This window comes from Meriones unguiculatus, chromosome 18 (assembly GCF_030254825.1).
Source record: "Meriones unguiculatus strain TT.TT164.6M chromosome 18, Bangor_MerUng_6.1, whole genome shotgun sequence".
NCBI classification, from domain to species: Eukaryota; Metazoa; Chordata; class Mammalia; order Rodentia; family Muridae; genus Meriones; species Meriones unguiculatus.
This window is the reverse complement of record NC_083365.1, coordinates 39,808,672-39,952,850: the sequence shown is the minus strand read 5'-3', so window position 1 is coordinate 39,952,850 and position 144,179 is coordinate 39,808,672. Positions and strand designations below refer to the sequence as shown.

Genomic DNA, 144,179 nt, shown 5'->3' with positions numbered 1-144,179 from the left:
CGGACCAAAGACAAGAGAAATGCTTTCTCGTGGGATTGTTTTGTTCGTTTGGGTTTCTTCTGATACGGTGTTCTGTTCTACAAGTGAAAGTCAGCGGAGAATCACTTTACCTATTGGCACCTGCTGATTCGCTTTCCTTTCTCTCCCCCCTCATTCCAAGAATGGGTTTCATCAGGATCTTAGAGACATCAGCTCCAGTGGTCAAGATCTTCTCTTCAGAGGGCTGAAGTATGACGATACCTGCTTCCTTGGAAAACACTGGGAATGCTTCAGGCTAACAAGAGGCTAACCACGTCTTCATTTGGATACATTGACCTTAACCTGTGACTCAACCATCACTAGGCCCTGGAGTCCTAAGTGTGATAAACAGCATCTGTCTCACAGATGGAAAAGGAGAGTTTTGTAATCCAGGACAACAATGATGAACTAAGCTCAATTCTTCCCTTCCCAATACCTCATTTTACTATAGGGATACTGGCAACTGTAGTGTGCCTGTGGCTTTTATTGGAAGCAAGCAGTCATTTCCACACAATGTCCTTTCTATACTTGAGTGTGAAAACATCTGTTGATAAATTAGAGTAACGTTGGTCCGTGTCTGTAATCCCAGCACTTGGGAGACTAAGGCAGGAGATTGACCAATTATTCAAGGACAACTTTGATTAGATAATGAGACACTGTCCAAAACATGCAGTCACACATATGTGCATTCATAAATAAAGAAACCATGAGTGTTTTACTGGCTATAATAAATGGTTATTTGTCCCCACAACCTCACTGCTCATGCAGGTGTGTGAAACTCAAAAAGCTGAGACCCACTATTCTACACAAATACAGTTGGCCTCAACTGCCTTCTTTGCACTTACAGACTGGCGTGCTAGACCTCTAATGCTCATTTCTACCAAAAATATGCTCTTTTCTTTGATAAATTAGTGATGCATGGAGTGTCTTTCTCACTAGTGAATGAAAGATGTACATATTTGCACATATGTTTCATACCTGACCAGTATCACAGATGTTCTCTAACGAACTATGTGTATGTGTCTATGTATGTATGTATATATGTATGTATAAGCACAAACATGGAATGGAACCCATTACCTGTTATCTAATAAAGAGCGGCCAACCTTAAAATGAAGGAATGTTTTATTTAAAAAACAAAGAGGGGATTTAGAAAATTTGCTAAGGTAGTTTTGACTTACAGTGATTTTTCATCTTTTAAACTTGTTTCCAAGAAAGGTGTTTCCATTCATCTATTTGTAGTTGGCTTTCATTAATCATTACAGCCATGAAATACCCATGAAAAGGTTCACTTGTCATAAATTACTGTGCAGTCCATATTAGATGTATTAGGTGGAGGTCACTAGGAAGGTACAAGTCACGTGACCTTTAGAGGGCATTACTCACTGTAAGATCTACTGAGGATGCTTTCTTCTCCCTGCAAAATAAAGACAAATGAGCTTAGCATTCGGTGCCCACTTCCACAAAGATAATTGAATCAGAAGGTTTCCGGGTGAACAGGCAAAACCCTCGTAATTAATGTGCAGAGAACTTTTAAAACTGAAGTCAAGATTGTGGGAGGTAAAGATGCCTATATATGTATATCTACATCTATGAGTGTATGTACATATGTAGAAATAAACATACATATATATATATTACATGATTTTTAAAAAACATCTGAAAGTTTTTCCAACAGGATTTTTTCAATATGAGTAATAGTTCCCCTTTGTTGTATTAAGACAATAAAATACAATTAATATTTGTAACTCACACAAATCCAAAATGTGCTGGATTGTGACTCTATACATAGCTAGACTGTCTTTCATTCCAACTTGCATTCCAATATATTAAAAATCTCCAGCAATGTTTTTCTCTGTGTGTGTATGTGAGTGTGACATGTGCTCATGTGTGTATGCATCTGTGTGTGCCTGTGTGAACACATGCAGAGGTTCAGGAGGACACCACCCTATCACTTGCCACCTTATTGCCTTCAGACAGAATCTCTTATTGAACCAAAAGATAGGTTGGCAGCCAACAAGCCTCACAGATACTTTGGGCTCTGCCCATGCCACACAACACTAGGTTACAGGCGCATAGGCGGTCACACCTAGATCATTATATCACTGTTGGGTTATGAGATAAGTATTCATGTTTGCACAGCAAGGGCTCTTACCCATTTGACAATCTCCTCGGTCCACATTTTTTTCTTTTATTCAAAGATACCATCTACCAAGTATCTAGATCCAAAAATAAAGGAACCGCTCTTGGTAGTATCATGGGAATTTTTTCTATAAATGTACCTAACATTCTACATATATTTCTTGGTATTTATTGGCATTCATTTATCCCTTTCAAACATCTCAACCAAAAAAAGCCAATCTTCGGTTTTGTAATGATAGAACTTAGTAAGCACCAAGTCAAGAGATGTGAACCCTCCCTCACCCTGCCTGCCTCTTAGTTTTGGGGATCCAAGTCCAGTCTCTTGAATCTGTTTTCTCCCTCCAGATTACACTCCTGACATCCTCACTTGGAACGTCAGAAGTTTTCTGCTAACGTTCCTAACTCCAGGATGATATATTTGCAGTTTTCATAGCTTCCCGGTGAATGGCTCTCTTAGTAACTTGAGTTATCATCTCTGGCTCACGAGTTTTGGACTGAGATCTGCTCCATCAGAAACAAGCGCACGTATTCCAGCTTGCCTTGAGCTGTCTCTTTGGCACTGAGATTCCTGTCCTTTCACCCCCAGTTTCTGCATATTTGCTAGTAAAGCATGTTATTCAAAACAACAAAATCTTTCATCCTGTTTTTTTTTTTAATGCACTCAACTAATTCATATATTTTAATTGGGGAATTAATATAATTTACATTTAAAATTATTGAGAGGGATTTTCTTTTTATGTGTTTTTCTTATTATTATTATCATTATTTACAATTTATTCACTTTGTATCCCAGTTGTAGCCCCCTCCCTCATCTCCTCCTGGTACCACCCTCCCTCCCTATTTTTCTCCTATTCCTCTCCCCTGATCTACTGATATAGGAAGTCCTCCTCCCCTACTGTCCGACTCTTGCCTCTCAGGTCCCATCAGGGGTACCTAGATCCTCTTCTTCTGTGGGCTAGCTAGGTCAGCTCACCAGGGAGAAGTGATCAAGGAGCAGACAACTGAGTTCATGTCAGAGACTGTCTCTTCTCCCATTAGTAGGGAACCCACATGGAGATTGAGCTGTTTATGAGCTACATCTGAGCAGGGGGTCTAAGCCCTTTCTTTCCATGGTCTTTGGTTGACGCATCAGTCTCTGCAGTTCCCCATGGAGCCAACTTTTTTGGTTTTGTTGGTCTTCTTGTGGGCTCCTATCCCTTCTGAGTCCTTCTATCTCCCTCTTCTTCCATAGGACTCCCTGCCCTATGCTCTGTCCAGCAGTAGAAGAGAGGGGACAGGACTGGAGCCTACCCCAGACCTCCTCTAAAAGACTCCAAGCAGCAGGGGATCGAAGCAGATGCAGATTCTCATAGCCAAACTTTAAGGGGGATTTTCTAATCCCTGTAATTTTTTTAGTCATCTCCTGTCTAGGTCAATTGTTCTTTGTTCTTTTCTTTTCTCCTATTCAGGGGGCTTGCAGATTTCCTGAGAGTGACATGATTAATCTTTTCCTAATTCTTCTTCATGAAAAATTTTCTTTCCTATACTTGAATGTTGGAAGCTTTCTTTTTATCTATGTTTAAGATTCCTTTAAGTATCTCCTGCAATGTATATTTGGTCATAAATTACTTTAGCTCATGTTTGTCTTTAGTGTTATCTCTTAATGAATTTTTAAATGTTGAATAAAGTAATCTTGGCTAAAGTTATTTAATTTAAGAGTGAGTTACTCTAGGAGCTGAAAACAAGGAGAGACAGGCAGATTCGCTGACCCTCCTCAGGCTCCCCAGTCAGTACACTCAGGAGGCACTGTTTCCTGGCTGCATTCAAATCCAGGAGTCAAGCAGAGCACTGAGATCCTTACAGGTGCACCTGCTCATTGTTAAACACCATGCTGGGTAGATGAGGCTGTGGGAGCCAACTATGCTACTGAGGCTTCAGTTTCCATGAGCTTTGTGACAGTTATGTGGCTCCAGAGGTTGGAATATGCAGTGACCTCCACATCTGTCGCAGACTTCATAGCTGTCCCTCTTAGCCACAAAGGGCTGAACATACTCTTGCTACCCTTTCCCTTTCTCTCCCCTCCCCCTGCTCTGCCTCCTCTCCCTCCCCCTCCCCTCTTTGTCATTCTGGGACTATTTAATAGGATCATAGGTTGCTCCTAGCTCCCTGGCTCCCTGGCTTGAGATTATTCCTTGTTTTCAGCTCCCAGAATAACTCATTCTTAAACAATAGATTTCTTCTCAAGATGTTACTTAGCCATAGCCCAGGAGACATGGAGAATCACAAAGGAATTCCTTTCCACTGCTGACCTATCACATAGTAGGACTAACAACAACAGTCTTACTGGAGCCTCTGGACTCAAGGCTTGCTAGAACTATAGACTTAGGCCATGGGTGGGACTGTGAGTGCCTATCACCAGGAATGCTTGGACTACCCATTCTGGTGAGGCTCTGATTCCTCTCCACACACCAGGGAGCCACATACTAGGACGACACCCTGCTTATTTTTTTTGCACTGTCTTACTGTCATATTTCTCTGCACTGTTCAGCTGACCTGTTACCATCTTTGTGGCTGCCAGTGCTCTTCCAATCTTTCTGTCTTTGCAGCAGACACTCTTCTTTGTTACCATGACTTATTATAGAAATTCAGCATCTAATACATCATATTTTTCTTACATTCTTAAACTCACATTTCCACATAAGCAAAACTAGGGGTAACAACAGTTAAGTATAAATATTGAGTATAAATAAAATTATAAGCAAATATTGAACTAAGTGGCTTTATATCATTTATTTAATCCTAACATCCCCCAAAAAAAAAACACAGAAATAAGTACTATAAATTTTCTCTAATTAAAAGACAGAGGTAACAACCAGCAAATGTTAGCATTCTGTAGCCATCTCAGAGAACTTTATAACTATTAAATAAGATCAATTGTCTGAAGCTACTAGCACAAAGACTAGAAAACAGTGAGTCCTTAACAAGTATTGCCTGTCAATAACATCATCATCTAGAACAATAGTAGGCATTTAGATAAACTTAAATAATCTGATTACCTACTTATGCCAAGCATCAAATCAGAATTGTTCATTGATCTACAGCCTCAGAGGTAGAACGAAGGGAAAAACAAGTGGCCACAGAATGAGAATGTAGCATAAAATCCCCTTAAAAGAAAAGAGTGCTTCAGAAAATAAAACATTGAGTTGTGACACAAAGGGTTTTTGGAAGGGTACCCCATCACTGAACCTTCTTATGTTACTCTCACAGTGAGCAGTGTTCATTTCTTTCCTTCTCAATAGTCTGGATCCGGTGACAAAGTGAATGCTTTAAACTGAGTTTTCTGTAGACTTAAGACCACTCAATCCTCAGTGTCCACATAAGTGCAAATACCACGGTGGAGAAAAACCATCCAAACCCCCAGCCTCCCTCACTCCATGTTATGGATGCTCCCAGAGAGGCACCTTCTTCAAAGTCAACTGCTTTTGGTGTCTCACCACATTATCACATATTCCAAAGAGCCTGGCCACGTGGAGTTTCTCAGTAGTATTAGCCAGCAGAAACTCCACAGCTATCAGAGGAGCACCACCTCATATGCATTTTGAGCTTTTAGAGTGTTCCTGCTATGGCTGAGAAACTGCAACTTTAATTTCACTTCGTTTGAACACATTCAAACAAGCACACAAAGCTAGTGCCTGTCATATGGAACACTATGCCTCAAATAACCATTTATACTAATCATTACATAATGGCTAATCAGAAGTCAGGGACTGACCTTGCAAGACACCAAAAAACTTGAACTCACAGGAGGGCAGCCTTGTGCAAATAAGACAGCCCCTATAACTAAAGTACCAAATAAGATGGTCCTAAAATTTGCTTTTGAAAGAATTGGAACACTAATCCTCAAATTGGCACTGGGCCACTTAATCACTATTCTGTTCAAGCACATGAAACAATTATTTCTATCAGATTTAAGTAAAGATCGGTTGCTGATATTTAAGCAGCAGGAGAAATTGGAACTACCTACTGTGCTTGCAGCAAATACTGAAAGGACAAATTAAAAATCAAGTATCACTTAAAGAAAAAGCAAAATCATTTGTCTCTGTATTCCTTACAGAAACTTATTCCAACTCATGGTCTGGGCTAGGAACTAGAGTGACTGACTGAGTTTCCTATGAGATGGATTTGCTGAGGAAAATAGCAAGCTTGCAAGGTAGGGAAAGAGCTAATGGAACTCCAGGCAACTGAGAAATGCTGAGCTCAGAAGAAACAGTTGTCCCAGGGAAAAACACATCAATAGCAAGTGGTCAGCACTGAAAGCATCCATACAGTAACATTATAGCAACTGAGCAGATTGTATTTATGTATACACACATCCAAGTATGTATGTAACAACAATTAATGGAAAAAGAAGCCATGAAGTTGAAAGAGAGCAAGAAGGAGTATGTGAGAAAGTACTGGATGAGGAAAGAAAAGGTGGAAATTATGCAATCACATTATAATTTTTTAAAAAAGACTTTAAAGAACTAACACTAAGATTTTGCTGGGATGTAAGCCTGAGCAAAAGAATGTAAACTTGGATTTGAGATTCACAGAAAGCTGTTGAACAACTGGAAACAAAGAGGAGAGGGAACCAATTGGGGTTTCATAAAGATGCTGTTGTCGTCTTTTACAAAAAAAAAATAACAGAAATTTGTGGCAGGGCAAGAAGAGCATGAAAACAGAGTGTCTTCAATGCTGTGCTGGTCAAAGCAATGATAGCAATGTCAGGAGATCAGTAAAGCCAGGGAGGAGTGTGAAAGCTCATGAGATACTGCATTGAAAAACTGACAGGGCTTTATGGTTACAATTTTCTTAATGAGGAGAGTGGCAAGCAATGAGACAGAGGTCCCTGGGTTTTGAAGCTCAACAGAGAAGGGTGCAAATTTTAGAGATGATACCTAGAAGAGCCAGATGTGCTGCAGTGAGCATCATTTTGGACACTTCTGCTTTAAGCAGCTGACAAAAACACTGAGAATGACAAATAGGGATTTCTAAGGGGTGGTTTGGTCTATACTGCCAATCCTTTCTTTAAAAAAAAAAAGAGTATGTTACTAGTTTGACGAAATGCCTCACCTTTTAGCTCATTAAATGTGATTCTCGAAAGGTGCTAAGTCAAGCAAGCAGTTCTTCCTCCAAAGTCAATGTAGGCAGTGTGGCTTCATCCTCTGCAGGAGTCCAGGTTGCTCCATTCTTGCAGAAAACATGCCTGTAGGCATGATTTGCTCTGGACCCATCATGGTACACAGTGGTTTCCTATACCCTGCTCCATGTCACACGCTTTTGCCACACTTGTGCCCCACTAATAAAACTAACATGGTCTCAAAGTTCTGGCATTTGTAGACTGTTGTTTTATCATGTGGGGTTTTGTTTGTTTGTTTGCTTTGGTGGGTTTTTTTTTTTTTTTTTTGAGACAGAGTTTCTTTGTAGCCATGGCTGTCCTTGAACTCATTCTGTAGACCAGGCTGTCCTTGAACTCACAAAGATTGATCTGCCTGTGCCTCCCAAGTGCTGGGATTAAAGGCATGCACCACCACAGCTCGCAACTTGCTGAGGTCATCTCCTGACATCTTCTTTAATCTACCTCAATTTAGCCTGGGATCACATACTCCAAAAACCACTGTGGTCATGCTGGGAATGAGCCATCACCGGTCTCCACGCTGTGCTGTCAAACAGAAACGCCCATGCCCATTCCAAAAGAAGCTAAACATGAGAGTTTTCAAAATAATATGTGAACTCTCTCTACTCTTAAATATTTAGCTCATATATTTTCGGATTACCTACGTCAAACAAAAACTCCCACAGGCTCCATTTGTACCAGAGGCCGCAACTTTTTATCTTCCAGTCTCCTATACAGCAAGCACATTCTAGTACGTGTACAACACCCATGAATCCGTTCATTAATCATCCTTATTCAGTATTACTTTATTAAAAATCTGATGGAATCCTTAGATTTTCTTTTGAAAGCATTTCTCTACAAAATTCTCCAAAATGGTGATATTATAGTATTTATGATATCATGAGTTGAAACCTAACTTGGCAATGTCTGCTTGGGTGGTAGCCATTTGTACTCCTTCATGAATACATCCAAAACTGCCCTTAATAGTCAAGCCTTTCTCCTTGAAAGGAAAAAGAGTGCTTTGCATCCCACATGCAACTGCTGAGATCATTCCAGCGTCTGTGTCTGCTGGCACAGATGGCTATGTGAGTCTACAAACTATCTGTATTTCTCTTGCACCTTGGCTCTACCTGGTGACCTTTTAAATGCTACAGTTATTCAATTAAATCCACATCTTCTTCTGCTGGCCTTCACCTCTCCTCTCAGCATTTTCTGAGTCTCAACAGTATTTCCCTAAATATTTTGTCCTGATTAAAAGTAGGATCTGGACAGCTTCCTTTACATAATTCTCTAATGTGTTGATAATTGATGAAAATACCTTTACAAACTCCAACCTGGGGCCTCAGGGGCAAGTGAGGGAACCTGCAAGTCCCTGGCCTTCTTGGAAAGTGACTCACTTCATTTTCACCTGCGTTAGAAGGAACTGGAGAAAGAGCACTCATTCATTCCAATTAGGAGGAAGAAAAAAAACCAACAACAAGAAGAAGAAGAATCATCTTCTTACCTAGCATTAAAGCTTAGCCGGCATCTTCCTTGAGAGGACGTGAAGCTGAATAGCTTTAATTTATGCCAAGCAGGGGCATTAAGAAGATCTATTCTTCCTACACTGTACTCACTCAGAGTTCTTGAATGCCAATTATTGGCTTACTTTTTAGCCAAAATAAAAGACCTTTTCACTGTTGTCTTTGTGGATCACCATTAGGAAAAGACCCAGCAGTTACTCCTTTAGTGAGTTTCTTTCCGTGGGGGCTAAGGGTAGTTGGTAGCCTTACAACTATAAAAACTAGAGTTTTTATAAACTACTGGGTCCCTTCAGTGAAGTTTATTGCCTCATGATTCTGAAGACTGGTTACTTGAGCCAAGGATGTCATGGAGTTGTATTCTTATAAAGGCATTCAGCTCGGCTTGTACCTGGACATCTTCCCCTGTCTTCGCAAAGTCTTTCATCTGTGGCCCTAATGCCTTAAAAAAAAAAAAAAAAAAAAAAAAAAAAAACCACTTTCACACTAGATTATCCACCACCACAATTACACGATAGCTTAATTAGCTCTCCAAAGACCCGGACTACAAATAGGTTGGCATTCAGAGGTCCTAGGAGTTAGAACTTCAATACATGCATGTGAACTTACATACATGCAAGTTAGTCCATCAAAGCAGTTGCAGTAATAACCTATACTGGAGCAAAGTATCAGTTTTACCAAAAAGTGATAGAAACTCATGTGAGTGAGAATAAAAAACTTAACCATCATTGTTATCACCATCATCACCACCACCACCACCACCACCACCACCAAGAAAAAGAAAGGCTCTAAGGCAGAATTCAGTGTTGTCTTTGGAAGGTACAGACACCACCAGGAACCAAAGAAATCCTTGATGCTTTTCTTGCCCCTGCGCAAACATGCTCTCTCTCCCTGAACAGATATGTTTTGTCTTTTCATTCCACAGAGGAAGAAATCATCCCCGTTGGACAATACCTGCCATGTAGACTAACTGGAAAAACTCCAGTCCCAGTTTCGAAGGGACAGAATTCAACTGTCCCAGCATGGGTCAGGTACTCACCCTGGTCTAATCAACTTGAACTATGAAATAAAACACTTGTATCATGTTCCCCTCAAGCCCTGAGGTGGTTCACACATAAAAGAGGGAGGGAGAGAGTTGAAAGTTTTTGATCACTGGCTACTGACTAGGCTAACCACTCTCCAATTCATGAATATATACATTCTCCTTAATATTTTTTTCTGCATGTCTCACTTTTCTGATCAGACCTCAGTACCTATTTCTCCTGCTAAATAGTAAGGCTAGATCTTTTTCCTCTTCAAGCATAGACAATAGGTAACCATAGCAACTGGTTGTACAGGTAATTGCTATGAAACACTGCCCAGGGGTTAGAACGCCATGGAGACACTGATCCCTACATTCAACTGAGGCATTAGTTCACAACTAAGGTGAGCGTCTTGTCTCTAGAAAAATCAATGTTTTAGCTTTTAAAATAAAGGAAAGTGTGTGCAGTACGAGGCTCTCTGAAAACACTTGCACTGAAGTGAGCCCAGGAGATGCAATTTCAAACAAGGCTCACCTTTTCATCTCCCAGGTGCATGACTTGGTGAGGTCTCAGTTGCCTCTAATTCTCTCCTCTTTCATCTTGGCTTTCGCTGCCCACCACTGCCAGGAGCAGGCTGATGAGAGCAGGCACAGGTTCACTGACATCACCTTTAGATACAATAAGACACACTTCAGCAAATGCAATCAGTTCATCCCAAAGGTCTAGGTGGCAAATCCCAGAATCTTTCTGTCCCCAGTTCTTTCCCTCCTTGCCTATTGTTCTCACCTGGAATTCATAACCACAAAGAAAATATCTTTCCCTTTCCTTTAAGCAACACGCTGCATTGGAGTAATTTACTTTAGAATTTAGAAGATAAGGAAATACACATAATTGGAAGATAAAATAAAATAAATGTAATCCAAGTGCCTCTAGGCACATTTCTTTCCTTATTGATGAAGTCTGGGGTTCAGCTCAGTGATTAAGCACATAGATTCTCAAACCTGACTGCTTAGGTGGAAAGCCAAGTCTGCTTCTACATCTCACTCCATTTGTTACTAATTTCCTGAGCTTCATTTTCCTCATAGTGTTGTTACAATGATTAAATGAAGTACTGTTTCTCAATGCTTAGAGGAATACAATTTGTTGTCATTACTGTTGCCACCATTATAAAATCTAGCCTGAAAAAAAGAAAAGAAAGAAAAAAGAAAAGAAAGCTAGGATGGTTCCTTTCCACTTGACATTTGGGGATATCTGGCTCCATCATATTGTATTCTTCTACTACCAAAAGCATTTGCAAGCCTTACACAAACTCTTCCCACCAACACCCAAGAGAACATGTTCCCAAGATAACAGAAATCTCCACGTCTTGTATTCCACCCTGTCATCTCTATTCTGAATTTCACATTAGGGCTAGTATCCATTCTCCATCGTATGTTCTCATTACTGATAGAGGTATAAAGAATCAAAACATCACTAAATGACCACTTGCCAAGCCAAAGTCCATCAGGACATTGATCCCCAAGGCAATGCTTCAGCTGAGCAAGACCTTCAGAACTCAGAAGGCACAGTTTCTTCCTGTAACCCCATAAAGGCAGATTTGCAGCCCAGATATTGCTGCTATTCCAAGTAAGTGCTAACCTCCTCAGTCTTCCAGCTCTCCCCAACCCATCATAAAGTCTGGCAAGCTCTCTCTCCCACCCAAATCTAACCATGTCGCTCCACATACGAGATTTAATATGATATCCAAAACACACCCTAATGTGCTGTGTTGATCTGTTATGCCTGAGGGGTAGCACACTGCAGTCCATTGTACTTTAATGACCTGTCTCTCTTTCTGAACGCACTGTGAGATGCATGGGATAAAGAACCCTGTCTTCTTACAGTAGGGCTGATGTCTTCCCTTTACCACGTGTTCTCATTATTACTAATAGGAGGGGGAAAAAATAGCTCCTGGGATCATTTTGTATTTTCATTTTCCAAGACAGAGGAATACTGTGATTTAATACCAAATCATGTGGTTCCCAATAAAAGCGTTGTAGTGATTCAAAGAGAAAAAATTTAAAAAAAAATAGCTAGAATGTATAGAATGCATTATATAAGTCTTTAATTTAAAGAACTATCTCTCTGCCTCTGTCTCCTTATCTGCCCTCTACTTCTCTCTCTCTCTATCTTCCTCTCTCTCTCTTTCTCTCTCTGTCTCTCTGGAAATTTCTCATAGCATCTTTGGTTTCCTCTTTAAGAAATATTCTTCTCGGGGCTGGAGAAATGGCTCAGAGGTTAAGAACACTGGCTGCTTTTCCAGAGGTCCTGAGTTCAATTCCCATTAATCACATGGTGGTTCACAACCATCTAGAATGAGATCTGGCGCCCTCTTCTGGCGTGCAGGTGTATATGCAGACAGAACACTGTAATAAACAAGTCTTAAAGAAAAAGAGACGTTTTTCTCTTTTTCTGCCCTCACATGTAGAACCGTTCGTTGTGTGATTGCCCCTTCTGTACTAATTACCATCTCAACGTGTGCCCCTGTCTTTCACATTCATTACGGTTACCTACGTTTGGATCCTTCCTCCCTTTTCTATCCTCACCACTCCTTTCTCTAAGCCACCACTCAAACTTTTTTCCCAGATTTTGGCTTCCTCACAATTCATCTCCTTCCTAAATAAAATTATTTGAAGGTTTCATTTTGCCCAGAGGGTACATTTTAAATGTCTTCACATGTCTAGAAGCTTCCTCTTGACCCTTTTGACTCTCATCTTCTAGCATTCTGTTTACCTGTTCTATACCACCCCTTAGTCATCAACTTTGTGCTCCAACTATTTCTATATACTAGGTTGGTATTAGCCACTTTTCTCAGAACTGTGATGAAATGCCTGACAGAATGCACGAGACTCGCTTTGGCTCATTGTGACAGAAGTTCCAGTTCACTGTGGTGAGGAGGACCTAGGGTGGTTCAGTTCATACCGGGAGAAGCTGAAGGTGGAGGCTTGTTCATATGTTAACAGAAAGCAGCTAGCATAGGTTGGTATCAGAGGCAGGATGAGCCCTCAAAGACCTTCTCTTAGTGCCCACTTACACTGAGAAACCCCACTTTCTCAGGGTGCCACAGCCTCCTAAAAGCCCACTCACCACAGAGGAAAGAACTCAAAACATGAGCCCATTGGAACACATTTCAGATTCCAGCTTTGATGGAGTCGCTTCTTCCCACTATGGTCTTTTGTCCCCCCATCTGGCTAACTCCTATCTATTCAAGGCCCAACACAATTTGCTGAGTGAGGGGAGAGAAAGCTCTTCCTTATAAACAAAAGTGTTATTTCTGAATATGTTTCTCAATGATGGGACACAGCCATAGAGTCCCATCCATACAGCCAAGTGAGGGCATTCAACTATACCTGTCTAAGGTCAAAGCCAAATGGCTCGTCTGTAGATTACTGGGATAAATGTCACCCACCACTTCGTCCCCAGCCAAGAATAGGCCTTCTCATAAAGTCAGCTTGCAGCATAGCCTGGCATAGGATCTAGACATGAAAGGATTAATCTCCAACTTACATAAAATTAAAACTCCACATGTGCCATAAACCAGCAGGTAGATATTTCCTTTCTTCCTTTAATACAGAATAGTTACTGGTATAAACTTGAACCTAAGAACTTGAACAGCTAATTAAGGCCTCGGCTCACTCCCTTGCTAATCAAGGACAAAAGCTGTGGATACATATACAAACCTCAGAGAGGTTTATCACTTAATTACTAGAAAACAGCTCCAGAGGTTAATGCCTGCTTGATCTCAAAGGAGGGGCAGGAACCCTTGAGTTATTTATATCAACCACACAGCTAGAAACAAATGCAGAAAATGCAAACTTAGAAATGAGAGGCAATGTCTGATCTAATGAGACAGAGGACCACAGCCACCCAGGCCCCTACCATCTCTCTCTCAAATTTTCATCCACTGTTTGTCTATGTTCTAAAATTCTAGAAACAAAAAAATACTCTTTTCATTTTTTTCCGATCAAAGGCAAATAAATGTCAGACAGGAAAAATCATGTATGACACCACAGTCAATTATGGCTTCGTCAGAATAAATTCTGCTACTTTTTCTAGCCACTGGTGTTTACAGCAAATCGAAGGAGGGTACCTAGAAGCAAATGACCTGAGTAGCTGAGGCAGGTCCATCATCAAAGGCGGAGACCAGGGAGAAGAGGGGGGAAAGGGCTGAGAAAGCAAAGCTTACTTGTTAACACTCATGAACTTCCTACCTGGCTCTAACAAAGTCACAGATGATAGCATGAAAGGAAAAGGTCAGGAAGCCAAATGTACCTTGCATCCTGTTTTGAGCTCCTATAATGCTCTACTTCAGATTTTGTTTGCAACAGTAGACTTCTAAGGATGAGGCCTTATGAATTCTAACGCTCTTTTTCTGCACTGCGTGTGTTTCTGACAAACTGGGTAAATAATTTTTCAAAATCAAATCACAATATAGGTATGGCACACAGGAGTGATTCCCTTGAACAGTGAAAATGTCTTTGAATATTTTTGTGTAAATGTGTAGTATACAACAAGCTTGCTAAGATGTACATTCTCTCTCTCAATATTTTGACTCTTATGACAACAACTGATTCAAAATTTATAAAATGTTTCCTTAGGTGTCAAGTTCTGTTGAACTCTCCTGATAACCTGAGTGTGTGAGATATGCAGGGTAATAAGGATCTCCAAACTAGTAAGACATTAGCTAGTCTCACTGGTGGGTAGAGATCAATGTGATAGGGCAAGACAGAACCTCGGGAACTTCTTCCATTTACTTCCGTTTACAGGAAACTTCTTGTATACACAGCTCTTGTGGTGAGAACAACTGACAAAAAGTTTACTTGAACAACAAAAAAAAAAAAAGCCTCCATTTCACTGAAATAGTTGAAAGAAACTCAAGAATAATGATGTATAGCACCAGGTTATATGAGGTTAGGTACAGAAGTTGCTCGCAACATGCATTAACAATCCAAAGGGCATCGTGAATAGAAAAAGCACACAATGATGGCTGAGAATATTTTCACAAACAAAAAATAATTGGCTTTTTAAAGCATATCTCGGGGCAGAGTAAACCATGCCCTTGAAAAACAGAGAAATAAGGACGCCCACTGACAGACAGACAAAAACAATAGAAAGCACGACCGGGTTCTCTACAGATAGGCAATCAATGATGCTTGCTAATTGGAAGGTCACCTTGACTCAAAGGAAATATTCCTGAAAACTCTGCCCCCTTCGCCTTTGAATACCCACTCAACAAACCACCAGTTGATGATGAAGTGCCAGCTGGAGAGGGGAAAGAAGCTTATTCTCGTTTTAAAAGCCCACATTGGCATTCCAGTTCATGCATCAGTTTCATGTGAATTGAGTTAGTGAGTACCTATCACTTTAAATCAGATCAATTCTCAGTGTAGCGCTGAAACCCAGTTTCTGACAGGGATACAATCAGTCTTCCTGTGACTTTATCCTTTCCTGGGCCATTGATCTTTTTCTATACTTTTCACTGTTGTTTATGAAGCTTATTTCCCTTTGTGGTATGATTCATAAGCACTGTCTGCCTAACACTGAGGGAGCTAAGTGATCTATTTCACAGGTGCAGTCAAAAACCCGCTTGAGAACGTTACTGCCACTGCACAAATGCAAGGCCAGAGCTGAGCCTGCTCTTCAGGAAAACCTAAGGTTAAAACTCTTAGTGACACAGCTCCCAGTCAGAATCCTCTTCGTTAAACTGTGACCTAATTATCATACAAAAGAGCAGGATTTACGAGAAGCCTGGTAAGCTCGTTTCAAGCTCATTTCACAGAAGGAAAAAGCGAGTCCCTGTGATAGGAGCAACCCCAGGTTGTACAGCTACTTGTGGGAAGGAATGTAATTGACTCTTTCATAGCATCAGTCAAGGGTGATATGAACCGGAAATGGATCCAGATGATCCCATGTCTTGATCCCATGCCATTCTCTTAGCCAAACTGCATTTAATTAACTTTAGGCACATTGTCTCTTTAAAAACTGTTATCAAGCGGCTGGTGGTGTAGCTCAGCCAGAGAGTGCTTTGCCTAGTGGGAGGCTCTGTTCCAGCCCTATCTTCACAGAGTCAGGTGAGGGAGCTACACAGGAGAGCAGGGTTCGCTCTGCCAGTCTGGAAAAGGTGCTAGAAATGATTCTGGGAGTTGTCCTGGACTTTGTCTTATCTTCTATATGTATTATGTAAATATGGAGGATTTCCAGTGATTTCAACCAAATAATAGTGGTATAGCAGAAAGAACATAACCATCTACGGATCCAGAAATGTTTGTCCTGAGGAGGTTTCTGTGAGGTTAACTCATGTGGCTATGGTGTTTTCTACTGTGCAAGGTGATTTCAGGTGTACATAGAGATTGAGAAGAAGAAAAGGAGAAGAAAATCCTAGGTCAAACAGCCTCATATAGAATAGTTTACTTCCAAAAACACCGACATAAATGAACTTTAAAGGCATATTTTATGTCATATTTGCTTTGCCTGCGTGTGTGTCTGTGTGCCAAGGGAGTGCCTGGCACACATGGATGCCAGAAGAGAGGCTCCCCGGGAAGAGGAGTTACGGTCGGTTGTGAGATTGCATGTAAATGCTGCGCTGGGTCTCAAACCCGGGAGCAATCGTGAAGAGCCATCGTGTTCCTAACTGTTGAGCCATCTCTCCAGCCCCAATAACGACCTTTTTTTTTTTTCCTCATGAGGTTTCAAATTGAGAGGCTGTCATTGTGAAAGGCCTCGTGCTAATCAGAAGATCCAGGACTGAATCCCAGTACTGAGTGCAATCCTAGTTCGGATGCTTGTCCTCTTAAATAACAGGCTTCTCGTATACAGGACGGTGTTTGGCTTCCCATCTCTAGACCCTGATCCAAGCGCCCACTCCATGTATCGGCATCTCTCCATACTCCACGAGGAGCACTTCAGTGAGAATTAGCAGCTTCCTCCACTCTGAAGAAGGCACTGTGTACAGGAGCTCTCAAAGGCATTGCTGGGCCCACAATCCTGGAAACTGGTTAGCAATGCTCACTCTCAGGACCCTGTGGTGCAGAATCACAAGCTAGGGCCTGGGGTCCAGGGACCTGTTTTAGCAAGTCCTCTGGGTGATCCTGAGAATCTCTGAGAATGGCACACTTCCACTAGACTCCCTACATGAAGCCACCTCCTTCACACTTCGAACAGCTCTAACACCCACAACCTCATCCTCAAAACCACTGAGTGTCATTCAGAATCTAATCTAAGCCCGTCAACCTTGGGAAGGCACTAGCCCCCGTGGCATCCGAGTGTACCACCCAATTTCATTTTAGTCCCCTTTTCTCCAGCGTGATTAGAAACCGAAGGACGAGTTCAAGCATGTTGTCGGAAATGGGCTCCTAATTGAGAAGAGATCCCAAAAAATATCATTCACATAAGAACACTTCACAGCCACAAAGAGACTATCTGTGTGCCGAAATCTACACTGTCAAGCACAGTTTTCGCCAAGAAAATCCGCTAGTGTAAGTCATAAGGCTGTGTTGGGGAACGCAGCTCGTCAAATAGATGCTCGTTGGCAAAGTGGGATCTTGACAGTTTCCGTATTTCTGGGTGTGTGGTTTGCTGTGTGACACTAGGTACTCTTCTCAAGCAAGTGTTGGCTCTCTATGGAATAAAACCAGTTGGGAACAACCAGGCCTATTGAACCTGACTTCAGACTGCGTCCATGTTTGTTACTGGAATTACATAAGTGTTCCAACAAGGGGTAGAAATGTATTCTATCACGGAAAAACGCAATCAGTGGTACCAAAAAAAAATGAGCATAATGTTCACTGGTTAAACCAACATCATCTCCCAGTTTATGGCCTAGCAATTGAATTTCCCTGGGAGCAGGCCGCGGGCAAAGGGCTTGTGAAGAGTGATGCAACGCTGCCACCGTGTGGTTTTCTCCTGAAAACGGTCTAGGCAGGAAGAAAAAAAAAAAAAAAACGCCATCAAGATAGACGCTCATCTCTGCAGGCCTCTTTATATATTCAGATTCCACATTTTCAGCTTAGAAGTCCAGCAGTAGAAGAGGGGAGGCCTACCTACAGGTACACACTCGAGCTCAGGCAGTACAACAGCACCTAGGGGACCAGGTTATCTTCATTCTCCCATTTTCCGTTCATTTTGTTCACACAGACACACACACACACACACACACACACAGGGGCACACGTGCACGAACACGCTTCTCTTCTGGGCAGCAGCTGATATAGAACTCCATCTTCCGTGATATTTCTGAGCCCCAAACACTGCCCTCTTATGGCACCCTGGCTTCCTGCTTCTGTTCTGACCTTCAGGTCTCACCCCACCCCAAAAAAAAAAAAATCATCAGAAATTAAGTCCCATCCTACTCATTAAAGAAAATAAAGGAAGATTGTTCTGTTCGGAGAATTCTAGCAATACTCACCCGGCTGGTGAGACACCTTGGTTTTTCACATCACTTACTTCTTTGTGGCCTGTCCAGCACGGTATAGCATAATTACTATAAATATCAAATAACCTCACAGACATTTATGAAGTAATTAAAAAAATAGTTTTGAAGTGAGTCAAAGTTATATCAGTAAACACATATACCTGCCAAGAGCTTTCTTCGAGCCTGCATCCATGTACTTTCTGGGTCCCAGTTGCTTAAGGCAATCCAGTCAACCAGTGAAAGCTTAAGCATGTATGTCAAGCGTTCCGTTATGGGTTTCAGATAAGGGTAGTAAGCTGCTAAACTACTTGGGTAGCTACAACAGGAGGCTCATGGGTTCCAGACTCACCTAGACAGCTTAGTGGCACTCTGTCTTAAGGTGAAAAACAGCAACGTCGAATTAAAGAGAGCAGAGGTTTGATGGGGTAGCTCAGGGACAAAATGCTTACCTAGCATGAACAAGGCTGTAGATTCAATTCTTGGTACTAGAAAAAGAAAAAAATAATAATATAGTCCCCATGCCCCTAGTAACCATTTTGTTCAAAGTTCAGAGGAGAAAATAAATACTTCATTTTTAAAAACATGGCGGGGGAGGCAGTACTATTCTGTCAAGGAGGGTCCTTGTAGAAAGGTTTGTGGGGTTTTGTTTGTTTGTTTGTTTTTTCAGGTTTCTCTTCTCCTCTCCCAAGCATCACTATTATAAGCATAGGAAACAGAGTGGGAGTTATGTGCCAGGTCTAGTTTTGAATCTCAGCCCACCCTCCCCATTTACCGAAGCCTGGGAAAATCACCTTAATTTTTAGATACTCGGTTCTCTTGCAAATAAGATCAATCTGAAAGTCTCTACTTCATTAAGATATTAAGGGAGATTAAGTTAAAAGCTCTGTAAGTGTCTGGCACAGGGTAACAGGTGGCTCGTTCCCGTATCCTCTGAGCCAACATGATGCTAAGGACAAGCCATTTGATGGCTGCGCTCACATGACTTCCCCTGGTAGCTAGTGTTTAGCTAGTGTTCACTGAGGTCTGGATTTAATGTGCACCCTAGAAAAGCCTGCTTGTCCTATTCTTCTAGTCAACTTTATCTTAGTAGTGTTTCTACATGAAAGGGCTTAGCTAGGTCTGCTGTGTCTACTCTATTTCTAATTCTTCAAACATCTGCTTTCAGTCGTGGGTTGTGGAGTGGGCTGGATTCTCTGCTCCACCCAGCTGAAATATTGGCTATTGATGGGCAGTCATTGTCTTTAGTTGAGTGCCCGCTGAAGTGCCCATCAAGCTCCAGAAGACAATTCTAAACTCATGGTCAGGCAGAAGACCCTGGTTAAACTCAGTGGGGCTCACACATCAAAAGAAAAAAAAAAAAAAAACACATGAGACAAGAATATTAGAAAGAGAATCGTAGAGAGGGCTTTAATCAGGTTGGAAAGAAGATCAGAGAGGATGGGGGTTAGAATAATCAGAATGTACTTTAGACACGTATGAAACCTTTAAAGAACAAATGCAATAAGAATTATTAAAATTTTAAGTACTATTTAAAGGTGAATGAACACATAGTATCTTGGAAAGCTGGGTATTTGCTAAGGGCAGAGACATTCTTTCATTTGCATGGTTGTTGAAGACAGCTTTGTTGTTTCTCGATTGCAAAATTAAATTCAGAACGGCTTTCACCCTCAGCTCTGCAGACACCTCAAAACATTTAAGTTGAGCACTGGGAGACAGAGGAGATTTTCTAAGAGATGCAACAATACTTGTGCAAATCTGCTACAACCGGCAAAAGATCCAGTCCCCATCACCCCTGTCTTTGCCGGCCTTGTTGTCATTAGGCCCCATTGTCATTACCATCAATTTCCTATCTCTTCCTCACTGCCTCCCATCCCCCCTTCTCATGCTCACTGTCAACCTTTCATGATCTACCAGAAAGGATGCTTCCCATTTCCCCTGCACTGCAGTGGAGCAAGCCTCTGCTAACACTTTTGTAAAGGCGGATCTAATTCAGAAGCTTACTAAAACAGTTAGGAAATATCCATTTCTAAAGAAGTTTAGAAAACAAAAATCACACACTGAAGCAGGATCAATATTCACTTACACTGTCCTCAGACGTACAAAAACAAGTAGCCTTTTTATTCTCCTGTAATTGATCCCGTGTTTCTCACGGGCTTTCGCCTAATTGAAAGGAAAAATTAAAATTAAATAAAAATAAATGTTTGTTTAACCCAATCACTCGGTGTTCTTGGTATCACGGCTCTGCTTGGAAAAAAACTGATAAACTCTCCAGGGGTCAGGCTAAGTCGGCAGCTTCCCCCATCTTCTAAAATGACACCAGCGGATAAGGAAGGAGCGAGCTGCTGGTGGATCACATGACTTCAGGGAGGCAGGTGGGAGAAAGCTATTGGGGTCCTTCAAATAATAGCCTAGGCTCTGCTGCTGCCAGAACATGGTGGGTTTTACCCACTGAAGCAACCCTTAATCTGCAGACCTCCCTTGTCAGGCTTTGCAAAACTGAGAAGTCGGTTGGCCTTGCAGACTTGAGACACTCTGAACCTTTTCGCTGACTTGAGAGTTCAAGGAATTTAGCAAGGCTTACACTGAGGCCTTCCTAGGACTAGCCATGCTACAAGGCCAACCTGTGAACTAAATCCATAGCAGAATCCTAAACATGCGCCCCATGCTTCACACATATGTCATACACACGTCCCATCTACAGGGTGCGTGGTGGGAAAATAAAGGAGATAAAAAATCAACCCATCTTCACCTCCTGATGCCCTGTCTCCTAAGGATAGTCCTTCCTTGACCATCAAGAGCAGAAGGAGCAAGCAGAACTGTCTGCTTCCTCTGTAAATGGTCCTCTCCTGGTCACAAGGTCCTTTTGACTTAACACAGATCAGAAAGGGAAAAATGTGTCACTTTAAATATGCAAATCGCAAATCGGAATACAAACTTATTCTTATCCTCCTCCTAATTGGTAGGGAAAATGCCATAAGGAAACAATAGAGATGACTATGCCATAGGTCAATGCAAAGCAAGGATATACTTCAAGTCTGTCAGCACCTCTCCCCCCACAACACCCGATATGATCACAGCTCTTCAGCTAAATTCTCCAGATCCTTAGCGCCCACTACACCCTCCCCATCGGAAGGAGCACCTGAAGATAAGACAAGGCTGGTGGCCTCAGGGACCCTCCAGTCTAATGGGATGAAAAACCCTCTGAGACAAGGAGCAAGGTCTGATTTGCACAAGTGAGTGAAGACAATGAAATGCTCAAGCTGGAGCAGCTCAGAAAGAACCAGCTCTGATTTCCCTTCCTCCTCTGCAATTGGGAAGTTGCTTTTTTGTTGTTGTTGTTTTAAGAATCTCTCTCCTGCTTGGAAGGAAGGCACTGGAGCAAAGAGAAAGCCAGCAGCTGCCACCCAGTGGCTGCCGCAGACACCCCTATTGTCAGGAACCAGCAATCCCCTGGGGTACGAGCAGAGAGGATGAGGACACCTACTGGGTCCTGATTTAGCATATGCAATTTGTGCCCATAATTATTTTTGATTACTTCACGGGTCACATCAGGCTTTACCAAGCAAACATCCACTAATTAAATATTATGCAAAATGTCTTCTTCCAGGGCAGTCTTCTATATGTAAAATAGATTCTGCTAGAGGGAAAAAAAAATCTTCCAACGATTTTTCACAGGTTTGCTTTTATTTCAGAAGACCCCTTGAGAGTAGCAGATAATATTTTTTTTTTAAATCAACTGACATTCAGAGATTCGATGGGCATAGAACTGAGTGTTGCCAGTGTTTTTCTAGATAGATGCCAGGCTTTTTCTCCTTCCTTTTCAAGATTAGCTTCGCTTAGAAATCAGAATATCTAACTTCCCTTTCTCTTGTAAATGGTCCCTTAAGTTTCTGTTGGATTTAGGGGATTAGGCAAGCATAGGGTTGCAGATACAAGCCCTGGATTAGTGAGGTTCCATCTCTGGAAACCGGTCCTCCGATTTTTGTGGTTGTGCTTCATGGCCCTTCACCCACAAGTGGGTCCACAGCTGCTCCTTCTTCAGGCTAGACTAGAAGGGCATGGCCGCCTCTGGACCCACACAGCTCTCTCATATGCTAGCTTGAGGGGTTTGTCTTCTACAAGGTCCTTCTTAATATCTCTGCTCAATCTCTTCAAGTCTCAGAAAGAGTTCCTCAACACACTGCTTCGTTGATTTTCAGTAAGGTCCACAGGCTTCTGTCAACTCTTTTTCTCAAACTGGCTAAAAGGGAAAGGTGGGCTTTCCCATAGAGTCCAGGTCTATAGAATTCAGCTGCCTCTTTCAGAAGCTTGTCTTTGTTGAGGTCTTTGTTTCTGAGCCTCCCTCCATTCCCTGGCCCCTTCAGACCCACCCATAAGCCCATGTTTCTTCTCCCCAAGAATCACCCTTTCCCAATATTCTCTCCCCCCATCCTCCCCCAGCCTGAACCCCCCTACTCTGGTCCTCCCCCACCCTGAGTGCAATCCATCAAGTACATCTATTCTGTTTTCCTTCCCAGGGAGATTCATGTGTCACCCCTTGAGCCCTCCTTGTTTCTCAGACTCTCTGAGTCTGTGGATTGTGGCATGATCATCCTTTATTTTACATCTCATGTTCACTTATAAGTGAGTACATGCCATATTTGTCTTTCTGGGTCTGCATTACCTCATTCAGGATGATCTTTTCTAGTTCTATTGATTTGCCTGAAAATTCCATGATGTTGCTTTTTCTAACAGCTAAGTAATACTCCATTCTGTAAGTGTACCATGTTTTCTTTACCCATTCGTTGCTTGAGAGACATCTAAGTTGTTTCCAGTGTCTGGCTATTACGAATAAAGTTGCCATGAACATAGTTGAGCAAATGTCCTTGTGGTAGGAAGGAATGCCCTTTGTGTACCTCTGTATATATGTCGAGGAGTGGTAGAGCTGGTCTTGAGGTTGATCAATTTCCAAAGCAGCTGTACAAATTTGCACTACCACCAGCAATGGAGGCGTGTTCACCTTGTTCCACATTCTCACCACCATGAGCTGTCACTTGTGTTTTTGATCTTAGCCATTCTGACAGGTGTACTATGGAATTTCAAAGTCATTTTGATTTGCATTTTTCTGATGGCTAAGGATGTTGAACATTTCTTTAAGTGCTCCTTGGCCATTTGAGATTCCTCTGTTGAGAAGTCCTACTGGGTTGTTCTGTCCAGCCTTAATATGAGAAGAGGTGCCTCGTCTTACTGCAGCTTGACATGTCATGTTTTGCTGATATTCCTGGGAGGCCCGACCTTTTCTGAAGGGAAATGGAGGAGGAATGGGTGGTGTGAGGTGGGAACTGGGAAAGGAGTGAGAGGAAACTGTTATTAATGAGAGATGGATAAACTTTTTTTTTTTAATTTTAAACTTTAAAAAAAAAGAATCACACTTTCAGCAACTCATGCTTGCTGCCCTAGACTGGTCTTCTTGGCAAGACTCTTAATCACAACTTCCAGGACCTTGTAACGGTATGGCATCAGAGGGCTCGCCATCCCAGAGCACATTAGAAAGTATCAACCCTGGCAGCAATTAGAACTCTAGAGAGATCAAGCATCACCCGTTACACTCCAGGCAGACTTCCAGGGAAGATTCGCTTCTGTTACGAATGGCGTTCTTCTCAGCAGCCCTGGAGAGCCGGCTTCCTAGGGCTATTTCAGGAACGGATCAAATCAGCGCTATGAAAACTACACGCCAAAGGAAGACTTCGGTGAGAAATCCAAAAGGATCCAAATAACTTGCTCCGTCTCTGGTGCCTCTTGGCTTCTCTTGCAGGTCCTTACAAGGTGTCTCCCCTAAGCGGAGACCACTGCCTTAGAACTGAGTGAACTCACTGCTTCCCCACACCCGCTGCTCTTGGTCTCTGCTATGCCTTTGCCCTTAATACAATTACTCAGGAGTTTCCAGTTGCATCCAAAAGTGGAAAGTACTAGCGAAGGCCACAGGCAGTCCCCAGTGGAGGGCAGATTAATTAACGGTCCAGATGCGAAAACAAAGCAGGCGTCTCATTTTTCTTGAGTTGGTCCTGTATGGCTTTACTTAATTTGGGTGTCTCCTGATTTAGAAAAAAAGAAAATTGAGCAGCTCCTCCTCATATGTTAAATTATAAAACCACTACAGACAAATAAAGACAAATGTTGCCTATATATGTGTATATGTATGTGTTTATGTACATATATGTAAATACATGTGTAATGTATATATAAATATGTATTGCGTAGTATCTATGCCTGTATGTGCATATATTTTATGTATGTATTACATGTGTATTATGTGTGTATACATGTATGTCATAATACTTTTACTTTTGTTATCTATTGTATGGTCACTATGGTATACTCATTGATTAAATGAAGCTTACCTAATATTGTTATGCCATATATCTCTATTTTTTTTTAACTAACTGAGGGTAACACATGTTAGCAGAGCCTATGATTAATCTGCCTAAGACAAAACTACAGAGATATAGTAATTCAATAAAGCAAATATTTTCCGCCTTCCCCAGACTTTTCTCAAGAATATCTGGTTTAGTAGGTCTGGGTTGGAATATGAGAATGTGCATCTCTAACTAATCTTCTCAGATGATTCCGTTGGTATAGACCAAGGACTCTCAATCTTCCTAATGCTGCAGCCCTTTTATAAAGTTCCTCATGTTGTGGTGAGCCACAACCATGAAATTATTTTGTTGCTGCCTCATAACTGTAATTTTGCTACTGTTATGAATAGTAATGTAAATATTGATATGGAGGATATCTGATATGCAACCCCTGTCACAACCCACAGGTTGAGAAACACCAGTATAGAGGCAAGACCATCCTGGGACAAGATATAAAGGGAGGGAGAGAGGCTGGCCTTCCCTTTCTTTGGGGAGGTTCCTTAGAGAACTAATAATGGTGCTTGATTTCTTTGCCTCTTTGAAGTGTGTGTAAATCCTTTTTAAAAAGAAGAAAGCCTCTTTGCCAATTTTACAACCAAGATGTTTCCTGGAGAACAGGGAGCTGTCTCTTTGTAATGTAGTCATCAAGGATCAGACAGAGCACCATGTCCCACTTTGCTGGGAGGATGGGCACCTAATTTCAGAACACACCTGGAGCTAAGCTGCAAACCTACCATCTGCCATAAAGATGTGAAAACCACATCCTTCCTTCAGATAAAGGCAATTATCAGGCACAGATGGTCACTGATTCCAAGCTAACATGGGATGAACTGCGTGGAACACATGGTGCTGTCAAATCCTCTTACGTGAGGACTAGTTACAGTTTCTCCTGAGCACACGTATGTCATAGGTTGCATCTGCTTGGCTTTGGGAAAGGATGAGGGGGTTTCTTTGTTTTATTTTGTTTCCCTGACTTTGCCATCCATATCACATTCTGGTTAATGATCATTCAATAAAAAGCTATCTTATTTTCAGTTCTATTAAGTGAGTGTTCTGGGTTGGCAAGAAATCTTGTTGCTTTGAATTCTCTCTCTCTCTCTCTCTCTCTCTCTCTCTCTCTCTGTGTGTGTGTGTGTGTGTGTGTGTGTGTGCGCCTCTGTGTGTGTGTGCCTCTGTGTGTGTGTGTGCACCTCCGTGTGTGTTCCAAATACTCTGGACACTTATTCTGTGTGTGATTTTAAAAGACTTTAATATGCTATGCAATTAAATGAGAATTAAATCCTTCTGAATGCTATTTAGTTGTCTCAGATTAAAATAAAACCCAATAGGAATGAAGGAGATAAATTCTGAAGAATTCTTGATAATCTTTAACACAATTAATTAACTCTTATAAGAATTTATTTATCTGAGAAACTGAGAAACGATGGTAACGTAACTTGTGAATTAATCAATTACAAGTATTGGGAGATGTTTAAACATTTTTCAGTGTGTCCCAAATTACAGGAAACGTCTGGCTTTGTCATACACCTCTGTCCCCCAGCCTTCTGACTAGCATAAGGCTTTTTTAAAGAGACATCTCATTTGCAACTATGGCTATAACTTATGTTTTGTTTTTTTAAGTGGAACATAGAAGAAAACCAACCAAGCTCAGGACTTCAGAAATTTCTGACTCCCAGAGAGTAGTTCTGATACTTCTACACATCACCAAGCTGAGCTCTGAACCCAGACCACGTGACCAAATCCCTATAGCACTTTCAGTCACCTTGTCATTCACAACCATTGAGGGAAATGCTCACACTCATCACAGTTTGCTGATCACCCCAGGCAATGGGACACATACCTGCTCTAGCCTGCCCCCTGTATGATATGTCAGGAACTGCATGCACACGAGCAGACTATCCTGATAAAGAACAGCCTTTGTTCTTGAGATCCGCAGAACTGAGACAGAACTAGGAGATGACCATCAGAATGCTATCAGACAATCCTGATAAAGAACAGCCTTTGTTCTTGAGATCCGCAGAACTGAGACAGAACTAGGAGATGACCATCAGAATGCTATCATTTGGTCATGAGCCTTCACCTGAGAGAAAATGCCCAGCAGTCTGAGATTGCCAATATCTTACATGAATCCTTCTTGCACACTACCACCCTCTTCTTCTGCCAGTTTATCATAACAGAGACCTTTCTGACCCACCATCTTGACTTTCTACCATTTCTTTCCCACACGCACCAAGCAGTATGAACCTTTTGCTCAGTACCAAGGCAAAGATCAATAATAGTGTTTATTGCATTAAGTCTTCCATTAGGGCCTGAATATAAACAAGGCCATGCTGAGAAAACTCAGGAATGAAAGAGGCTATGGGAACCTAAACCCTTACGTTAAAACTCACAGGTGGGCTAAGAAAATTATTCAGTGGTTAAAGCACTTGCCACACAAGTGTGAAGACCAGAGTTCAGGTCCCAAGATCCCGTGTAGATGCTAAGCAGACAAGGAGAACTGCCTGTAATTTCAGCCTCAGGAGGCACAGAAACAGGGATCCTCAAAACAACCTTGCTAAGGTGACTAGCCACATAAGTAATTCTAGGTGTGGTTGAGACACACTGACAGCCATCTTGGTAATGCCCCACATTGACCACAAACCTCCCCAGGTATGCACGTGTGCCCGCATGCACACACACACACACACACACACACACACACACACATATATATACATATACACATATGCAAATAAACACAGAGAGAAACACACATATATGCACACATACTTACACACATGTGTGCCTATACACATACACACATTTATATACACATATACACATATATAGAGGCATATACATATACACACACAGACAAATATATATGGGGAGTGGATTTCACAGGTAGGGCACTTGCTACCAAGTTTGCCACTATCAGCACAGAAACCTCCAAATTCCTCAGGGCTGTAGAAGGAGAAAGCATCAGATAAAAACAGCTGGGAACATTGATTTCTGAATCAAAGAGATCTGCCTTTGAAGCCAGGTGCAACCACTAAGTGAAACTGTGAACTTGGTCTGGATACTTAGCCGGGTATGAAGTTCCTTGAAGAAAACTTCCCTAAAAGGGTGAAAACTGTGCTAAAAAAAAATTACAAGCTAATTCTTCAATAAAAAGTAGTGACTTGATGTGCTTGCAGGATGGTTCTGCTTAGTTTTGTACAGCAGACATATTAGTGTTGCGTATGCCACATTTATTAGTAAAAAGAAATTAAGGGAGGAGAGGAAATCAAAGAGAAATAATTACACTAATCATTGCTCAACCAAAGTCCGACAAGGGCCAGCCTGACAAGACACAGATTCATCCTTTGGTATCTTTTAAAACGCCAAGCTCTGAGTCCATCACTCAGACAAAACTAAAATAAAAATCATAACTGCAGTTCGTTCATATCAAAGAAGCGTATTGCTTTCAACTTAATTTATCATTCCATGGTTCAAATCAACATCACTACAGCATGTTTCAAATTAATTAAAAGACATTCCTTTCCATCCAAGGTATAATCAAGGCAATTTACTTACAAACATAATCAAGAAATTATGTAAAGGAAGATTAACCACATGAAAATTTTTTTTCATGAGTGAAGTTAATTGATTTTCCTATCTTTCTTCTTTTCAGGTTTAAATGAGGATCCTAAAAGACTGAGTTTTCCAAAATATCTCAACTCAGCAGAGTTCCATTATACATCTTTAAAAGAGAGCATGATTTCCAACCTAGGAACTCCTAGGTTCTGGGGCTCTGGGGTACTGGGGTACTTAGGTAGGGAATTCAGTGGAGAATGCCAGCAGCTGTATTCAGATTTCCCAAAACACTTGGCCAGACCTCCTGAATGCCTAAGTCACATCAGGATGCGGGGGAGGGGAGGTCGGAAAGGGAGATAATGATGAGACTTTTTTTTTTCCTTTCTATAAGGCCTAGAGCTATGTATTTTAACAGTCCAAGGGAAAACAAGATTATAAGCTGTTCTGAACATGGGAGAGCAGTGGGAAGAAAAGCGTCTTGCCCTGATTGTTCACCTCCAGCTCCCCTACAGAAAAGAAAATGTTTGTGTACAATAGTCACCTTTAAGAGGACCGGTGCCCTCTGCTGGAAGGCAGAAAGCCTCCTGTAGACAACAAACTCTTATACATAGAGACACAGCGATGAGAAAAGTTACCAAAAACACTCATAATCCGGCTCTAGGACAAAAGTCTGAAAATGACAGTACCTCCATCTTTCTTACTCACAACACATTCACATACCCCAGGAGGAGATGACAGAATCGGAATATGAGGACCTCTTACCAGATCCTAGGTGCTGTGACACTAATTCTAAGGCAGACTCTGAGGACACACACCCTCTCTTCCCCGCCAGGTTTCAACACTGGCTCAGAATCTTCAGAATGTATCTCTTTTTTAATTTTTATTTTTTATATTAATTACAGTTTATTTGCTTTGTATCCCAGCTGTAGCTCCCTCCCTCATTCCTTCTCCCTCATCTTCTCCCTGCCCCTCTCTAAGTCCCCTGATAGGGGAGGTCCTCCTCCCCTTCCATCTGACCCTAGTTTATCAGGTCTCACCAGGACTAGCAGCAATGTCCTCCTCTGTGGCCTAGCAAGGCTGCTCCTCCCTCGGGGGGGGGGGGGAGGCAAAGAGCCAGCCACTGAGTTCATGTCAGAAACAGTCCCTGTTCCCCTTATTAGGGAAACCCCTTGGCTAAGCTGCCACAGGCTACATCTGAGCAGGGGTTCTACCCATGCATGGTCCTTGGTTGGAAAATCAGTCTCAGAAAAGACCCTGTACCCAGATATATTTGGTCCTTGTGGAGCTCCTGTCCTCTCCATGTCTTACTAACTCCCCCTTCTTTCATATGAGTGTCCCTGTACTCATAAGCTGTTCTGAACATGGGAGAGCAGTGGGAAGAAACTGCTGTCTTACTAACTCCCCCTTCTTTCATATGAGCCCCGTTTGGTTATAAGTCTCAGCATCTGCTTTGATACACTGACAGGTAGAGTCTTTCAGACGCCCTCTATGGTAGGCTCCTGTCCTTTTTCTTGTTTTCTCCTTCTTCCAATATCCATCCCATTTGTTTTTCTAAGTGAGGGTTGATGTCGGGGGCCTTCTGGCACCTTGCTGCTCCCTAAATTTTGGCATCTGGCTTGACCAGACTACTGCCCGGATACAATAGTGCATTCCTGGCTGACCTAGGGCTTTCGATAAGATCATCTTCCTGAAATACCTTAAATCCTCCTCTCCCTCAGGGCTTCCTAAGTAACTTTTCTGAGGGACTTTCCAAATTACCATTATTAGCACATCTTGGTGGGCCATCCTGTGATTTCTAGTCACTTAGTAACCCTGCCAAAGGCAATTACAGTCCTTCCGCTTCTGCCTATATAGTTGTATGGAAACCTCCAATAAATGGAGACTTTGATCAGAGATACTGTCTTGGTCTTCATTTCTCACGCCCTTGTCCCCTTTTTCATTCCCAATCCCCCATTCACAATCTTCATTGACAGACCTGCGGGACAGATCAGGTTGATCATCTTATCCTGGGACCTCCTTCTTGTTTAGCTTCTTTAGGTGGACAGATTTTAGTATGATTATCCTATCTTATAGGACTAGTATCCACTTACAAGTGAATATATTTCATGTGTGTCTTTCTGCTTCTGGGATACCTCACTCAGGATGATCTTTTCTAGATCCCACCACTTGCCTGCAAATTTCATGATTTCCTTGTTTTTAATTGCTGAGTAGTATTCCATTGTGAAAAACTACCACAGTTTCTGTATCCATTCCTCCGTTGATGGACATCTGGGTTGTTTCCAGGTTCTGGCTATTACAAATAAAGCTGCTACAAACATGGTTGAGCAAATGTCCTTGTTGTGTACTTGAGCATATTTTGGATATATGCCTAGCAGTGGTATAGCTGGATCTTGAGGAAGCACCATTCCTAATTGTCTGAGAAAGTGTCAGATTGATTTCCAATGTGGTTGTACAAGTTTACATTCCCACCAGCAATGGAAGAGGGTTCCCCCTTCTCCACATCCTCTCCAGCATGCATCATCACTTCAGTTTTTGATCTGAGCCATTCTGATGGGTGTAAGGTGAAATCTTAGGGTTGTTTTGATTTGTATCTCCCTGATGGCTAATGAGGTTGAGCATTTCTTTAAGTGTTTCTCTGCCATTCTATATTCCTCTAGAGAGAATTCTCTGTTTGGCTCTGTACCCCATTTTTTAATTGGATTACTTGATTTGTTGCTGTTTAACTTCTTTAGTTCTTTATATATTCTGGATATTAGCCCTCTGTCAGAAATAGGATTGGTGAAGATCCTTTCCCAGTCTGTAGGCTGTCATTTTGTTTTGAAGACAGTGTCCTTTGCTTTTAGTTTCATGAAGTCCCATTTATTGATTGTTGCTCTTAGAGCCTATGCTGTTGGTGTTCTATTCCAGAATGTATCTCTTGATCTTTAAAACAGAGATCATGCTAACCTTATATGGTTCTAAGAGTATTAAATAAAACAGGACTAGACTGATAAAGACTTACTATTACTTTCATTTTCAATACAAGAAAATTAAAAGATGGTTTAGACTGGGACTGTAGCTTAATGGTAGGTTACTTGCTCAGCATCACACTAAAAGTGGAAAAAGTCATTGAACATCTCCTGAAACAGTGAATCAGAACCCACAAGTCTCTGTAGATGACTCTGCATACAGCAGCTTAAGAAACTGTAATAGTCAGAACTCACTTAACCATTTCAGTTAAAACATATCCAAATGACCCCAGGAAGAGAAAGAGGAGCTTGGTAAGTTGAGACCAATGAGTATTAATCCAAGTCAGTTTTGCCTCCTGAGCATGCATGTCAATATCTGGAAGATTCTGGATGTCACAGTATGAAGATGCTAGCAGCACCTTGTGGGAAAAAAAAAAATGCCCAATGTCCTACTCTGCACAGGAAAGCCTCCTGATAGACTCACTAGGTTCCAAACATCCTTAGAGTAGATGTTGAGAAACCCTAACAAGAGTGCTTCCATGTCCATGTGCATAGGACTCACCTGGGAGGGCTTGCCAAAGAAAATACTGTGACTCTGGTGACCTAGGGTAAGACCTTAGGATTGAATTTTCTAACCCACATCATTGAGTAGCCAGTTAGAACAATCTCATGCCCTACCTGAGAACTTCTGCAGTCAGAAGCTGTATTATATCAACAACTCACTGCTGCTGCTTTTGAAAAGCCAGCTAGGCTTTAGCTAATCCACATGACAGAAACCTGGGTTGCACAATAAAATTAGACAAAAGTTAAAACTGGCTGTTATTCTCCAAGCAGTGTTCTTCTTATTTAAAGATGCTAATTACCTAGAAGCATTCAGTAGCTGCATCTCTGGATTAGATTATTCTTATATTCAAAATATATCTTAATATTCTTTAGTCAAAGCAGCAAAATTTCAGCATATTCTGAGAAATGGAAGAATGGATAGAAATAGGAGAAGAGGACCAAAGACAGAGGGGGGGGGAAGGAGAGGATAAGAGGGAGGAGAAAGAGGAATGGGAAGGGAAGGAAACGGGAAATGTTTTAAGCTGGGTTAATCATAAAGATCTTCACCACAGAACTTCTCATGAACATTTAGCAGGTATTAATACATGTTTTAACATGTATTTTGAAATTCCAAAAGGAGATATTTTCAATGTTTGACTACAGAAACTTGTGGTGTATCTCAGGGACTTAATATAACACTTTAAGTAATTTCCATTTAGCAATGCAACTCTGCCTTATCATTCTATTTACTGGAGCAGTTGAGAACACTGTCCCATGACATTTCCCAGAACTACTCATCCTCAACTGACTCTGTCCTTTGGGAACCAGAAGAGAGATTAATAAGTAAATAGACAGACAGACAGACAGACAGACAGACAGATAGATAGATAGATACCAGTTAACATTTTTATGATTTAGGACATAACAGGACATTTATTGTCCAAGTTCTCTCATTCTTACAACAGTCTATCAAGGTAGTTGTTAGCCCAGTTCACATCTTAGAAAACTGAGGCAGCAAGAAGAATCGGGCTGCAAGCCATGGACCTAAGTCTTTCAATGGAGCTTTCTGCTATCTCAATTGCTAACCTACATCTCTGTCTTCTTCTGTTCTCCATATCCTTTGCAGCAGCTCACTTTCACGAGGACATAAACTGCCTTCTTTCCCACAAATGAACGTCTAGAACAGAGCCCCACTGCCTTGTTAGAGGAGGCATGGAGGTCTTTGTGCTCACAGACAAGCATTAAGGGAGCCTGAAATGGTAAGTACATAGGGTTGGTCCTTTAAGGAAAAGAAGGCAAAGCCTGTTATCCAGCCAGAATGCTAGAGCACATGTGTTTTCTAGCCTGCTGACCTATGCTCTGTCTGTGCAGCCAGAGATTGTTCTGGCACTGGACCCTCCCCCAAACCGTTATCATTAGCTTGTTTTTCTCAGCCACTCTATGGAACCTATTTTTATGGACTTTACAAAGAGTTTCAATTTAGTCATGTCTGGTCTGCATTTAGCTTTCTTTGTTCCTCAAGAAGATTTCTGTATGTTTTGCTGTGTATGCAGGATTGAATTAGTTATCCCCAGAATAGTTTTACCAAATTGTTCTGTGCTTAAAGATGCCTAAAATTAACCAGGGTCTGACTCCCAAAGTTTGACCCAACACCAGCTACCGAGTCATGCTAAGCGGGCTCCCGTAGCTGCTCTCTCTACAGCCTTTTAAGACCACATTCAGACACACATATACACATTTGGGGCTGAGGCTTCATAATCATTGCTTGCATGGATGTGTCACCACTCCAGTTCCCTGTGTAGAATGAAGCTCACCAAGAGGCTTAGGGCACTGGTGAGCCAGCAGCTCTCACCAAGGGGAAGAAGGGTTCTTGAGTCAGTGCCTATTTATTTAACTGTTGCCTCTGTCTACCAGAATGACGGGTGAATCTTATAAACTGCCCATTCTTCCTTATCCCATGCTCCTTGCTTTTGCTACTGGATCTCCATCATTATAGAAGTCATCTGCCTATAGCAGTCCACTGTTGAGTATTTGCTGTATGTTGTGCCTCGTGATGAGCATTTACACCTTTCATCCTATAACTGTCACAATACTGTGGCGCATACTCTACTCTGCTGTGAATAACAAAGTTTGTAGAGGTTATATTTCCATACTCAACTAATATGCACTGAATTCCAACTAACCTTCCCTAACTCATCCTTTCATATAGTCTCAGGAACCTTCAACAAAATAAATTTTCACGGCTCAAGGACATGGAGATTGGTCATGCATGTTTCTTGGTTTCTTCATGAAAGGCACTGCATGAGGCTTTCTTGGCAAATATTCCACACCTATGGCAGATGTTCAAAGTGAGGGAAGCTTCTGAAGCATGCAATTGTGTTTCTAGACCAACTCTTCAATTAACAAGATTTTGGTTTATGTCAAAACACAACGGTAAACTGTACCCACCAGCTCCAGCTTCGAAGAGACGTGGATGTGTGAAGACATCTGATCGCATCACCGCACTTGCAAATGAGCGCTAGGAGAAGACCATCTACTGCCTGGCAGGTTTGCACTGGAAAAGGTCATCAGCAAGTATACTAGCCTGGGCTCCTGGACTACAGGGCTTTCTGTCTCTAAGTATACCTTTAGGATATCAGCTACTTCATCTGTAAAATAAAACCATTGAGCTATACAATTTTAAAAGCCAAATTGCATAGCTTTTTGAAGCAATAATACAAGCTCAAATCGTATATTAAAAGCAGCTTATAAGATATCCCTCGGGAAAAGACATGGATTGGATCAGACCTGTGTACATGCGCAATTCCCATTTTCTATTAAAGATCACTGGTACCCTTTCTGTCAATGTAGGCATAGAATCCCTCCATCCCTCTCTCTCTCATTCACTCTTTCACTCTCTCACATGTGTACACACACGTGCGTGCATGTGTGTGTTTGTGTGTGTACAAGTGTTGTGAACATGTGTGCCTTTAGCTTGTGCATACTGCTGTGTAGAGGACACAAAGGACCCCTGAGCACCATTCCTCAGTTCTCTACCATGCTTTTTTGACAACACTGAGCCAAAAACATACAGATTAGGCCTGGCAGACTGGCCAGTAAACGCCCAAAATCCTCCTGTCTCTCCCTCCCCGGAGATTGGATTGGGGCTTGGATATCAGGCACTTTATTGGCTGAGCCATCTCCTCGGGCTATTCTTTCCATATTCCTTAACTCCACAGTTGTTAAACACATAGGAAGAGCTTAGACTCTCTGTCACCTACTTGTGTTGTCACAAGCCAAAGAAGAAAAGAGCAGGAAACAAGTGTCACTTCTCCAAACGCCCTCGTCCTGTCACAGGAAGCCACCACGGGTGACCATGTCACTTAGAAAGGTTTATTTTCCTCAATGCTGCTGCTAGAGCTACCGAGGCTGAACAGTGACGCGTTTGTCTGTCTTGTTTTTAATGTAAAATTTGTCGTAGTTAGGGTTTCTATGACTGTAATAAAATACTATGACCAAAAGCAATTTGTGGAAGAAAGAGTTTATATCAGTTCACAGCTCTCAGGTCACACGCCATCACTGCAAACAGTCACGGCAGGAACCTGGAGGCAGGAACTGAGGCAGAGGCCATGGAAAAGTGCTGCTTACTGGCTTCCTATTTATGACTGCTTTCTTATACCATATCCATAGTGACCTGGGCCCTCCCGTATCAATCATCAATCAAGAAAATTCCCCCAATGACTTGCCTACAGGCTACTCCTGTGGAAGCATTTCCTCAATGAAGATTCCTTCTTTCTACATGACCCACTAGCTTCTGTCAAGTAAACGTAAAAACGAGGCAGCACGCAGTCCATCTCAGATTGACGCTTTATTGAATAAAAAGAAAATAGTCAGGAAAATAAAACACTACTTTCATGTCACAGCAATTTCAAACTGTCACAGAGATTTCCAAATGCTTGTTCAACATTTTTTAACTTCTCCTGTGTTTTTCAGTAATGAATCGTTCATTATAGACGGTACACAGAACCTACCACATGGGACTGCAGCCTCCACTGAGGACTCTTGTGCGAATCAATATTCCATCCCTTCCAGACACCTATTGGACCACCTCTATGTCTACACCAGGCAATGATGCTATTAGATAACTGGCTTCAATGTTTGTTGTGTTTTGTTTTAGCTCAAGTTTAACCTTGGAGTTTAGGAGAGAGGCCCACTACTAACAAAACCTACCCCTAACTCAGCCTCAACTTCTCTCATGGACTTTCCCTCCTCATATCCAATCTCTATTTCTTTATCAGCTGTCTCCCCAGAATGAGTCCTGAATCATACATTTCTTTTTACCCCCACTGTAACACCCAAGGCACCCCTTCAGCACCTCACACCAGGATCGCTGCAATGCCTGCTTCTAGGTGTCTCCCAGCCTCCTCCCTGGACTCCACCTCAACCCTATCAGGTACAGCCAGTCTCTCCAAACAGAAAGTTCAAGTGTTTAACCAAATGGCTACTGCTAAGAATATAGCATCTTGCAATTGTTGGTCTCATTTCAAACTATTTCTTTCTTCCTTCCCATAGCTATACAGGCCTTGCTCAAGTTCCTTTGACCATCAAGCCTGTTCCCACATTAGGGTATCTAATCTAACCTTTTGTCTTACCCTGGAACATTTTAGGTCTCAGAGCAACTTTAACATCCTTAATGGCGCTTTCCCTTTCTACTCAAAAACTTTATTTCACTTCAGTGATATTTCTGTCATTGCTTGGCTTACTGCCTGAGTGGTAAATGCTACCATGCCATTAGCATCCAACAAACATTTATTCTCTGTAAGGAAACCTTGCAGCAATCCAGGAGTCTGTACTTGGTTGCCTCTTAATGATATGAAAAAAAAAAAAAACCAACTAATTTCCTCAAAGAAAAGAGTCCAAATGAAAAATGCTGAGGATTTCTTTGCTGACTTACTTGAGATTTAATTATGTGAAGAATTTTGATGAAAAGAACAAAAAATATTATGGTACATAATGGTGTTGATGTGTGAGTTTTCATTGTTTACCCCGTCTCCTTCCTAGGGTTTTATTAATGAGCCAAGTATCTTGTATGCGATAATGTATTACGATGAGTTCCATTTGGTTGCAGGTCAAGATAAAATAGCACAGTGTAATTTAAACAAAATGATGTTTGCTCGGTGAATGGCAGACTCATTTAACACTTGCCTCTCTCATATGCACTTTAGCTGTGCACTCTCCAGCCCCCTCCCTTCCAGATCCGGAGGAGTTTGACAAGCCAGCTGCTCAGCAATGTGAATTGGCCTCCCAGCCAAACAAGAATCAAGGTGGACTGTCAAATGGCCATGTATCACAAAGGCCAGTCACCTTGCCTGGCAGCCTTTGAACCATAGTGGGAATTCGACAGCCACCTGTGAATTTGACAAAGCCAGGCAGGTATTCACCACCTGGTTGCTTCTCAGAAGCAGCTCTGAGGTCCAGGGCACAGGACTAATCCCAGAGAAGGGGCAGCCCCCTAAAACAGACAACCTTCAAAGAGTGGGTAGTGCCGTATTACGCCCACCTGTGTTAACCGTCAGCTTCCCACAAGGGACTGCAGTGGTGGGAATGCCCCCGTTATCTACAGCTTTCATCTCTGTGGTGGAGAGATGCTGCTTTGGTGGGCTGCGAAGCTGGGTCTCTAGGGTGCCTTTGCTTTTGATGGCGCTACACCATCACACAAAGAGCATGTGCCCTCTGTGGAGCCGAAATGCACCTGGCAGGAGAGCGGGACAAGGCAGGGAGTATTTGTGCAGGGATTGTCAGTGAGGCATGTGCTCAAACCCATTCAGCTTGCTCCGAAAGAATATTGAGTTCAAGTTCTAGAAAATACAAAGAATGCTTATTTATTTACCTGCTCTCTCAGCTATAAAAAGAACATATTTTGAACTACTGAACCAGACTAATATGGTTCCCAAGTCACCCTGGGGTCTCCAAGGTATTGCACTGACCCTTGATCTGGGCTAAAATGTGACTATCTGTTCACATTTATTCCTTTATTCATTTGTTCATTTATTGTTCCTCCCTTGTCTCATCTTAAGATGTTTTTGAAAATGTGATAAATACTCAGCCATACTATTTTTTTAATACTTTCTGCCTTCATCAATTACTGCTTTTAAATGTACCGACTTTGCCACCTATTGGGAGAGATGAGCACGTGAGCAGAATTTTTGAAAACTTTACTGCGTCTCTTCTTCCCTCGTGCTGCCACTGAGCAGTTCATTATTTGATATACAGCATATTAGAGCTTAATTACAGAAGACTGCCAAGCGATCACTTTGGGTGCCATCTGTGTAAAACTCCTTGTGATTCTTGCAAATTGAGGACAACTGAATAAGATATAGCAGACTCATTTCAGCTGACAAATTCAGAAGCCATGGTGTCAGTGAAGCCAGTCTTGAAAGAAAATGCTATGAACAGCGCTCTGCTGTCCCTGAAGTCTTAGCCCCCTAGGGCTGTGTTTGTTTATGAACCCATCTTAGGTCACTCAAGACCTCATCTGCAGCTTGCATGTGTTGTTTGTTTTGTCCTCAGTTAAGATCCTTCTCCTGAGTTCTGTGCACCTGCAGAAGAGCCACCAGGTGTTCATCTGTCTAAATGCAAAACAACAACCAGCACACATTTCTTTGTGGGACACACTTGATAGACTGGGGGGAGCAGAAGCTCATGCCACAGGCAAGGCCCCCAGCAGAACAAGAGAAGGAAATAAAGCTGAATGAAAACAAATGCTCCATGTCCCCCCCCCCGAGAAAGGTCAACAAATCCAATTTCAGAAAAACAAAATGGCAATACAGCTTACCGACATTTGAAAACAAGTTGGATTCACTACAGAAATCTAAGTAATGGCATACTGCATATATGTATCGTTTGTATATATGCATGTGTGGAAATGCTGAAGGATCAGAGATCACGAGCCAGTGCATCAACACAGCTGATAAAAAAATAAAAATATGTAAGGAAAGACGAAGAGCATTCTCAAAGAACTAAAGCCTCTTCAGAAACCAGTTGCTGGTCATTTCCCAAACACTGTCTTTGAAGCACTTAAGAAAACATGTTTGCAAAGACATTTGATACTGTGATTTTTTTTTATAACATGTTAATCTGTGTGTGATTCAAATCCTTTGCAGGGCTTCACATCCTTGGAGGGAAGATGGGGAAGATGAGAATAATTAGTGGATTTTTTTTTCCTATCTGGTTGTTAAACACCCTAATTACTTCAAGCACCATTACCACCACTTTCACATAAGCCATCCTTCGAAAACACTTTTCAATCTAAACAAAAATTGATGCTAATTTCTTTCCAAAGATATAGCCAGTATTAACACAATTTGGAGAGCCATTGGATTTACTTTCTAAATTTCAACGGGTATGTCAATATTCTAACAGCACACAATGGAGATAATCTACCACATCCAAAGTGGAACCAACCAGAAACTCTTTACAATGACTACACACTTTTGTAGACATAAAGTGCACTATAATTATATACTGTGTACCATAACTTTTATTACTGGCTTGCCATTATTTGGATACTAAAATGCCATCCCATATTCCTTCATGCAAAATTTACTTACATCAGAGTTCTCGTGCTGGGCCTTTTATTCCTCCCTCTTTTGTGCTGAAGAGAATAGCTTTTTCTGATTGTTATCTCAATAAATCAACATGTTGGTGAAGCTTGTGAACACATTTTTCATTAGTTTCTTTGTCATAAATTCAATGGATTAAAAAATCACGACATTATTTGTTTCTAACATAAAATGTAACTAAGGAACCAGACAATAGACACACATTAGCTGAATGAATAGTTCGTGTGCTTCAGTTTTGTGGCACCGTACCTGGCTGTTATAGGCTAATGAAGTCAACAACTAGAGACACAATGTTCACGAGACAATGTTCACTCAAGATGGAAAATTAATGAGATTTGGTAACCCCTGTTTTAGGGTGTGGGACAAAGTGTATATAACAATAGCTATAAAATAAAATAGAAGTAGCCAGTGTTACAAACTCATATCAACAATCCCTAGATAATAAAATTATACCTGTCTGAGAGAACCAGGAAGACTGTATGAATGATGTGACCTTTGGAATGCACCTTAAAGGATTAATAGAAATGAGTGGTAGCAATCTAAACAGAAACAACAATAAGAACAAATACACAAAGACAGAGGAAATAAACAGGACCCAAGAGTAGTCAGTTTTGCTTATTTTCTGGGCACATGAGAAAACATCCTGAAAGGCTTACATTGAGACAACCTTAGTAAGTCAATGGGCTGCAGATGGCAGTTTTGAATTGATCATTACATGAAGATTATAGAAAAGTAACACATACAACAAGTTGGAATAGTGAAAATAAAGGCAAAGAATTAGAAAATAAACATTCAATGGAAAAATAAGTGAAAGTGAAGAGTTGAACAATAACACAGGAAAAGCAGAGATATTAGAACCAAAAAAATAATGAAGAGGCTGGGGAGATGGCTCAGCAAGTCAGGATAATGCTCTGCAAGTGTGAGACCCAAGTTCAAATCCCCAGCACCCATGTGAAAAACGCTAGGCATGGTTGAATACTCCCAGGAGCTGAGAACTGGAGAGGAAGGAGGCAAGTGGACCCTGAGAACTCCCTGGCCACCCTGCCTAATGATCAGCTAGCTTCAGATGCCCTGACCTCCAAGCACACACTTGTGGGCTTGTTTGCCTGTATAACACACACACACAAACACACTATGGAAAGGCAAAATGAACAAATTTTGGCAAGCCAATGTGGCACAAGAACAGGAGAAATGTCAGGAAAAGGAAGAAGAACTCTGTTAGGCCATGGTAATACACAAACACACACACACACACACACACACACACAGAGAGAGAGAGAGAGGGAAACAGATAAACAGATACAGACACAGACTTGCATATAGGAAAATCAGGTCTGTCCAGACAAAATCACCAGCCTACAGCCTCTCTCTCTTCTCTCACTGTCACACACTGTAAAGCTCACTTATCTATTGCCATATCACCCGGGAACTATTCGCGAACTAATCCCATTCCATTTCCTTTAACTACACAATTTTAACATAGTAAACACAAACACCAACCTTCAAGAGATATGAGTTCACCATTACGAAGGGGAGACCCTGAGCTGACCTTCAAACTTCTAATAGTTCTACTAGTCCAGTCCTAATGGAGCACTGCCCACAAGAGAGAAGAGAGAGAGACTAGGAGGACCTGGAGAGAACAAGAGCTCCACAAGAAGACCAACAGAGGCAACCAAGGACCATGCATGGACTGGACCTAGGCCCCCTACACAGACGTAGCAGATGGGCGGCTCAGGCTTCATGTGAGTTCCCTAGTAAGGGGAAATGGGGGCTGATTCCAACATGGACTTTATTGCCTGCTTTTTGATCCCTTCCGCCTAGTGGATCTGCCTTGCCAGTCCACAGGGGAAGAGGATGTGCTCAGTCTTGATGAGACTTGATGAGCTGCGTTGGGGGAGGGAGGATTTTCTGAGAAGAGGAGGGAGGGTGGAACCAGGAGCAGAGGAGGGAAGGGGCTATGATCAGATGTAAATTGAATAAATAAATTAATTTTTATAAATGTATAGAGAGAGACTAGACCGTTAAGACAATCTCCCAGAACATAGGACAAAAAGAAATTCAAAAAAATAGAAGAGCAAGTGCACAGCATTACAGCATCAGCCTGAGAAGTCAACATCCAAAAATGGGTACGTGGACAGTAAAGAAAGAAAACCCCCAAACTGAAAGATACAGGTTCACAGCCCACAGATCTACTGAATGTTGAGGACAGAGCAGGTAAAGAGACCAATGATGAAACATCTCATCGTGTTTTCAGAATCCTGGAGACTTCCAGAGAGAAAAAAAGCAGAAAGTCTTTTACCATCCAGCGCTGCATACCTATCAATCTCACCTCGTTCTAATGTAGCACTGCCCCTCCACAAGAAGCCAGCACATCACTTAGATACACACATGTATGCATTAAACAATGAAAGAAAAAAGAAGCCATGAATTTAATACAGAGCAAGTCAGACTACATGAGAGGGTTTGGAGGGATGAAAGGGAAGGTGCAAGTGATGTGATATTATAATCTCAACAACTAGTGTGTGTGTGGTGTAATCATGAGTGTGCATAAATCATGATATATATATATATATCATGATTATCTCATATATATATATATATATATATGAGATTTACACTGCACTTGCACTCAAAATATGAGGAAAATAAAGGGGTTACCAAGATGTCTTCGTGAGTAAAGGCATTTGCCCCAGAAGCCTGAGGACATAAGCTGATGCACTACCCTTAGAACTGACATGGTGGAAGGAGACAACAAATTCACACAAGTTGTCCTCTCTTCTTCACATGCATGCATGCATACACACACACATATTCATGCTTGCACGCACATGTGCACACATACACACATACAAAGTACATGCTTTTATTAAAATAGTAATATTAATAATTATTAACAAAAATTGACTTTAAGCCTGCCTCTCAAGTTGAAAACTCCTGTAAGTATGAATATGTCTGAACTAATGGACAAAGCATCCTGCTTTAGTCAGCTAACATGAAATCATCTTCTTCCTACCTCTATCTTTAAGCCTTCTTTTCTTTTCCCTTCTTGAGGCAGCACATTACACTCTTGGAGTGCAGAATACTATGAATATTGTCTTTGTATCTCATGAATTGCCCCTAAGTGGGATTTGTTTTTACTTTTTATTTATGTTATATGCATGTGCCTAATTGTCTGTACATAGTGCCCATGGAAACCAAAAGTGGCATTGGGTATCCTGGAACCGGGGTTATAGGCAGTTATAAGCGGCCATGTGGATGACAGGAATCAAAAGCAGGACCTCTGTAAAGCAGCCAGTGCGCTTAATTCCCAGCTCCAAAGTGAGAATCTTAATACAAGAAATCATTAGGAGGACTCAAAATAGAAATTGAAAAATGAGTAACATTCTCCAAAAGGGCACACTGAGGAAAAGAAGGGACATGCTGGGCATGAGACGGCTGCTTCCAATGAGGTGTCTCAGGCTTTCCACTGACCATCACACTATCACCATTCCAGGAAGAAACACACAACCTGTGCCTTGACTGTAAAAGGTTCTCAGTAAACATCTAGCCAGAATTTGTGACATACACTCCAAATTTTTATGCTTATAATTTTAAGTTACACAATAGATCTTTATACAATAGCTATTTATTGAACACATGTTTTACTTTGGATTTTTTTTTTCATGCAAAGACAGAGAAACCATGAAAAGACAGACCAAGTTCACACTTTTAATAGTCCAGTCTGAGGGCTGGAGAGATGGTTCAGAGGTTAAGAGCACTGGCTGTTCTTCCAAAGGTCCTGAGTTCAATTTCCAGCAACCACATGGTAGCTTATAACTATCTACAATGAGATCTTGTGCCCGCTTCTGCCCTACAGGCACACATGCAGGCAGAACACTGTATAAATAATAAATAAATTTTAAAAAATAGTCCAATCTGAGACTGTACCCAATGTGTATTTAATTCTAAAGTCAGATAAGAAAAGAGACATGTCGGGTGATAAAGCGCACAGGGACAAAGACAGAGGTTGGGAACTTTAAACAGGGCTGACAGGGACTCAGCAAAGGCACCTGCCACCTGAGGCCGAACTGATAAAGGCTCCAGCCACATAATGACTGGAGCAGTCCAGACACAAGGGAGAATGGAGCCAAGGTGCTGAAACAGAAAAACAACTGTTTGAAAAACATGTTCAAACCATTTAGAACAGAGCAAAAATGAAGTGGATGATATGAGACAGGGGTGGCAAGTGGGAGCCTGATTTATCAAGGCTGGCTCAGCCGCTGCATGGAGTAGTCTATCTCACCTACAACGTAGAAGCGCGTTTTCTAGAATATTCTCAGATTGTCTCATAGGCCCATCGAGATGGCTCAATGGTAAGGCAATTGCCACCAAGGCTGGCAACCTTAGTTTGCTCTCCGGGCCCCACATGGCAAAAGGAGAGAACTGGCTCCTTCAAGTTGTCCTCTGACCTCCACATGTGTGTCATTACATGCACTCACCAGGCCCCCTGGCCCGCTCACCACACAAAGTAAATACGTAAATGTGGTATAAAGACTCTTTCATACCATTTTTCATGCTGCTATACATACGTACTTACCATCAGCTTCTAAGAAATAATGAAAGGAAATTATTAATTTTTCTTAAACTGTCTTTTTCACGTTTTCATTCAACCATATAGTTAGCACATGGGAAAATGTTCCTGTCCCATGTGAGGAGTCTGCTGTATCTCGTTTGTGAGAAGAGAAAAGAGCATCCCTGACAAGGAAGTCCCAAAGCTTGTGATTCAGAGATGAATGACTTTCCATCGTGTGTCTTGCCACCCAAGCTGGACACTGAAAGTACAAAGTAAGATCACCGTGTGTCAGAACACCTACGAGCCAGGACTGGCATGCCACCCCTTAGTTTATTACAAGTTAGTTTGGGTTGCAAAGATCCCATTTTGTCAGGACACTTTAAAATGTTTAGCCTTCCATATTCTCAATTTGATGCCCCCCTCACACACACACACACACACACACACACATGCTTCCCCTTGGTTCTGTATGCTATTCATCATACTTCTGTTACTGCCACCTCATCCAGGTAATTCAAACAGCTTCATCAGTTAAGGCTCACAAGCCCATGTAAAACATCCTTTCTGTCAGGTCAAGGGATTGCTGTAAGGCAGTCATGGAGAAACAGCTGCTGGTTAGGCAGAGAGGAATGGTAAAGCACAGACAAAACAGTTCAGCCCAACTCCGGACTGAAAGGACTCATTTTCTGATGTCATTTTAGCCATGCTGCACAACTGTCCCCAAATAGTGCAGGCATCAAAACTATGAACACATGGCATAGATCAGCCGATAGGCTGCTTCTCAGACACATCCACCTGCCACCTTTCCTGCCTGGGTAAACAATGAACATGCTATGCAATCTATTTTGAATACCATTTACAGCTTTTTATTGCAAAATCGAGTCCATAAAAGGGGAATATCTTTAAGATGGTGCCATTTTGTCATTGTTTTAAACACCAAGATCTTACACCGAGTCCAGAGTCTCTAACCCCGTAAATAATTGCGCTGTGAGGTTGTCTTGTCAGCACGTACGTGGCCTGCATCCCTCTCAGAGCCTTCAGGAATTCCCCTTGCTCCCATGATGCTGCAGTTCACAGCTGTCCTCGTTCTTCTACAACATCTCTAACTAAATCCACTCCCTCTACTACCCCATACAACCTCACCCCAAGCCCTACCTCACACCAGATATTCACAGCTGCCAAACTTGTCTCCCAGATTTAATGTCACCCTGCTCACTTTACCCTTCACATACACGGGTCGTTCTGAAATACACTTTGGATCCCATCACCCCTCTAATTAAAAACCTTAACTAGCTTCCCATCAACTAGAGAATAGAACCTACAGCACTCAGCTTTCATGACAGACCTGACCTGTATTTCTAACTTCTTCCCGTGAGTCATCCCACCCATTCTTTTTTAAATTAAAATACAAAATAACAGGTTTCTTTTTGATATCTTCATACATAGTCATGGTTGACCCTGTCCCCAATATACTCTTCCCTCCCATCTCCCTAAGGCCCATCCTCATTTGTACCATTCTATTCCAAGTACCTCTCTTCCACTTTCATGTCCCATGTTTATTATCCTCCCCACACTCCTTCCTTAGAGCCTGTTTTTTCTACTTTATGGGCTCATTTCCAGTTTCCTGATCTCAGCTCACACTCACTCCCATGTGAATACACATATGGAGAAAGTAAAAGCTAGGATCCAAACATGAGAGGAAATATGTTCTTTGTCTGAATCTGGGTCACCACACTCAACATAATATTTTTGAGTTCAGTCTGTTTTCCTACAAATCCCTTGATTTCAATTTTTATTGCTGAATAACATTCCACTGTATCTATGTGCCATATTTTCATTATCTGTCCATGGTCATCTAGGCTCATTCTATATCTTTTCTACAGTAAACAACTCATAGTCTGGAGTCCCAAATTGAACAGAAAGAGCAAAAGGACAAAGCCAGGTGAACATCAGCTTTCCTCATTCTCTGCTCTCAACAATTGTTTGTCATTTATCATTATGTCTTTTGCACACTTTGAAACCTAACAACCTCCCACATCCCTGACTTAAAGGCTTCTACTGACTCATGACCAACAAACGTGGCTGTACAAATATCTCATGGTAGAATTCATAGTCCTTTGAATATTTTAACCAAGAATGGTATAGCTAGATCGTAGGCAGTTCTACGTTTAGTTGTTTGAAAGGCCTCCAGGCTGATTTCCATAGTGATTATACTAGTTTAGATCCATCAACGATGAATAAAGATTTCTTTCCCTGCATACATACCAGTCTTTGTTGTATTCAGTTTCTAGTGGAAGCCATTCTGCCTAGAATGAGATAGAAATTCACTGTGGTTCTAATTTGCATTCCGTTGATGCCTAAGAATAGGGAAAATATTAAAAATATGTGATGGCCATTCATATTTTTCTTTAAAAATGTCAGTGTAGTTCATTAGTCAATTTTATAGGCTAAAAGTTTTAGGTTTGGTGCCAAAACTCCAGTAAACATTTTTTACAGAATAACAACAGAAATCCCAAACCTCCTAAAATTTGTATGAGAACATGGGAACCAAAGAAATCCTAAAGACAAAAGAACATAGCCACAGATAACACAATACCTGACTTCAAACTACAGACATAGCCACAGTAACAAACAGCATGGTATTGGCACAAAAAGAAATAGACCGATGGAATACAATACCCTAAAATGAACCCACACAGCATACACACCAAATTGGTGACAAAGGTGTTAAGAACTTTAGAAAAAGAGACCCAACACTTGATGTCAGCAAACCTAGAATGCCCTATGTAGAAGAGCAAAATCAAAGTTATATCTCTGTTCCTGCACAATGCTAAATGGACCAAGGACCTTAATTTACAACCCAAAGCACTGAAAGTGTTGGAAGAAAACAACTAAGTAAACACTTCAGGATAAATATATAAGAACTTTCTGATTAGAACCTCAATACCACAACAGGAAGCCCCAAAATTTGACAAATGGGATTACATGAGTTAAGAGACAGTCTACAAGATGGGAGAAAATCTCCCCCAGTTATACTTCAGACAAGTGATTTATCTAGAATGCATGCGGAATGGCAAAAATTAAACATCTGAAAACTGGGTGTTCTTTGAACGAGTGATTTTGTCAGACAACACTGTCTTTTGCCACGTGCAATATAAATAATGTTCACAAACAACCATGTATCTTTGGAAATCACTGAGAAGCTGGCTCTGGAAGGGAGGCTTTGCTCTCCCTTTCCATTTCAAACCCACGTTTGTCTCCAAGAGGCCTTGTCTGAGGATGGGCTGTTCTCCAACTCTGTGCATGACAGCAGAAGTGTCTTCGGCCATGATGCCAGCCAGGAAGCAGAGAAGGGAATGCCAGTGCTCAGCTGGCTTTCTCCTGTTTTTCTATTCAGTCTGGGACTCCAGCCATGGGGTGGTGCTGCTCACACTTAGGATTTGCACAACATAGTTCTTAGTCCAATCAAGGTGGCAATTGAAATTAACCACCATAGGAAGCTATGGAATCCTCACAGAGGAGATAACATTTGATTTTGGTCATGGATCAGTGGGAGCCTTTGAGTCAGTCAAGAAGGAGGACATGAGAGTTGGAACAGCATGCTTTCTCCTTAATGGTTCAGAGAATGACCTGAAGATAGTCATAGCTTCATGTTTGAATTAGTGAGCTTATTAAGTATATGGAAAGCAAAGTAAAAGAACAACTATCTAATTATATACATATATACGTGTGTGTGTTGATATATATATATACATATATATATATATCAAAACGCATCAAATCAGGAACTCGCAATCTTCAGCAGAAATTGACTGTGAGAGCCCCTTAAAGACAATTACCTGGAGTTACCATCAGAAACAGTCCTGGCCAAAGCAATTGTCCCCTCTGGTGAGGCTTCCAAGTAAAACAATAGCCAACAGAAAGGTAACATCAGCTTGGGTGCTCACAACCTCTAGCAGAGACCAGAAGACAGCAAAACAGCCCCAAAGTATAAACACTGTGTTGTTGAAAACAGCTGAGAGGTAAATCCTTTCCAAGAGAGGTTATTATTGCTCATTTTGTGATACAAAAGTACCTGAAGTGGGAAAGAGAAACCGGAGATTCAGCCATACGATGCTGAGCCATGGAGAGAAAGCTTAGGTGGGAACACCAACATCCTCAGTGTTCCCAGTCTCTGCTAGAGGTCATGACTACATGATTTGATGTATTTTGATATCTATATGCTATTAGATAATTATTCTTTTACTTTGACTTGCTACACACTTAATAAACTCACTCATTTGAAACTGAAGATGCAACTATCATAAGTCATTCTCGGAACCATAAGGAGAAAGCATGCTCTTCCAACTCTAATGTCCTTCTTCGTGACTGGCTCAAAACCTCCTACTGCAAAACCCCTGGCAATGGGCAAGGAGACACCTTGCTGCTGGTGTCGTTCTTATATCGGTTGGGGCAGAGCAGATGGCAGTCCTTTGTTCATCCTAGCCTGATGTCTGGCTTGATGGCCAAAGCTGTCTTATGCCTAGGACTCATAAAATTCAAATCCATACAGTGCAGCACAGCAGAAGGAAAGCAGAGACCTGCAGACCTCCATGCCACCACAGACCAGCCCTCCAGTGCATGGCACAGGCGGGCCATAAACACCAGCTTGCTGCTACAGCACACAGCACAGATAGAAGATGTCACCCAGAGGCCTGCCAGCTTCGTGGCCAGCCTGCAGAGGGAGCCACCACAATGTTTGAGTATGTGGTAGAGGAGTGGAGCAGCTGGAACATTATGAAGAGATATTGAACTGGAGGAGAGGAATAGTCTGTTGTGAGTAACTGGCCCCACCACCTGGGTCCATGGTGAGGTCCCAGACCAAAGTGCCGCTGTGAGTCCCTGGCTATGCAACAGCAGGAGCTGATGTCATATTACCATTAGAGAACATAGGGATGTCCCTGTTTGGGGCAGCTGCTGGGACCCATGTGGCTGCCCAGGGGCTATGCATAACTAATTCTGCCCCACACTGGATGCAGCAGGAGAGCTGGCCCCATCTCTCACCAGCAGAAGTACTTGGGAGAGCAGGCAGGCCCTGTACCTCACCTAGGCAGCACAGTGGAGCTGGTGCTGGTGGCAAGTGTGTGGGAGAGCCAACCCCAAGAGCTCCTCACAGGCGGCAGCGTTTGGGAGAGTGGGCCCTGACCTTTTACTGGAAAGCACAGAGAAGCTGGCTCTGGAGGCAGGGGTGTGGGTGAGGTGGCCCCAATGGCATGAGAACAGGAGAGCAGACCCTGCCTCCTGCCAATGGCAGCATTGGCTGGCCTAGCCAGAGCAGTGATGGAGAGCTTGCCCTGGTGGTGCAGATAAGGGAGAGCCAATGTGCTGACCAGCTCAGCTACCACCCAGGCACAGATCCAGGGCTCTGAATTGGCTCACCCCAAATCTATATCATCTGTGACTGTTTGGGGCATGTGAAAGAGCCAGTCCTGCTGTTCCTGCTGCAGGATCTCCATGACACAAGCAATAGGATACGAGGAGAAATCTCAGTGAAAATGCAATATTGATAGTGTCACAGAAGCTACATATCTCGAACCAAACCAATGACTCTTTGCAATCAACATTTGCAAGTGAAGATGTATGGACAGAGGGATATACTGTGGGACACACTGCGACATACTACAACTTCCTTGATGAGATGTTTTCTTTGCCTTGTCTTTTTGTTTGTTTGTTTTTGTTGTTGTTGTTGTTTGCTTGCTTTTATGTTTTATTGGAGGGGAGTTGCAAGGGCAAAGGGCAGATATGAGGGGACAGGGAGATGAGAAACTCACACAGACTCAAAAATTAAAAAAAAACAAAAACCCTCCTACTGATTCATAACTAAACTCAAATGCTGTCTCCTCTGTGAGGATTCCCTAGCTTCCCATGGTGGTTAATTTCAATTGCCAGCTTGATTGGACTAAGAAATATGTAGTGCAAATCCTAAGTGTGAGCAGCACCACCCCATGGCTGGAGTCCCAGACTGAATAGAAAAACAAGGGAAAGCCAGCTGAGCACTGGCATTCCCTTCTCTGCTTCCTGGCTGGCATGATGGAGTAAGACACCCCTGCTGTCATGCCTTCCAAACCACGACAGGCAGCATGTCTCTGAACTGTGAACTAAAACAAACCTGAAGTTATTGCTAGGGATTGACCAAAGCAAAATAAAATAAAACAAACTGCTTACATGCATTTATGCCTTCAACTTGTTTTGCTCAAGTATCCCCTGGTACAACACACTCATGACACAGGTAACACATGCTACATGTCACCGAAAGAAGCATGCCCATGATTTGTAGGATTTTAAGTTTCCTGGTATCCTCATTTAATAAGCAAAAAGAATATAATAACTCTTGATAATATATTTCATTTAGACAGGTAATCCAAGTCACTTAAGCCCATAATGCAAAATTATGTATCTTTCACATTAATTCATCAAACCCCAATGTATCTTACATACAGAGCATATTCTAAATTAAGACACTATGTTGTCATAAAAATAATTACTGGTACATATATGTAGCTACATGATCACGAATCCAACATTTCAATTTACAAAACGTACATCTGAAAAAGAAGATTCACATTCTAAAGTTGTTCTAAATCTACTTGAATGCTTTCTGATAACTGAGTTAAATGTGTTCTTGATTTTACAGTGAAATAGACATCAAGTAACAAAACTCAGTTCCTTGGTCCCAATGACTGCATCTCAAGTCTTCCGCACACTAGAATGCAGTGGTTCTCATACTGGGCCCTACAGCTCTGCTGTGATTGTTTGTGTATTTATCTCGCTCCCTCACTAAAAGACCCTGTCTAAATTGCTTAGATCTTCCCCATTGCCTAGTGTAAATAAAGCTGGAGTCAAAAATGGTGAGAATTTGTTGAATCAATAAAAATAAATATGCAAATCATTTGAACCTTCTGCAAGATGAAATTGAGAGAATTCTTATGTACAAACCGTAAACACTTTTATGAATATATGCACACACAACTCCTCATACATACACAAACACAAACTGCAGCATGTCTCACAAGAACAGAAAGAACTTAAGCATTCTGGCTGATGAATAAAAAGAGTGGTATATGTACATATGTACTATTCAGCCTTTAAAAAAGAGTAAGTCCTGCCACATGTGACCATGTGAATGAACCCAGAGAATACTATACATATGAAATAAGTGAGTCACTAAAGGGCAGAGATGTCATGTCCATGTCTGTGGCTCATCTCTGACAGTCACACTCTGAAGTAGAAGCCATGGAGAACCATGAGTAGCATATAGGTAAACCCTGGAGATCTGCCACAATATTGTGTAGATGCTTTATAATATTGAACTGTGTACCCAAGACTTGAAGATGGTGGCTCTCATGTAAAGTGTTCGTACCACAGTTGAAGAAAAAGGACAGCAATAACAAAGACCCAAACCCAAGCAGCAGCAAACACACTCTGTGGTGTGTGGTGTTAACCACGGGGAACCAGAGAAAGGGAATGCATGGCACCTACACTTCTCACAATTATGCTAAAATGGAAGTTCTACTTAAAGAGAAACGAATACCAAGTGCATTTGTTACTGATTTGTTCAATAATAAACGTTTCCGTACATATCACCCATCTTACCCTTCCTTCTTCAGCGCCTTCATCCCATTGCCCAGTGACCTTATGGGTAGTTGGCATAATTACTACTCCATGATACATTTTTAAATTTTTCATTTATCATTAGTGGAAGAAGGGTGAGTCTGGGTGTGCATGCGCTTGCACCCACATGGAGGTCAGAGGACAGCTTTACGGAGTCATTTCTCTCCTTCCACATATACATGGTTCCAGGGACTAAAGTCATCAGGTTTGACTGGCAAGTACCTTTACAAAGCCCTCTCAAGTTAATCAGAGCCCATGATATCATGTTACATCAAGTTCTGCTTTTCCAAGCCTAAACTTCTGGAGACAGAGACTATTCACCGTACTTTGTAACTATCACACATAGCTCAATGGTAAATTTTTTAATCCCAGAATTCCATGTGTGACAGTTCTTCAGTGTTTTCCTTTACAGTGAATATTAACCTCTCCACAGTCACACTGATAGCATCATCTCTGGACACTTGGGGCTGAAGACCTACATATAGAAGTGATTCTATTAATTATAATACTGTTTGGAATGTGTGACTGTCATTTTGCCTCTATCACAATGGGCTCATATTCCTAGTCTTCGGTACAACACACAAGTGCCCTGTACAGTGCTCATCAAATGCGGATTCAGCAGCCCTTATTTCCTACCCCCAGAGCACTCTCCCATCTTCCCAACCAGTCACACAACACAACAAAGACAATTCAGAAATAGAAGTGATCTCTTCAGCCTTGGTTACTCTGTGTCCTGGTGAAAAACAACAGTGACAAATGAATGTGGGTATGTAAATTTCCACAAAGGAAATCAGTTGGCATATGCTTTATTCTAATCCTTCTTGAGTATGAACAAAGCATAATTAAACACAAAGACATCTGCTGACTCAGTCAGGGGGGTCACATAAGTCTGCACTGGTATCCATTCTCTTTTGCTTGGACAGCTCTTGGATGGTTGCTATCTCTCCAGCAGTAAACTTAGGAGTGAGAGTCACATTGTCATAATCAAATTCTTCATCGAGAAAAAAGGGCTGAACTTCATCTCCAACTATCTATAAAAGGTACAAAAGAAAGAAAGAAGCACACAATCATTGAAGTGAAGTTGAAACATAAACAGCCTATTAATATTTAATGAAACTTTTTTTTAGACTTTTGGCACTCTCAGCTGCTTAAGCTGTTTTTAAGTAAAGAAATAAATTCAATTATTCAATTTGACCTAATTTAAGTCTCTTAACATGCTCCATTTGTACCATGCTATAACTGAATGAGTATCATTAACTAATTCTGCCCTGAAGGCAAAAATCAGGTCTGCTTTGCACACATGCATTTCATTCTTTGCCACACTGTAGTGTCAGAGATCAAGACATAAGGAAAAGCTAGATGCTCTAGTAAATTACAAGAACTATACCTTAAGATCTTGACAAACCTTTTCACCATTTGCTAAAAATTCCTGTTAATGAAGTAATCATTAAAAATGAAATCAAAAGGATATTACATTTACTACACTTGAGATAATACCCATAACCTTTGTCCAATAACAGGAGGTATTAAAACATGTATGATCAAATTTAAAGGTCCAGAATCCCCCCTTTTTTTGTCTTTCTGTAAATCAGACTAGCTGCAAAGAAAGATAATAGTTTTATACATGTTTATACACATCCATGAGTTTTAAAGAGTGTCTAAAGGCTGACCTGCCCAAAGCACATTTCCCAGCACTGAGGGTGTAGCTCAGCTAGAGTGCTTGCCTGGCACACGCATGACACTGTGTTTGGTCCCCAGCATGGGTAAAAAGCAGCTTGGCTTTTTGCTTGTCTTTGTTTGTTTCAAAAGAGTATGTGTTCCAGTAGACAGAAAAGAATTCCTTAAATCTCATTAATTCACCCCCCTGAAAAATACCACCCAAATCCAATGGTATGTGATACAGTGAAATCACCCAGCACCTCCAAAAACTCATGTATGGTGGCGCAGAAATAATTGAAAACTGGCTTATGCAAAAATGAGAAATGCCCCAAAGCTAGCTAGTGTCAGCTTTAAACATTCTTGCATGGAAGATGATCTCCCGAGTAGCTTCTGCAGCATATGTGAAAGTAGAACACACTGCTCAGAAGCTCTGTGCTGCTACCACAGTAAAAAGAGCATCAGAAATGCAGAGATGTGCCATGCCAATAGCAGACTCCCTGCCACTCACTGCCCTGTGGCAGTAGAGTCAGCTGCTATGATCCAACAAGTTCCAGAGGCCTGGTCCTCTCCTCTGTGTTCATGATGAGGAAAAGTAAGAGCTGTCACTGAGATTTCCCATCACTGGCCTGCCCTAGTATCAGGAACCAGGGGGTATCAACAGCAGCTTCCATCAGCCCTGCTGATACCCACTACTGCCTCCCAGTCACGAAGCACTGAAAGGCTCCAGAACTTGCCCAAGGCTACCAAAGAAAAGAAGCCACATTTGAACCCAGAACAATCTGCTTTAAATAAAGTCATATTTGTTCAAAAACACAAGCAAAATCAACCAATCCCTAGCTCTTTGGGAGAAGAGGCCTTTTATGAATCAGCTGTCCATTTCCCACAGACACCACTGAAATTGTACTCAGGGCCATGTGAACAGTCATGACTGTTTTCAGAATGGTACCTGCATGTAGGAAGCATATTAGTGTGTACAAGAAAGTGACTGATGTGCCATGATCACTTTCTGTAATTAAATTTCTCACCACAAAGTAACAGAGGACACTATCCAATGAAGAAATGTGTACACACATTAACACTTGATGTCCAGAATGCAAGTGTCCAAGCCACCGCCCACTCTGAAGAATTACTGAGTCCTACAGACCAGGGCATAGTCCAACATAACTAACTATGCAGACACCCGATTCTCACTGATCCTGGCTGAGATGTGGAGGAAATTCTGTCTCTATGGGTGTATTTGGTCTCAGTGTGGGGAGGAAGGAAATTAAGCTCTTTATGCCCTCATCTAAAATCAAGTGACCACGCTGCAGTTACCTCATATCCTGCCCTAGGATTCAGGATCTCACCCTGAGCCTCTGAACCATCCACTCTCACCACATGCAGACAGTTGGCCTTCACCCACCTCCCAGTGAGGCTGGCCTATCACTTTAAATTAAACAAGTCCTTGGCTATGAAAAGCTCCTCCATAACATACCATGTTCTTCCTACTTTTTGTAAATAACACATTTCCATCTCCCTCCCACCCCTGACACTGCCTGGAGGGCTAAGACCCAGAGGCTACATAGCCCAGAGACCTACGATAGAACCAAACATAACAATCAAAAAAAAAAAATCTTTTGCTATACTCATAGATTAGCTCCTAGCCCAACAGTCATCAGAGAGGCTTCAGCTAACAACTGATGGAAACAGAGGCAAAGAGCCATGGCTAAATATTAAGCAGAGCTTGGGAAATCATGTGGAAGAGGGGGAGGAAGAATGTAAGGAGCCAGAGAGGTCAAGGACACCACAAGAAAACCTGCAGAATCAACTCACTAGGGCTCACAGAGACTGAACCAACAACCAGGAAGCCTGCATGGGGCTGACAGAGGCCCTCTGCACATATGTTATGCTTGTGCAGCTTGGTCTTCTTGTGGGAATCCAAGGGGTAAAGGCCTGAAGCTAGACATGCCCATTTAGGGACATAATTTAAAATGAAACACTGTGTTAGTGTTACATTCTGGATGTTTCGAGGAAATACCTGACAAAAGCAATCCAGGCGGGTGCCCGGAACTCTGCTTCTGGACAGAGATTGGGGCTCCGTTTCTCTCAGGGGCAGCTAGAGCACTTTAGAGTAAGTCCCATGTGCTAAGCTAGATGTGGAAAAGATTTTCTATGGAGTGTTACAGTTAGCTCTTTTAGAATGAGATCCCCAACAGCCGTGGAAACTTGGGTGTTCCAAAGCTTATGGTAATACCAAAGTGTTACAGCTCTTAGTTAAGCTGCTGTGCTGCATATGGCATGGTGAAAGCCCATGCCTGGTGACTTGCAGCCGAGACACAGGCCTAGCAAGGCCCAGGTCTGGTGGGCCAGAGGGCAGGCCTGGTGAGACAAGGCCCAGTAAAGGATAAATGACAAAATGATGAATCTTAGGTGGCCATGATAGAAGGCTGATGGTATCACACAGCACACAACCCCAGCAACACCTTTGTTTGAAAGCAGGGATTTATAAACCTGGGGCAGTGGGGAGGATTTTGAGGGTGAATGTGTTTGATTCAATGGGATTGGGAGCTAGGGACACTGTAATGGTACAGTGTCTCAATTTTCCATGTAGAAGCATGGTTCTATCACAAGAAGGAGAACACAGTATTCAATTTTCCTAGGGGTGAGGGGGAAATCTCCAAGTATAGTTCAAGGTTACTGCTGAAGACTAAGATCTAAGACTAAGACTAAGGATGAGATATTTCTAGGAATAGCTAGCTAGCTGAACCAGTTTCCTTATCAGGAAAGGGTCTGGTATGTAATCTTCCCTGGGGGCCATGTGATGCTCCTTATAAGACGTGGGGTCACTGAGATCAGGGGAGACTTTCAGAACCCTACTGAGAAAAGGGAGTTCATCATCATAGAGCAAGCACAATTAAATGGCTATCTGGAGAGTCAGACTTCAACCTTATCCCGCAGAGCCCCACAAAGGGTGAGACTTGCATTTTGGCTCAGATTTTGAGGGGGGTGCAGCCTCTCAGGGTGAGCAGGCATGAGAGCAGGTGGCACCACTCATGCTGGGAGCATGTAAGCACCACTTCCTCACATGTACATGGACTAGGAAGTACAGCAAGGACAGGATGTAGGATAAGCTATAAAACCTTGAGGCCCACCTCCAGTGACCACACTTCCTCTTACCCTTCTAAGGTTCTACAACATCCCAAACAGTGTCACTTGATAAAGACCAAGTGTTCAGACTTGGTCTATGCAGGCCTTTCACATTCACATCAGGACATTTCCCTCCTGGCCCCAAAGGCTCATGTCTCATAATGTAAAGCGAATCCAGTCCAACTGCTATGGTCCCTTAGTCTTTAGCAGTTCGGCAACTATTCAGATTGCAGGTGCAGAGTCTGTTCCGAGACCCAGACCATTTCTACACCATGAGCCTCTGCAAAATCAGCGACGCTGCACACTTCCAGCAGTGCAAGTAAGCATGCCCATTCCAGAGGGAGAAAGGAAGCACAGCAAGGAAAGGCCAGCCAGCTCTTGTGGGACATCATGTGGGGGCAGTTGCAGCTGTGTGTTTCTATCCACACAGAGCAGGAAGCAGACAGAGGACAGACAATGAGGCTGGACTACACAGCCTCCAATAACTTACTTCATCCAGCTAGAGCCCAACCTTCAAAAGTTCCCCAAGTCCCCCAAGATAGCACCACCAGCTGGGATTGACACATACAAAGGCTTGAGCCTGTGGGAAACAGATCATATCCAGACCATGACCACCTTATCATCCAGACCTCAACCTTGTGACTGCATCTCAGATTCGCTCCCAGTTAGTAAGAACTGGTTTGTCTATTCAGTAAATATTTGTTGCATGTCTATGCTTGATTCTGAGCTCATTCTGACATTTCATGTTACAGTAAAATAAGCTTATAGAGACACACAAGAGTGAGTGACAAGGCAGGGATCTGCAATACTAAGTGAATTGAGGTGTGCCACACCATTCAGAAAACATCACTGTGACCTTCCAAATGATGCCCCTTCAAACACAGGGAGGATGCATGCCTATTCCACAGTCCAGCTGTTGACTGCTGTAGCAACCTGGAAACTTTCTTCTTTCAAGTTATGTTTATTTCTGGATCTTAAGCTATATGGCTCCAAAGTTTCAACTACAAATTGAAATTCTGGTTTATTTCAGAGAAGAATCGCTGCTATACAACACCAAATCCCCTGCTGCTAAACAAAAAACAAGTGTGAATTAAGTTATTAACTTGTTATTTTTGCCTAAGGAGCTGAGAGAAATGTGTGCATTTCAGGTGTCTAATTTCAAGTCTAATTGAAATTTTTTTGTGACCACTAAGGGAATAGAATTTGTGTACTATTAGGAAACTTTGAGTTTTCTTAAAATTTCTCATGTGACTGATTCTTACAGAGACACTACTAAAGAAGGAGCCATTTTTATTCTTAATACCACATGGGCAAATTAAGGAACACAAAACTAATGTTCAAATCAATAATGGTAGCATTTAGCTACAGGCTAGAACACAGTGATGTGGTAAATAAACTAGGTTGGCGGGGAAATGTTTAAAATCTCATTGTGAAATGGAAGACACAGGACCTCAAGTTTCTCTACCGACCTTTTCCATGGTTGTCTCTTCAGGGAGCCACAGTTTCCCTCTCAATATTATAAATTCAGTTGGCTCTAGAAAGCAGTTCAAAACCTCCAAAACAATTCACCAGAACAGAGGAAGCAAGGCAATAATTTTTTGACAAATAAGAAGTGGGAGGTCTGAAAACTGCATTTCTTTAAGGGAAGATGCAAACACATACCCAGTAATAAAATTAGAGGGGAATCAAACAGGCCCAACCCATACCACAGAGCTATGGGCTCTGAAAGGGCAACTATGTGGAAGCAGACCTCTTAGCAGAACGCACTTCAGCTTTCAGGCTGAAGTCGCAGAAAGCAGCTACTAGCTCTAGACAGGCTCCTTGACAGTACCTCACAAGCTGCTTGCTGGAGAAGATGTTTAGATTCTTTTAATGATTTATCTGGTTATGGAAACAGGGAATGCTTTGGACATGAACTGATTGGCCTGCTCTTTGATCACCTCCCCCTGAGGGGGGAGCAGCCTTACCAGGCCACAGAGGAAGACAATGCAGCCACTCCTGATGAGACCTAACAAACTAGGATCAGAAGGAAGAAAAAGAAACCCTCCCCTACCAGTGGACTTGGGGAGGGAACTGTGTGGAGAAGGGGGAGGAAGGGAGGGATTGGGAGGGGAGGAGGGAGAGAACTAGAGGGGGGATACAGAGTAAATAAAATATAATTAAAAATTAAAAAAATAATAAGATTTGTGCTACTAAACCAAGGCAGAGCTGGCTCAGTCTTGTGAATCCACGCAGTTCTGAAATGACTCTCAAACTAATAATAGTAAGACCTAAAATTCCCAACTGGACACTAGTCATCTTTGCGCCCGAGGCCAACCCATGCTACCTAGTGAGACCTGATTGCAAACAAAGCCAAGGGAAAGTAATAAAGCTTACATACACAGTGTAAGCTTGAGGCTTGGATAGCTCAATTGATAAGGCTCCTGAGCCTGAATCTGAGAGTCCAGGGTTCAGTTCTTGCTACCTTTAGAGGCAGCCCCGGGAAGTTTAATAGTGGCTCAGACTGTGGCTCAGAATTCAAACAAAAGAGAGCATTAAGAACGTTAAAAAAAAAAGAGAAAGAAAGAAAGAAAAAAAGTGTCAGCCTGGATAGCCAAGGGCAGCAAACTAGTCAAGTTAGCTCTTCAGTTTGACAACACAAACGTTGTTCACATTAATTTGATTCCAACATTTTAAAATGCTCACATTTTCTGTTAGGACACTTACAGTCCTTTTTTTAAAAAAATGCAGCTATGAGTTGGTCTGAGTGGTACTAACCTGTCATCCTACTGATTGGGAGGCTGAGGTAAGAGAACTGCCAGCCTGAGCTACATTACAACTCCAAGCGCAACATATGTCACACAGCAGAGATGCAGTTCAGCAAAACAATGTGTGGGAAATTGGGAGAGAGGTTAGGGAGGTAGGGATAAATCTACAAGAAGTCAGGAATTGGGGTGAATATAACAAAAATATATTACATGAGAGTCTCAAAAATAAATTTTGAAAATGGGGGAAATGAATGCTTGCCTATTATGTCCAAGGCCCTGGACATAATCATACTCGTAGTTGTAATTTGAGTTTCACTGGCCATCAGATAGATTCTAGAATAAGCTTCTTTAACCACTAACTGAAACTAATTTATAATAACTTCTACTACTGTCCATAGATAGATAGATAGATAGATAGATAGATAGATATTCTAGAACTGACTTAAAGGTAATTAGATTTCTTGAGGTACTGGTCAGCCATGTCAAGTGGCTGACCCAGTAATATATATGGCCACAACTAGCCAAGAATATAAAGAAGGCTTAAAATGAAACACATTCCTACTTGGAGAAACCCTGTAATTTTAGCTTCTTAGAGCTCAGAGAACATAATCTATAATTCAAAGAGCATACTGGAAAGTGGCTGTCCTGACTGATTTGTCTAGTAACCAATTTGGGAGTTCCATGCAAGCCTGCAAGCACCTTGGCTGTACTTTTCAATATAGTAAACAAAAGTACTGCAAGGAAAAAGACCATTTAAGACAAAAAGCGTCTGTTACCTCTGATTGAATGGCTGATTCCATAACAGAATACGCAGTTACAAGAGCACCTGAAAGATCAAGTAAATCAAAGAGAAACCTAGGGACTGTATTAGAAAGCACTAATAAAGAGGCCTTAGCAAGCTCCTGTTTACCCCCATTATATTAAACACGGTAAGAGGTCACTTCCCAGCCCCACCTGCAGTTCATTTGTTATATGTGTGTAAAACCTAAAAAAATTACAGCAAAAATGACTCTCAAGTAATACTTTAGGGAGAATAAGCTATAGTAGAGATTCCATTTTCCCCATTTGAAAACTCTGGGTACGTGATATTTCCCAGCCTTCCATATGCCTAAATATGAACAATTACTAAACAGTGGTCAATGGATTCAAGTGAGAATCACTTGATGATGAGAATCACTTCGATCACTGATGAACTGACCTACCTGTTTACTGTAGAAACTCTCTACAAATTTTTAAATACAAGTTATAAACTTCTACCTCTTTTCAGGTATGGATTTCACACTAGGATTATCTGTTTCCAGCCTGGCCTTACCTTATCTAATACAAAGGTTTACAGGGCCTCAGAAATATTGCTCAGGTCACACCAGAGAGAGAAGGAAACTGTCCTTTTATCTACTGAGTGGTTCCTATACAAGCTACTATGTGGTAAAACGTGTTTCTATATACAAACACCATTGTTCTGTAAAAATCAGAGATAGATGGAAGTAAGACCAAATACACAACTTGAAATCTAAATTATCACAAACCAAATAATATAAAAGGAAAAATATAAAAGCATGCAAGTATGGAGGCGCCTCTAAAGGGCAAAGCCCGGGTCCTGTCACAATGGAACTTGCCAGGAGTACCTCTTCAGCTTGCTTCTGAGTTCTTCTCAAGGCAGTCGTCAGCTTCACCTCAGAGGTGAGAGGAAGGTCCACAGAAGGAGCATAAGAAACACAGGTGGGTATAGCCTGTTCCGCTTCACCCGGAAGTAGTAGCCTATCTGTTGGATACAAAATATTTATGAAGTTCATCATCTCCCCAAGTCACCAAAAAGCCTGTAACAATCAAAAAAGGCAGATATGCTCAGGGAAAGCTGGCCTGTTGCACAATGCCTGCCTTTATCTGTGAACTTAACCTGAAGAAGTTCCCTTTCTATGAACTAGAAGCCACCTTTAACATGTTGTAAGGCTATAGTCTATTTGGAAGGTAGGAGGGAGTCTTAGGGAGTGATGTGACAGGCCTCTCATGCCTAACTCCCTTTCTACTACACGAAAACAAGGCAGGAAGATGCTACTTTTGCCTCATTTTCCCAGTTTCCTGAGGGTGTGAAGAGAAAGAAAATGGAGTGCAGGCTTCATTCTGTAACAATGCGGCAATATTTCAAAAACATACATATTACAAAATGAGGGTGCCAGAAGGAAAGTACTTTAGCTTTCAGCAGAAAAATGAAATACCCTGTCATGTGAGGAATGCACGGGCTCATTCTCCACACTTGCAAACAACGTGTTTCCTGCTTGTTTAGCACATTCACAAGAATTCAATAACCAATCTTACATCCCCCTTGGATTTATTGTAAGTGCCTGTGCTGGCTTGTTTTCACATGTGTGACACCTCATGAATGTATCACAGATGTCAGTTAACCTTCTTTAAGGTGAGCAAACAGACACACAGAAAAAAGCAGTATCTTCCCTCCTCGGTCTAAACTTCCATATAACCAAGGAGCTAGTGAGAGCCAGCCAGTGACTTGGAACTGGCACAGGGTGCTACTGCCTGCTACTCAAGGATGATCCTAATTAAGCCACTCATTAAGTTCTCAGTGGAAGTGATTAATTAGCAACAGGCATATCTGGGCTAATGGCAGTGGCAGTATACATGGGAAGATAACTGTGCAAGCCTGATATTAAAAAACTGAGACTATCCTGAAACAAGTCTTTCATCCCCCGCCCCAAGACATCACACGCACAAAAATAAATCACTGCTCTTTTTTTAATTGTTAAGAAACAGAACATAGTGTCAGGTAATCTGGAAACTGGGAACTGTGGTGGGGAGACAGTGAAGAGAGTTCTACTGAGCTCAATTATTGGAATTTTAGAAGATCATCTCATTAACTGGCATAAATAAAAGCAATAATAATAACAGACACTGATGTGTCCAGTGTTTTACAAGAACCAGTATGGCTAATACTCTCAACAACTCTTACTGTTTTCTGTGTTCTAGGCAATGAGCTCTACACACGGAGAGAGACCTCACTCGGGATCCCACGGTTAGAAAGGCAAAGTCAGCATATCTCCACCAGAGTCTGGACCTCAGCCAATGTAACATTATACATTTTTTAATGAACATTTTATTACATGTTCAATTTTGCTTCATTATGTGGAATGTCCAAGCTACAGCACCTGTAGCTCCTGAGTGTCATAGGCAACACTAAGTACAGTTTCCAAACATGTGATGCCCAGAAAGTAACCCATTTAAACTCATTAACACTGGGAGAGAAACTGGCCTCCTGCACTGAGCTCCCTCATGGAAAAGCCTAGGTTAGATCCAAGGCTGGCAAGGGCCTGCCAAAAGCACTAAAGCCAAGGCTTAGGCCTCTCGGTGTGAAGAACATCTATCTGGCCAGCTGGCTGCTGGCGCGAACACTAGCTCTAATGTGAAATCAGAATCAATTCTGTTCTCCAAGCTTATATTTAAGACTATGGTTCTGTCTGACAAAAGGTGTGGCAAGCAGAATGAATGTGAGGGTCCTCTATTGAAGCTTTAGAGCCCTAATCTGTTTTCTTCAGAGGCAAGATTTTCAACAGCAACAAAAAAATTGATTTCTTTTATAATAATTCTACTGCCACGGGAACAATTATTTCAAAACAAAACAACTCCACATCCTCAGCATCTTAAATTGCTGTCATCTCCTCTCTGGGGTAAAGATAAAATTCAAGAATGCATACTGTCAGGGGCTAGCACAGCACCTTGCGCATGGTGAATTCTCAACCAATACTTGGAAGCAGAAAATGAACTTCCTGCATTATAAATTTCAACTGAGCAGCAACTATCAAGAGCTCGTGTACCATTTAGCCTCTGTGGGTGATGTAAGGCAAGCATAGTCCACCCTCTCAAAACCGAAGGTTATTATAGGGATACATTTTCCACATATAAAATCAAAATGAGCGAAATCAAAAACAAAATTGAATTGTTCTGACTCTAAGCATTACAGAGCTATAAAAGGTAAAACAACACTGACAAAAGAGCCTGGTAAGACATCTGTTAGGAGAGAAAACTACTCCTGTCTTCCAGCCATCTCACAGTTATTTGTCTAAATATTTATAGTAAGTGAATAAACTGTAATAAGTAATAAATAAATACTTATATTTCTTGGAGGTTGGGGAAATAATAATAACTGATGAGGATGAATGAATTATCTGAAGTAGCCTTTTAACACCAAATCTACAGTGTTTTAGGATCAGACTCATATCTTATTTATTGCCTCTAACACAACCCAACAGCTACATTTTGAATATCCTCGAAAGCTGGTATGCACTTTAGGAGCAGGGCAGCTTCCCAAAGTAAATCTTGTGGCTGATGGTCAAAGCTGTTTGAGATTGTTCAGTTCTCTCTCTCAAGGACATGCTAGGGATTTCTTTTTTCTTTTTTCTTTCTTTTTTGTCACTGTTTAAATCTTTTTTATTGATTTACTGCCTTTTTCTTTTTTATTATTATCATTTATTACAATTTATTCAATTTGTATCCTGGCTGTGTCCCCTTCCCTCATCCCCTTCCAACCCCTCCCTCTTCTCTCCCTATGCCCCTCCCCTAGTCCACTGATAGGGGAGGTCCTCCTCCCCTTCTATTTGACTCTAGGCTATCAGGTCTCATCAGGACTGGCTGCATTGTCTTCCTCTGTGGCCTGGCAAGACTGCACCCTCCCCCAGGGGGAGGTGATCAGAAGGCCTGTTACTGAGTTCCTGCCAGAGAAAGCCCCTGTTCCCCTTATTAGGGATCCCACTGGGATACTGAGTCTATGAGCTACTTGTGAGCAGGAGTTTTAGGTCCTCTCTATGCATTGTCCTTTGATGGGGTATCAGTCTCTGCAGGGCCCCCAGGGCTCAGGTTTTTTGTTTTTTGTTTTTTTGTTTTTTGGCTCTGTTTCAAGCTCCTGTCCCCTCCAGGTCTTTCTATCTCCTCCTTTCATAATATTCCCTGCATTCTGCCCAAAGTTTGGATATGAGTCTCAGCCTCTGCTTTGATACCTCGATGAGTAGAAACAAAATACATGTCATTTATCTATCAATATTTAGTCACTAATCAATAACTCAAAGGCTATAACCACAAAAGCTAATAAATAACACTTAAAAGTGAATGATCTAGGGGCTACAGAGATGGCTGAACAGTTAAGAACATTGGCTGCTCTTTCAGAGGCCCGAGTTTGATACCTAGCACCCACATGGCTATTTGCAACCATCTGTGGCTCCAGTTCTGAGGAATCTGATGCCTGCTTCTGATCTCCATGGGCACTGCATGCATGTGACACCCAAATATACATGCAAGCAAAACACCATACACTTAAAAATAAATAAATAAATTTTAGAGATTTGGTAAACATAATGGTTCTCAATCCTATACCAAGGATATTCTTCAATTCAAACTGAAAATTGACTGTAAATTTAGAAAGTATAGCTGCAGTACAGTTTGGTGCCACACCTTGGTTCACACTGAAGTACCCTTCCAAACATTGCTTTTATAACTTCAGTGAAAATATCAACAAATCTGATGAGGGGTCCTCAGAGTTTTCCAGGGACTCTCAGACTACATCTTCAAGGATCCACTGTTCTATCTAGTATCAATCCAAACCTCACTCTGAGAAAACTAGAAATCCCAGATAAAGTTTAAAACTCAACTACTTGAAAGCATTGGAGGTCTTCTAGATCAGAGTAGATCTTGAGGGGTCAAGATTCACCCAAAAGGGAAAGAGTTGAGAAGTAAGTCTAAGGGTCATAGTGGCTTTTCAACTCAAGGCATTTTTACTGGCTTGCAAGCAGAGGCTATGAAGTCAAGGAGTGAAAGGCTTTAAAACATTACAGCAGGGGCTGCACAGATGATTCGGGTTAAGAGCACTGGTTGATCTTAACCCCACAGTCCACTTGAACACTTCTCCAAACACCTGAGACTTCAGACTACCAGATATTATGAAGTACACTGTTTTCCTTATATGTACGGTTTCCAGCTCTTACGGAACCATAATATGCAAATTTGTCTTATCTTTAATAAATGGTAAAGCTATATGCATACAAACGTCTTTGTGACTTGCGTAGCTTCTTTATGTAGCTTCTTTTATACCTAGAACTGCATAAAATTTCCTTCTGTGAAAAGAAATCATGAAGGAAAAGGTTTTTTAAAGCCCTGTTCCAGGAACTGTCTCTAACATGAACTCAGTGGCTGGCTCTTTGACCTCCCTCTACTCCACCAAGGGAGGAGCAGCCTTGCTAGGCCACAGAGGACATTGCAGCCAGTCCTGTGGAGACCTGATAAGCTAGGGTCAGATGGAAGGGGAGGAGGACCTCCCCTATCAGTGGACTTAGACAGAGGCAGGGAGGAGATGAGGGAGGGAGAGTGTGATTGGGAGGGAATGGGGGAGGGGGCTACAGCTGGGATACAAAGTTTAAAAACTGTAATTAATATAAAAAAATAAAAATTTAATTTAAAAAATTTCAGAACCGAGACAACTGAAACTCACCTACTTGGGAAATTTGTCTCTTCTCAGAGAAGCAAAGCAGAACATTTCAGCTTGGTGGTTGCACGTTGGCTAAAACTGTACCAATGTGAAGGTTATGCTTATATGACAGTCATGTACATAAGCTAGCTCTCAGAACAGCCTCCTGTCATGTGACTTTAACAATTTCAACTAGAAAAAGAAACCTTTTTGTAATGCATTTTTTAAGGAGAAAAATAAGCCACTGTTCATATAGACTGCTTCTGCAAGGTACCATTTACAATCATGTGGAAATATTCACATACCCGTGTTAGTTAAGTATCATTATCATGAAAACTGTGGAGATACAGTAAAGAGAATTTAGAAAATGACCAGTAACCATGAAACTGTTTCAAGGAAATTTTACCCTTTTCCTCCTAAAATCAACCCTAGTTAGCTATATATGTGAATATAAAGAATGCAAACCAGTGCAATAAAATGAATGAATTGCAAAGAAGAAGAAGGAGAAGGAGGCGGAGAAGAAGAAGAAGAAGAAGAAGAAGAAGAAGAAGAAGAAGAAGAAGAAGAAGAAGAAGAAGAAGAAAGCCCTGTTCCACACTATTCCTTCTCACCCTCAACTCAGTTCCTCGTTTAGGTGATGGGTTTTCACCCTGTAGGTTACACTCAACTTAGCATTCTCTGACTCCATGGACAAATTTTAGTCTTCCTGCCTGTGTTCTAATGAGATCTAGAACAACTTATAATGATATATGTGTAATTCTATGGTTAATACCTAATTCTTCCAATAAACTATTAATCACCTGAGAACAAAGTCTGATGTTTTAGTTTCAATTATGTTCCAGGAATAAGATACAGTTGTTAAATATTTGTTGATTAAAAATCACTGGTCATTTACAGGCTCCTTAAACTTGCTTAATGTTGCAGATAAAACAAGGTCTTTTTTTAAGTGACCAATGTCCTCATTTGCATGTACATAGTCAAAATAATCACAAGTAACTACAAGTGCTGAAGAAATTGAAAATAAAAATCAACAAGGGCTCCAAGCTCTCAACACAGGCAGACCCTCCACATCTTTCTCCATTGTCTAGCCCGCTAAGTGAAGTCCTCACCCTTCATCCAGGAAGCTTTGCAACAGACGGAGACCATTACAGAAAACCACAACCAATCAAACTGCAGAACTGTGGAGCCATGTCTCATTGGATACTGTGGTTATTTAAACAAAAATGGCCCCCATAAGCCCATAGGGAGTGGCACTAATAGGAAGGGTGTCCTTGTTGGAGAAAGCGTGGCTTGTTGGAGGAGGTGTGCCACATGGGGTAGGCTTTGAGGTCTCAAAAGCTCAAGCCTGGCCAATGTCACTTTCACTTCTGCTGCCTGTGGATCAAATATAGAATTCTCAGCATCTTCTCCAGCACCATATCTGCCTGTAGACCACCATGCTTCCTGCCATAATGATCATGAACTAAACCTCTGAAACTATAAGCCAGTCCCCAATTAAATGTTTTTATTTAAAAGAGTTGCCATGATCACAGTGTCTCTTCCCAGCAATAGAAAACCTAACTAGGACAGAAGTTGGTAGCAGGAGTGAGATATTGCTGCAATAGGCCTGACCAGGATTTTGTTTGAAGGAATGTGGACTTTGGGACTTAAGGTTAGAAAAGCAGTGGAATGCTTTAAACAAGGATTAATGGAGCATACTAGTAGGATCATGGAAGTCAGTGGTGCTGAGGGTGATTTAAACTGTGGGGACCTGGCTCAAAAAGTTTCAGAGAAGAATATTAATATGTGGCCTACAGATCATTCTTGTGATATTTTGATGAAAGTGGTTGCTTTATGCCCTTGTCCAAAAAAATCGGCCTGCAGCTAAACTAAAGAGTTTTGGATTAATATGCATTAGCAGAGGAAATCTCAAAACAGCCTAATATTGACTTTGTCATGTGGTTATTAAAGTTCACATTTATGTAGATTTATAATGAAAAGGAGCAAGAAAGTTACAAAATATACAATTTGAGGATAAAAGGGTCACCAGGAAATGGAATGGAGCTAAGTCCTGAAATCAAAGAGATAAACAGATTTTTAAAAAACCTGATGTTAAATGGAATAAAGGGAGTGGTGGCCTCAGCAAGATCCTACCCATCAAAGCTTCCAATTTGTAAAAAGGAATTAAAAAAAAAAAAGCTTAAAGCCAGGTGTGTGGTATACACCCTTAATCCCAATATTCCAGAGGCAGAGACAGAAGAATCTCTGAGTTTGAGGCTACCCTGCTCTAGAGGTTGAGTTTCAGGACAGCCAAGTTTAGGCAGTGAAGGAAACTATCAAAAACAGAAAGTGGGTTGAAGATGTAATTGAACAAGGGGGGCCATGGTCCAGCCCCAGCATGCAGGAGAACTTGGCAGCTTCAGCCACGTGGTTCTGGCTTTAGAGGCAGGAAGAAAATGGTTATGGAACCTCCCTTCATGACTAAGGAAAGCTGCTGAGACCAGGCACAGGTCAGAGGTGTCCCTACACAATGCATAGAAAGACTATTTCGTAAAGCTGTCAAGGTGAAGCCTGGATTGCCTTGGAGACCCCAAAATATTGGAGATGCCAGAGCCATGGGATACCTGCCAAGGAGACCTGCTCACAGGAGTGGAACCAGCCTAAGAGAGAGAAGTGCATTGCAGTCAACAAAGCTGAAAGGAGTTGGAGATCTGAAGGGCACTTCGATAACAGACATGAAAATGCAGAGTTTGGAGTTTTGCCCAGCTGGTTTTCAGTCTTGCTTTGGTCCAGTATTTCCTCACTATGCTCCCTTTTGGAATGATATAGCCTATGCCACTGTATGTTGGAAGAATGTGATCTGCATTTTCATTTTGATTGTACAGGGGTTACAGTTAGTGGATTGCTATGAGTTTCAAAAGGAACTTTGTACTTTTAAACAGGGTTGAGAATTTGCTACACCATGGGGACTTTTGAGGTTGTACTAAATGCATTTTGCATTATGATATAACTACAAGCCTGTGGGAGTAGAAATATGGTGGTCTGAATAAAAATGCCCCCATATGTAAGCCAGCCCCAATTAAATGTTTTCCTTTATAAGAGTTGCTATGGTCATGGTGTCTCTTCACAGAAATAGAAATCCTAACTAAAACAGCTACTTCTATAAAACATTCATATACACCTAAGGGTCAGAGACTACTGCAGTACAAAATGCAAAAAGATTATAAGAGCCAGAGGACCAGAGACTTCACTGTGAGATTGTATCTTCTAGTAATGCCAGAAGCTATGCCCATAAAAGCTCAGCAACATGATTTCCTAACTGTGAACTGAACAAGGACAACAACAATAGACATTCCAAAGTGGATGGGGGAAAGACCATGAAGCCTTGACCTACCTACACAAGTAACTACAGTCAATTAAAGAATGCTGAGAGCAGGATAAATAGTCTTTCTTTCCTGGGGAAGAGCACACCAATTGTTCATCCAATATCAAATGGTCAGTCCTGAAAAAATATATGCAAGTAGTACAATAGACTGAGCAGGTTGTACTTATGTATCAAGAAATATACATATATGTATGTTACAATAATTAATGAAAAATACAGGCCATGAATTTGGAAGAAAGCAAAGAGGGATATATGGGAGGATTTGGAGGGAGGAAATGGAAAGAAGAAATGATGTAATTATATTAATCTCAATAAAAAAATACTTTTATTTTAAAAATCAAATAGGGCTGCAACTGTTGAGCAGAAATCAGTGCCCATTCTCATCCAACACAATGAGCTACAGTGTAAAAACACCGACTGAAAGAAACTGTGCAAGTGTGATTATAAGAACTAGACCTCCAAACGCCAGTCTCTGGAGCCAGCTGCACTGAAACTGAGAGACCAAAAGAAAAATAACAGTCTTCCTACTATAATGACCTCCATGTAATGACTGTAGCTATTCCAAATTATAATTTTGTTGTATAGCAGTTTGAGCCATCTTGTGTCTGAGGCAGGGCAATCACCAGGTTAATTACCTTATCTTGAATTCAAAAGAGGAAAAGGTGCTAACTTGATGTCAAATAAAGGCAGGTACCAAACCTTGTAGTAACCTTGTAGGCCACTCATATCACTGCATTGTGTTCATTCTGCCAAAAACCTGGCTAAAGCGCTACTCCTCGGCTGTCAAATGATAAGGCAAACACTGGAAAGAAACTGTGCTCTTGAATCTTGGAGAATATTATGAGAATATTTATGAGGGTGGATACAGTGAACAAATAAAATCAATGGTAGAAAAAAACAATACAAAACATGCTTCCTTGTTGTTGCAGGCAAATCTGTTGCTTAAACAATAACAACAGAATCTAATCAGTAAACTTCCCAGCTGCCAAAATTATATGAGCAACTTGCCTATTTAAAAATGTCACATTTCCCATCTGATATAAATATTTGCCTTCTGCTCACATTCCTGAAGTGCAATACAAATTAGACCACAAACTAAAATTCACCTTGGCACAAAACATTTAATTTCTTTCTCCCTTTCAAGTGACCCAGATTGCACATCATGAAAATTGGGAAACCCTGGTGGTTTTTCTCTGTGATTAGAATAGATCGGGAGGGCAGAGCCAAGATGGCGACTAGCACACACAGTTTCTGAGCGGTGGGATACCTGATCTTCTGAGTTGGAGAATGGAAGGACCCCTAACCCAGGAAAATCACGGTGAGGCTTTCTGAACAACAGGGAACATCGCAGGAGGTGAAAACTTTGGTCTCCGGTCACCCAGGGACTTGTTTGGGGAAGGAGAGAAACGATCCTTTGATCTTGCAGCACTCCCTTCCCCCAGACCTCCTTCCTCCTCGGCACAGCAGCACAGTGGACTCATCTTTCTCAGCACAGACGTAACTGCTTGGGGTATACAGCCGCTGAGACAGAGCCCCAAGCACTTTAGCGGCAGACAAAAGCCAGCAGTACGTGTCCCGGAGTCCCAGATTCGCGCAGCGGCTGCACCATCCTCCCAGGGCGCAAATCTGCTAGACGCCATACTAGCTCCACAGGATTGCCATCACTGACGGTACGGCCCGCCCAATCCCACAGTGACAGAGAATACGCTATATACTCACCAAAACCAGGCAGAAACGTCATACAACCTGGACACACCAGGCAGTGGGCCTCCCAAGCTTGGAGAGCACAACGAAGAGACCCCAGGACTTCCCAGAAAGCATCAGGAGTAGCGACCCAGTCTCCAGTTACAGCAGGACGTGACAGTGGAGCAGCACTGAACTGGCGGGGCACCACAGCCCTCCAGTTTAAGACTAACCAGGGCCAAACCAGAGAACAGAGAGCCTGGTTACCCCATCCCTGCTGAAGTGACCACCCTGAAATCTCCAGCTGCAGCAAGACCTCAGAACCTGGCAGTGACAGCAGCACAGAACTGGCGGAGCACATCAAAGAAGCAGGGCCCAACCAGAGAGCAGAGAGCCCCGGATACCAAGATCTCTGCCAAGAGACCTGCCTGTAAGTGAGTGCACCCTTGAGAATCTGCAGATCCCCAGACCCTGGGTCCTTCTAAATCAGAAGCCAGGCATCGAACCCCCCTCCCACCCACATACCCACTTTGGGAAACAGAGGGGCACTAGGGACATTGAAGTTCCTGCCCTGTGGGCCTAATTGAGGAGTTAGGCAGTTAATGCCAGAAATTGCGCTGCGATCATCATTAGCGCCTGCGACATATACAGTGCAGAGCCCCTCCCATACACTCAAGGGTTCAATATTAGCCATCACTCTGTCCCTCGAGACACGAATCCACGCACACTTACACACACAGACACACACACACACACACACACACACACGCTTGCATTTGCCCCGTTTGTGCCTGCGTACTTTCCTCCCACAGGTACAGCTAGTCCTCAGCACACGCTGAGAGTGCTCAGCTTCCTGAAGAACTCTCCAGACACCAGAGAGAGACAGCACCAGTCTGATCTGCAGAATCCAAAAACAAACAGGGAAGGTTTCAGATAAGCCAATGGCCAGGGGTAAGCGAAAGAACACTTCCAACATAAATCAGGACATCATGACTTCACCAGCAAACCCCAAAATGGATGGATACTCCAATTCAGCAGAAGCACAGGAAAATGATTTTAAAGCCATGCTTGCCCAATTATTTGAGGCTCATAAGGAGGAAATGAACAAGTCTTTCAAAGAGATGGCCAGTCAATTGGAGGCAAAGAAAGAAGAAATAGACAATATCCTTAAAGAAACACAGGCAAACATAGCCAAACAAATAGATACACAAGTATAGGAAAAATTAGTGGCATATAAGAAGGAAATGAAAAAAGAAATAGAGGCCATCGTAGAGAGACAGGAATCCAAATTCAAACACATGAAAGAAATGGTGCAAGGCATGAAAACAGAATTAGAATCAATAAAGAAAACACAAATTGAGAAAACCCTTGAGCTGGAGAACTTGGAGAAAAGATCAGGAACCACAAAAGTAAGCATCACCAACAGAATACAAGAGATGGAAGAGAGAATCTCTGGAGCTGAAGACACACTTGCAGAAATGGATACTTCTCTCAAAGAAAAAGTAGAATCAGAAAAGTTCCAATCACAAAATATCCAAGAAATCAAGGATGCTATGAAATGACAAAATCTAAGAATAATAGGAATTCATGAAAAACAAGACTCCAGACTCCAAAGTGACCATAGAAGAAAATTTTCCCAACTTAAAGAAAGAGATGTCCATAAGTATACAAGAGGCCTACAGAACTCCAAATAGACTAGACCAGAAAAGAAACACATCACGTCACATCATAGTCAAAACACTAAATCTACAGAACAAAGAAAAGATATTAAAAGCAGCAAGGGAAAAAGGCCAAGTAACATATGAAGGTAGACCTATCAGAATCACACCGGACTTCTCATCAGAAACTATGAAAGCCAGAAGGGCCTGGGCAAGTATCATGAAGACTCTAAGAGATCATAAATGTCAACCCAGACTAGTATACCCTGCAAAGCTTTCAAACAACATAGATGGAGAAAACAAAATATTCCATGACAAAACTAAATTTACACAATATCTACACAGCAAACCATCCCTACAGAAGATACTAGAAGGAAAACTCCAATCCAATGAAAACAAATTCACCCAAGAAAACAGGGCATACAGATAATATCCCAACAAAAATGAAAAGAAAACAAGCAATGAAAGAGGGTTAGATCACCGACTCCATTACAAAAGGAACTAACATGCATTGGTCACTATTATCTATCAATATCAATGGACTCAACTCACCAATAAAAAGACACAGGCTAACAGAATGGTTGTGGAAACAGGATACAACATTCTGTTGCATCCAAGAAACACACCTATGCAACAAAGATAAACACTACCTCAGAGTAAAGGGCTGGAAAACTGTTTTTCAAGCAAATGGTTCCAGAAAACAAGCTGGAGTAGCCATCCTAATATCTAATAAAATAGACTTTCAACCCAAGTTAATCAAAAAAGATAAGGAGGGCCACTATATTCTCATCAAAGGAAAAATCCACCAAGAGGACATCACGATCTTGAATATCTATGCCCCAAATACAAGAGCACCGACATTCGTAAATGAAACATTATTAAAGCTTAAATCATACATTGATCCTAATACCTTAATAGTGGGAGACTTCAACACTCCACTCTCACCAAGGGACAGATCAACTAGACAGACACCAAATAGGGAAATAAAAGCACTCACAGAATCCCTAAATCAAATGGACCTAATAGACGTCTACAGATCTCAAAAGAGTACACCTTCTTTTCAGCACCGCATGGAACCTTTTCCAAAATAGACCATATAGTGGGTCACAAAGCAAGCCTCAACAGATACAAAAGGATTGAAATAATCCCTTGTATACTATCTGACCACCATGGACTAAAGCTCGACCTCAACAACAACAGAAACAACAAAAAGCCGACACGCACATGGAAACTGAACAACTTACGACTCAATGACAGCTGGGTTAAGGAAGAAATAAAGAAAGAAATTAAAGACTTCCTAGAATTCAATGAAAAGGAAGGCACAACATACCCAAATTTATGGGACACATTGAAAGCAGTGCTCAGAGGAAAATTTATAGCACTAAGTGCCTGCAAGAAGAAATTCGTAACATCACATACAAACAACTTAAGGGCCCAACTGAAAACCCTAGAAAAAAAAAGAAGCAGATACACCCAAGAGGAGCAGACGGCTGGAAATAATCAAACTAAGGGCTGAAATCAATCAACTAGAAACAAATAAAACTATCTAAAGAATCAATGAAACAAAAAGCTGGTTCTTTGAGAAAATCAACAAGATAGACAAACCCTTAGCCAAACTAACTAAAAAGCAGAGAGAAACTATCCAGATCAGCAAAATCAGAAATGAAAATGGGGACATAACAACAGACACTGAGGAAATCCAAACAATTATTAGGTCATACTACAAAAGCCTATATGCCACAAAATTTGAAAATCTAAATGAAATGGATAATTTTCTTGAAAGATTCCATCTACCAAAACTAAGTCAAGATCAGGTAGAAAGACTGAATAGCCCTATATCTCCCAAGGAAATCAAAGCAGTCATTAACAGTCTCCCCTCCAAAAAAAAGCCCTGGACCAGATGGCTTCAGCGCAGAATTCTACAAGACCTTCAAAGAAGTGCTAACTCCAATTCTCCTCAAGCTATTCCACAAAATAGAAACAGAAGGAACACTACCAAACTCATTCTATGAAGCCACAGTCACCTTAATACCTAAACCACACAAAGACCCAACAAAAAAGGAGAACTTCAGGCCTATCTCTCTTATGAACATTGACGCAAAAATACTCAATAAAATACTTGCAAACCGAATCCAACATATCAAAGATATCATCCACCATGACCAAGTAGGCTTCATCCCAGGCATGCAAGGGTGGTTCAACATACGGAAATCCATCAATGTAATCCACTACATAAACAAACTGAAGGAGAAAAACCACATGATCATCTCCTTAGATGCTGAAAAAGCATTTGACAAAGTCCAACACCCATTCATGTTTAAAGTCTTGGAGAGATCAGGGATACAAGGCACATACCTAAAGATAGTAAAGGCAATATACAGCAAGCCTATAGCTAACATCAAACTCAATGGAGAGAAACTTAAATCAATCCCACTGAAATCAGGGACAAGACAAGGCTGTCCATTGTCCCCATATCTCTTCAACTTAGTACTTGAAGTCCTAGCCAGAGCAAGAAGACAACTAAAGGAGATCAAGGGGATACAAATCGGAAAGGAAGAGGTCAAAGTGTCACTATTTGCAGATGATATGATAGTATACATGAGCGACCCCAAAAATTCAACCAGAGAACTCCTTCAGCTGATAAACACCTTCAGCAAAGTGGCAGGATACAAAATCAACTCAAAAAAATCAGAAGCCCTCCTATATACCAAAGACAAAAAGGCTGAGAAAGAAATTAGGGAAACAACACCCTTCACAATAGCCACTAATAACATAAAGTACCTTGGTGTGACTCTAACCAAGCAAGTGAAAGACCTGTTTGAGAAAAACTTCAAGTCTCTGAAGAAAGAAATCGAAGAAGATATCAGAAGATGGAAAGATCTCCCGTGCTCATGGATTGGTAGGATTAACATTGTGAAAATGGCCATACTGCCAAAAGCAATCTACAGATTCAATGCAATTCCCATCAAAATACCAACTCAATTCTTTACAGACCTTGAAAAAAAGATTCTCAGCTTCATATGGAGAAACAAAAAACCCAGAATCTCCAAAACGATCCTGTACAACAACAGATCATCTGGAGGTATCTCCATCCCTGATCTCAAGCTGTACTACAGGGCAACAGTAATAAAAACTGCATGGTATTGGCATAGAAACAGAAAGGAGGATCAATGGAACCACATAGAAGACCCAGAAATAAACCCACACACCTATGAATACTCGATATTTGACAAAGAAGCCAATTCCATTCAATGGAAAAAAGACAGCATCTTCAACAAATGGTGCTGGACCAACTGGATGTCTACATGCAGAAAAATGAAAATAGATCCATATTTATCACCCTGCACAAAACTAGAGTCAAAGTGGATCAAGGACCTCAACATAAAACCAGATACCCTAAATCAATTGGAAAAAAAAGTGGGGAACAGCCTAGAACTCATTGGCACAGGAGACAACATCCTAAACAGAACACCAACAGCACAGGCTCTAAGAGCAACAATCAATAAATGGGACCTCATGAAACTGAAAAGTTTCTGTAAAGCAAAGGATACCGTCATCAAAACAAAACGACTGCCTACAGATTGGGAAAGAATTTTCACTAACCCTTTATCTGACAGAGGACTAATATCCAGTATATACAAAGAACTAAAGAAGCTGAAAAGCAGCAATCCAAGTAATCCAATTAAAAAATGGGGAACAGAGCTAAACAGAGAATTCTCGACAGAGGAATATCGAATGGCAGAAAAACACTTAAAGAAATGTTCATCCTCATTAGCCATCAGGGAAATGCAAATCAAAACGACCCTGAGATATCACCTTACACCCATCAGAATGGCCAAGATGAAAAACTCAAGCGATAACACATGCTGGAGAGGTTGTGGAGAAAGGGGAACCCTCCTCCACTGCTGGTGGGAATGTAAACTGGTACAACCACTCTGGAAAGCTATCTGGCGCTTTCTAAGACAATTAGGAATAGTGCTTCCTCAAGACCCAGCTATACCACTGCTAGGTATATACCCAAAGTTCGTTCAAGTACACAAAAGGGATACTTGCTCAACCATGTTTATAGCAGCTTTATTTGTAATAGCTAGAACCCGGAAACAACCCAGATGTCCATCAACGGAGGAATGAGTACAGAAATTGTGGTATTTTTACACAATAGAATACTACTCAGCAATCAAAAAGGAGGAAATCATGAAATTTGCAGGCAAATGGTGGGATCTAGAAAAGATCATTCTGAGTGAAATATCCCAGAAGGAGAAAGACAAACACGGGATATACTCACTTATATAGACCTATAAGATATGATAAACATAATGAAATCTATACACCTAAAAAAGATAATCAATTGAGCAGACATGGGGTAAGATGATCAATCCTCGTTTAGAAAGACAGATGGGATGTGCGTATGACAGGAGTCTACTGAGCGCATCTGAAAGACTCTAACTAGCAGTGTTTTCAAAGCAAAGGCTCATGACCAAACCTTTGGCAGAGTACAGGGAATCATAAGAAGGGGAGTTAGTCTGTTGGGGAAAGGATAGGAGCTCCACAAGGACCAAATATATCTGGGCACAGGGTCTTTTCTGAGACTGACATTCAACCAAGGACCATGTATGGATATAACCTAGAACCTCTACTCAGATGTAGCTTGTGGTAGCTCAGTAACCAATTGGTTTCCCAAAGTGAGGGGAACAAGGACTATTTCTAACAGGAACTTAATGACTGGCTCTTTGGTCTCCCCACCCCCGAAGGGAGGAGCAGTCCTGTTAGGCCACAGAGGAGGGCTTTGCAGCCAGTCCTGAAGATACCTGATAAAACAGGATCAGATGAATGGAGAGGAGGTCCCCCCTATCAGTGGACTTGGAAAGGGGCACGGTGGAGATGAGGGAGGGAGGGAGGGACTGGGAGGGAATGAGGGATCGGGACACGGCTGGGATACAGAATTAATAAAATGTAACTGATAAAAAATAATAATAATAATAAAATAAAAAGAATAGATCACTGTGGACTGAATCAACTGTCAGTCATCAATTCACATGTCATTTCACACAAGAGACATTCTTAACTATTTCATTCAAGTCCACTGAGACTTGGTTCAATTGTTTACACACAAATACAAGACCTCCTGCTATCTAGTTTCTGGAAACATGATACTGGTGAGATTTTTTATTCAATATTTTAAAGAAGGAAATAAACATGGTAACCAAGAAGCATACTTAAAATATTTAATGAAACCAATGTCACAAATAAATAGGAAAGATAGATGTAAAAAAAAAAAAAATTAAATACACTGGCCACATTGGTTTATGTCAGTGTGAAACAGATGAGGGGGATCCACCTCTCTCTGACACACATGCCTGGTGTTCAACACTGTTAAACAGTGTTAAAGGTTCATAAATCACTATTAGCATTAGTGATACTTTGTTTAGGTTCTTGTTATAAGCAAACCTGATCATGTCCCTGAAATAATGTTGCAATAAGCAAAGATGTTGGGTATCGGACAATGTGACTCCCTAATTAATAGCTGTTTTCCTATGTTACACTGGCAGCTTCCAGCACTGGACTTGTAAACAGCCAGCCAGGTAACACTGATGCTTATACTGACTGTTCTGAACACTACAGACACCTTGAGAAACACACACAATAACTACACAATGAGCCCAGGTGACCACTGCAGCTCCTGAAGTACATTCACTCTTCAGCAAAACTTTGTCAGTTTCAAAGAGCTCTGAAGAACTCTAGAGAGCTTTCAAAACTCTCAGATGCCCTTGGCCCTGGAGGTACAACACTGGCCCTGCCAAGGCCTGAGGCATGCCAACTCTCTAGGTCAACACTTATAAAGATAAGGATCCTGATGTCCTAGACCTATTCAAGAATAGTAGCTGAAATCCCATCGTCAGTAAGGCTATGTATAAGTTTGGTTTGTGGGGGTTTTTTCTTTCCTTTTTTTTTTTTTTTTTTTTTTGTTCTTTTGTTTTAGTTTGGTTTTTTGATTCAAATAAAATATTTCATAAAAAAAAAAAAAAGAATAGTAGCTGAACCAACAAGTAAAGCAAAGGGGCACGCTCGTCAGAGCCAGCAGCAGAATTGCAACCGTAGAGGGTGCTACGTGTGGCTGCTCCCTCCTGTCTGTGGCTACAGCTCACTGCTATCAAATGCTAAAGGATATAACAACTGCCAAATAACACCACTCACAGAGATTCTTCTCAGCTATCCACAGTTTCTATTGGGGAAAGCCAAAGAATGGCAGGCCAAATGACTGATGACAAGTACAGACCTTCCCACTGCTAGCAGGAAGTGAGAAACTTCATCCCAAAAATGCCTAACACAGGCACCCTTCTGCTCACCTGTAAAACTGATTTTATCTAATAAATGTTTTATATAGAGACAAGATCCAGTATCCTAAAGTATCAACCTCAAACAATAGCAGAATCAGAATTGTTAAAATTTAGCTCATGGGACGCCACCAAAGAACTAGTAAATTAGATTTTCTTATAGGAGTAAGGTACAGGAATCTGCATTTTTTTTAAAAAGCAAATTTCACTCTCCAAAATCAACCAAAATATTTGCTTAACCATCCTTGGCTCTCCCTTAAGCAGGTCTTACAAAAACTCAGAGTCACTGTGATATGAAGTCAGCAGTGTTCCCTGAAGGATGTGATTTCTCTCAATCTCTGATCACACTGCAATGCCTAACTTCCAAGTCTCCCAGTCTTCTGGCTAAAAGGTACTTGAGAAACAGTACCTCCAATGGAGCACTATGGCATTCAGAAGCAGAATAAACATTTTCATTGCGTTAAATTCCCAAAGCCTTACCAACTCAAGTAACCCAAAAAGCTAGGGCAGGGACCTACACTATCAAGTGCCAAGCAGTTACTACCCCAGATCAATTTTTCACAGCCACTTTAATGCCAATCTGGTTGCAAGGAAACCTCTTCTCCCAACAATGGCAATAATGTGAGTTATGACTAAGCAGTGTGACAACAGGAAAAGATCAACTTCAAGATGTCCTCTCACATCCAATAAAGAGCCAGGGTTTTCTGTTGCTCCTATTGTTATTGGTGGCTTGCTATGTAGTCAAGGATGACCTGAATTTCTGATCTTCGTGTGCTAATATTACCCCATGTGCCACCACACCAGTTTTAATGTTGGCTGAGGACAAACAACAGGACTTCATGCATTCTGGGCAACACTCAGTTGAACTATATCCCCCCAGCCCAAACTCCAAATGTCCCTTGAATATACCTGTGCCTATACAAAAATGGTAACCAGGAAAGAAAGCAATCCTCCATATGAACATCAACAGATTAATATATAGCCTCTTTCACTGGATTGGGAAAAGGACTTTAAAAAAGCATTTATATGTTCATTTACATATTTCATAAATTTTAAAGATAAAATTCTGCATATTATTGTTTACTTTATGATCAATCTTTATATTTTTATGATTTTTATGGCCAATTGCTTTTACATTTTTCTTTAAAATAATATCAGCTTACATAACTACTGTTCTGGGAAATAAGGCAATGACTATATAAGAGCTGTGTGTGATGCAATTATTTAATAGTTTAATTTATTCTGAATTTGGGAGAAGCAAAGTGACAGCACTATGTCACTTAAACCAAAGGGTTCAAAGGCTTTGACCAATTGAGCAAAAGTTTTTGCTTTTCAAAGAGAAATTCTACAACTTCAGGGTTTTTTTCTTTTTTCATCAAGAGAGAAGGTGAGGATTGCTTAAAATAACAAAGCAACATAAATCACTTGTAATTTCTAGAAAGAGGTCACATTTGGAAAAGAGAGCACATACCCTGGTTCATCAGCGACTTACTCTCTTCCTCCGAATCCAGATCCTCTAAGTCTATGAAGTTGTCTACCTACAAGAAGATGAAGATAATCTTGTGTATATCAGACATGAAGAAAGGCAGTACAATCGTGGACCCACACACACAGCACTCAGCTGAAGGCCGGATCTACTTCCATTGGAGCTCTCAGGGCCCCATTCAAAGCAGCTGTATGCTTCCCAGTTGAAGGGAGCTGGCCATTTGCAAGTCCAGGCCTTTACAACTGCACTCTGTTCTCTACAGTGGAGGGGATGCAGGTTGGGAGTTTTCTTATAAGGGACTCTGTTCCAAATTTTCTTCCCAGAATTATTTTTTTCTTTATATATTCTTTTTATTGTTTACAACTTAGTCATTTTACATCCCGATTGTAGCCCCCTCCCTCATCTCCTCCTGGTCTCTCCTTTTCTCTCCCCATCTCCCCCCCCCCGAAAGGGGGAGTCCTCTTCCCGTGACATCTGAGCCCAGCTTATCAAGTCTCATCAGGACTGCCTGGATCCTCTTCCTGTGTGGCTTGGCAAGGCCGAACCTCCAGGAAGAAGTGTTGAAAAAGCAGGCAACCGAGTTTATGGCAGAGACAGCCCCTGCTCCCCTTACTCGGGAACATACATGGAGACTGAGTTGCCAATGGGCTACTTCTGAGCAGGGGGTCTAGGTCTTCTCCACACATAGTCCTTGGTTGATGCCTCAGTCTCTGCAGGGCTCCCTGGGCCCAGATATTTTGACTTTGTTGCTCTCCTTGTGGAGCTCCTGTCCCCTCCAGGTCCTTCTATCCCCCACCCCCTGACTTCATCTATTAGACTCCATGCACTCTGCCCAAAGTTTAGCTATGAGTCTCTGCATCTGCTTCCATCCCCTGTTGGGTGGAGCCTTTCTGAGGGAATCTATTGTAGGCTCCCTTCTTGTTCCCTCTCTTCAAAGGCTTCTGGTGTTTATCCTGCTTGCCATTCCTAATGAGAATTAAGTATCTTCCCTAGGGTAGTCCTTGTTTAGCTTCTTTAGGTCTGTAGATTTCATTTAACAAGGACATTTGCTCAACTATGCTCATAGCAGCTTTATTTGTAACAGACAGAATCTGGAAACAACCTAGATGTCCCTCAACTGAAGAATGGATGAAAAAATTGTGGTACATTTACACAATGGAATACTACTCAGCTATTAAAAACAAGGAAGTCATGAAATTTGCAAATAGATGGAATTAGAAGTGATCATCCTGAGTGAAGTAACCTAGAACCAGAAAGACATGCATGGTATATACTCACTTACAAGCAGATATTAGTCATATAATATAGGATAACCATACTAAAATCTACTCTCAGAGGAGATGGCAAATTCCTGGTTTGGGTTTTACTGCTTTCAAGCAACCAGTGATGGCAGTGCTGGGCTACAATATGTTGCTCATAGCATGTTTTCTTATAGCACTCTGGAGAGTCAGAGAGAGGAAACTAAAGAGACCAGGAAAGAAAAATTCATTCAAAACAAAATCATTCTGCCCAGGTAAATCACAGGAGAGATGAGCAGGGCAAGAGAGGCAGTGGCAGACCAATCTCTGAGTTTGAAGCCAGCCTGGTCTACAGAGCGAGTTCCCGGACAGCCAAGGCTACACAGAGAAACCCTGTCTCAAAAAACCAAAAGGGGGAGGGGGAAAGGAATCTCTCTTTCAGGCAAATAAAACTGTGAATTACTTCAATAATAAGAAGCTCAGCAAATGACCTTCCCAGACCCAATAGCAACATCTTAATAAAGAGCTATTCCACAAAGAATAGCACTTCCCATCACACACTGACAATGAGACATTTTAGATTAACAAATGTATTCATCTCAGGGGACTATCAAAGAGAAAATAAGAAAAATCTAAAATAAGAAAAACTAAGAAAAAGCTGGCACATGGCATGTAGTAAAGGTCACAATCCACTTTACGCTCACAACCTAAACAGAGACTTAACAAAATACCTTAAAATTACAAACTGAGATTCCTTAGCTGCAAAGCAAAGTAGGCTGTGGCTTTCTGTCCTGAGCTGACTTGTAGCGTAGGCAGACCATGCTGGCCCCACAGAAAGTTCAAATGGTCGTGTCCATGCTTGTGCGCTCGTAACTGCAACCATTACTTGGCATGTAAACTCAAAAGCAAAATTCACCTTCCATAGGACAGTTTCAGTATTAGAATTTGAGAACCACTTACATTCTAGCATCTTTTTTTTTTAATGATTATGCTAAAATGCCCTTTCCATTTGTTAAACTTTAAGGAGGAAAGATCCAGCGCCCAGTCAAGCACAAACAATTTAAGATACTCCAACGCTGATTTAAAAGAGAAAACCTTTCAAGGATAAAATCTGGTGAATCCTCCAGTTGCATACAAAGGAAAGCAAGAGTCTAGTGTTTGTACATTGGTTTGTAAGGTAGTTTGAATATGAGCTGTCTGTCTCCCATAGGCTCTAGTAATTGAATATTTGGTGCCCAATGGGTAAGTAATGAGGTTCAGGAGGTGAGGCCTTGCTAGAAGTTTGTCACTGGAAGTGGGCTTTGTGAGTAAAAAGCCGTGTTTTTGTTTGTTTGTTTGTTTGTTTGTTTGTTTCTCTGCTTCCTGCTTGTGGTTGATGATTTGAGTTCTGGGTTTCCTGCTGCCTGCTACTTGTAATTATGCCTTCCCACCTTGAGGACTTTTATCCTTCTGGAACCATAAGCTCAAATATGTTCTTTCTTGCAAAGTTACCTTGGTCATGGTGATTCATCACAGTAACAGAAAAGTTGCTAACAGAGTTCATTTGTTTGTTGTGTGTTCTTCCCAAAGCAGACAACTAAATTGGGCCTTACCTTCACCTTTCCAGCCCGGGTCATATCACCTTGAAAGGAGCTGCTAACTTTCTGGCCTTCGTCAATCACTATCTGAAAACATAGTAAGGACACACAGACAGGAAATAATGGTTTCTGTTCCTACCTAGATATGAAAGACCAGATTTTCTAAGCTATAGCAGTGGTGAGGGGCTAGGTTTCAGCAAGTCCAACTGTGATTCTGGTACCCTAGTCTCATCTAACATAGAGCAGATGACTTAACCCAGCATGCTTGTATATAAAACAGACAGATGATCTACCTCCTAGGCAGCCCCCCTCTGATTTGAATGCACAAATCAGAGACTGCAACGACAGTGTTTTCAAGCTACGAGAAGACAAGGCAACTTAACAATTCTAGCCTCTCTGTATTTAATATATCTCACACTTGTAGAGTACGAATCCTTTATGAAAAACAGCTCATAACTCAGCCAGCAGCAGCACCAAACTGAGAAAAGGGGTTATAAACCTCTGTTCTATACAAACATATTTCTATCACAGAGACTTTTGACCCCTTATAAAATCAAAGTCTCAAGTGATTCTGTCCTTAATATCGCATGCAACATTGCAAAGCAGAAACAGAAACTCAGTTGACTTTAGAAAACTAATGGAAACTCAAATGGCTTAAAAAGAGAACACTATGAATTACCACTCATTGATAATGAAACACAGCAGCCAAAGAGGAGTCGATGAATAGTGCCAATAAAGTCTTGATGATTAGAGGCCAGCATTTAATATCTAGGAACCAAATCTTAGAAAAAGTAAGGTAATGGCTTCTGCTTTAAGTCTAAATGTGAAGTCTAAGTTTAGGACAAGTAAAAGTAAGCCCATTTTATATAAAGAAGTAGAAAAGGGAACTCTTGTTAAAAAGCAAAATATATAATTTCATGAAGTTTTTAAGGATAATCAAACACTGGCACATAATGACTTAATTCTCAACAGAGTGCTGTTTGAATGGCCTCTTTTCTAGGAAGAATGTTTTCTTCTTCAAGTTGTTTCTATAAATATAAGACACAATTACCTGGTCCTCTTCTGAGCCTTCTGATGAAGTATGAAGAAAAATGGTTGTATTTCTAAAATGATGACCATTTGATTCATTCTTTTGAGTCCATTTTTCAACAGGAAATATATTTTCTGATGAGTCGGTTCCATGTGCTCCCCCTTTAGCCACATTATCCTCTGAAATGGTAAGTTATGAATTATTAAAAACAGCCATTGTGGCCAGGTGGGTTTCTTTTGTGCTTATCAAAAATTTTTCTCCCCCTTCCAAAAAAGGAATACTTTGAAAAGACCTATATGAGTAGAAGTTTCTTGAAGCCTTAAATACTCTTAAATATATTAAAGTTATTCTAAAACTGCATAAAAAGATAACGCTACTTCAACATTCAATGAACGTTGTCTACTATATACCAGCACTATTTTTTATCATTTAAAAGTTCAGGAAAGTACAGTTCCCTCAAAAATTTGAGACATAATTTATCTCGCTTGAGATAATGAACCTTTTTTCCACATATGGAAGCAGCATATGTCTACTTTTTAAAAAATTATGAAAAAAGAATAAATATGAAAATCATCCCGTTAATCCTACACAGCAGAATAACCACAATAAAATGTTCTGAGTGCTTATCTGTTCGTTTTTTATGTCCCCATTTACTTCTAAAACGCAAAATAGAATATATAAATGCTAAAATTCAATTTGGCAATAGTATTTTTATGATATTGAATATTATTCTACATAACTTTAAGTTAGAGAGAACTCCATTATATACATGTGAGATAATTTACTTAGTCAATGTCCATTCTTAGCTCTTTATAATCATAAGCAATACCTCTTGTAGGGTAGTGGTGGTACACACCTTTAATCCCAGCACTCAGGAGGCAGAAGCAGGTAGATCTATGTGAGTTTGAGGCCAGCCTTGTCTACAAAGTGAGTTCCAGGACAACCAGGGTTATACAGAGAAACCCTGCCTCAAAAAAAACAAATATACATACATACATATATATGCACACATACATATATATACATACATACACACATATATATGCAATATCTCTACATTAAAATCCATGCACAGTTATGATTTTTCCTTAGGAGAAGAAAAGAACCTAAAATTAATTCAAAATTAAGAGACTGCAAAAATTATATTATGACACTATGAACAGAAATTGGGAGAACAAAATAGAATAAGTTGGATAAGAAATAATAAATCTAGAACTTGCATGTTTGCATTTGAGGTATTTTGGAGGAAATGACTGAAACACAGCTGCAAATGTAGGCTGAAGTGTGGAAGGAATATCACACTCCGAGGTGACTGTCTGTCATCTATACTGAGGCAATGGCTTAGGCAACAAAAATTAATATTAGCATGATGGTTATGATGGTAATATTGGCTGTCAACTTGACAGGATCTAAGAACACTTAGAGACAAGCTTCCAGGCACACCTGTGAAAAACGATCAAGGTTAGGTTAAATAACGTGGGAGGACTCATCCTGAAGCCATGAAGGAGCATTCCATGGGCTAGAGTCTTGCAGGAAATAAGAAGGAGGAAGTACACTGAGTACAAGTAGTCTCTGCTTCGTCCCGGGATAGAATGTGACCAGAGTCTTCACACTAACCACCACACCTGCCCCTGACATACTTTACCCTCAGACTGAGCCAAAATAAACCGTTTCTTCTTTCCTTAAGTTGCCTTGTCAAGAAATTTTGTCTCTCTCTCTCTCTCTCTCACACACACACACACACACACATACAATTAAGTAATACAATTAGCAACAATAAAATTATTAAGGACTAAAGGTCGCTGAGTGTTGAATGTTCTTTTCCAAGTATCTCAAGAATCATTTCATTTAAATCTTCCAAAATCCCTCAAAGGTATCCTGTTTCCATCCCCACTTTAAAGAGAATAGTAACTCAGGCTAATAGTGATTAACTAACATGTTCAAGGTAACAGTTGGGATTTGAACCCAAGCTTTCTGACTCTAAAACCTACCCTAACCTCCCTTTGCTACCTTGAATTAAAACAGTAAAACAATAAGAGAAAAACTCCTTGTAGGACAAAATAGGAAAGAAACACAGTAAAGAAAAGGGAAATAAATCTTTTAAAATAAATAAATAAAAGCTTTCAACAGTCCAAGAAGACTTAAGGATTCAGGATAAATATATTTTTTAAAAAATAAAAAATAAATTAACTAACTTGTGTAAATCACAAATACACATTTTAAAATTATTGGAAGATTAAAAAACAGTCATGTGGTAGATATCAAGCCTACCCCACTTGGTGAATCCTATGCCATGCCCTAACTAGACTATGATGAAAATGTTCCAGAGATGAAGGAGTTATTTTATCTATGAGCCTGAGACAGGTCTCTAAAACCTACTATAGCAGAGCCAACGTATTTATTTCTTTTGAGATATCACTTCCATGACACCCAAATCTGCAGTTGTTCTGATGCTCACAGTTTGATGAGGATCTACTTGGAACCCTGTTGTGAGAATGGACTCCATAAACCCAAATATCTGAATGCTTAGTCGCTATGGTTTGGAACTACTTGAGAAGGATTAGGAGATATAGCCTTGTTGGAGTAGGTGTGGCCCTGTTGGAGGAGCTGTGTCACTGGTAGTTGGCTTTCAAAAGCCCACACCGGACCCAGTTTCCCTCTCTCTGCCTGCTGCTGCCTGTAATTCTCTCAGCACCAGGCCTTTCTCCTTCCTACCATGGTGATTATAGACTAACCAAGCCACCAATTAAATGCTTTCTTTTATTATTTCAGAGTTTCTGTGGTCATGGTGCCTCTTCACAGCAATAGAACAGTAATTAAGACAGAAGTTGGCACCGGGCAGAGCGGCAAACTGCTGCGACAGGCTGAATATACCATTTACTGGAAGAATATGGAAGACATTGGGACTCTGGGCTAGAAAAGCAGCTGAAGGCTTTAAGCAGCGCTTAGTGGGATATCCTGCTAGTAGCATGGAAGTCAGTGGTGCTGAGGGCAATATGGACTGTGGGGACCCAGGAGAATATTATTGACTGGCCTAGAAACAATGCTTATGATATTTTGGGGTAAAAAAAAAATGTGGGTGCTTTTTGTCCTGGTCCTAAAAGTCTGGGGCTGGATTGAAAAGTTTGGGATTAATGGCTTTCACAGAGGAGATTTTGAGGCAACTTAGTATTGACTGTGTCAAGTGGTTATTGGTGATTATTCTTATGCAAATCTACAATGAAAAGGACCATATGGAGTAAAGAAAAGTACAGAGCTCTAGTTTAAGGAGAAAAAGAACACTTCAAAATGTATTGGAGCCAAATCTTATGCTCAAAGTGATTAAAAAGTTTAATGTAAAGCTTGATGCTAAATAGAATAAAGGGAGTGGTACCATCAAGGCACAATCCACCCAAATAATCCTTCAAAATGTGTATGAATAAGGACTGAGGAATTTTCTAGGTCTAAAACAACAGAAATATTATGCAAATGTAATTCAAGGAGGGGCCCAGGTTTCAGAGCCAACCAGCAACAGAACTCACAGACTCTGCCATGTGGTTCTGGATTTAGAGTCAAGAAGGACATAGGAACAGGCGTGTGGAATCTTCCTCCATTGTTAAGAAAAGTCACTGAAGCCATGCATGGAGGCCCAGAGAGGACACAGTATGAAGGTGAAACCTGGATTACCAAAGAAAACTTCTGGCAGGAGGTAGAATCAACCCAAGAGAGAAAAGTGTGTTGCAGGCAGTAAAGCTGGAATAGAGAGCCATTTAATAAACTCTTTTAACAGACATGGAACTGTATGATTTGGGGTTTGCCCTGCTGGTTTCCAGTCTTACTTGGCTCAGTGTTTCCTCACTACACTCCTTTTCCTCCCTTCTTTGATTCTGAATACCCATTACAACTAAAATTGAGATTGTAGAGAGGTTGTCAAGAATTAACACTAAATTTTTGTTTATTTGTTTGTGTGTAAAGGTATAAGCCTGTACATCTTTGCATGCCTGGTGCCTGAGAAGGCCAGAAAACACATCACACACCCTAGGACTTGAGTTACTCATGATTTAGAGACATTTTGTAGGTGCTAATAAGTGAACATGGGTCCTCTAGAAGAGAAGCCAGCGTTCTTAACCACTGAGCAATCTCTCTGGCTCCCTTCTTTTTCAAACACTGAAATACAGTTGTAAGACAAAGTAACAGAGCCTTTGATAAAAATTCACTTCTAATGAGTCATTTTCTTTTTTAAAAAAAGAAAAAAAAATGCATAACTATATACTTTGAAACCAGCTCTCCATTACTGCCTACACACCAGGACCAGCAACTCCTAACTAGCCACTATTAAAAAGATAAGCTCTGCCTTTTAGGCCAACAAATTCTGAATGAATGAAACCTCTGTTGTGAAGTACATGCAAGCTTTGTATGTCAGAGGTAGAAGAGCTCAAAAAGTGGGTAATATGCTAGGAGAGTTGCTAAAACCACAGCTGGGATAACAAACAATATGAGGAGTCAGACCAGTGAGGATGAAATAGTTTAAAACTTAGTCTCCCAGGGGCTGGAGAGATGGCTCAGTAGTTGAGAGCACTGGCTGCTCTTCCAAAAGGACCCAAGTTCAATTCCCAGCACCCACATGGCAGCTCACAACTGTCTATAACTCCAGTTCCAGGTAGCCTGACACCCTCACACCAATGCACATAAAATAAAATAAAATAAAATACTGAATAAATAAAAAAAAAAAAACTTAAGTCTCCCATACCTCTTCCTTTTATAATCAGGTTCTCCATGGTTCCAAAGGTAATAGTAAGTAGTGGTAGTACGGTGGCATGGTGATGCTTAGAAACAGGATAAGCTACTGAGGGATGAACAGATGCCTCAAGCTTCATCAAAGGTAGAAGGGAAGGCTTCCTGTAGCTTCTACCATTCCTCAGCACAGATTCTGTTGTTGTTGTTGTTGCACAAATTGTTGTAATAAAAGATGGAGCAGTTTCAGAGCTCCTGGATATCTTTTAAGCCAAACAAACCTAACTTTGGCATTTACCAAGAAAATACTACCTAGCCAGCCCAACCCTCCATTACTGGCCAACAGACTTAAAAAAACACAGTGGTATCTGAAGATAGGCATTCTGCAATGGCAGGTTACATGTGTTGTCTGGTCACGCCATGCACTCCTCTCCCAGTTCCCAATGAAATTCCCAGGGCATTTGATAGGTCACCAGATAAAACTCCCTAGAAACAATGTGAAGCCCAAGCTCCTGGTGCTGTTACTGAATTACTAATATAGTCAGTCTCAGATCCAACAAAAACTCTGTGCTTTTAACATCCACCCTCTCATAGCTGTGAGTTTTTCATCTTTGAAATACCAAAAGATTCAGAAAAGAACTTGCCCTCTCCATGATTAAACTTAGAATTGAAAGTGCCTTCCTAAACCCTGAAATTAGTTTGACAAAACTATATACCAGGTCCCCACAAAGAGCCAAACATTGCTTTTGTATACAGGCCTGTTATTGGTTTTTAAACCTAGTAAATAAATCTCTTGGCAGAATGAGGTGAGAACAAAGTTCCTTTTCAATATGATAATGTCAAAATGGCAGATGTTGGCATGGCCCAGACTTGGAAGTGGCCAGTGGCCTGGTTAGAGACCAGATGCTGCTCCCAGAGTGAGCCTGGTGGCAACGCACACGTACCACCCAACTGTTCATCTCTTCTGCTTCTGTTTCTCATCAGTCCTTTTCTACCCTTTCATCTTATCCCTAATGCTCCTTGCTTTGAAATGCATGTCAGGCGTAACATAGTACGGGAATCTAACAGCAGTGTTTCCGCGGACACACGGTCACAGAGACCTGAAAGAGCATTTCTTTGGGCATTTCTGAATCACACTTCAATAAAGGTGAGAAAAAGTTTTTTTTTTTTTTTCTAAAGGTTTTCAGAGGTTTCATTATTCTGAAGTGATGGAATTTCAATTTCCTTTTGATACCAAACAGACAAGCTTCCAACAGGTCAGGCTTACAAGGCCATCCCTATACCTTCAATGTCTAATTTCGGACCAAAGAGAAAGATCACACACCTTGAAAATGCAGAAAGTTTGGATGCCAACGTAAATTATACTTTACAAGATAAAGTACATTTACAAGATAAATGTTGATTATACACCTTCCAGGTAAAAGTGATTATTTGAGGAAACACTTATAAAAAATTCAAATTCTTCTATACAAAAGGCAGAGTGGTATCTATGTACTGAAAAGCACTGCAGTATCAGAAGCTAAGAGCAAGTCCAGCGAGCCACCTCCAAGTATCCATTCTTCTGCAGTGTGGTCAACAGCAATATAAAATCAAGTGCATGTTCTCAGTCACAACAAGGTACTGAATACATTGCTGGAAGGGAAGAAAAAACCGCAGTGGGGAATGGTCTGAGCAACACTAGGCAGCTACAAACAGCCTTCTGCAAAGAGAATAGGGGATAAGCAATCATGCTTGTAACAAGGTTGGGTACTCTGAAAGTCTGGGGTGATTTTCACATTATACTTCAAGTCTGCGGCAATGTGCCTTGGGAAAATAATATCTTCTCTTGATCTGTCCAGCCAAAGTACTCCACACCACTGCTTCTTGTTCACATGCTTTTCTTCATATATGGCGTCCCCTGGAGCCATAGTCGTTAGGATTAAATAAGCAATTTAAAAACCAATCAATCATAAATCAGAATAAATCCAAGGAAGCTAAATTCAGCACACCAGTGTTTTGTCTAAATTCCCTTTGCAGTGCTCTGAATTCCAACTGTTTTATGTTCTCCATCTGAAAGGGCACAGGGAGGGGAGGATTACCTCAGCCTGGCCAGTCAGGAATAATTGTGCTTTCCCCGAGGCTGGATGATAATTGACTCATTATTCACAGTCATAGCTATCAACCTGCCAAGGCACAAATGCACAAGCCTGGCCCGGAAAAAAAAAAATATATGTCAAAAGCCCTAGATGAGGAACACAGTAGCAATAAGATGAAATGTTTGAAATGTCCAGTGTTAAGCACTTAGAGAGAGGAAAATGTGGAGACAATGTAAAGTTGCTAAAATTTTATTATTTATGTTCAAGAAGGGAATCTGTGATTAGTAACATCCTGAAGCTTAGAAAGTCCAAAAGTGATATTCTTGGCATCAACTATGTGCAAGACGAGAAAGACAACTAAGGGCTTGTCCCTGCCCTTACAGAGTATCCAAGCTTGGAGGTTATGCCATGTGTGCAGCACCCAAAGAGAAGGCATCTGTGACAAATCACACAGAACAGCCTTAAAGTCAGAACGTGACCAAATGGTAATTGGTTTTGGACTCATGAAAAGCTTCACTAGAAAGGAGTCATGTGAGGTAGGCTTTGAAAGAAGTTGACAAGTTCAGCAGGCTAGAACTTCAAAGAGCTTATTTATTCCATCAGGGTTAGGTGAGTGGTAAGCTTCCAGGGCCAGAGGGCCAGGGCCTGAGGCAGAACAGTGACTCTTCCAGGAAGATTGGCACACATATTCTGTGACATGTGAACACAGACTATTTGGAGAACTTGAATAAAACTATGCACTTGACCAAGGAAGTTGGTCACAGGTATAGCTGTGCTCTACAGAGACACAGAGGAGAGCAGACAGGTTAGAGCATGGAGGCATGGAGTCACCTGACAGGTGAGGTACACACTGTGAGGAGTAAAAGAAGACACAGCTACAGAGGAGGCAGAAAGAGCAGGGAGATTTAAGAAAGAAAGAAAAGCCTGTAAAATGAGTTCTTTTTGCGTTTCCAGAACAGAGAAGACATTATCTCTGACTGGTTATGCTTCCTCCCTCTAGACATCACAGAATATGCCCCTTATCTTCCCACTGCCGTCTGCACCAGTCCTTTACATTCAAACTGGCATGTCCTAGGTAAGTTTCTCTTAGTTTCTCTGATGGAGGATGTAGATAATACAGCATGCTTGTAACCTGTCAGCTGAACTAGAATTTGGTGCAGAGGCCACACATAGACACATGACAAGCTGAGCTGAGGTAATCTTTTCCACTGATTCAGTAAGGGCCACAGAATGGTATGGCCCACCATATAAGCAGAGACAGCAGTATTTGAACATTGTTTCCTGCAGCTTTAGTCTCCATCAGGGTGAAAGTGGCTGGTGACAATGTCTACCCAAGACAGACTCCACAGCATCTGAGAAGTTCACTTTACCCAGCGTAACTTATGTACCATCAAATCTACTCTCACTTCAGCACAGTAGCCAATGATTTCTAGTAAATATGTAGTCATTTAACAATCACTGACATTGAACTTTTAGTTTCCATCACCCCAAAAAGGTGTCAATCTGCAGACTCCACCCCATTCTCAACCCCAACAGCAGACAGCAGCTAATCTAATTTCTGTTGCTACTGGTTCATCTTTACTAGACATTCCATTGTAGTAAAGTCATGTACTCATGGTTTCTTTTATTTAGTTTAACAATGAGATGCAGTCATATCATGCTATATACTAGTATCTCTCTCCTTTTATTGTCAAATAATCATCCCACTGTGTCTATTTCTCCCTTCTTCTGATGACGGACACTGGGAATGTCTCCACATCTTGTACTCCCTTGATTACAATACAGCACTCTCACCATAGACCAGCCTCACTAATCCACTTCCACATAGTGTGAAACACAATGAAATCAAACCAACAGGTGCTACAGTCCTGGCTGCTTTCCACATCAGATAAGATTAGAGATGCATGTGTTCCCTGAGGCTACGACTCTCCAGTCACTTCATACGATCACCACAGCTGTAGAATTGGGACACTCTATCACATGGCCATATTTTCTTTGACTTTATAGAAAATTCTCAGAAATTTAATTAATAATTTGTTGATTATATATGTCTTTCGACTCATATGTAAGCCTAAGCAGAGCAAGGAGCTCACTTTCAGGAACTCACTTTTGGTTCCTGGAAAGTGAACTCCTCTCTCCACTTCAAAGAATACGAAACAAGACTAGAAAGTTGACTGATAATCAACTCTGCAACCAGCAGGTTGTGAGCTGGCTGCCCACCACGTGTTTAACTTACTTTGCTGGGCTGCAGGGTTGGATGGGAAGTTAGAAAGTTATAAGACACAGCCTCTACAGGAGCATAGCATTTTACATATCTCTCAGCTAGCATATCATCTAAAAATTTTTCCAAAAAAAAAAAAAGATTAAATATGTGAGTAAAGATTTCACTAAAAAGCCAATAATAGCTCTTCTTTTCCCTTGAAATTTTCACTTGATTGATGCTATAAATTTTGCTTATTTTTGAGATAGCATTTCCATGTATAAAATGTGTCCAAAGGCCACAAATAAGAAGGCTACAAAGAGTTAGACAGAGAGAAAGAGAAAGAGGGAGGAGGGGAGGAGAGAGAAAAGGATGGGAGGGGAGAGAAGAGAGGAGGGGAGGAGAGAAAAGAGGGGGAAAGAAAGTAAGGGATGGGAGAAAGGAAATGATGGGAAAGGAGAGGAAGGAAAGGGAAGAGGAGGAGAGAGGAGGGAAGAAGAAGGGAAAGGAGGGGAGGGGAGGGGAGGGGAGGCAAGGAGAGGGAAGGGAAAGAAGGGGAGGGGAGGGAAAGGAGGAGAGAAGAGGAAACAAGAGGCAAGGAGAGGAGAGAGGAGGTGAAGGGAGGCCAGGGCAGGGCAGGGGAGGCTAAATCTTGATGAGGTCCTACAAGGCCATCTATCTATGATGATCTGCCCCTACTTACATGCCTTCAGACCTTAACCTCCACTCTTCTCACTTTTGTATAAGGCACTCTGGCCTTTTCAAGATGCCTAGGGCAGGCCAATAGCTGCTTTACCAGGCCTCTGCACTGGCTCCCCTCCCACTGGACCTTAAACACTTCAAGACTAAACCCTGCCTCCCTTCCAATCTCTTTCTAATTTTATTTTCCATGGCTGCCAACCCTCATTAATAAAGAACTCCAACCTGCACCCTACTCAGCCACTACTCCTTCTCTGTTCCCACCACCAAAAGTTACCATCTTCTAACAGATGAGATAATATTGATTATTGACTGTCTATTTCCCCTTTCTAGAATACACATTCTCTGAAGGCAATAACTTTTATTATTTCTGTTCACATACATGAGCAGCACTTTTAACACATTTAACAAAATGACGATGGTAAAACAAATTACAGTATACTTATTCAACTGAACACTGCATAGCCATACAATACTGTTAAGTAATAATACTCATTACCACAGGAAGATATTCATTATTTTAAAGGCAAGATAACATTATTTTAAAAGCAAGTTTCAAGAGATTATGCTTATCTCAATTCTATAAAATTATTACAATAAATTTGCCAAATATATAAAGGATGGAAAACTGTAGGTTCAGCCTTTAAACTATAATTTAGGCATTATAAGTATAAACAAATATACATATATGTATAGTATATTATATAATATTTAATACTAATATAAATGCAATAGAAATTACTGTACATATTTAACTGATTATAAACATCAGAATGTATGGGTCTCTGATTCTTATGTCTTCTCTTGGTCTCTTTTCCATCTGTCTGTTTTATCCAAATCTGATGTTTTAGTTTTTGTTTTATCTTGTTATATTTTACTTTATTGTATTTTATTTTATTTTATTATTATCCTTTAAAAGCCTGTTTATTTTCTAATTATATACAGAAAGGAAGTGGATCCAGATGAGAGGGAAGTTGGGAAGGAACTGAGAAGAAGAGAAGGAGGGGAAACTGTATTCAGGATATATGACGTGAGGGAAAAAAATATCTATTTTCAGTAAAAGTGGGGAAAAGTGAAGCTCAGAGGCATTGAGCAACTTTAGCAGGACTACTCACCCAGATAGGAACAAAGCTTGTATTCAAACATCTTGATTATCTGCAACTCACCTGTTCTTAAATAATGACTGGATACATAAGTACATATTAAAAAATATAGAAAATCCAGAAAGTATGCATGATCTCATGGCTCCTCTCTAAGACGTAGGATTTTTAAATTAAGTAGTTCAGTGTAGTTTTGCCTGCATAAAAAAGCCACCTATGATAGCAACTACCTAAACAAGATGGAAGTTTATTTCCTGACCCCATACTACACAAATGTTTATAATCCAGGGTTAATACGGAAGCTGTGCTACACAAATTATCCTAGACCCAGACTCCTTTCTTCTTCCTACTCAGCTACCACTAAAGCACCACCCTCTCCACATGGCCCAGCATGACACACTACTATATCTTTGTGCAAAGGACAAGGAAAAGATGAAGGAGAAGGTGAAGACATACTTAGCACTTCCTGTTACTAGTTAATGCACAACTGGCACTTGCCTTTAATCCTAGCATTCTGAAGTCAGACATAGGTATATCTGTGAACACGAGGCCAACTTTGTCTCCATAGTGAGTTCCAGGCCAGCCAGGGCTACACAGTGAGAACCTGTCTTAATAAACAATTGAATAAAGAAAAAAGTGTTACATAGTGAGAACCTGTATAAATAGATAAACAGATAGATAGAGAAATGAATAGTGAGTTCCAGGCCAGCTAGGCAGCTAGGGCTACATAATGAGAACCTGGATAGATAGATAGATAGATAGATAGATAGATAGATAGATAGATAGATAGATAGATAGATAGATAGATAGATAAAAATGTTAAGGTGTAAGGAAGCCAAAACTAAGCAGCCCTAACAGGAACTCACACAACCCGGGATGGTGCAGGGGCTTTGCTCTATGAAGTGCTCCTTTAATTAGGTTTGGAAGACTGCTGTGCCATCCTGAGGACAGGGCTCCCAATTCCATGTCTAAGAGAACTGCTCTAGTACCTTCAATTCCCAACTAGGAGGGAAGGGAAAAAAGAACCTGTACTAAGGATATAGTTCAGGAGTATTTAGCTGAAAGGGAGAATGAGAAATGTAATCTATATCGTAATGATAATAGTGTAGCTAAAAGTTCTGCTATGGAGTATATCTTCTGTGTGTGTGTGTGTGTGTATGAGAGAGAGAAAGGAATATGTACCTCATAGTACTTTCTAATTTTTCTGCCATAACAAAAATGTTTAAAACAAATATGTGTTTATATGCATATTTTTATATATCAAAATTACATATATTTATACATATTGATGTAGGATAGATTCCATTCAGTTTTAACTCTGATGTTTCTCTTTTACTCAAGAGTTGTTCAAGAGTAGTTTATGACTGGAGTAAGCTATTACTAAACTACTCTTGAGTCATAAGCTACTCTTGAGTAACTCATTTAAATGGTCTAGAACTCGAAGAAGGACACACATGACAGAACAGCAGAAAGCCCACCAGACTCAGCGGACTTGGGAGACACTTCCAGGAAATTCAAGCAACAAGATGCTGCACAGTCTGAGTTTCCCATTGTCTTGCTAGCAGCAAAATGCCCACAAAGAATGCCGTTCTCCTGGACGTACCAGACTGTGGCAAGAACATTTCCCTGAGGCAGAGTGGTCTGGGCCATGGGCATAGGCACTTGAAACTTGAGACACAATGTGTGTGGCCAAAGACCACTTGAAAAGTCTGCAGGCCATTCCGTCTTAAGTCTCTTTACCAGAAATCATCAGAGTAAACCATTACTATAATTCAATACATACTTCCTGTCAAACTGCCTTTAAAATAATATAAAATGGTAACATTAAACAAAAAGACATATATAAAGCAAGACAAATCATTGTTTCCCTTTTTTGCAGTATATCAAATTTTTCTATAAATTTAGTCTTAGAGAAATGTAATTTGTACCAAAATGTGTATATATTTTTTAAAATTTCATGTATGTCCCTTTACCCACTCTTTTACACACACACATACATAAATGTACAACACATATATGTATGCACACATGTATACACACATACATAAGCACACACATATATATATACACACGTATATATAAATTTATATATATATATATATATATACATATATACACATAAACATATACAAACCTCCACCTCATTTAAGGCATATTTTTAAAGCTATTCTCAGAGTCAAGGTTCCTAGATTTCACAATGAAACTAGTCAATCAGAATTTAAGGAGAGTCCTGAAATGTGCACTTTCATGAGTACCTCCCATGTGATTTTTGTGGAAACATAAGGTAGGATTCCCGTTCGCGAGGCAGCTTATGGTTATGTGAACATACCGTATTTAGTCCATCCACCAGAGGCCAGCACAGGATCATTCCCTGGCTTTTATAGCTGTACACTGTACCATACACCGCATACAACAGCTACTGCACACAGTTGGTTTTAACTACCTCAGGAAGTAGAATAGACATTGACGGATAGAACACATCCAAGGTTTTAACATTTAGCTTTGATAGTGTTCTCTGAACCCCAAATCAGTTCCCCTGACCACAGAGCCTTTAAAATTCAAGGACCTTCATGAATATTTCATCTGATTCTCACCCCAAGTGTATGAGCCACACTAAGCAGGCAGAATTGTTCCTGTTTTGTAAGTTTAAAAAGTAAATGCAGGGGGTGTGGTCTTAGAGAATGACATGCCTGGACTAGTTCCTCGGTCTTCTGATGCAAAGATGGAATAGTGTCCTTCCATTACTACAACACAAAGAAACACAAGAGCAGCCCTGTCTGTTCTTCAAGAAACATCCTCGCACCCTGAAAACAGGCCTGTCTACCAACTTGCATGGAAGTACATTTTGTCCAACTCATTCAAGTTAGAAGACATTTCAGAATTGGCTTTCCCCTTTTCTTTACAAATAAGTGCTCATAGAATATCTTCTGCATACATTTGTAACATGGTATGTGACACAAGCGATCTCCAGCTTTTAAATTACATGAGTATTGCAAATCCTCTCATTTTTACAGAGTAGTCATATATCGATATATATAGAGAGAGAGATTGAAGAAAGAAAGGTCTGCACTGTTCTAATCATTCTTATTTTGTTCTTATTGCCTTTTTTTCTTTTGGGAAGGGGGTAGTTCAAGACAAGGTCTCACTATGTATCTCGGGCTGCCCTGGAACTCACTGTGTAGAACAGGCTGGCCTCAAACTCAGAGACCCACCTGCCTCTGCCTCCAATAGTACTGGAATTAAAGGTGTGAGATACTACACCCAGCTTGCTTTTTTTTCTTAACTCATAAAGCAGTCACTCAATCAAAATCTGAGGTGCCAGAATCAAAAGCAATATCCTGGATATGACTTTATCAGCACTATGCATAATTTAATATGGCCTCACCAATGAGCACTAACTATATAGCCTATAAGTGACAAACATAAATCACTGTCTTCATAGATCTAAAGCATTTGAGATTCATACCATCTTTCATAAGCAGATAGCAATAAATAGTAATGTGACAACTGATGAGTTCTTCTAGTGCACAGACTTATCTCTGAAGTCCTGATTCTAGGAATTTAGAGTCTAATAGCACGGCTATTAAAAGAATGCTTCATGTACCATACAGTCATGTAGAACAGCTCATCATTATGAAATGATGCCAACATTACCAAGAACTGGACCGGCACTATAACTAGAGACTAAACCCAGTGACTGCTTGCATCCTTTTTATCAGTGGCTCATAAGACTACAAAACCTAATGCAGAAAGTCAGACTAAGTCCAGAAAAGCATATGAAAACATGATGATGATTCCTCCCTACACCAAGGGAGCAATGAGCTGCAAAAGAGCAAGCTGGTTGCCATCACTTAAATCTGTCTCACTGGAACAAATCAAACTAGAAAAAAAAGACACAAAAATCACATACTAAACAGCTGTGGTTTTCATATAAGGAAGACATAAGGATGGTTAAAGCAAAGTTTCCTGTCTGTATCCCTTTGGGCTTAGCCAACCATTTCAAAGAAAATATTATTGTTTCATGGCTGAAAGAACACTGCCAAAACCATTTTGATCTGAATACATGCTTATTCAACTGAATCGATATAGTCTTATGACTGTCTCAGCTCCACGTGGAACAATTTACCTTTTCCCTTAAGGTAACAATACACTTGGCAACACTGAGTAAAAATAACACTCAACTTCAAGGAAAATAAATAACAAACAATCGTGCACCTATGTAATATTGTTTAAATCAGGTAAAGGTTGAATTAATTTATCTCACTATTAGTAATTTTCTATATTTTGTATAAGTGTTTATCTGCTTATTCAATTCTTTAATTTATACATGCACATAAAATATGCTATATATAAGATTAAAAATAAATAGAATTGAAGAACAGATTCTTTTAATTATAGCCAAACCAAAGTTCTTTTTTAAAATCTTCTTTCTCTAAGAAGCATACCACGAAACAGCATTATTGTAACAAAATAGTATGCATAAAGAACACTGCCAAAAATACATTTAATGATCATAATTCAAAGTGCTGTACAAAGTTAAATATTTCCTTTCTGTACTCAATTACATCTAAATTGCAGAAGACACACAAAAAAATCTAATGATTATCCATAGACCAAATATTCCCATTTGAAGTGAATATGAATTGCAAAGACCTCTGCTAAAGATTTATGCTAATATACATAAAACAAAATGGCTCCGTCAGCTTGAAATCTGTCATAATTTGAGAAAGGAAATTTCCTTCTGCAACTGAACCAGCAGTTTCTGTGTTTCATAATTTGTCAATTTGTTCCCTAAGTGTAGTGATTTAGTGACGATGAAAGAAACTGAAAAACAAATGAAAACTGCTTAATTACAGTTTGCAGATGTTCCCCCCAAAGAGAAAAACAAGCTAATGCTGTGAATACTGTAGGATTCTTCCATGGTGCTTCGTGTAAGTTAGCTCCCTGTCCTTGGGACTGTTTTTTCTTCTTTGATGTTTGATGTGACATTTCATGCTATGATGAAGGGGTCACACATAGATGGCTCACTTATGACCACTAGAAAACGTAAAGTTTATCTGTCCTTTCCTTCAAAGATACTAAAAGGCACACCAAGAAAAGCCTTACAGGGCTGGAGAGAAGGCTCAGTGGTTAAGAGCACTCAATGTTCTTGCAGAAGACCTGGGTCCAATTCCCAGCACTCACATGGCTGCTTACAGCTGGCCATAAATAACTTCAGCTCCAGGGTACCCGATGCCTTCTCTGATGTGCACATGACACACAGACATGCATGCAAACTAACATTCATACACATCATCTTTAAAAAAAAAAAAATCTTAAAGAAAACCCATAACATAACACTGCTACCATATTCCCTCCCTTTAAAATGCCATACTAATGAGGTTCTCTCCTTAATTGTCTGGTTGGTCTAATTGGGAAGTCCTCATGTGATGTCTTATCAACTTTCCTGTGAGACTAAGTCAGTTTCTTGCTATTTGATGATTGTGCTCTTTGCTGCTAAACTCACATTTGCAAAAGAGCTTCCCGGGTGGCCTGACTTTTTTTTTTTTTTTTAACAACTTCTTCTTAATATGGCTAACAGAAAAAAAGAAAGAAAGAAAGAAAAAAACAAAAAGGAAACAGAAAGACACTCCAAATGGGCTGTGCACTAGAAAACACCACTCAATATTCAGTAGGGAATTAAATGACTGGTAACAGCAGCACAGACGATGGTCTGCCACAGCCACCTGGAAGCTTGAAGCCGGTCAGTCCGTTTCCAACTTCCTCCAGCAGGCAATCTGCCAGCTGCAAGAGTATCAAAACAATGTTAAGCCTTCGGGTTTCTGTCTAATACTCGACAGAAAATAACTGTGAAAGGCTACACAGCCAGGATTATTTTTCTTGTTGTGTTTTCTTTCATGAAAGAAAGCTGTTTTTCTGCTCTACTGAAATTCCTCTCCTGCTTGGAAATGGGTAAGAGGACCAGCTGCTTGCTATATTTTTCTCTGTGGTATTTTTCTACAGCAGATTTTTAAAATTCACTCTTCAGACTGGGAAAAGCCTCTCTTTGTACCCAACCCCACCCATGAAAGTTTAAAGATTCATTTCTAGCGTTCAAATTCAAAATAGCTTTGGGGACCAAAATATGTCAGCTTTAGAAATGTGTTGTTTTATGTGCTGTCTCCAGTTTCATTTTTAATTACATTTTTCAGAAGTTGTCAAGTATGAGTAGTGATATTCTTTTGGCTGAACTGACAGTCAAAATTTATCAGTCCAGAAGTGTAAACCAAATCCCAGCACAAGATTCTAAGCTCCTGACACAAGAGACACTCAATACGGAAGCAAATAATAAGACTACTCAGATGAGAGGCCCGTGGCTTTGAACAAGTAAGTTGGCCTCTGATGGCCAAGCATTTCCTAGGCAAAGTACTCCTCACTTGCCCTTGACTCTTTCATCTCCCGACCCTGCCAGTCACCAGCTCCTCAATGCTGTCTGTCACACCTCAAGTGTCCTGTCCTTTCCCACACCCAAGCTAACATCTCTGCTCAGCCTCCCTGCCTCTGGGGACTTCCTTCCTTGCCTTCCTTTCAGAATCACCAGCAGTGTCTCTTAGCACTTTTTATGAATCTCTTGATTCCTTGTATGCAGTACTATTGCTCCCAGTTACTGTGGACGTCAATGCAAGCCTGGGGTACCATGACCCAGGGGTGGCTATCATCAGGGTCAGGTCTGAGGCCCCACCTACGTGGCACTCAGTTGTCTCTTGTTTTCTCTTTACTCACTAAGCATACACTCATTCCACGTTTTACAAGGCATCGTTTCTGGTGCGAGAGTGAAGAAGGCCAATAGAGAGCAAAACCCACCAGAAGCCAGCTCCTATGGGGCTTATCCTCAAAAAAAGACAAAATCCGTATGTCCTGATATCTGTTCCGATGGCTCATATCCACATCAGTGCCTCCTTGACCTTGAGTAAAACTGCCCAGCTCTGTCAGAAAGGCAGAAAACATCTCCTCCAGAGTGTGAGCTTTGAAGTCATTCCAAATAGGCAGACAGTACAATTCTATTACCAACTTGTCACATGACTTGTAGCGAGCTGGCCTGCACAGCTACAAGAAAATAACTACAAGCTTGATAGTTTAAACAGCAGAAATGCTTGAAGTCTTGGAGGGCAGATGTTCTTTTGGTTTCTTACGAAGTCTATGTCCTCAACTGTCTGAAGGCCACCTCTTTGTTGTGTCATTTCAATGTCCACATCTCTTCTCTCCCCCTATCCCTCAAAACATAGTAACTGAAGACCTGTTACAGAGTCTGGTCCATAGAGCCAGTTATTTGACACCTAAGGCCTTAACAATTTGTTCATCTGTAAAATGGTAATAATTAAATTTAAAGTAATATTTAAAAACTTCATTAGGCTAATACAAGATTAACTAAGATGATCATACAACATGCAGCTTGTACACTAGTAACCACTAAATGTCAGCAGCTGTCAGCAATATAAGCCTGGTTTTCTCACAGACTCACACTGTTGGGTGTCTCTGTGGGAGAAATGTGATGGTCAACCATCTGGAATTTGAATCGTTAACCTGACACCAAATGGAATTCTAATGTACAATGACTTTCTGGTCCCTGCGCCATAAAAAGTCATGATAAAGGCTGTATCTTCATATTATTATGAGAATAAAATTCTTGAGACAAATGATAGGTAAACATATCAATAAGTGAATCTAAAACAGAGAGCTCTGGGCTGTCTCTTCCACCTCTACAATTTAAACAGAAATAAATCTGACCACTTCTATGGTAGCTTAAAGAGCACGTGCAGCCCCGTGACTACAATGACAGCCCCTGTGACATAATCTAGACCAGGGGTCCTCATGGTCAGTGGGACTCAGCACTGCCTCAAAATCCCCTGCAGGATCCTAGAAAGAGAAAAAGCCCTCAACTCCTCACTTTAGCGACTCACTTCATAAGCCCAGAATAAACCTCGAAGTCTATATTTTCAAAAAGGGTTGTCATAACCCTTTCAAACGGTTTAACGGCAGATAGTTCTGAGAGCCAGCCAAGTCTAAAAACTGTTGTTCAGTAGAAATAGAATGTGGCATGTGAGTTTAAATTTTCAAATAGTCATGCTTGAAAAAAGATAAAAAATAAGAAGTAAAGTTGACATTTGTATTTTATTTAAACCCATTTCAATATAGCATCTTAATATTGCTGCCATATCAAATATAGGCTATATTAAAAAATCACTGATATATCCTATTTTTATATTGAGTCTTCAAAATCCAATATCTATTTTACAGTTGTATCATACTGCAAAGCAGAAGCCAAATTTTCATTAGAAATATTTTATTTTACTTTGAGTTCCAAAAAAATTGCCTTAAAAATTCACATAACCAAACACATTTAAACTATATCCTAATAAATTAACTAAGAATGATTTATCACACTATATTTAAATGAACTAAAAGTTAAAAAATATTGAAACCCAGATTCTCAGGCGCACCAGCCACAGTTCCAGTACTCAACGGTCACCTCTGGCCAGTAGGCACTGTGCAGGACAGGGCAAGCCTGGGAGAGCATGAACCAGACTACCACAGAGCCCTGAAGTGTGTGATGAGGCAGGGAGTCGGCATAGCGCCTCAAGTAAACACATGGGAGTGAGCAGTACAGATTGAGTCTTCTGGGATGTATGAGGTGCTGGACTCTAGGCAAAGTGGGAACCTATTTACTTTTGAAACTCTAAGGCCAGAACACCACCATTTGTCCTGAACACTCAAACACAGAATGTTCTAACTAGTGTGGAATTTCCTTCGAATAACACGTATGAAAAGAGAAAGGGAGGTGCAACTGACAGGAATGATTTTTCCTGAAGATATGCTACAACCAATTTTTTTTAAAAAGAAATACAGCAAATGAAATGAGAAAAACACAAAAATGGGAAATTAATGTTTCCATCAAGATCTATTTTAAAAAGCTTTGATTTCCACTTAATAAAAATAAAATTGGTTAAAGGAGGTAAAGCAAAAAGAGTCCCTTGGGAAGCTGAGTATTTTAAGAAACAAATAAGAAAATTAAAAACAGATTAATTAAAGAGTTGTTAATAATAGGTCAGGTGGTGGGGCACACTCCTTCAATCCAAGCACTCGAGAGGCAGGGGCAGACAGGTCTCTTTGAGTTCAAGCTAGCCTGGTCTACAGAGTGAGCTCCAGAACAGCAGGGCTGTTACATAGAGAAATAAAACAAAACAAAACATCCCTTAGTCATAAAATCACAGTAGATTTGCTTCAATCTCCTGGTAGCACTCACTTCAAATCCCAGCACCCAGGAAGAGAAAGAAGGAAGATCAGAAGTTCAAAGTCACAGTTGGCTCTCCAGCGAGTCTGAGGCCAACCCTCAGACAACGTTTCAAAAAATGTCCATTTTAGTTTCCAAAGATCAATGATGGGAAATACAGACAACTTTCATGGAAATCGATAAGTTTGCCTGAAGCTCGAAATCTAAACAATGGTTGTAGGTTGCACATATGTGCATACACAGGTATATGCAAAAACTAGAAGCTGAGAATTAGTGATCACTGTAACACTCTTATGTTAGTCCAATTTCTGTTGTTATATTAAAATACCTAGGACTAGATATTTTCTAAAAATCAGTTTGTTTAGCTCATCATATTGAAAATTCCAGAGCAAAGCACCAGCTTTGCTGGTTGAGGGTGATGCCAGTGACCTGGTCAGAGCCTCATGGCAGATGTCGCCATATTGTAAGAACATGACAGGGAAGAGAACCCAAGCCAGGACCAGGGAGAGGCCAGTGTTGCTCTTTGTATTATCACCCTTGTTATTTAGAAATTACTCCACAAAACAATCTTTAATCCCTTTTGAGGGCAGAATTTCCATCAGCCGGATTATCTCACAGCAGGCCCCATGCCGTAAAAGTTCCACCAACCTCAAACTGGGGCTCAAACCAAACTGGGGCTACGCCTTCAGCATGTGAATCTATGGAGAATAATCCACACCCAACCATAATGCTCCCAGAATTACCATATCTAACAAGATGGAGCTGGAAAGACCCAGTGCCAATTTCTAAGCCACTGCCTTCTTACCTATGCAATCTGTGTCACAGTGGCAATGGAGCGGCTCTATAAAATCACACCACTAGTGTGAAAGGAAATTAAAAGAAATTACCTTTTACTTTTGGCACTCTACAATAATTCTAAACCGTACTGAAGCAAGGCTACATCTTCATCTAGAAAGTCTGTTGCTTAGAAGCATTGACTATATAAAACTACATATATAGACAGACATATATAGATATGTATACACATGTGAAAATTTATATATTACATATGTACATATTAACGCTAAAACCATCTAAATCATCACCCCAATGGACCAATGCCAACACATGCATTTAAACCACTCAAACCTTCCTGTATTTTAGATTACGAATTAGGGCAGAAGGCAAGTGTTAACTTCATCAATAGCAGACTCAGTGCATCCTCTGATGGAGTATGGTTGCTTCCTATACACCATCCCAGGACTGCAGGAGCCCTCCACACCAGGGAGGAGCTCTCCACAGATGGTGCTCACAAAACAGCACTGTTTCTTCCTTGTTTTTTCATCTTTCACTGGACTACGAGTACTTGAGAACACAAACTGTATCCTATTTATTTTACGTTCTCATTACCTAAAACAATACCTAGACTATAAGGAGACAGTCAAAGAATAACTGGATGAATATTTATTAAAAAACAAAAGTACATGTTTTCAAAACTTTTTTAAAATGATACAAATTGACAAATAGGAAAAAAGCCTCTTTCACCTAGATACTCTAGAAAGTTTTTAAATGATGTTCACAAAGAGATACAGAGGATGAACGCTTAGTATTTATCTTTATCCACAACATACTGTCTCTACCAATAATGGGAAAAGCAAAACTCCGCACAAAGATTTTCTAACACATATATCCCTTAATTTATCCTCTTGAATTGAAGACACCACTGAGAATTCAATTATAACTGTTTCAAATTAGTAATTAATATCTCTAAACATTTTGATAACACATTGTATTTATAATCAAATACATGGTTTAAAAATCCAGAGTTGCTTTTTAAAAAACTCTAAAATATAATCAACTTCAGTGTAATGTGCTAAGAATTATGTGTGATATTACCAGTTCCCAGCTGTCTTCCAGGGGTTTGAAGAAATAATGTGAATTTCTCTCAAAAAGCCTATAGTTTAATTTTTTCAGAAAAATAAGTTTAATGGGATTACTGACCCTCTTAACACTCTTCTAAAGAAAATAAATCCCATAAGCATTCTGGCATATAACTACTATAAATATAAATAGAACAGTCAATCAGTGAACACAGTAATGGACTTGAGAACTTGAACCTACTGAGGAAATGTGCCTCAGTCTGCCTGGTGATGACATTGGCAGAAAGACTCAAGAAAAGGACTCAAACACACTGAGGGGCCTAGAAACAAGATGGGGAGATTGAAACTTTGAGAAAACAGCCTAATTTCTTAGCACATCAGCCTGGATCAACTATCCAGGCTATCGCTCGATTCTGAGCCACGTCCCTGAGTACTGTTTGTTCTTTCAGAAGGTATTTAAATGTTTCAAGGAGGGAAAGGACAATTACTGACTTAAGACATATTTTTGTACATACAACCCTTTGTGCTTTAAGAGGAATTTTTTCAGGTCATTAGTTTATAATGTGAACAGGCGCCTAGGGATATTTAGAAAAGAAAAAGCAGCTAGTATGCTTGGAGCTGCAGTTGATGCGGCTCACATCATCATTTATTTCAACTCAATTTAGGGCCCCATGCTGAACTCAAAAGGAAGTCACCGTGTTGGAGGCAGACCAAGTCAGAAGTTGAAAACAGACTAGATAAGGAGCCTGCTAATGCTAAGGTTTTACATGGTACCAAAATAAAATCAGCTACATAATATATAAAGTAATATAGATCCAAAAATTCATTAATTCTTCAAGTTTTATCTTTATTTGGACCATATTGTGCCAGCCATTCATACTGCCATGTTTGGGTCCAGAAAGCAAGAACTAAACCATTAGGCTCAGGGGAAGCAAATCAACTTCCTAAACCCAAGTGTATTAATAAACTAAAGGTTATTCTGACATGATCTACATATCATACCAGTAAATTCATCACCATAGTTTCCAAATAATCAATAGTCCTAAATTCTCCACTCCCCTTAAGTATAAATAAAACTCACAGAATACATGTTTTATGTATAAACAAAATATATAATGATATTATTCTCTGACTATGAGAGAAATATGACTCAATACGACATTGAGATTCCAATACTGTCAGAATTGACAATATTTTTTAACATAATATTTCTATTGATTATTTGGGAATTTCACATAATGCACCCCAATCACCTTTACTTCCCAGTTCTTCCAGGTCCGACCACACACACTTGCAGCTTCCACACACACACATAAAGATCAAAAAAAAAAAAAGTCTAATTTGTGTTGTCCATCTAGTCACTGGAGCATCATCAAACTCCCAGGGGCCAGCCCTTCCCCGCTCCCACACCTGCCAGTAGCCATCTATTGTGTAGAGCTAGTATACTTCAGCATCTTTAGCACAGTTTTTAAGGGTTCTCTTCAATGGCTTCCTGTCTAGGCTGTTACTTTTTTGGGGGAGGGGGTAGCCTTCTATGTCTCTTTCTCTCATCTGTGGATCTGCAGTCATCAAAGCACTGCAGAAGCTCCCTTGTCCTTTACAGTCAGCAAGCATAGGGCATGGATTTTCATGCGGTATCTGGTGACAGCATGGAGCATGGACATCCACCTGGCCTCTAGCATCAGCACATGCCATGAACCTCAGCATGGTCTCTGGCGGCAGTACAGGTCACAGACACCAACTCAGCCTCAGCTGCAGCAGGACTACAGACCCAAACATGGGCCCTGGCAGTAGCACAGACCACAGACGGCCTAAGGACACCAGAACAGGGACGAAGTACAGTCCACTCACATCAACATGGCCTCCAGCCATAGCTCAGGCCTCAGACATCAACATGGTTCCGCTTCTCTCCCATGAAAGGACTTCAAATTTTGGACTTTTTCCAGATTTGAGAATATTCTCATATATATAGTGAGATTGGGAGGGGGAAAGAACCCAAATGAAAATTTGAAATCCATTTATGATTTATATACTTTAGCCTGAAGGTAATTTCACACAGTACTTTCCAATACATGGGTATTTTTAGTATAACAACACATGAGGTCAGATGTGGACTTTTCTATTTGTGGAATCATGAGTTCTGAAGAATTTCAGGTTTCAGATTTTCAAATTAAGAGGACACAACTGTACCTTAAACAATCAAACAAAAATGTCAGAGCCCCGTTCCCTCTATTAGAATTACCTTGCCTTTTCATTTGTTTTGAACACAAGTCACAACTTTAAATCAAATAAGGTTTACTATTATAAAGGACATGGCCTTCTAGATAAGAAACTCCCTATTTCATCCTTATATATACATTAAAATCAGCATCGCAGATGAGCTGCATAGTGGGCTCTATAACAAGGGTCCAAAAGCCCCTCAGAGGAGTCTAATGTGCAACTGGCTGGAAACCTGTTGACCTTATATAGATTTCAAATGTGTACTGATGCCCAGAAAGGGCCAACGTTGAAAGCAAGTCAAAACATCTGAAAATAGAACCTAAAATGAATACAACTCCAATGTCCATGAGTGAGCAAGGTGGGCACACTTTCAGATGGAACAAAGGCCCTTCAAGCGAGGCACATGCCGAACAAGATGGGCACACCATGTCCCAGTTTCTAGAAACTACCCCTACCAAAGTCAAATATCGGGTAAATGATCACACCAAAAGCCAAATGTGTAGCATATCTTAGTGTTAAATGTGCTTTTAACAACCTCTGTTCTGCATTTACATTTCTTCAAAATAAAATGAAATAAATAGCTAAATAATTTCTCAGCTCATTTGTAGTTAGCAAGTGTCTCTGACTCTGCAACACAACTCGTGAATACACAAAGACAGGTGTTTATACCTATCAGCCACAAATTCTCTAGTAAGAACTATGTGCTCTGAGGAATTGAATGGGCTCATCAGTCTTCTGAAAAGCTACCAAAGGCATAGACTTAATAAGTTATTTATCTGTTGCTGTAAAAAAGTTTACTTCAATAGTTTACCTTTTGAAAGATGAGTAAAAGTGCTCAGAAATTCTTCATATGTTTGCTCATGACAATTGACAAACTTATCCAAGACTTCTTTCATTAACTGATCTTCGTCCATTATCTCTGGTCTCGGTATTTGGGCAGGCATTCCTATTCACGAAGCCACTCTACAAGACAAAGATAAACAGAAGCTAAGAAGTAAGGCAGCCTCAGCAACATGATGGAGGGCTAGTGAAGAAATTTGGGGCCCCAAAATACAGGTAAAGCTCACTGCCGAGCAGTGGACTCCAGCACAAGAGGTTTCAGCAATCTGTGCTGCTCAACTGATAACTGTTCCCATTTAGGTTTAGATTTCAGCTTTCTCATTATATGATTAAGTCACAAGAATAATGCCATGTGATTCAGCTAGAAACTAAAACTCCCCTCACGTGAGGAGAATCTCAAGAGGACATCTACTAATCACCAGCACCCCACACAGTGGCAACAGCAATAGGAGCTGGTATGGAGAAGTAACTTAGTTCTGACTGTGTACCAGGTCCCATTCTGAGTGCTCTAGGGTCAGCTTTCACAGCCCCAGGTGAGTTCACAGAGCCAAACATGCCTGCCTAATCCCTGATTTCAAGCCCTTAAAACAGTACGTAGTGCCTCCATCTTCTGTGACCATACCAGTACCATGGCTAAAAAGAAGGTCTGTGAGTTCCGACATTCCAGTGAAACCATTGCTGCCTCTACTAAAAACACCTAAAAAATGAGCCTGAGTCTGTCTTTCTGACCTCCCCCAAATGTTTCTTTGAGGGCGTACCAAATAATTTTAATCCCTCTAGTACCTGACATCCTTTCAAGTACTTAAAGTCAAACTGAACCATCTCGATCTTCTGCTATTTGTTGGGACACATTTCTTTTCCAAAACTCAGTTCAGAGTTGAAGTTTTCTGAGCCACTACACACGCCTCTCATCATCATGGGAAGAGTTAGCTGTAACTTCTCATGCCACCGTGTACTGTACTCTCAGCATGCTCTCTAAGAAAAGTCATACATGTTTCTTCATCCTGTTTCTACACTGACAGTCATGAAAGACTGAGCACGTCTCCTCATTCTTCTGTCCCCAGTAGTTAGACCTGAGGGTGTGGTGTAGAACTTTAAGGCTAATGCTGAGCTAAAGATGATTATTTGAACAGGCACAATGGTCAAAATGTTACTAGACATGACAAAAGCAACTGAACTTGGTCAATGACTTCACCTGACCTTGAAAGGGACATCATGAACCCTATCAAAACCCCAATCAATAGACTGGGAAAGATTGTATACCACCTCACCTATATGTGTTTATAATATGGCTTGCAGACCTAGAGCTGAGACTCAGACATGGTCTGGGTATAGACTAATTCTCACATTCTAAGTACTGTATTTATTCTATTAAACTTGACATCACATTCACAACCATTGGCCTGATTTCTTGTGTTGTTAACTGACTTGTTCTTTGCAGTTTGAACTAAGTCTTCACTCATGACATCATAGCTGGTTGAATTCCATTCATTCTTTATAAAATATTATTTGATAACGCTTTAGGAAACTTGACTATCTTCATTAAGAGAAAGAATAAACACTGCCAAAGTAATACATGCAGGATAATAAAAGGGAGATATGGGGGTCACCATACTATATGGCAATTTAAAATCAGCACCAAGCTTCATTATGTTTTTCTGAAACAAGAATAAAAATCTGGAGCTGGGGAGAAAGTTCCACAGTTCACATGCCACTCTTACAGAGGACCAGAGCTCAGTTTCTAGTACCACAATGGGAGGTACACAACTGCCTGTAACTCCAGCTCCAGGAGGATCTGACACCTCTGTCCTGTGTAGGTGCACGCACACGCACGCGTGCGCACACACACACAAACACACACACAATTAAAAATCTGTTACTTATTAACTTTTTCACCCACTTTCCTTTTTAGATGTATTTCTACTATCGAAGTAGTCATTCTTCTAAAATACAACACAGGAATGTGCAAGGTAAAAGCATTAAAGATGTTCTTAACTATCCCCTGATCCCACTAATTCCACCCATAAACTCTGACAGGAGTATAGCAAATACATTTCTAAATCTTTCTCTATAGTGTTTATGGTGCTAGACATTTTATCAAAACAGGGAAATATATGTTATTCTTTACAAATAGAGTTAATTTTTGAGCTAAAGAATAGGTTTTTAATATAACAAGATCCATCACATTCCAACACATTAAGAAGTAGAAATCTAGCCTGTTTCAAGCAGCTACACAGTCACAGTCCAGCTCTCCTCCTTGTATAGTAATTACATTTGGGAAAGCTACATGACATCTCTGAACCTCAGTTCCCTCTTATCTAGAAAACAGCACAGTAATGGCTCAGCTTTCTTTCCTAAACCTCATTTCTAAATACCAAATGCTGGGAGGGGGGAGTATTCTCATTTTATTTTTTTTATTAATTACATTTTATTCACTTTGTATCCCCCACAAGCCCCTCCATCCTCCCCTCCCGATCCCACCCTCCCACTCCCTTCTTCACGCATGCCCCTCCCCAAGTCCACTGATAGGGGAGGTCCTCCTCTCTTTCCTTCTGATCTTAGTCTATCAGATCTCATCAGGAGTGGCTGCAGTGTCATCTTCTGTGGCCTGGTAAGGCTGCTTCCCCCTCAGGGAGAGGTGATCAAAGAGCAGGCCAATCAATGTCAGAGGCAGTCCCTCTTCCCATTACTATGTAACCCACTTGGACACTAAACTGTCATGAGCTACATCTGTGCAGGGGTTCTAGGTTATCTCCATACATGGTACTTGGTTGGAGTATGAGTCTCCGGGAAGACCCCTGTGTTCAAATTTCTGGTCCTGTTGCTCTCCTTGTGGAGTTCCTGTCCTCTCCAGATCTTACTATTTCCCACTTCTTACATAAGATTCCATGGACACTGCCCAACAGTTGGCCATAAGTCTCAGCGTCTGCTTTGACAGTCTGCAGGGCAGAGCCCTTCAGAGGCCCTCTGTGGTGGGTTTCTAGCTTGTTTCCTGTTTTCTTCTTCTTCTGATGTCCATCCTCTTTGCCTTTTGGGATGGGGATTGAGCATTTTAGTCAGGGTCCTCTCTCTTGATTAGTTTCTTTAGATATACACAGATTTTAGTAGGTTTATCCTATATTACATGTCTATATGAGTGAGTATATACCATGTGTGTCTTTCTGCTTCTGAGACAGCTCACTCAGGATGATCCTTTCCAGGTCCCACCATTTACCTGCAAATTTCATGATTTCCTTGTTTTTCATTGCTGAGTAATATTCCATTGTGTAGATGTACCACAATTTCTGCATCCATTCTTCACTTGAGGGACATCTGGGCTGTTTCCAGCTTCTGGCTATTACAAATAAAGCTGCTACAAACATGGTTGAGCAAATGTCCTTATTGTGTACTTGAGCCTCTTTTGGATATAGGCCTAGGAGTGGTATGGCTGGATCTTGAAGAAATGCTATTCCTAGTTGTCTGAGAAAGCACCAGATTGATTTCCAGAGTATTTGTACACGTTTACATTCCCACCAGCAGTAGAGGAGGGTTCCCCTTTCTCTACAGCCTCTCCAGCATGTGTTGTCACTCGAGTTTTTCATCTTGGCCTTTCTAATGGGCATAAAGGGGAGTATTCTCTTAAGATGATGTTTTGATACTTTGACTGTGACCACTCTGGCTTTTAAATATACTGATGCTACCCACAAGATTACACCTTGTACATTCCAACCCCACAAGAACCACAATGCTAAGAGGACCAAATGGAAATTATGGTTTAGGTGTTGACTTCAAATGAAAGGCACTGTTTCAAGCTACTTGTACCTGAAAACCTGAATGCATGAAAACTCATCACTTACAACAAATTCATCTGTACCAACGCCCTGGCTTCAGCAATGTAAAGCTGATTAAAGTATGCTTGCAGCTGATAGATAATGAATACCAACAAAGAACCTCATCAGTGACTATTATTTCACTATCAGTAGGACATACATGAAAACACAGAATCCCAGCATCTGTCTACTTTTCAAGAATTAGAACACAGAATAATACCAACAGTCTCTTCCTCAACGCATTCACCTGGTCCACTCCAGTGCATCAGAATGACCAGGATGTTCTTAAATGTCTTCTCATGGTTATGTTTAAAAAACAGTCATAGATGTTCCTTTAGGGCTCCTTTCCAAAGCTCTCATTGATATATATTTTAATATTTACCCTCAATATACCTCAGTACTACCAAAGGCAAATAGTTAACAGGCTCTACACAGCATAGAGGTAAAAAACCCGTTGAGGCTTCTCATTCTATGTCTGTGTTTCTGGCAGTGCCGGCATGTATTGGCTTTTTTAAAACTTTCACAAACAGTCAACGGTTGAAGAATCTAAGGAGCACCCATCGTCTAATTAGACCTTTCTTTACCTAGAAAAGCATTAGGAACTTCATGTTAAAGGTCCCCAGAGGCTGACAAAGCAGATTGCCCTTTACCAGACAGTCTGGTGGTTTATGCAAATGCCAGTGGTTTTCTAGACGGATGCATGCTTTTCATTTACCACCCACATGCTAGTGTACTTTTATCATGAAATATTTTTCTTTAAAAAAGAGAGAAAGAGAGAGAGAGAGGCTTTCCTAGATAACAAGATTAAAGATGCTTGGGGGGAGGGGGCTTGGGTTTTTTTTATGCACCACATGAAAAGCATAGAACACAATGATAAGTAACAACATATAAATAGTTAGTAGTAAATTATAAGCAATACTTTCACCTAAGCCTTGGAAAAGAAATAGAATATGGATGGCTTTCCTCTGACTACTAATGTCACATGGAAACCATGGTTAGGAACTGACTCTTCTTCCCTCCGAGAAACAGGGGATGAAAATCCCATTACCTCCTAGAAGTCCTCTTGCATATCATCATGTAATGAAGCCAACAATCATCCAAACAGTAAGTGTTGTGTACACTAAAATGTATGCTGCAATGAAATGCAGAGTGTGATGTCATCACCACTGACTTAGCACACTATCAGTGTCTATCATCACATTCTTTTTTTTTTAGTTAATTTTATTAACTTTGTATTCCAGCTGTATACCACTCCCTCATTCTCTCCCAGTCCCACCCTCCCTCCCTCATCTTCTCCCTGCCCATTTCCAAGTCCACTGATAGGGGAGGACCTCTTCCCCTTTCATCTGACCCTGTTTTATCAGGTATCTTCAGGACTGGCTGCAAAGTCCTCCTCTGTGGCCTAGCAGAGCTGCTCCTCCCTTGGGGAGTAGGGAGGTCAAAGAGCCCGCCATTGAGTTCATGTCAGAAATAGTCCCTGTTCCCCTTACTAGGGAACACACTTGGATACTGAGCTACCATGGGCTACATCCAAGCAGAGGTTCTAGGTTATATCCATACATATCATCAGATTCTTGTGTAACGAACTCACCCAAACAAAATGTAAGACAAGGGTTGTAAGTGTTAAATACAGGCCCTATGAACTTCTCTCCCAGTCTACTGCCTGCTTTCTTAACAACACAGAGGGTTGTATGTCTGCAAAATGTTTTTTAAGCCCACCCTGTGTCCTATTACAACTTGAAAATAATAAATTTCTGAAGAGCCATATGAGGTTTCTCAGAGCCCAACTTCTTTGTGTTCTGACTCTGGGAAGGAAGGATCCATGGAAGGAGAGGACTCAGCAGCCATGTAATTGACTTTGCCTAAGGAAACAGAGCTATTAACCTTGGTACTTCACTGGGTAGCTGTCCTTTCATACTTGAATAAACAGTCTAGTCTCCAAAACTGAACTGTACTGCAACCAATCATGTGACTGTTCCATAAGGCAGAAAAGTCCAGGTGTGAAGAGGCCTTCTTGGCTGAACTGCAACAACTGCCCTTTACCCCTATGTTCAATGTCTTTTACAGTGGATCAAGAAGAGCAGCAGAAGCTGGGATTCTCTGAGCTGGAGAGGTGGCTCAGTAGTTAAGAGCACGAACTGCTCTTTCAAAGGATCTGAGTTCATTTCTCATATACCAGGCAGTGCACAACTACCTGTAACTCTAATCCCAGAGGGTCCAATAACCTCTTCTGGTCTCTGTGAACACTGAAATCACAAACACAGGCATACCCACACAAGGACAGTCAGAGATACACATTTAAGAAGAGGGAGCTAAGAATTTTGGACTCTCATAGCTTAATGCCACCTGGGTCGTATCTAGTACAAGTGAATGAACATGAAAAACACGGAAAAGCAACTTCACCTGCAGTCACTGAGAAGCTGTCATGAATGGTTTATGGTGTAAACCATAAAGAGATGCTTGTGGTCATGAACACGAAGAAACAAACAGGAACATACTGAAAAAGAATGGAACTAGTGGAGGAAATATGAGGCTATGAATCTGAGGGAGAGTAGACAGGGGCATATGAGCAGGTTTAAAGGGAGGAAAGGGAAGGAAGAAATATTGTAATTATACTCTAAAAGATAGAGAGGTCATCAACTTCTGTATGAGAGGGAAAATGAAACATGATCATGTGTTCAGATCAGAAAACTACACAAGAGTGAAAGAGATTGGTTCTCTTCTAACCATATAGTACAGCTGAAATCATTCTTGACTCTGATGCATGATTATCTCCCAGGGGGAATAAAACAAAACAAAAACAACAGAACTAATGTTGGATGAGTGTAATCATGCCTTCAACTACAATCCAGACCATTTAAATTCAATACACCTAGGGAATGAGTATGTACATACACTTTTATCTCTAGACATGTAAATACACACAGGAAAATAAAAAGAGATCAGAGGTGAGCAGATATAAAACAAAACATAGTTCATACAGTAGAAAAGAACCTACAGTCCTCTACTGTTCTTTCATCAAGATGAGATAAAAGTAGACAACTCCAGCATCAAAACATAGACCACACTTCCAGCTGCAAACTTCTAGTGACATGCCTTTGCAACACATGAAAGCCAAAGAATGCTTCATTAATACCCAAAGGCTGAGAGTATAACCATCTGGACCTCTATCCCCTAGACACAAGCCTCTGCAGTGAATACTAAAGGAAGCACTGGGAGGAAGGTAGAAAAGGCTTTGGGATTGCTGTTGTCCTCACATTGAGAGAGATGTACTGTCTTCCAGACCCAAGTCTTAGTGTATCTTAACTACCATCCACTTAACTTGACAAACATATCATCTTATAGAGGAGGAAGAGAGCGCACACAAACTAAAGACTGCACAGTGTTAAAAGTGTGGACTCAGTGAGTGTTTGACATGACTGTAGATATCACAATGGCTGCTTCGACAAACACACATCTGGTTCCTTCCTAAAGATGTTTACATTTTTCTCATTTATTAAGTATTCTTATTCTATACAAGACCCCACCTTTCTAACAGGGATTACTATGAAGAAGCATTCCATGACGATTTTAAAATTACAATAAAAAGAAATTGAGTGAAAGAATGGTAAAAATAAAGGAAGAAATAGAAATAAGAATCATGGATTAAGAAAAATAGTATATGTTATAAAGAAAGTAGAGAAAATAGAAAATCTTCAGGTCACGTGACAAGGCAAAGAGTAATTCTTGGATTTGAACCCAAAAGCATGATTCACAAGAGAAAAAAAAAATGACTCACTCCATTAAAAGCAAAAAATTTCCTTCTGGAAAGATCTATTAAGATGCTATGAAAAACTGAAAGAAAATATTAACAAATCACATATTCAACAAAAAGCAACATCTGGAATGTGCAAGTCTCTCACAAAATTCAACATTTCATCAACTTCAAAGACAAGAGACATGCATGGGCACTTCAACAAGGAAAATACATGAAAACCATGAAAAGATGATCGGTATCATAGCTATCAGAAAAAATATAACAGTATTTTCATGAACAAACTTGTGCACTAATGTTCACTGCAGCTTTATTCATAACACCCAAACACTGAAAGCTACTGAAATATACTTTAACTGGTGGGTGGTTAAACAAACTGTGGTGCATCCACACCAAGGAATATTATTAAGCAATAGGATGCAAACAAGGTGTTGATTCATGCAACTCGGATTTCAAAGGAAATATGTTGGGTGAAAAGAAGCCAATATTAAAAGGTACAAATGTATGGCTCCATTTATTTGAAAACTATAAAATATATAATTATAGAAGTGGAGAACACATTAATATTACTAGGCTAGGAGACTAGGAGGGAACAAAGCTGAATATTAAGTCATGAGTATTGTAGTGTATAGTGATTATGCATAATTACACATGGTATAATTGAGATACACATACACACATACACAAATAAGTGATGTAATCCAAATATATGTTGCAGTTCCAAAATTTCATATTAGTTATGCAAGATGTTAACTTTGCAGAAGGCTAAACCAAGGATGCATGGGACGTTTTTGTTCAATTCTTCGCAGCCACTTATGTATCTATCCTGTGATGATTTCAAAATTAAAAATTTAGAAGTGTAGAAAGAAGAGTAGAAAAGGGTAAGGCAATTAAAGCCAAAGAGACTTGGGGGTGGAAGATTAGCCCCTGCCAAGGGCTTGGGGTTCTGGTGTGCTGTGCTGCCTGCTTCCTCCCTGCAGGAACCCTTGTGGGGGTAGGAATAACACTAATGTATAAAACTACATGCTTAAGCAGAAACACTCTGATTGAAATGCTTGCTTGCTTTTCCTGCTCATCCACCCAAGCCACTACAATAATGTTTCTGAAGGCAACTATTCATTAAGTCTTTTTATTCATCAGCAGATTGTATAAAAGCAATTTGATCTCCCCAAAATATGCTCTTCCTCCAAGCAACTGAAACCTCTGTGTTAAGACACTGAGGCAGTCCAACTAAATATATTTTAATTACAGGTATTAATTACATAAAACAAAGAAAATGCACATGGTTAAACATTTACATTTCCTCTAGTCACTTACTCCATATTTTTAAGAAGCTGATTAACTGTACAGAGGAACCTGCAGGAGACACCAAGACAAATTGTTCTTGAAATCAGGAAGGTTGCCTTTTCACTACCAACCTTTCTCAACTTGTATTTAAGGAATAGCTATGTGGAGTCATAAATAAACACCCCACCATTACCTTTGGCTAAACTCTTGCAAGCACACTAGTGATCTCTAGACATCCCATTTACCAAGAAAAGTTGCACACATTTCAGCCCTGTGCAGAGCTGATGTCCTAGACTCAGAAATCTCACCAACTGCATTAGTGACTTAACAAAAGATAATGGTGTGCTTCTGTGAACCTTTATCTCACCATCCCTGGTAAAGCTTCTAAGCCAGAGGAAGTACTAGTATCTTGGTCAACTTTGTATAATGTTTGAATAGTCAGAGATGTGTGGGCTCAAATATAATCCCATTTCACATGGCATTTACTGCATCTCTGTTGCATGACAACACTGACAGAGAGGCACGCTGCTTGGTTGAAGCTGTCCCCTCTCTTGTCTTTCCTGAGCCCACCAGCCACCTGCACAATGCACAGCACTTTTACAATAGCAGAACATCAGCTTTAAGCAAAACCCACACAGCTGGCCAGGCGCAGGTGTGCACCAAGGAACTAAGTCAACATGGCCTGAAGCAACACGTTTCTAAGTATTTCAAAATGCCAGATCTTGCAAATAAAATTGACCTTTTCACTTGGCATTCTCTTAAAAGAAATAAGATTTTTGAGACGTGCATCCCACCTATTTTTAATTCCAGACTCCTATGACTGTGGAATAGCAAATGGGCTTTAAGAAAGAATGCAATGCTCCCATTTGCAGTTTTGCCTGCATGTATACAACTTAGAGCACTCGTACATACATACCAACTTCCTTTACCAACACAGTCTCTAATCTAGAATCACAAACACCTCTTTCTCTAAAAAAGAAATTTTTAAATTATTTTTTTAGCACATTACAAAATTCCGACATCTTCTTGCCACTTTATATTTTAAACCAATGACCTCATATTGAATCAGAGAATAGGGAACTTTTCGAGTAAAATACCAAGGCCCATGCTCAGGGGACCTTACTTAATTGCTTTAAATAAAAACTGACAAATCATTTGTCATGCCCTGCTCTTGACAGCCTGTCACCCTAACCGTAGATCACATCTTTTTCTACTTCCGTATCCTTCCTCTTTTTTCTTTTGTCAGTTTCAGCCATGGCTCCAGTCTCCAATTCACAGGGCAAGTCAAACTCTCCCTTCCTCCTCCTACTTCTGTTGCTTTCCTAGGCAGTAGCTTCTCACTGCCCAAGTCATAACGTCCATGCCTATCCCATGCTATGAGAAGGTGCTGCTGGCCTTGTTCCCATGCCGTCATGAAACTGCTCCTCCACTTAAAGAACACAGCTGGACCGTGGAACTAAGTTCAGAGTCCTCAAACTGGTTCTCCTCTGCTTTCCCCCAACCACCAGCACACAGACCCTGCAACTGCTACCATCAGAAAGTTAGTTAACTTTCTGTCCTTAAGTAGATTGAGTAGAAAAACAAAGCCACTGGGCTTGAAGCTGTCTTTCAGCTTTTTTTTTCCAATTATGCCTTTCTTTATTGTCCAATTACAATGTCAGTCTATCCTATTACTAAGTCTTTTATCTCTCCCATGAAATAAAGCTATTTTTATTCTGTAATTAAATTGACTTGTATTCTTTAGTTCTCTGCTCTTTTTTTTATTTAAATCAGGCTAAATCAATACATTCCAGTAAGAGTTGGAATCTGATTCTGCCTCAAGGTTTTGTTTTTTGTTTTTTTTTTTTCTGCCTCAAGGTTTTAAAATGGACTAAGTAGCCTATAATTGTGATTTCCTGATGAACATCTAAGAACTTTGATGTTGAATGTGAAAAGAATATAAGGTGTGTTCATTGGCAATCAAAAGTGGGTGCCTCAGACTGTTAGGATAGTTTAGTAAGGGCATTTGCTGACAAACCTGACATCCTGAGTTCAAAAAAGAAGAGAACCAATTCCCCAGTTATTCTCTGACCTCCACACACATGCCAACACACACACATGCATGCACCATGCACACGTACACATACACATACACACAGAGTAAATGCAGAAACATTGCTGCTTCATTCTACTATAATATATGCTGCTTAAGTGAAAGGCCTGGGTTTGCAAGGGTTTTCTTTTTTCTTTTTGTTTCCCTAATCCCCCACATGACTGAACAGGAATTTAAGTCACCATTTCCCCTTAATGCAAAAAATATGTTCCAAAATCTCCAGTGGATGCCTGAAATTGCAGGTATATCAAACCCTACACTGACTATTTTTTTTCTACCTATACTAACAATACAGTTTAACTTATAGGTTAAGCAAAGTAAGAGTGAAGAAAGGAAAGAAAGAAAGAAAGAAAGAAAGAAAGAAAGAAAGAAAGAAAGAAAGAAAGGAAGGAAGGAAGGAAGGAAGGAAGGAAGGAAAAAAAACAACAAAACATAAACCACACACAATAAAATAGAACTACCTCTGTACTATTTTAAAATCCTCATAAATATGATCATTCTGTCTCTCTTTCATAACACCTCCTCATATTGTGTTTACCCTTCCTCTTGTGGTAATATGATATCTAGGAAGCACTTTACATTTTTTCTTTGTCGTATCCAAATCTCTAGTTTCAACACCCTCTGCTTTAGGGCCACTGTAAAACAAAGCAAGGGTTACCTGAACACATTACTTGAACACAATCACTTAATGACATTTCACTTGATCAATTAACAGAAGAAGCTAGTAAGTGAATAACAGGAGGGTACCTTATACTGTGTGAACACACTGGGTAGAGGGATGATTAATGTCCCAAGCAGGATGCAGTAGAAAGCTACAAGACTTTATTGTGTTTTTCAGGGTATCATACAGTTTAAAAAGCTATAATTTGCTTGTCTGGGATTTACCATTTAATGCCTTTAAACCCCAGATGACCATAATTCTGTGACAACATAACAGAAATACATATAAAGAAAGTAAAACCATGGCTAAGGGAGGATTACTATCTCCTGTCATCTCCAGAGATAGACTCAAAGACTAAGTAAATATTTCCAGGTTAATGACTAAACACTCAACAGAAGATACTTTAAGAGTCTGGAAATCTGCTTTGTAAAAACTGTAGAGCCACCTAGAATGCCAGCTTTATGAGTGCTGCTACCATTCACACAATGGTATTAACAGAAAAATAGCCAAATATCCTTTTCTAGACACACACACACACACACACACACACACACACACACAAAGTCATCATGGAAATAACCAGACAATGATGGACCAACATTTTCAGATGCAAAGAATCAACAACCAAGGAGCTGAGCTGCACATGCATTAAAAAAAAAAAAGCAACCCTGAAAATAGATCTTAACATTTTCCAAATAAAATTAAGTAGCTGTTTACACAAATGTACCTACTATAACATAACTCGCCCTCAAAATCAAGATTTATTGTGCACAACCTCTTTTCCACACAAAAGCACTCAGATCCTTATTTTAGAGATAAGAAGCTCAGAAAGGTCACTCTACTGTGAGTGATGGTAACAAAAACCCTACCAGGCCCACCCACCCTCAGCCACTACCCGTGGACATCTAAGCTTCATAGAAGCTGTCTGAGTGATGAATCATGATGAAGAGTAGCAGGTGATTCCGCAAACGTTTCTACTCAATGAAATCCTACGCAACTATTAAAGTTGTAAGGGTGGTTCTGCTAACAAGGTCATATGAAGTTGACTGGGGACCATTATAAATTGTCACATTTCATCTTTCTCCCAAAATCATGTGAGGTAAACATTTCTGTAAGAGACTTGACAGTTAGGAAGACTTCACTCAGGAAAACAGCAAGCCCTATTTTCACAACCATCACACTGGACATTATACCCCCGCCACCTGACTTAAAACAGACAGAGACCCTCCAATAATTACAACTCTGGCTTCCTACTCTGCACTATAGGAAACTGGGCCATAGCAGAGACAATGTGATCTCAGCTTCAGAACAGATAATTTCCTATTTGAGTCACAATAGCATTCATTTATACCACTCTAGTGATATTCATTTTTGTGTTTTTCTAAAATGTTCTTAATTTTAATAAATCAAGTTTCATCTAGAGTTTGGCTTTACAAATGGCCGATAACTCAGGACTTAACATTGTCAATCTGTCAGTAATGAAATGGTTAAGCTTGAGGGTAACTCCCTGGTGGATATCTCTCCCTGAAGCATCAAAGGCGTGCAGGGAGGGGGGAGGAGGTCACAGTCAGTTACTCCAGTTAACATCTGTCAGCACACAAACACTCTGCCCTTCAGCCTTCAGCTTGCCACAGTCATACTAACCAGTCACTGACTCTTCCCCCTAGTCCTGGCTTAGCCGCAAGGATTCAGAGAGGGATAAGCAGCCCCTCTGGCCTTCAGGTAGGTCCAATACCTTCATTTCTAGAAAAGCTAAAAGATGGGGACCTGTGTTTATAAACTTTACAGGACTGCTGAGGCCATACTAAAGCAGTATTTGACTGCAGATGGATAGGGCAGCTGGGTAAGGAAGAAGTGCTGTAGATTTTGGAAGTATGGGGTGTCCTGGTCTCCAGCTACTGCGATGACTAATTCCTTCAGGGCACTATTATTAACCTTGGTACATAAATGATACTCTGGCATCAATGTGGTGGGGAAAGAACTAATCCTGGTTTCATTGCCAGCAAAAATCCAATAACGTATGCCTCAAAGCTGATTAACTGAGCAAACTCATGTTAACTCACTAAGTAGCTGCAGTACAGGGAGGCACTTGCTATTTTGGAGGCAGGAAACATGAGCAATGCCGATCGGTAAGATTTAATGCTTCAGAGTATACTGTCTGACTTTGACAAGTCAGTTCAGACACAGGAAACTACAAACCCAGACCTCACACCATTAGTTCCCTTCTGATACTCAACTATGCCCTGGCTTCAAAGTGAATAAGTGAAAATTGCCCTGCTGGGGAATGCTAGCACAGTGCTGAGAAAACTGTGTTAAGGGTATTGGCCCTGTATTTCTTCCTTTTAAAAGGAATCTTTAATGTGCTGACTTTGAAATTTCCCTCAGTTGAAGAGCAGTGTCTTTTTTTTTAATATGCCTGATTTGTGTGTATCTATTTAAAGAGAAGTGTTATCTATTTAGATCTAGCACAAATTTTAAACAATTTTTAAAACCCTCGATGTAACTAATATAGTTATACTAAAAATATATTAATGGAAAAGATACAATCTTCAGCTCCAGCGAAAATATATTCCATCCCATAAACTAAACTTTCAACAACTCAGTGTGTCAAAAAAAATGCTAAAGCACCTCAAATGTTTCAATTATTTAAATACAAAAATTGTCTGACTAAAAGCAGATCATCTAAGACTTAAATGGGCAAACACTTGTCTATGTTCCAAGAGAAGACAATGTAGCTCTCTTTACTATTTTTAGGGCTCCAAAGTTATTACAAAAATGGACAATCTTCCTTGTGCATTGTTCAAGAATATGCTTCTATTTTATCCATAATAATCCAAAATCCCTTTGACAACTTTAACATGACACAGCAGGCTACCATGAAAACTTATTAGGCTGTTGGAGGGGAGCGGGTATTTAACTCCTTGGGGTCTAGAATCCATTGCCCCCGTACTGCTTGTTCTAGAATTCTGGGTCGCTTTTTATGGCGTTTGAAATAAGGAAGCTTTGAATTCAGCACCGCCCCTGCCCAAAATGGGGTAAATCTCTGAAAATAATCACTCTGTATGGAGAACAGAATCGCCTGGTTTTCAGTTGCTGGATTAGGGGTCAGCCCTTTCTTTTATTGCTGATAGGCAGAATGTTCTCAGTTGATAGAAGATCCTCTCTTATGCATACTTGAACACCCCAGGAATAAATTAAACATTTCCCCAGGCTATTTCAGAATCAGAGCAAGCTACTGGATCTACAAACAACCACAGTCTGAGGAAGCTGGAAGCTTGCCTTCATAGTTCTAAAAACAATCTTTCTCAGGCACCATGTCCCCACTTGACTTAACCCACAAAAGAATACTAAAAGATCACACCTTGAGGACTCTTGAAAGTAAGCTATACATCACAGCTGCAAGAGAGTGCTTCGCGGTTAATGACACAGAAACTACAGAAGTTCTTCAGGCCAGAAAACATATATCATAGAGTGATCAGATATTACGTGGTTCAAGGAACATTTACAGGAGGAACAGAAATATAGCGTCCAGTAACATTTGCTGACTAATTTCTGTGCAACAGGCACTGTGCCTTATAATTTACAAGTACTTCCTTCTTTGCAAAGCAATCCAATAAACAGGTATTAATGTTATTCCAATTTACAGGTAAAAAAGAGAAAATGAGTTCCCAAAGATAATCACGAAGGAACGAAGTAGTAGAATTCCAGATTTAGACTCAAATCCAACTTTGGATCTTGCATACACAATGACAGGTTAGAGAAAGAATGACAAAAACAAAATACCCTTTGTTATTTAAACTGAGTCACTACCAATACCTTTGGCTTGTACGTTTATCCAACCATTATTAGTTCAAAAGTTTATCGCTTACACCACCTCCTCTACTGCTCAGAGAACATCTTACAAAAAGGGATGGAACTAAAAGAATGTTAAGTGCCAGGAGAGAGAGGCTGTGAAATGCTATCTTTAAGGTATGACACAGCCACTGCAGCCATGAACTCAAAGATGCAATGGTTACCTAGACTGGGCCTACACAAGACTGGCCCTATCAATAGCCATTCATGGATTGAAGGGGAGTTCATGAGGCCCTACCTCACTCTGCTGCACTACTGACTACTGATAGATTTAGGGAGAGAGAGAAAGCCACTGCCTTCAGTTGTGTACCCATTCATGAGCACACCAAGTTTCTATGAATAATTCCAAACCCATGGCCACACAGACGTCTCCAGTCAAACAGTTAAACAAAACTAAACCAAACAAAACAAAAAGTCATTAATGTAGGAAATGTGAGGAAAAGATTGTTTGGAAGGAGAGAAAGCTGGCAGGGAGATAAAAGAGAACGGTAGTGAGAGTAATCAGAAAGAACTCCACACATATGTGAAACTACCAAAGAAAAAACTAAGTAAGCAAAAAGGGGTTACCTGTCTATATTCACTGATCAAATCCCAACATCCTAAAGCCCCTTCTAATCATTTGCAGCATCATTCGTGTGTGCTGCCATTATCAACAGATAGCTGTACCAGAGCAGCCTTCCTATCTGTTAGTTCAAGGACAATGGCGTCTACTATTTACTGTATAAACTCCCTATTCCAAGTTCTTTACAAGTCACAAATTACTAACCACAGTTGACATCAACCTGTGTGGGTAAAATTGTCCCATTTTACACATGGAGTCACAGAGAGTCAAACAGCTTGCTCAAAGTCATGTGAGAGCCAGGATTTGAATCTAGTCTGATAGCATTGAGTTCTAATCTTGACCATTGTTTTATTCTGCTTTTGAAACAATTTACTCCAAAAGGCCAATCTTATTTTGTTTCAACATTTAGTGCCAAAATAAGTGTATTTCACGTCTACAAGGAAGAAGTGTACTTCATACCTCTCTAAGGTAAGTAATAATAAAAACTTACCAAGCTTACTTTATTTGGTAAATATTTCTTAATGACAGTACAATATGAAAAGGAGCACTCTTTGCACTCAATATAAAATAACTCAAGAATTATCTCACAGTTCTTGAGCTGAAAAGTGGTCTGAAACGAGATAATTCTATTTTCCTAGGTGTGTGGGGAAGGGGGAGTTAATTTTGAAACTTTCTCTGCTTCCCTGAAAAAAAATCTTCAAAATAAAAAGGAAGGAAATCTTCCTGAGCAGGAAGAAGGGGGTCCTCTAAAGTGTCACTAGCAACGGCCTAATAAATTTCCGTTAGTAAGTGCACCGGTGGGGGGGTGGGGGGGAGGATCATTTTTAAACTGTTTCTCCGCTGCATGCCAGGTATTCTGAGACTCGTCTTTTGATTTTGAAAGACAGTCAGCTTTCTAACTACCTGTCCCAGCAAGGGAAGAATCCTCAGAGTGCAATTCTGAGTCTCGCTTCACTACATCCAGTGTGGAATCAGTAAAGGCACCTCAACCATGGCTTCCCTTCAGACTACGGTTTCCAGGCAACCACACTCGGGCAGGAAGCATTTGTGCCTCCTACCGGGTCACTCCAGTAGTCCCAGGAGAAGCTGCGCCGATTCCTAGGCACAGGTTTGCCAGTGCTCCTCCTGGTACTCTTGCCTGCCAGCGCCGCGGTGTTTATAGAGAACTTCATTCTCACCTCCCGTTCCCTAGCTGTCCGTTGCCGTGGCGCCCATCTAGTCACTTCGCACTTTTGGAGTCCTGATCCAGTCAAACAGCCTACAAGATATCTGTCCTGAAGCAGAAAACACACATTGTCCCAGATACACAGCCCTTAAAAAAATGGGATTCCTGGGAAATGTAGTTTTTCTGGCTTCCATGTAAGGGCTCTCTAGGAAAGAAGGACTACAATTCCCAGAAATCAAAGCAAAACAAGTCCGCCACTAAATTATGTCCCGGCTGCTTAGCTTGAATTAAATAGAATGTGTGGCTCTTAGTTTCCTGATTTGGGTCTTACGGTTCTAAGACAAGCACATTAAATGGCCTATTTTTTTTTTTTTTAAACAAGGCTTTTGCATGTAATCTAAACAATTAACTATAGAAAAAATATTCTAACTTATTGCGTTTTATAATTCTTTCAGATAAAAGACCTATTCACACTCAAAAAATGTCACTGCAGATGGTAACAGTGGGTCATAACATAGCTTTAATTCAACCAGGCTTCTCACTGATGAATTTTGATGGTCAAGTTTTCTTCTTTGGCCAAAAAGGCTGGCCCAAGAGATCCTGCCCTACTGGAGTATTCCATTTTGATATAAAACAAAATCATCTCAAACTGAAGCCTGCGATTTTCTCTAACGATTCCTGCTACCTCCCTCCTCTTCGCTACCCAGCTACTTGCTCGTACAAAGGCAGCATAGAATCTGACAAGGATCAATATATCATCCACGGAGGGAAAACACCAAACAATGAGCTTTCCGATAAGATTTATATCATGTCTGTGGCTTGCAAGAACAACAAAAAAGTTACCTTCCGGTGCACAGAAAAAGACCTAGTAGGAGATGTCCCTGAAGCTAGATATGGTCATTCCATTGATGTGGTATATAGTCGCGGGAAAAGCATGGGTGTTCTCTTTGGAGGACGGTCGTACATGCCTTGTACCCAGAGAACCACAGAAAAATGGAATAGCGTAGCTGACTGCTTGCCCCGTGTTTTCTTGATAGATTTTGAGTTTGGGTGTGCTACATCATACATTCTCCCCGAACTTCAGGATGGGCTGTCTTTTCATGTTTCTATTGCCAGAAATGATACCATTTATATTTTAGGAGGACACTCACTTACCAATAACATCCGCCCTGCCAACCTGTACAGAATAAGGGTAGATCTTCCTCTAGGTAGCCCAGCAGTGAACTGTACAATCTTGCCAGGAGGAATCTCCGTCTCCAGTGCAATCATCACTCAAACAAATAATGATGAGTTTGTTATTGTTGGTGGTTATCAACTGGAAAATCAAAAAAGGATGGTGTGCAACATTGTCTCTCTAGGGGACAACAAGATTGAAATTAGTGAGATGGAGACCCCAGACTGGACCCCCGATATTAAACATAGCAAAATATGGTTTGGAAGTAATATGGGAAATGGGACTATTTTCCTCGGCATACCAGGAGATAATAAGCAGGCTGTGTCAGAAGCATTCTATTTCTATATGCTGAAATGCTCTGAAGATGAAGTAAGTGAAGAGCAGAGAGTCCTCACAAACAGTCAGACATCAACAGAAGACCCCGGGGACTCCACTCCCTTTGAAGATTCAGAAGAATTTTGTTTCAGTGCAGAAGCAACCAGTTTTGATGGCGATGATGAATTTGACACCTACAATGAAGACGACGAGGAAGATGAGTCTGTAACTGGCTACTGGATCACATGCTGCCCAACTTGTGATGTGGACATCAACACTTGGGTTCCATTCTATTCAACTGAGCTCAATAAACCTGCCATGATTTATTGTTCTCATGGAGATGGGCACTGGGTGCATGCCCAGTGCATGGATCTGGCAGAACGCACACTCATCCACTTGTCAGAAGGAAGCAACAAGTATTACTGCAATGAGCATGTGCAGATAGCAAGAGCATTACAAACTCCCAAAAGAACCATACCCTTACAAAAACCTCCAATGAAATCTCTCCACAAAAAAGGCTCTGGGAAAGTTTTGACTCCTGCCAAGAAATCCTTTCTTAGAAGGTTGTTTGATTAGTATAGCAAAAACCCCTCAGATTCAGGTGCATTGATATCTAGACCTACTTTTTAAATCATAACAGTGATATAAATTTTCATTTATCTTTGTTTTTCATTTTTGTTTATTTTCATTTTTGTTTCCTGAAATTTATAGGTTGTGCTTCAGTTATATGAATTAAGTCTAATGTTTTGATATAATGTTAGTTATAATTATTCTAATGTGTGTTTTTAACATTTTTGTACAATAATTTCTTAAATGAAAAATGTTATATAATTTTTGCATTAAGGATCGCAGTGATAAAGTTTACATAGAATTCTTGCATCATTTTGTAACAATCTACATGTTGAATAGTAACTAAATACCAATAAATAAACTACTATACAAAGGAATTAAATTGTTTTGTGTAATAAGCCTATAGTTGATTTTAAAAGTTAAAACCAAAGTAATCCAAATTAAAAATGGGGTACAGAGCTAAACAGAGATTTCTCTTAGAGGAATATAGAATGACAGAGAAACACGTAAAGAAATGCTCAACACCCTTAGTCATCAGGGAAATGCAAATTAAAACGAGCCTGATATTTCACCTTATTCCCATCAGAATGGCTAAGATCAGAAACTCAAGTGACAACACATGCTGGAGAGGATGTGGAGAAAGGAGAACCCTCCTCCATTGCTGGTGGGAATGTAAACTTGTACAACCACTTTAGAAACCAATCTGGCGCTTTCTCAGAAAATCAGGAATAGTGCTTCCTCAAGACCCAGCTATACCACTCGTAGGTATATACCCAAAATTTTTTCAAATACACAAGGACATTTGTTCAACCATGTTTGTAGCAGCTTTATTTGTAATAGCCAGAACCTGAAAACAACCCAGATGTCCCTCAAAAGAGGAATGGATACAGAAATTGTGGTACATTTACACAATGGACTACTACTCAGCAATTAAAAACAAGAAAATCATGAATTTTTTTGGCAAATGGTGAGATCTAGAAATGATCACCCTGAGTGAGGTATCCCAGAAGTAGAAAGACACACATGGTATATACTCACTTATAAGTGGATATTAGACATATAATACAGAATAAACATCCTAAAATCTGTACACCTAAAGAAGCTAAGCAAGGAGGACCCTGGGTAAGATACTCAGTCCTCACTCAGAAAGACAAATGGGACAGACATCAGAAGAGAGAGAAAACAGGAAACAGGCCATGAGCTTACCACAGAGGGCGTCTGAAAGACTGTACCCAGCAGGGTATTAAAGCAGATGCTGAGACTTATGGCCAACCTTTGGGCAGAGTGCAGGGAATCTTATGAAAGAAGGGGGAGATAGAAAGACCTGGAGGGGACAAGAGCTCCACAAGGAGAGCAACAGAACTAAAAAATCTGGGCACAGGAGTCTTTTTTGAGACTGATACTCCAAACAAGGACCATGCATGGAGATAGCCTAGAACCCTTGCACAGATGTAGCCCATGGCAGCTCAGTATCCAAGTGGGTTCCCTGGTAAGGAGAACAAGGACTATCTCTGATGTGAACTCAGTGGCTGGCTCTTTGATCACCTCCCCCTTAGTGGGGAGCAACCTTACCAGGCCACAGAGGAAGACAATGCAACAGTCTTGATGAGATCTGATAATCTAGGGTCAGGTGGAAGGGGAGGAGGACCTCCCCTATCAGTGGACTTGGAGAGGGGCTTGAGAGGAGATAAGAGAGGGAGGGTGGTATTGGGAGGGGATGAAGGAGGGGACTACAGCTGGGATACAAAGTGAATAAACTAATTAATATAAAAAATTTAATTCTTAAAAATAAAATGTTAAAACCAACATCAACTATATCCCACACTCCTGCTCTTTATAAATTTTAAGGCAGCCCATTGGATTAAACCCATGAATGGAATACTGTATGTATAATACTCAGTAACATGAAGGAAAACCTAATCTATGTCAAGCCAGGCATGGTAACCCATGCCTGTAATCCTGGCACTTGGGATGTAGAGGCAGGAAAATTGTGAGTTTGATGCTAGCCTGGGCTAAGTTCTATCTCAAAAACCCAAAATCTTACAGAAGACAGAGCACTGGTCACATTGGCACCTACCATGCCCAAATCCTGATTTTAATGCTGTGGGATACTTTCTTGAATTATCTACACGCACTTCAGAACAGACAAAACATATTCCAACAACATGCATCTGTCTGAATCACTTTGGGGCCTCACACGCAATTGGCAATTAATAGCTCACTCCTTTGAAAATGCTCAACCATTGTCCCTCTTCTTAGAGACTGCTGTTTTCTCTAGAAATAGTCAAATGTCATTCAAGGCCCAATAGTGTGCAGCCCTGAGTACTGCACACTATCACTCTAAGCGAAAAGTGAAACATGGATGTGGGCTTCCACAATGGTTTGAGACAACCTCTCTCATGGGGGCTCTAATGCTTAGTCCTGAACTGTCTTCAAACAAGTACAGGAGTTTTATCAAGAAATAGGCGATCAGTAAAAAGAAAACTTTCACATGCCGTGAAGGAAAATTCTTAATTTCTTGTGGGAAAAGCATCAAATCCCTCACTGTGATTTGACGTGATTCTTTAGTCCCATCACCTCCTTCTCAGAATCCTCTCTGTACCTGAGTCTCCACCATTGTTTAACACCCTTCCCCAGAAAATAAAAATCAAACAAGGTGGATGACAGCTGAGGAGAAACATTTGAACTCGACCTCTGGCCTCCATGTACACGTGTGCATAATGTGTACTTGTTTCCACATGCGCATGATCATGCACACATATATGGACACACATGCGTACACACATGCATGCTCACACACTTCTTTTTTTTTTTAATTCCAAGATCCAAATTAAACATTATGGGACATGCAAAAGAAAAACTCACTTCTAGAGAACTTCTGTCTCACTACCAAAAGAGGCCAAGGACGGGGAAGGAAAGATTCGGAAATCATGTCTGTATGTACTTGAGCAGTTTATGTAGGCAAGGCTGCACATGTGATAGAAACTCTATTCTAACCTGGACCCAAAATATCTCAAATGTTCTATTTTATGTCACCTTTGTTGAAGAATTGCTGTAGCAAAGATAACAAAACATGCAGACTAAGCCATTTGATTACAAAATGCATAGTGATCGCTTAGCAAAGGGGAACCCTGTGTTGCAAAGGATGACCAACTAACTCACTTGAGACAACAAAAATATAAACTTTTTTCATTTTCAATTTTTATAAATCTATTTATTATTGAAAACAGTTTTTTATTTATTACAATTTATTCACTTTGTATCCCAGCTGTAGCCCCCTTCCTTTTCTCCTCCCAACCCCACCCTCCCTCCCTCTTCTCCTCCTATGCCCCTAAATATGAACTTCTTAAAGGCGAAGATGAAAAAAGTTTATAAAGACTGATCAGTCCATTACACTTTGATCACACCGCAGTATAGAAATACACAGATCTTGGCCTCCAAGTGAATTAGGATGTGTGGATGTGTGTGTGTCTGTCTGTCTGTCTGTGTACACACGTTCCTCTGTGCATGTCCGTGTGTATGAAGGTGTACACCTGTGTGTGTGTGTGTGTGTGTGTGTGCTGTGCAAGTGGGGGGGCTACAAGGCAACCACAGGTGTCATTCTTCAGGTGCCCCCCACCTTTTGGTGACAGGGTCTCACAGTGGCCTGGAACAAACCAAATAGATTGGACCAGCCGGCCACCAGAAATTGCCTCATCTCCACCTGCTAGCACTGACATTAAAAGATGGTTCTACCACCCTGGCTTTTTCTGTGGGTTCTGGGAATCAAACTCAGTCCCCCTTCTATGCAAAGCTCTATAACGATCAAACTATCTCCCTAGCCCAAAATGAATTGTTGTTTTTTTTTTTTTTTTTTTTTTTTTCAGTCAGAAATACATTGTTATCATCAGGAGAGAATAAAAAGCATTAAAAGGGGAAGGGGAGTTTCCGTGAGACAAAAGGAAGGGCAACAGGAAAATAAACAATAAGTTCATAAAAAAGATGAGCCTTTTAAACACTGATAACCCTGCTTCATCCCTTCCCTCCCAGACTTGGGCACACTTGTCTGAGAGGGTGAGACATTAATTTGTAGGCAATGTGCCACTGAAGCAAAAAAGGATGGTTAAACTTGCCTCCAGTTCCTTTACATGTACACATATAACTTTCCTCACACCTGCACAGAGTCCCTTGAGATGAATACTTTTCAAGAACATCTTGCTTGTGCCTCGCTTCATCATGGTTTAGTCTGTATCATGTGTTCACCTCAAATTCTTCCATGGTTTCCTTTTGCACACAAGGTATATCCACTGGGTCCCACACGACAAAGCTTCTGCCTGATTCTCCACCTGCCAGTCTTTCTTAAATTCCCAAACACTCTGAATGTGTTTCTACCTCAGAGTCTCCCCAGAGGCTGTCCATTCTAGGCAACTGGCCTAGCCTCACCCCACACCTTCCACCTTCACTTAAATGTTCTTTATTCCTGGGTGCTTTTTTTGATTCCCCACTTTAAGTTCTACTGTCATATTATACTTTATACTTATATATTGTAATTTAGTACTTTTCCTCCTCCACACAAACTAGAGAGTTATACCAAGCACTCATTAGTTCTTATTGTTGATTTGATGTCTAGCTCCTTGTGAACCAAAACTATGATTCTTGAAACTATATCTCAGTACCAAGCATACCCTGCCTGCGTAGAAGAAACAGCTCATAAACACTTAAAATAGAGGCTGATGAGCTGATAAGCAAAAGGAGAAAATCTATCAAAAATTTCACATAGCTGTAAAGCTTTGGAACCACAACAATGATGGCAAGAGACCCCAACTGTGCAATAGTGGAACTCAGGGGAAACTAACAATTGTCTAATTGGACCTAAAGCCCACTCAGTTGTTGGAAACAATTGCCTGACACTGTAAACCTGACTAAAAACCCACATTTGGAGGTATCATTAAGCCTAGAGGAGGATCTACTATTACTATATTACTAAAGTAATATAGTTTGCAAGTGCCTTCTAAATGTCCATCCTTATACCCACAGATTACTGCAGCTCTCACACCTCACAAAAAGCTTTTTTTTTTTTTTGCTACAAAATTAACTCAAAAAAAAAACAGTAGTCCTCCTGTATATGAAAGACAAAAGGCCTGAGAAAGAAATTAGGGAAACTACACCCTTCACAATAGCCACTAATGACATAAAGTACCTTGGGGTGACTCTAACCAAGCAAGTCAAAGACTTGTATGAAAAAAAACTTCAATTCCTTGAAGAAAGAAATTGAAGATATCAGAAGATGGAAAGATCTCCCACGCTCATGGCTTGGTAGGATTAACATAGTGAAAGTGGCCATCCTGCCAAAAGCAATCTACAGATTCAATGCAATTCCCATCAAAATACCAACACAATTCTTCACAGACTTTGAAAGAACAATTCTCAACTTCATATGAAAAAACAAAAAATCCAGAATCTCCAAAACAATCCTGTACAACAATAGATTGTCTGGAAGTATTTCCAGCCCTGATCTCAAGCTTTACTACAGAGAAATAGTAATAAAAACTGCATGGTATTGGCATAGAAATAGACTGTTGGATCAATAGAATCAAATAGAAGATCCAGAAATAAGCTCACACACCTACAGATACTTGATTTTTGACGAAAAAGCCAAAACCATACAATGGAAAAAAGACAGCATCTTCAACAAATGGTACTGGTCTAACTGCATGTTTACACGTAGAAAAATGCAAAAAGATCCATATTTATCACCCTGCACAAAACTCAAGTCCAGGTGGATCAAAGACCTCAACATAAAACCAGACACACTAAATCTGTTAGAAGAAAAAGTGGGAAGAGCCTTGAACTTATTGGCACAAGAGTCAACTTCCCGAACAGAACACCAACAGCACAGACTCTAAGATCAACAATCAATAAACTGAACCTCATGAAACTGAAAAGCTTCTGTAAAGCAAAGGACACTGTCATCAGAACAAAACAACAGCCTACAGAGTGGGAAAGAATCTTCACCAACCCTATATCTGACAGAGGGCTGATATCCAGAATATATAAAGAACTCAAGAAGTTAGAAAGCAACAAATCAAGTAATCCAATTAAAAAATGGGGTACAGAGCTAAACAGAGAATTCTCTATAGAGGAATATCGAATGGCAGAGAAACACTTAAAGAAGTGCTCAACCACCTTAGTCATCAAGGAAATGCAAATCAAAACGACTTTTTGCTGCATTAAAAAACTATCAGTGGTGTCTTCAACTCATCTAACTGCAGGAAATGAGTGACTATGGGGCACATAGTTCTCCCACACACACAAATGGGAGAGCTACAATACAACCCTGAAGCCTAAATCTCAGGAAAAATCTCAGAAAAAGAAATGGAAAAATCGTAACAGCCTGTGAACCAGAACAACTGCTACGTGATAGCTTCTTCTGGGAAGGACAGGGAAGTTACTCCAAAAAACTCTCCATAATACGGCTGCCCACACAAGTTCTGCAAAGACCACAGCAATTAACATGCTAACATGGATGGAAGAAAATTTCAAAGTCTTCTCCCCCTTCTCCCTCACTCATCAGCCATCACCCGGAGATATGCTACAGTCAGTCAATGGCTGCCTTTCGAGAAAGGGAAAGCCACTTCCATTTTGTTCTAAGGTGTTGATGCTGGTGGCAGGGCTGGTGAGGGTGTTTTGTTGTTGCTTCGGGTATGAGAGACTCCCATCCTATATGATCAGCCCAAAACACCTGCAAATAAGGGAAACACTAACTGTAGTCATTATTCTGTGTGTATGTACATGTGCTTGTGTACATCACATGTACACACACAGACAAACACACATATATGCTGTCAGGATGTAGTGTTTGAGAGAAGAAGAAAACTGGGAAAAACTGTTTTCTCTGGGCGCTCTTGTCTCATGTCAAGACTGAATTTTTTTTTTTTTTTTTTTTTTTTGCTTCCTTGGTGCTCTTGTAACCATGTGAACTGTCTTCTAGCCTTATTGGCCATCTTTTAGAATCTATGAAGCATGTTCAAAAGTAAGCTGAATAAAACTAGAAGGCATAAAAAAATATACAAGAAATTATACATTTGAGAGAGGCAGTTGGAAGATACGGGAGAAGTTAAAGAAGAGAGTGGGGTTGAAAATTATGCACATGTGGTGTACTCATCTATGAAATTTCAAATAAAATAAATAGAGGCTGGAGTACTTAGAAATGAGAGCATGAAGGAAATTAACTTCATTGGACCTTACTTTTAAGTAAGGAGATGATTATAGTCTCAAAAGCAGGATTAATATTCAATACTCAAAAAGTCGGGTCCAGAAACATCACCGGGGCCTAACTTGCTCCTAACCATGTTCTGGAATGTTCCCAGTTTCTTGGAGAATGACATGGAAATGATAAATTATTGTAAGGACAACTACATCTTGAGACTTTAAGTACAATATTTTAGGACTAGCACAGCTATGAAGAGAGCCAGACTAAATCCCAGTCCAAAGTAAAAGAAAACATGGAAGTGTCCAGTTAAGTAAGTGGGAGAGTGATGTGCAGATGAGCTAGAGAGAGTAGATTGTAAAGATGTGATTTTGGCTAAGATGTACCTCCCTGACCTCACATGAAAATGGATGTCATAGAAGTACCCAGTTCAAAAGGATAGATTGTGGCAACTCTACAGATGTAAAGTGCTTACCACAAGAAAAGAAGTTTGCTAAATGATCACTATCTGTTTTTTATTTGGTTTTGTGTCTTTGTCTGTTTAGTTGCATTGATTTGGTCTTGTATCACAAGGTCTCAGTAAATCAGCCTTGAATTCATAATTCTTCTGCCCCAGCCTTCCAAAAAGCACTTTCCACCATGCCTGTTTTATTATTTTTATTATCATTATTGCTAACACTGTGCGAAGAGCCTCGGGTCTGGCTGGTTTATGGGCCAACAATCAAAATTTTAACCACAGATTTTGAGTTTATAAGAATTTCAAGAGAGAAGCCTATTGTTCCAGAAGATTCTTAAAAGAATTTTTTTTAAGTTTACTGTTTATATTATCTGGAACCAAATTCTTTCACCCTACATTATGATAAATTATATTCTTTATCACCAATCTAATATCCTTTATTCCAAATACCACTATTTTAGTTCCTTTTCCTATTGCTGTAAAAAACTACCCCCAATGATGCAAATGCAAAAAAAATTATTTCGCCTCACAATTCAAAGGCACCCATCATGGCAAGAAAGCCGAAGCACCAGAACATGAAGCAGCTGGTCCAGAAGCAGAGAGCAATGAATGCCTTTTTCCCTCACTGAAAAGCTCACTCACACTGAAAAGCTCTTCCCATTGGTTAACCCAGTGGAAATACATTCCCACTGGGTTAGAAATACATTCCCAGGTGTGGCCAGAGGCCTGTCTCTCAGCTGATCCTAGCTCTGCAGCTGACAACTGCATTTTTACGTCTTTCAAAGCAGGGTGATAATTTTAAGTATGAGCAGTCAACATTATGGATATGTGACAATAAAAGGCCAATATAAATCACAACACCTGTTATTTTCAGATCTTAAACTTTTATTCCAAATACGTAAACACAAACTTGTGAGTAACAATTACAATGCTAATGAGTAAAATGTTAAAATACAAAAATAAGTATTGGAACTCATTTTCTTCCACTTGAAAACATTTAACATGGAAATACAGGTCCTCAAATCAAATAATACATTGCATCCTGGTGTCTAAACCTCTCCTAGAGGAGAAAAATAGACTCATGCAAGCCATTAAATAAAATGTATCATTATATGTAAAATAATAATAAAGTGAAATACAATACCACAAAACATCTCCCAAAACTAACAAATTCCGAGGTATGCTTACATATGTTCTCAGAGAACAACAACAATAAAAAAAAAAAACCCACAAAGAGAAATGGGTACAAAGTATCAATTTTGACTTAAAACATCTTATCATAGGAAACTAGAACAACTGTCATACAATATCTAAAGGTATGCACATATATAATCAAATACCATTATCAAAACTAGTCTGGCTGGCACACACCTGTCATGCCAGTTACTCAGAGGCTAGGACAGGAAGGTTGCAAGTTCAAAGTTAGCCTAGGCAAACAGTGAGACTGTCCCAAAAAACAAAATGTTTAAAGAAAGCTGAAACTATACCTCAGAAGTAATTTCTTGGGCTAGCATGTGCAAGACCCTGGCTTATTTCTATGATCTGCATGCCTCCTAACTGTAGAATTTGAAATCTGTTTAAAATCATATGAAATCCGTATTTTTAACTCCTAACTGCCGCCCCCAAAAATCTTTGTTTTCATGCATATTTTGTGAAAACAAATTGAGACAAAATTAAATTCCAGTCCACCTGAGAAAGAAAGACATCTTTCCCTGCTGCTCTGGCATCTGTGTGCATGTTCATTAATCCCAAGATACTTCTTAACCTCATACCCACCATTCATCAATTTTCATCAGCTACCATCACTGCTCCCTGCAGTGCACTGCAGAAGGCTGGCAGGAAGACTTGTAGAACCAGGTTTCAAAGCAGAAAAATGCATTGCACTTCTCCAGCCCTGCTCTGTGCTTTGAGAGAAAAAAAAATCCTCCATTCATTTCGGTAAATTTCCCAGGAGTATGTGCCTGCATTTGCAATGGGCATTGTTAAAAATAAAAGTAGAGTATTAGACCAGAGTCTGGGATAATGCAATCTCCACAATGAGAGAAACCAATAGCCAGCCACAGGCAGCACTCTACATAGTGAGATCCTGTGGCCAGGTGTTCTTGAGGTTTATCAGAATGTGATCTGATTAAGAGAGTCAGAGAAGGCTGTGCTATAAATCATGCCCTGAGTCAACTGCTTCTAAAATTGTCCTACAATGCTAGCAAGGGGGATTTAATATTGGACAGTATTTACAGTGCTGCGAGTTGACTAACAGAGTGAATGGGGAAAACATTCTACCAAACAGTCCCAGCATGCTCCAGGGAGCGGGACAATGGTGGGAATTTAGTTGTTTATTAGTGCACAGACATCTGTAAGGAGTAAATAGGATGAAAGGACTGGTGATTTGGAAGACTGTTAGCTTCCAAACTACAAAACAAAGAGGGTTTTATAAATAATGCTTAAGTGTTTATATGTTTCTGACAACTAAATTATGAATGTCTTTGATATGCTCCATACAGAAAGCAAAGAAATCTGCCATATCTTTCAACATAAAACACTCAACTCCATCTCTGAATATGCACCAAATGTGTGCCACTTAGGATAATGTCATTCTTGCACACTTGACAACTAAATTACAAAGCTCTTTGATATACTGTGTACGAAGACTGACAATTACGACCAATAAAATCAAAGGAAGAAAAAAACTAATTAACACTAACATATCATTATGACTCACTAGCATATAAAATCCCATGCCTGCTCTTAAATTGCTGGGGCCTGGCAAATGCTGCATTCCTAAGAACACGAATAGTTTCCAAGTAACTGCAGCCACTAGAGGGTTTATGGGTTCCTTAGAGGTCTGGCTCAATTTTATTCTATTCAAAAGCCCAAGACAAATAGATGACTTTAAATTCTATCCTGAAAGATGTAACTCTCACAATTATAAACTGTAGCAGTTAGTTGTAGATGCTAATTTAATTCTGATGCTACTGTATAAACGACATAAACATAGCATGAAGAACACAGAACTAAGGACAAAAGGCTTATGTTCAAATTCAAAATCAGGTATTAATTACTTCTGTAACTTCAGGAAAATTATGTAAACTCTATCCAATGCCCCCACCCCACAAAGCTGTGGTGAGAAAAACAAGTGTGTGAAAACAAAAGGAATAAAATATAAATAAACACTGTTCATTCCTCTACTCTGAGTAGACTCCATCTAAACTTAACAAATAGAAAAAGTTTAGCACCGACCTGCTACAAAATCTGGACACACTGAAACTCAGCTGATCATAATGGAAATAACACATGGCAGAATGAGAGGCCTCTATAAAGCCTAGATTTATTCAAATTGACCCATGCTTCATATAGAAAGAATCTGACTGACATTTTCAGCAAGACATTAAATTTGTTTGCAGGCAGTCAGGAAATATGGGTTTTAAAAATCTGTGACCTTGAGATTATATGGAAAGCATTGAGAATATAAATTACTCTTAATTAAAAGGTAAAAATAAATAAGCAGAGCTGGCTACAGATAGCTAAGCAAACATAAGCTTATCAGATTTAATAGGTAGCTTTAGCTAACAGGTGCATTCTCTCATTCCACTATTGAAAAATTTATGACACTCAATGACCTCCTAGACACTGAAGGTGACATTAACAATGCCATTTAAACCTCAAAAAAAGCTGATTTTCTGAAACCTGTCTTGATGTAATTTATTTCTGCATAAATGTACCACACAGGAAAATTCAGTGAGAGCCCTTGGTAAAGGTCATCATGTCCTACAAATGTACGGTGTTGTTAGAGAAATTCTAAAAGGCTCCTTTGGATCTTGTAGAATAAGTCAACATATGTGAAATTTACAAGACAGACCTACAAAATACGAAATGAGAAAAACAGCATTGTATCTCACTACAAAATATAATAAGTTGAGGTGAAAAAAAAAAAGACATGCCCAAGAAAAATTCCTTTCCTAGCATGCTTGGCTGTTCTTTGACAGCCCTGGCTTTGATTTTCAAGGCACACGCACATCTCCATGCATCCCTGGTCCCCTGCAGTTACCACTGTTCTGAGTTATTGAGCTTTCAAAAAACCGATTTCTCCTGTTGCTCTTCTGGACTCACGAAAGAGCTCAGACAATCAGTTCATCGATTATCCATCCCTGACCAGGTGACAGTACCTCTGGCCTCTCACTCCAACCTCCCCCACCTTGGGTGGTAAGACCAGACCCCCACACACAACTATGTGGCAGGTACTAGAAGGCCTCAGTGCAACCCAAAGGAAAACACATTTGCAAACGCCAGCTTCTATGTGCTGGTCCTATTTAGAACTCCATTGAATCTTGGATTTCCAGAGAGTCTTCAATGCCCAGTGGGTCCCCTAATACCTCCTTTGAGTTTGTGGTAAACCCAGAGCTTTTTAATGCATTGTGAGCATTCATAAACTTCTGGAGGTATTTTGAAGTGTATAGCCAGTGGTGTTTAAGGACATCTTCCATCTCATAGCACTTGGACTGCCTGGCATTCATTTTCCGGAAGCGTCTAAACAATTTATTACCAGATTCATTTCCCTCACTTGCCCATGCCCCGATAGAGCCATCCCTCTCAATAATTTCAGGGACATGTGCCAGGGTTTTGTGAAAATAATTAGTGATTTTGCCCTCGTATCTATATTTAAACTTGGTAGAAAGAAGCTCAGCAAAACGCTGTGAGTTGAAACTATACTGGCAGAGGGACTCCGGGCACTCTTTAGCAGGGCATGACGAACGCCACACGGGTTTCATCTTCAGGTAAAGGTCCATCAGCTCCCTGAGAGCTTCATGCCTCTCCTCAGAAGGAATCAACTCACAGACTGCGTCTACAGTCTCTTGGGTCATAAGCCGCCGGGCAAAGTTGCCATTCATCCTCATGATTGGTTTTAGGTTCATCCTTTTCCGGAGATGTTTGTCCAGTGTGGCCTGCCATCTCTTTCTTTCCACTTTAGAGGCGTTGGGGTTTTTGTACACTTCCCCTATCTCCAGCTGGAAAATCTTGTAGAATTCAGCCGCGTTGCCAATGTCACAGTGAAGCGCATCGATGGAAGGGACCGTCTCGATGAAAGGTTTAGCGGAAACACCTTTCACCCGGTCCCGGAGTTCCTCCACCGACTCGTGATACGGGTTGGACCTCCAGACCTCATAGCGTTCCAGGTTCTCAGCGTGGCTTCTGGTTATGGAGTGGAAGACAAGGTTTTGAGAGGCTTCCAGGCGGGTGGCGTCACAAAGGGTACAGATGTAGACCGAGCCAGAAGCCTCCAAGCCTTCTACTTCCCGGACAAGCTTCTCATCATATCCAGTGCCCCTGAAGATGAACTTGAAAGTCCTGAGGATGCCTCCCATCTCCAGCATTAATTCACTGCTCTTCATGGCTTCCCTTTCAGCAATGAGAGGGCTTAGGATAGCGGTCAGGGTCTCGTGGTCAGACTCATCCGCCAGCATAAGACACAACGGCTTGCAACACAGTTCAGAATTGGGCTTGGATTCCTCGAAGACCTTCACATTCTGCGAGCCATGCTCTATCGTAATTCTCATGACTGTGAATGAGAAACGAACCGCCTTTTCCGGAACTGCGGGGCCACTCCCATGCTTCTCGCTCACATCCCCCATTCCATCACAAGACTCTTTTACCACTACTGTGAAGGGACCGTTCAGGTAGTCATCAAGATCTTGGGATCTCATGCCTTCCAAGATGTCTTCTTCCATGTCCATCAAAGCCGAGACCAAAGCAGAGTCATAGCGGAACCTCTTTGCAATCGTGTCCACTGGGTATTCATCCACGGAGGAAGCCAGCCCAGACAGCCCATCGATGATGCCAACGTCAGTTCTGGAGGACACGTTCTTCAGAGGGGGCTGCCACTCAAAGGGGTGGTAGCCCGGCAGAAGGACTTTCTCGGCATTCCGAAGAGCATGCAAAGGCTGAAAAATCTGCCTCCCCGTGATGGCTTTCACAGTCCTGTACATCTTATGGTATTGGCTGCAGCTGAGGAAGGTGTTGACACGGATGGCCAAGCACACAGCTGGCTGCAGACCGGAGCCCTTGCCCTGCATCATGGCCTCTAGCTCATCGGCTTGTCTGTGCTCATTTCTCGCCCTCAGTGCCAGCAGGAACAACGTCAGGCACACAGCCTTCACGTCTCCGCCTTCTTCTTTGTCGGCAAACTCTTTGACTTGAATCTTGAGCTCTCTCAGCCGGTGTTTCTGGGCCCTTCGTGTCAGTGACAGGAGATGCTGACGAGGCCGGCCCCCTTTATTAATATGCACCAAAGTCTCTTTAGACTCTTTGTGGCTGGAGACATGGTGGTTGTATTTTTCCAGACTCACTTGCTCGTTGCACTCTTGTGCAGGACACTTCACCATCAGAGAATTCAGGATGCTCAGAAAGGACTTCACTGGAGCCTCCAGGTCAGTAGGGAAGCATGGATAACGGCAAGAGGGACAATAGCTGCCCATGACTTTGAGGCATCGTAGAATGCAGATCCTGCAAAACAGGTGCTTACAGCTGGTCTCCACAGGGTCGGCCAGAATGTGTTCGCAGATCTGGCAGGAGATGGACTTCACAAAGTGTGCTGGGAAGTCCACTGCAAGAAGCTTGGTGCTGAGGTGAATCTTACTGCAGTTGGAGATCTTCTTCATGACTTCCTTGCTGTTGACCCTAGCCTGAGCTCTCTTGCGATGTTCTCGTCTCGAGTGACTGAGCACAGTTTTTAATTTCTTGCTGAGATGCACATTGGGCTGTTGCCTCTTCCTCTTGAGTCCCTGACGGGCAGTGAGGCAGATGTCACAGGATGGTGTGTGGGGGTGCCACTCTATAGTCGTGATCCTTGGAAAGTAGGCCTGGCAGTGGGCACTGCTGAACTTTCTGTACATAACGATCCAACAGTTGTGGCAGAATTCAGTGGGGTGGATAGAGTCGACATCCCCCTTCACATCAATCTGGAATGCCCTGGCAATGAGGTCTGGCCAGGAAGTGACTCTTCTTTCCTTCTTTCGGAAAAGGCTTTGGGTTTTAGCATCCACGGGCCCGTGGACTGGGTATCTCCGGTTGTGCCCATCACTCTTGAAAGGATTCCCACAGATGCGGCACAAGTGTCTAAGCCTGGCTTGGTGAATTGCTTTGTCGCTTGACTTCCCATCAGCATGGAATTTCTTTGAAAATTTAGGATGGAGTTTCAATGGTCGTTGAGTCAGAGCTGAATTCTGACCACCAGGCTTATCTGGAACCACTGGAGACTGCTCTAGATGAGGCTTTCCCTCTGAAGAATCCTTCTCCTTTTTTGCTTCTTCGGGTGCCTTTTCAAAGGATCTCACCCTGAACAGCTTAAATTTCCACTCAGAAAATTTGATGTGTGGGTGCTGAATATCATCCGGGCCAGAACTGAGTCTCAGGGTTGGTGGCAAGGAGACAGCCATGTTGGCTAAGCTACCTGGAAACAATAGGGAAAAAAAAGTCAAGCTAAAAAGTATATCAATAGCTTATTCTGTATCTTGGAAATAATTGAGATTAACACACTCAAGCTTTCATTCATTAATTCTTTCCAAAAGATATTTATTAAAGCTCCTATTTTAATATGCTGTGTTGGGTACTGATAGCATAGCCAAGAATATTCAATCCTTTTCCTAACAGTATTTGGGGCCACTTATACTACAAATAGGCATGATTTTAAATACTATGCATATGTAAAATTTAATTCCCTTTCCACAAAAATTTTAACATCTTTGAAGACAGAGTCTTAGAGTGATTTATTGATTTCATCTCCCGATGTCCCTGATACCTATTAGGTGATCAATAGTTGTGAGTAAATGCAATGATAAACTGGATACTAAACCAGAGAGAAGTAATATTTTCCACATTGTATTAGCCTCATTACACTAACTGGACAATATATTTCTAGGTTTTTTAAAGCATTCTTCCAGGAGATTTGTTGTTTATTTCTTCCAAACGGGTCATAAAGAGATGATAAAGCTACAAACCCAAAGAAACTAATTACTCACTACTTGAAAGGATGAAGTGAATTTAGAGCATTATGGATGCAAACTAATAATAAGTATCATGGATAGTAATTATGCTTACAATTTTAATTAGCAAATGCTGCTGTAAATTAGAAGGCTGAGTGTACATTAGAAACAAAGCCACGGAGCTCTTTAAACCTGCAACAAGCCGTAGCATGAGCATGCTAAGAAGCTGAAGGACTTTTAAGATGCAAACTTCAGGTAGCTGCAGACAAAATTCACACAGATCATCCTGAAAGTCACTGCCGAAGAAAGGCCACCCAGCACAACAGTTTATAATCAGAAGAGATACGAGGAACAACTTTCTTCTGGTTAAAAATATTATGGATGAGGGAGATGATGTAGAAATACTTGTTTTTAATTACAAACAAGCATGATGGTGCATATCTG

General features: G+C 40.7%; 3 protein-coding genes and 1 non-coding gene across 8 annotated transcripts; 2 read left to right on the top strand and 2 right to left on the bottom strand.

The window, feature by feature from the left end:
* The first annotated feature begins 48,271 nt into the window (after positions 1-48,271).
* On the top strand, positions 48,272-48,414 carry LOC132649137 (small nucleolar RNA SNORA48). Its single transcript, XR_009587566.1, has one exon. It is a non-coding gene; the product is annotated as a small nucleolar RNA SNORA48 (small nucleolar RNA).
* Positions 48,415-52,290: 3,876 nt separating this feature from the next.
* Iftap (intraflagellar transport associated protein) lies at positions 52,291-126,213 on the bottom strand. 5 transcript variants are annotated; one of them, XM_060371494.1, is made up of 8 exons: positions 126,068-126,204; positions 112,087-112,206; positions 108,844-108,995; positions 83,917-84,074; positions 82,881-82,952; positions 80,036-80,102; positions 60,687-60,823; positions 52,291-52,560 (listed from the first exon to the last, which is right to left on the bottom strand). In XM_060371494.1, the coding sequence occupies exons 3-8, from the start codon at positions 108,974-108,976 to the stop codon at positions 52,396-52,398; spliced, it is 732 nt and encodes a 243-aa protein (XP_060227477.1). In that variant the 5' UTR covers positions 108,977-108,995; positions 112,087-112,206; positions 126,068-126,204; the 3' UTR covers positions 52,291-52,395. The 5 variants fall into 5 exon arrangements, with proteins under 5 accessions (XP_060227477.1, XP_060227478.1, XP_021507575.1 ...); XM_060371495.1 differs by having other exon boundaries at positions 112,087-112,202; positions 126,068-126,198; XM_021651900.2 differs by lacking the exon at positions 112,087-112,206 and having other exon boundaries at positions 126,068-126,213.
* Positions 126,214-126,535: 322 nt separating this feature from the next.
* Rag2 (recombination activating 2) lies at positions 126,536-128,119 on the top strand. Its single transcript, XM_021651899.2, has one exon. It carries the CDS (start codon positions 126,536-126,538, stop codon positions 128,117-128,119), a length of 1,584 nt encoding a protein of 527 aa, XP_021507574.1.
* Positions 128,120-139,511: 11,392 nt separating this feature from the next.
* On the bottom strand, positions 139,512-143,189 carry Rag1 (recombination activating 1). The gene has a single exon (XM_021651897.2). It carries the CDS (start codon positions 143,187-143,189, stop codon positions 140,067-140,069), a length of 3,123 nt encoding a protein of 1,040 aa, XP_021507572.1. The 3' UTR covers positions 139,512-140,066.
* Between the last annotated feature and the right edge of the window lie 990 nt (positions 143,190-144,179).

Coding starts and splice junctions, on each gene's coding strand:
- Rag1 (XM_021651897.2), bottom strand. CDS start 143,189: ATGGCTGTCTCCTTGCCACCAACCCTGAGACTCAGTTCTGGCCCGGAT.
- Iftap (XM_021651900.2), bottom strand. CDS start 108,976: ATGCCTGCCCAAATACCGAGACCAGAGATAATGGACGAAGATCAGTTA. Junction 82,953..83,916: donor AAGGCTCAGAAGAGGACCAG/GTAATTGTGTCT, acceptor CTATGTTTTCAG/ATAGTGATTGACGAAGGCCA. Junction 80,103..82,880: donor CCCGGGCTGGAAAGGTGAAG/GTAAGGCCCAAT, acceptor ATCTTCTTGTAG/GTAGACAACTTCATAGACTT.
- Rag2 (XM_021651899.2), top strand. CDS start 126,536: ATGTCACTGCAGATGGTAACAGTGGGTCATAACATAGCTTTAATTCAA.